We start from the raw sequence: 141083 nt of genomic DNA, 5'->3' as shown, positions 1-141083 counted from the left end.
TTTCTTATAGTTGAACCTCGTCATACCTAACCTGGAAAAATATTCGATGTAGCCAGAAGTTTGATGTGCTGGATGCACATGTACTGCATACCTGTCTGCAAGAAACAAAATTATTAGTCGTCTGTGCGGCTGTACAAAAAAATTCGTACGAAGTAGCAGAATTAATACAACCGCCACAAAAAATGCGAATTTGGGTAGAGGACGTCTGAGTGGTTAATGCAGCCAGCAAGTTATAACAGGATGCCTGCAGCTTGTGAGTTCGTGTCTATCGCTTGTATGGGCGGTGGACAAGGCCGGACTTGAATCGCAGATAACTGCGCTTGCGTGGCTCGGTAAAAGTAATTTCCAAGCCATTTTGATGCTATACCAACGTTTGATATACAACTAATGTTTCATTTTTTTGAATACGCAAGATCCTTTGCGCCCGATTTTCACAAAATAAAATAAGTTCGATATATTGCGAGTTTTGGTATATCGAAGTTCGGTTTACCGCCGTTTGCTGAGCGTACTGCGACCGCGATGGATCCGTTGTGTATCAGAAGTAAGGTCGTGCAGGAACCTGCCGAACCAGTAAATCAAAGACAAAAAACAACCGCGCCAGTTTGAAACACCTATACATGCGTCAGCAATCTGGTTAGCTTTGTTTAACAGTGGTATTTTGCGTGATCTTTTCCATTCCGGGGTAACTTCTCTAAAATTAGTGACTGCCACGGAGCTACCATTATGCCTTCTAAAATGCTATAGGCTTTGACATGCAAGGAAATCAGTAAAACACGAAAAAAAAAAGGAGAGAAAATTGTGCGTTTTAACAAGACTTCACGACGAGGCAGCCCAGATCCGATTGCATTAAGGGAGAAAATGGAGCTCTAAGCGAATCACGGAGCGCATATTTTGGCCATGACGTGGCCCCCATCACAACATCTTTTCACGTCCAAGCATATTTAGTGACCAATGGCCAGCCTAGCATGCAAACTTGTTGCCTGTTAGAGCTCCCCGCAGGTGGCCGTAGTCCACTACGACTGACGTGTTTATATTTATGGCGACGCTTAAATCATTTCGCCTCCCGCGAACGCCATTCCCGCGTAGCCACTGCGCGGGCACATTCTCGTCTGCTACGCGCGCAGAAGACCAGCCGTTTCACGAATCGTCTGCTCGCTCTTCGAAGCCCGTCACTCAACGCCGGCTATGCTCGAACGTTTCAAGAAATCTTGGGCACGGGTAACGTTTCCTTTCTACCGGCGCGCGTTCTTTTCTTCCTTTTATTTCTGACACGCTGGAGCGAGCTGAGACGCGAAGCTCGCTTTCAGGGGGCGGATGCTGTTGCGAAAACTTCAGCGCGCGCCGATGCGGAAAGAAACATGGCGGAGGGTTGGAGAGGAGGACAGTGGGGCACCGGAAGGCCGCGCGGATGAAACTGTGTCAACTGGCCGGCGTTAGTTGTTTTTATCGTTGTAGGAAACGAGCGTGGAACGCGCGGTAACGGCACTTAACTGGGCTGGACGGCGATGCGTGACAGCCCGTAACGTAATGCGGTGGGCGGTGCACGGGACGTAGTTTCTGTACACCACAATATCGGCGCGGTTATGTCATGCTCGTCCTGCGGCCCCGAGCTAGACGGGATTACGCGAGAACTAAATGCACAGGGCGGGGCTCTGCCTTCTTGTCAATCTGCGAAAGATCTTCTTTGTGAAGGGTGCTGTGTCTATGTGTTGAGGGGGAGGGGGGGGGGAGCATGTAGAATAGCATAGCCTGAGCTAATAGGTACCATCAGCTATGCATACGTATGCATACCGTAATCAAACAGAGAGTGGGCAGTTTATAAACTATGTCGTTATTGTTCAGCACTTTTGACACCCTTAAGAATATGAGTTCAAATTGGAACTTTGAAGCGATTTGAACCAGGCGTTACCCCTTTAAAAGAAAAAACCACACCGCCAACACTTGGTCGGGTCTCGTTTTACTGATATACATCATCGACTGTTTTAAATCTTAAATTCACTTCCGTGCAACGTGACCCACGCGAAAATATAGCCAGTTTTAGCAGGTGGGCCTAATTATACTTCAGCAGGTCTAGTCCGAGCGCAGAAATTAGTTTCACGCCGAATAAATACGTTCCTTTTCACCAGTAATTTTAGTCACCCGTTCGTGTGTGCCAACTCCGTCGCTGCACTGCGCAGTTCGTAATAAGTGGACTTTTATTGCCTTATTAAAAAGAGCGGCAATCGCTGTACCTCTTCGTTCGGATAGCGTGAAAGTTCGTTATAAACGAAGCTGTTATAGACTGGCATGCGAGAGAATTGTACGGCGAACAGCCTGCGCTTCGGCTGCTGCGAGGCGCACATGTTTTTGACGTCTGCGGAATTGCGCATACCCAGTCTTTCGACTATCGTTTTCTTTATTATTGTACAATCTCTCGTCGTACAGTTCGACGACCTGTCGCAGCTGTCCGGTGTACGTGCAGCATGCGACGCCGAACCATGCGGGCGGCAGACATTCGCAGGCAATATATTCATGACACTGCGACGCGTTTACGCCTCTCGTATGTGCCGGATGTGCTGAACGGAAACGAGACTGCGCGTGAGAGCACAGTAGAGCGTAACGAATATGGCGCGCGTTCTTTTGTTCGCTATAACCGGATTTCGTAATAAGGGCACATTCCTCGCTTTCCCTCTCATCAGTGCACGTACACTGACGGTCGTGCGGCCTTATTGCGCAAAACGGCGACAGTTTGTTATGAGAGCTGCCGCTACAGCGGCATAATCTGAGGAAAGTTCAGGCGCGAACGTGCCTCACCCCGCCGCCCAACCGCGGCACGCGAGGCGCCAGACGTGGTAGACTGAAACGTGGCTGAAACATAGGCGCGTTTGACAGCGCGCTAGCACGACTGCATTCCGGGGCTGCTCATCACGGGCGACATGTTTTGCGTAGTATAAGTTTCGAAACGTGCACCCCGCGAAAGCTGCCGCGAAGAAACGATTGCCACGCTAATGCGCTTGCCACGTTAATGCGTAACCTTTTTTTTCCGAATGATCGGCGACCCCCCGTTAGATTCCGTCACCAAAAAATGGGTGACGCCATTTTGCCTGTTCGAGGTGTTCGCAGACAAGGGCATGAATTGTAGCGATGTTTACGTGAGGTGACGGACACAAACTTTCTTTGTACAGTTTGTGTCTTCAAACTTTCTTTGTATAGCTTGATTGATTGATTGATTGTGGGGTTTAACGCGTCAACACAAGGCAGGCGATGAGGCGCGCCGTAGTGGAGGGCTCCGGATTAATTTTGACCACCTGGGGATCTTTATCGTGCGCCGAAATCTCGTACACACGGGCGTTTTTGCTTTTCGCCTCCATCAGAAAAGCGGCCGCCGCGGCCGGGAATCGAACCCGCGACCTCGTGCTCAGCAGCGCAACGCCTTAGCCACTGAGCCACCGCGGCGGGTTTCCAAAGCAATTACCGCTTTTAAAAAGTGGAAATATGACCTTTGTATTTTTATGTGTCAATACCGCCTAAAATGTGAAAATGTGCCTTTTGTGCTTCTATGTGTCAATCATGTGTGTTTTCTAACCATGTTTTATGAACTTCCTTGCTGATCTTGCCACCCCCCCCCCCCATTTATGTAATTCCCCGAAAAGTGCCTTTAAGGGAAAAATAAATGATGATGATGACACCGCGGCCTGAATCGGTGATTCAGTACAAAAACCGATTTTAGACCTATGCAAGACTTCGTCGCTATAATGAAATGCTCGAGACTATGTTTTCTTTTCCATTTTTCTGATCTTAATTGCCTAATTGAAAACCACTTATTTTTATTTCGCGAATCAGCTAGGGAAGCAATTTTTCACTTTACTTTTGGTTTAACGAAGTCCCTCCGGATCGCGTGTACGTGCCACAAGTATTTTAACTATCAGAAGCACGGTAGTCTTGCCTGTGTGTTCGCATCCACATATAACCCATACCCAAATGTTGCGCGCACATAAAAAAAAATCGTACCAACGTAATTGCTGCGTGATGCACCAAGTTTTCAGGCTTCATATATAGGTGGTGCAATTACATTGTGTTTATTCTGATGACGAACGTATCAGCGCGATCCACTGTTCAAGGACCACGAGAGCAACGAGAGCGTATTTCTAGAACTTCCGTTAAAGAGGCCATGAAGACAAAATATAGGTTTTGTTCATTAAAAAGACTGATTTGTCTCGGTAACAATGAGACAAATTTTATTGCAAACTTCTAACAAACAATGGAGATATTAAAGAAAACATGCGCAGCAGTGGCGACCCCTATTCACTCTCCGGCAACTTTTCTATGACGTCACAGAAAATTTTCATTTTTTTTTCGTCACAGCAGTTTGGATTTGGAAAGGGGGTGCATAGACGTGCAAAATTAGACCGAAAAATCGTACATCCCCTCCGTCTAAGAACGGCGACGGTTTAACGCGAAGCTTTTTTCGCGCGAAATCAAATAGCGAAGGGTGGAAGTCATCAAAGCGGCTGTGATCAAAAGTTCAACAAGTCAAAGTCCAAACCGTCTGCGAGCCAAAGTCAGACGACAACCGAATCCCTCACGTGAGAGCTTCGCGCTCAACCATTGTCGTCGTTAGACGAAGGGGTGCATATATTTTTTTAAACGATTGGTTGTTTGGTTGAATAAACGTCCATTGAGAAAAGGGGAGGATAGAAGCCAATGCGCCAATAGGGAATCCCAATGAGTCAATGAAAAAAGGCGTTCAGAAAATGAGACAAAATGAGAAAGAAAATGGTTGCAGTGAATTTGACAGAGAACCGAAAACCTTTTCGCTGTGCGGCGAGACACGTCCGTCGTGCTGAGTACCCTTAGATAAGTGCTGGGCTGTAAGAGGTTCCTTTCTCACATTGTGTCACCGGCGTCCCCAGTTATCGGACCCTCTTCAGAACTCTTGTGAACGGTGCTATGTAGCCTTGAACGTGAAACGCGCTCACGATAAAGACATGAGGACACCATGACCCAGTCTGAACAGCGAAACTCCGCTTTCTGCGTATGAAGCCGGATAGAATAGAGCAGGAGAAGGAACGAGTAACTGCAGTGAAGCGGCACTTTGGGTCGAAATTCGCGTATCACTCGCGTTTTAACTTTGCTCCAATCAGTTACTAGTGCGGGTTATACGAGGGAAGGTGGGGTAAATAAGACGTGAGACCAGTCAGACCATTTCTTGCGCGCGTCGTTTCGTGCAAGAAATGTTTCCGCAAACGGCGCTTCTATGAGCAGGAGAGAGGGAAGTATCACTTTAGTACCTTGAAATTTGACTAGTCCGCCGCACGAGGGGCCCTCCTTTTTGAAATGTATAGGTCGAGTAGCACACCTCGACTGCAGCGCCCTGTAATTTTACGGAATTTTTTTAGACATTTTTTTAAGAACTAAATTTTTCTTTCCGTAGCTTTTTCCTACCTAATTATGGGTTCTTTTTTATATGGGTAAGTTATTCTGATCGTCTGCCGGGCCTCGGTCGAAACGTTCGTTCACGTTCACTATTACATTCACAAGTGCGTCTGACCTCGAGGACTTGAACCACGTGCTATGTGAGTGTACGCGGTATAGAGCCGCCAGAACGTCCCTTTTAGTGTCCTTGGGTCTTCCGCTGTCTAGAGGCGCAACTCTCAGTGACGTGCTAGGCCCTTGGACGTACTCTAAACGAGCATCTCGAGCGACAACAGCTCTACTGTCTTTCCTGCGAAGCACATGACCTGATCAGACTCTTTAAACAGGACTCTCTTAATGAGCGCGTCATCTTCATCACAGTCATTATCATCATCTCTTCATCGATTTCTTTTTTTTTATTTTTATACATCTGGTGTAGCAAGCTAGGCGCCTTGGCCAGGCTACCCTCACCAGTATCATTAAAGACTATTCTCTCTCTCTCTCTCTCTCATATATATATATATATATATATATATATAGGGAGCAATAAAACTTTGAAGATGGTAGAGAACACAAGAGACAAGAGAAGAAAACTTCGAACAAGGTAGAAACCACGATTATTGCCAACGTTTCAGCAAACGTTGCTTTGCTGAAACGTTGGCAACAATATTGGTTTCTACCCCTTGTTCGAAGTTTTCTTCTCTTATATATATATATATATATATATATATATATATATATATATATATATATATATATATATATATATATATAAGTAAAGACAAATACACGCGAGAAAAACACACAAAAAGTTTACTGACGCTTCAGGAAGAGGACTTCCTTTCTTAAGTCCTCTTTCTGAAACTTCAGTAAACTTTTATTTTTTGAATGTTTTTCTCGTGTGTCTTTGTGTTTACTTACCATATTTTCTCGCGCTCTTTGCGAGTTTTTTTCTTGTTATTGTTTCCAGACTATATATATATATATATATATATATATATATATATATATATATATATATATATATATATATATATATATATATATATATATATATATATATAGTAAGGAAATGAGGGGCTCGTTGAGGAAATACAGAAAGATAGGTCGGCAGTCTACAATGCCAGAGGAGGCATAGGGGCGTGGTTAGGCTCTTTTCTTATTCACTACGGTTAATTAAGTAAACATTATTTTTTTTTAAATATACAGAAGAAAGAAAGAAAAACACGCGCCCAGAGTGGGGACCGAACCCACGCCTTTCGATTACATGTCGAATGCCTTACCAATTCGGCTATCTGGGCGACTGTGTTCTCCTTCACTTTCTGGGCTATTTATATTTACTAGAAGTGTATCTGACGCTTGAGGGTGGTAGCCAGCGCCACTCTGACTACACGGGGAGAAGGGGACCTTCTTTTCAACCCCCGGGGCGTGACTCGAACGTCTACAGCCGTTCGAGTCACGCCCCGGGGGTTGAAAAGAAGGTCCCCTTCTCCCCGTGTAGTCAGAGTGGCGCTGGCTACCACCCTACAGCCGTTCGAGTCACGCCCCGGGGATTGAAAAGAAGGTCCCCTTCTCCCCGTGTAGTCAGAGTGGCGCTGGCTACCACCCTCAAGCGTCAGATACACTTCTAGTAAATATAAATAGCCCAGAAAGTGAAGGAGAACACAGTCGCCCAGATAGCCGAATTGGTAAGGCATTCGACATGTAATCGAAAGGCGTGGGTTCGGTCCCCACTCTGGGCGCGTGTTTTTCTTTCTTTCTTCTGTATATTAAAAAAAAAAATAATGTTTACTTAATTAACCGTAGTGAATAAGAAAAGAGCCTAACCACACCCCTATGCCTCCTCTGGCATTGTAGACTGCCGACCTATCTTTCTGTATATATATATATATATGTGAAACGTGAACGGGGCACGCTCGCGGCAGGCCCTATAATTAGCTCACAACTTATCGCTCGGATGATGAGTGACACGACGGAATCCCACTTTAATACCCCTGTCACACGGCAAATCTAATGTCATTTAAACTGAATGACATTAGCTGTTGATGACATTCGGCTCGGCTGTGCGGGTCTACACGGCAGAACAAATGTCATTTGATTGTGATAGCGGTGACGATTAGCGAGCTCGCAAAACCGCAAAATTACATTTCAAGCGCATCTAGAATGTTTTCACACCTAATATTTTTTAAGAACGTAACAACTGATGATTTTCTAAAATAGAAACAAGAAAACCACCGATTTAGGTGACATCAATAGACATCACAAGCTGAGACAAGTCTGCAAAAAATCCGGATTAGGGTAGCGCGCGCACTGGGGACGAGATTTTCTTTTTTGTTAGTACTTGTTTGTCTTTCTTTATTTGAACAACAACACAAAGAAGAAAATATCAGTTTGCTGACAGTTTTTAGAAACAGTATTCTTTGGTTTATTAGTGAATTTTCCGGTATAGCACGCGCTACTGCTGTCGAGGCTGCTCATTCGGCCAAAAAAACAAAAACGTAACAAAGGAATAATTCCTTTGTTACGTTTTTTGTTTTTAAATATTACGTGTGAAAACATTCTAGATGCGCTTGAAATGTAATTTTGCGGTTTTGCGAGCTCGCTAATCGTCACCGCTATCACAATCAAATGGCATTTGTTCCGCCGTGTAGACCCGCACGGCTGAGCCGAGTGTAATTTACAGCTAATGTCATTCAGTTTGAATGACATTAGATTTGCCGTGTGACAGGGGTATAACTGAGGTCCGGGACCTCAGTTAGCCGCTAAATGTCATTCGCCTCAAATGTCATTCGGTATTCTCGTGTAGCGCCGAACTAATGACATTTAGAGCGAATGACATTTGCTCTGAATGTCATTAGATCTGCCGTGTGACAGGGGTATAAAATACGTTCAGGTGGTTTCAGTCGCGCGAGCCATTTTACAGCGAACAGGACAGTCGCTGCTTCCTGAACCGAAAAATGCAGCTGCGACGCTTAGCCGATGCATCTACTACGACGAGTCAAATTATCCGCTCACCTGCTTTGTCTAGTGTGTGTGTGTACACGAATGTCGGCGGCTCTTTCTTGAAGTTCGCGATTGTTTCGAGCTTTTCAAATGGGGTGAACTATATATAGTCCCCGTTCACGCACGCGGCAAAGTCGTTATTCACGCGTCGCTTCGGCAGTTTCACGTTTCACTCGAGTTATTGTTTTGAAAGCGTCGAGAGTGTGAGAATGGATATAACACGATCCCACGTTCCTTTTGCTGTTGGTTGTTTCGTTGTTTCGTTTGTTGTGTGGAGCAATAATAGTGAGGTCGGGTTAGCACGCTGTCCGTTTTTGTGACGAATGACTAACGCCGGCACGTCGGTGCTACTATTCTCAGTTGTAGTCTTTATTCATTTTTATTTATTTCATAGTACCCCTAGAGGTCCTCAATGGATTGTGTACCATTGGGGGGTGAGGGGGGGGGGGGGGGGGGCGTACAGAGTCTGTGAACGTGCGCATGTTGACAACAGTACTAGAGAAGGAAAAAAGTAATACAATAAAAAAAAACACTTCCATACGATAAAATACGTCAGGAATGCAAAGTGTTGTTAGGAAAAACCAGTTTTGACTTGTAAACGGATTGCGCGTGCGCAAGGAAAGCACTTACAAATGCAAAGAATTTACACTGCGGTAAGAGAACAAACAAAGAAAGGCCTGCAGTTAAAGCGCAAAAAAAAAAAAAATGAAAGCGCGGGATGCACAGCAGTACGTTTCACCGAACAATGCAATTCAACGCATCGCAATTGGTGAAGCAAACATCCCTTGAAATATAGTGATGTGCTGATGGAGCTGATGGAGGCTGAAAGAAATTTGTGTGAAGTGTTGTGTTCAAGTATAGATTTTGTGGAATAGTGACAGGCGAACATGTGCGCGGCGAAGACAAAACTTATCCACAGTTGAGCACGCTGTTTCAATGCTGTGACACTTGAAAATGTTGAATAATTGGGAAAAAAATGAAGCGGACAGCACGGTTCTGCAGTCACTCGAAATTATTTGAGATATATGCTTGAGGAGGATCCCAGATTCGGCTGCTTTAGCCATTTCCACCAACCCGGCTGCTTTGCAGCGTTAAGGAGAAGAGAGGATATAAAAAGTTGGCCACGTATCTGCTTGTTTCGCCGCAAATGTCGTCAGAAGACCCTGCTACGTAAAAGCCTCTCCTCTCCCCAACTAGAGCCCCTCATGATCTCACCCTCCACTGTCGCTCCTCCCATAATGACTACAATGGAGGTTCGCTGAACTCAACTTTCCCGAGTACGCACTACTCGCGTGCCATCTATCGGTACATTTTAAATGCAGAGCATTTCAGTAACTCACGATGTCACCCGCGTTGACGTCCGTAGTCGTAGTCCGCACCCCTCCCCCTACACTATATAAAAAAAAATACTATCCGGCGCCTGGTTTCGATCCCTCGACCCTGCGGGCGCAACGCAATGTACATGGTGCTCTACCCACTGCGCCACAAAGCCGACACAGAATGGGAGGCTACGAACGCGCCTTATATCCTTGACTCATTCAAACTACGTCAGGAAGCTGCTGATACAACGCATTCACTACCATCAACTCCCCAAACACTAAACGTTAACGCAATACACCCACCCCCTATGCGACGCATTTACTCGAGTCCCCCTCGCGGGGAGATGGGCCCAATTTTTGTTTCTGCTGGGCTTACAACTGTTCTAGTCGACATTTTTGTTTTAGTGTTCGCTTTTATTTCGCCTCTCTCCGAAACCGTTTTTACCTAGTTTTTTTTCCTTTTTTTTTGTAAAAACCCACCCCTTTTACTCTCGGTTGCATATTTGTATTTTCCCTCACGTGTGCTTGCGCTTTCCGCATACTGCGAAGAGACTGCGCATGGTCCATAGCATGAAACAGTAAATTACGATTTATTCCCCCGGCCGATCAATCGTAATATTTTTGTGAAATCGTGAAAGCAATTAGTTGGAGCGGGCGACCAATTCGGTTGTTCGGTGATGGTAATTAAAACATGTTACCTGTACGAGATGTCAGTCTTATTTGCTTTTAGTTCTGGGTAATAGGTATACTACGCTGACAGCTGCTGTTGTCCGACAGACAATGTATTTAAAAACCGAAAAAAAAAACCTGTGTCAGGGAAAGCTTAGGCACTGCAAGTGGGTATTAGAAATGCGATTAATCGAAATTTCGAACACTTCGTAAGTAGTGTTTGGAATTCGATTCAGTGCAAACGCATTTACTGCTCCGTACATTCGAGATTCTACATTATTCACAACTTACAAGCAATAAAAGAAATGATTGTTTTCACCTTCGGAGGCTCATAATGTTCTGGCTTCACCGTATGGCTGGTGTGCGTGTGTTGGTTTTGCCACATGACGCGGAAGCTGTGCAAGAAAGCTAACGTGCGTGAGGGAGCTGAGAGTCTTTCTTGGGCCACTTGAACGCAGAAATTTTGGTCTGTCTATCACTCGATTCAGCCGCCCGGCCAAAGTGAACCAGATGCTGCGCAATAGGTTTATATACCCACTACCATTCGTAAGCATCTAGATCTGGAGGCAGTGTTCAGACTTGTCAATATTGTTGAACAACAACAAAATATTATGCAAATAGGTAGAAAATGAATACACAAGTGATATTTGCAGTGTTCCTTTATTATAAATTCGGGATGCTTGATTTTTGCGATAGCAAATTCAATGCTACATCCACTGCACAAAAATAATAATTCACTCCGTCGCCTGCTGTCGCCCGCGCCACTATATGTAGCTCCTGGCGGCATTCCAAGTTGTTCAGCAGTAATGAGAGGTTCCGGTAGATGGCGGCTGAGTTGCGCGTGCAGAAGAGCCTCGGAGGGGAGCAGTGGAACGCGGTAAACTTGGATTGGTTTACTTGGCGGGGGCGCAGTCGACTGTCGTCTTGAAACTACATTTGCAACGCAGTGAGCAGAGATGCGCGGGCAATTTTTTTTTTCACATATTCGAAGTTTAAAATAAAATACTACTAATTTTATTAGGATTAAAGAATAGCTAGAAATGCAACTTGAAGATTTTTTATAATGTTTAAAAATTACTCCCACCTCCTCTCGCGGGAACCCCTGTGTAGATGCGACGCATATATAGGGGGTTCCGTTGTTGTTTCCGTTAGGTTGATTCTCCCATCGCTTGAAACGTGCCGTGAACCCCCTGCCGCGGCTATGACGCAACGTGGCGCGGCTATGACGCAACACAATCCAACACAATCCCCTTTAATCCAATTCAATCCAAGCCAACCCAATCGAATCCAATCCAATGCCCCTCGCGAGAGAGTGTTCGCTATCGGAGAGGAGAGGGGGTGAGCGGCGGAGAGCGCAGCTCGCGCGGCGAGGAGAATGGGGGAGGGGTGTGGACGGACAACGACAACGCCGTATGGAGGGACAGGGCGAGTGAAAGAGATGCCGTCGCATCTAAAAGAACGAGCAATAAAAGAAAGAATGGATTTCACATTGCATGCGCGTTATCTTCTAGCTTTACTGCGCAAAATGTGTTCGTGTGTTGGTTTTGTCTCATAACGCTGGAGCGGTGCAGAAAAGCCGAACGTGCGGGAGAAAACTGAGGACGTTTTTTTTAAAGCGAAAGCTTTCTTAGTGGGACCCACGGTGTCCTGTCAAAAAACTAATGCATTTTCCCATAGACCGGTTGGCCGACCGGAAAGCTCGGATAAGATCTCTAGACACACGGCGTGTCCGCGAAACCGGACTTCCGTTGTGTCAAAACGGTTGATGTGATTGATTGATTGATTGTAGGGTTTAACGCGCCGACGCAACGCAGGCGATGAGGCGTGCCGAAGTGAAGTTCTCCGCATTTATCTCGGCCACCTGGGGATCTTTAACGTGTTCCGAAATCTCGAACACACGGGCGTTTTCGCTTTTACTTTCTGTCAGAAAAGAGGCCACCGTGAGTGTCCAAACGGTTGTTCGAAAATCGCGAAAAAGGAACGGTTTTAAATAAGACAATGCACGCATCGGTCATGAAGGAGGAGTACAATGGTGTATACCTCCACCTCGTAAACCGCGTATCGGTATACATTTAGATCGTCCGTATATGGACGCGTTTAATTAGCGCGCGTGAAAAAAATCGTCGCTTAGGTCCATTTTTCGTTCGCAGTTTCGGTATTTGAAGGTTTGACGATCGATTGTACGTACTTTCAGCGAAAGTTGGACGCACTTTAACGCAGCGTTGGTGTGAGAAAGCTTACGTGCTTCTCTCGACTCTCTTTACGAAGGAATGGTACGTTTTCTCGCATATTCGAAGTAAGTCTAAATAAAATCCCTCTAATTTCGTTAGGCTTAAAAATGGTTCGAACTGTGTCTCAGAGATTCGACAGTTTTTAAGAATTGTAAACAATAAGAAGAAGAGTTGGCGGGGCCGCGCGGATGCGCACGATTTTCTGGCTTCACCGCTTGGCACGCGCTTTTGCTTTGTCTTCTCTGCATGACGTTGAAGCTGCGCTAGAATGCTCGGCGTGCGTAAGGAAACTTTTTTTTTTTTCTCGCAGATTCGAAGGAAGTCTAAATAAAATCTCGCTAATTTCACTAGAATAAAAAGAAAAACGGTTTTGAAATGTAACCTTTTCGCACCTAAACAGACCGTGAGAAACTGAGTTCTCTTCCCAGTGTATTTTATATATTTTTCGATGCGTCGGTAGTTGTACATGTTAGGTGGATTCTGCATTTACTGGTTAACCTATAGACAGCGTTCGTATTTACTGTAATGCCCTGCTTTTCTTGAAGACCGCGCGGAAAACACCCGCTCGGGACGAAGCGACCCGACCCCCACCGTGCCCGTCCGTAATCGTAATGCTCTTGCCATGCAAAATTAAATCACCTTTGGCTGATAAACGTTATGCTGGAAATTATTTTAATCGCAGTTCAAAAAGAAACGCTAAAGAAAAAAAAACATCCAATTCGGTTAAATGGGAAATGTTTAGTTACAAAAAATATAGCAAAGCTCTCATTTTTATTCTAACTTGCCTAATGTAAATAGGTTTGGCCGCTAGCAGAATTCATGCAAGCTTTTATTAAGCTGGGTATCCCGGTTTGAAAACCAAGTCCGCTTCTGTCGCCCGCCACTCAGAAGCGGTGAATGCGTTTCGCCGCACTTCACACATTGCATGTCGACGGGATTTGCCTAGATTTTTTTTACTTTCCTTTGTATATATCGAGAAAGCTCCTCTTTGGCAAAATTGCTCTAACGCTAGAATTAATGACTACTTAACGGCCCCAACGGGGGGTTTTAACTTTCCTGCGTGTTTCCGTCGCAAACCTAATGTTTGTTGGCACTCCGGATATAACTTCCTCGAACAACTTCCGCTGACCCGCCACAGCAACGACCATGCATTTTACTTTGCGCCTCAAGCTCTTCCCAGTTAGTGGCCCTGCTCCCGTGGGGCTGTTGGCGTCTCCTGTCGTCGTCGTAGTCGTAATCGTCGTCTCATGTAGTCACGGTACTAAAATACCGGGAAACTCGTTTACGCCTCGCACTAGGGCGTAACGCGTGCTAAAAAACACTTGTTTACGCCTCGCGCTGGATACTTTCGTGCTTCAAAGACAAGAGACTGTTTCACAGCAAAGCTGCATACCTCTACCCCCCGACGGTTTCATCTCCGTTGGCAAAAACGCCAAGGCGCCAAGAATACAGTTGTACACTGCATGCTTCGCCCCTCCCCAGGTTTCACGTTAGTGGAGATGGCCCGGTATTTTTTTTTCTCCACAAACAGTCTACATCAGAGTTATTTTTACTCTGCATACGATTCTACTGCTAAGAAACCCGAGTGTTTCTCAGCTGTTTGTCGCCTCCATCACTGACCGCGTAGTTCTCTTTTTTTTTTTTTTTAACGCGACAGCGTTTAAAGCTCTACGGATTCTCCAGCTTCTACGAAAGCCGCTAGCCCATTAAGTAGTGACGATGGAAAAAAAATGGAAGTGGCTCATAAAGAGAGCTTCCTGGCGGCACAGCATTTCCGTCTCTGCTTGTCCTGACCCTTCCCCGACACAGTACATATCCTGTGCGACATCGGCGGCACCCTTCCTAGAGAGAGACTCTTTATTACAGAGAAAGCAGACAGGTTTGCCAGCATGAATTCGCCGACATGCTACTCTGCGGGGAAGAGGGGAGAATGAAACAAAGGAAGTAGATGGAAGAAGAAGAGTAGGAGACAAAAAGAAAAGAATAAAAACTAAAAAGAAAAGAATAAAAATTAAAAATGAATAGAGTCCTGTTTAAGGGCGCTGAGTAAAAACTTGACTGTACACGCTAGGGAGATGGCTACAATGTTGTAGCGACGCCAATGTCCTCGAGGTACTCAAATAATGCAGACAGGGCTTTGCGCTGGGAGAATGCTGAGTGGAATGGTCCAAGCATCAAGCTTAGTGTTATTGGTCCAGGTTGGAGACATGACTAAGGCAGTAGTTTTGGCTGAGAGAAACCGCTTATGGTCCCTTCCGGAGTTTCATCAGGCCTTTCTATATTGCATAGACCCGTACATGAGAATGAGGCTGCCGGAACGACTACCTCGCCGGTTGGAGACACTGTACCATCGACTTCGCCTTAATGCAGCGCTTACAAATTCGTTCCTTTATCGTATAGGCCAGACTTCCAACCCATACTGTGACAACTGTGGCTCACCCGAAACCGTCGAACATATATTACTAGAGTGTTCTGCTTATGCTGAATCAAGGGGCCGTTTACAGCACCCTTCCTATATTACTATGAATGTTAGCGCAATCAGAACTGCCTCGGCGCTGGCAAAGGAAGCGGCCAGCTATTTTTGTCATTCACGCGGGAGTGCGCAGAACTTGTAAGAACGTGACTGCTTCTTGAGAACGGGATTTACCGGAATGGTTGTATTCGGTACGGACGCCCGCTGATCGGTATTGAAATTAACGAGCAACAACAATAACAAAAAAAATCCCTTTTCCGGCCTTGAAGGGGGGAAAAAAAGCAATGGTAACGCATCGCGTGCAGTGCATGGGTGCGCATCTATTCTTAAGGCTAATATGGCGTCGATGGTTTCTGATCACCCTTCTGAAGTAAAAGTTGGTTACATGTGTTAAAATGAAACCAAGGGAACTTTGACTGTTTCAAACCTACAATAGAAAAATCGTACGCAGCTCCCCTCAGGCGTTTTATTCAATATCGTCATGACCGCGACGTGGAAACACTTGCAATATGTAAGCTTCACGACGGCCGCATCTAGCCGTCCGCAAAGTATCGCTCCTAGCCTTTGAGGTGGGCATTTCCAAACTGAGCCCCTCTTGGTTAACGTTTCTACAGTAAGTACCTTTAGAGCCCGCATGGTTAGCTGATTAACAGTGACTACATCATTTCGGACAGAAGGCACGTGAATTTTAATCATTCAGGCTGCAAGCCCCGCCATAGCTCGCAAGCCCACCGCTATTCACCATTTTTGCGATCAGAGACGGGGAGCTCTACAGGAATACGTGGTCCTCCTTATTAAAATAATTTCTGCAACGTGTATATTTTGGGCGTATCTTTCATGGCTGCGTACTTCACAACAGCTATCAGGTTATTAAAACGAAAGCCTTAACGCCTCATGAGTCGAAAAAGCCAGCGTTGTTGAGCGTCTGCAGGGGATGGCATACCCAAAAGATTTGCGGAAGGCAGTGCGTGGAGAGAACGGGTGCGCCCCAGCCACGAAAGACGCTAATTCCGAAAAAGTAGCGGCGCGAAGTCAAGGTGACTGCGCTTATGTAGCATAACATAAAATATTAAAAGAATCATCAGCGATCGCACTTAAGTCTGTTTACGTATCGCCAGAGGAAGCCACAATGCGTTCGCGTTCAAAGCACGTAAGCAGACTTCTGTGCCCTAAGAAGTTATTTAAGTAAATAAGTATGGACACACGGAAAAAGACAGGACGAGTGCTAAAAACCAACGGTCGTTCTTTGTGCTCCACTGCTGATTTTTCGCTAAAAGAACAGTCGCTGTAGTTCGGTATTAGTTATTAGTTGAACAGTTTCTTGCGCTCTGGATGTTGCATAACGTGGTAACCTCATATCAAGCGCAGTACTGGAATTCCTGTACTCATCATCAGCAGGTGACAAAATTCTGCAATAAAGTATGGAGACCACTGAGCGCGCTTAAGTTATCGAACCGCTCGTGCAAATTTGCAACAAAATCGCAGCAGAGCAACAACAATGACGTATTTGAGGCAGAACGTCTTACTGAGGGAGCAGAACAATTGTTTAGGCGGTGATAAGTATGTGTCGACGTGAGCTCCGGCAAACACCCAGCGAGCGAGCGCCGTTAAAGTTGGCTTCGCCGCAGTTATAGTGTGACTGCGGCAGAAGCGCCCTTCAGGGAAGGGAACTAGTGCAGTGAAGCCACCTTACCGTCAAACCTTGACCTGGTTCCGACGTCATCGTTAAACGCCGCATGACGTACCGCCGCACCTAGGCTCTTTCACTCTCCCGCGTCCCCGCCCTTGGCGGGCTTAAATCCTGTACGGGATGTACGATTTCCGTCCGATTCGAAAAGAAAATCGTTGTCGAGACGGGTGCTTTCAGTGAGTTTTTGGTGCTTTTTGTGTTTCTGTAAAGCGCCAGAGGATGTATTCAGTCGCATCTGAGCCTAATCTTCGCTGAATTCGTACAATCGTGAGCATTTTCGCTTGGTTGGGTTTGTAGTAGGAACAGTTGGAAGGCTTAAATTTATGGGGAAAGTTGGCGCTCTTCGGTAAACAGCGAAAAGGCTTGCGATGGGCGTCCGAATGAACGTCTAAAAGTTTCTGCGCACGTAGCAAGGCTGTCTGGGAATTTTATTTTGAAGTCGTGGCGAGAGTGGAGGAACGGCGTTTCTAGGGAAAGCGCGGCCGACCGCTGTGTCGAGGAGGAGGGCGTGGCTGGGCAGCGTTGCACGCCAACGAGATGACTTGACTCGCGTGTCGCAAACACCGGCCGGCCTTTAGATCACTACGTCCCTCGTAGTGTGCTGTATTTTCCGGCGTACATACTAAGGCGAAGCGGCAGTACTTGCTTCGGAACATCACCTTGCTTGTCTGGGCTAGAAAAAGGGTGATCAGTCTTTGAAGAGTAATTTTTTAACAAATTATGGAACACCAAACCAAGTTGTCTGAGATGCTTCATTTTGCTAAGTTGTCTCTTCAATAGACTGAAATTTTGGCGTGACAGGTGGACGTGCTTTTTTTGAAAAATTGTCCCGTTTAAGTTCGCTTAGAAACGCTATACCGTTTTAAAGGAAGGGGGGGGGGGGGGTGTTATTGATACAGCGTTTGTCACGTTCGCGATTGCAGTTCGAGCCCTGTCACTCTGCCTGATAGCAGTTTTGGTAAACCTACGAATTTCCTTTTCGCCAGGATCTCATCCTCCGATCCCACTCTTCTGATAAAGCGTCTGAGAAGTTTCACCTTAGCGTAAGGCTAGTTTTTAAGAAAACATCTATAACGAGCGATAAAGTCAATCGTCCATCCGACTGTGATGGTGCCGTTCGGAGGCCTCATTCACTAGAAGGTGTGGTTCCGTTACGCAGAACTCCCCTCCCTCACCGCGTTTTCCTCCTCTGCCTATTCCGCAACCGCTTCGGACACTCGACCATCCGCACGATGCTATCGCATTGAGAAATACGCAGGCATAATTTTTCTTGTTTTTGTATCATCTTGTTACCCGGGGCGTTCGCGTGGGCGCGATCTCGACGCTTTTCCTGCGGTTGGTGACGCAGACCGCTGAACGTTTTTACGCTCGGCGGTGACGACCCGCTTCTTGAACGACAAAACCCTCCTTCTATGTGGCTGTAGAGCCGTTGACTCGCTCACGATTGACAACCAGTGGCTCCCGCGAAGTCATTCTACGCTTCAACTTGTTAATCGCCGTCTGCTGTTGATTTCAGCGCGCAGTTTCGCTATTTCGCGGGCTTGACGTCGACGCAGCGGGCAGGGCCTGTTGTTACCTAGACGCCGTTGGTCGTCCGTTGCGTAACGGGCGAGGAGGAGCGGCGGCGTCGTCGTCGTGCAAGGACGCTTGCGACGGCGCACGACCGGTTGCCCCGTCAAGGTTGTCCTCTTTTATGCCGAGCGAACTTTTTTTGTTTCTTCTCCTTTGCTCCGGATGGGCTTGTCGGTCACGTCCGTTCCGCCGCCGCGGCGGTGACTAGGTTGTATCCGCTATGGGTGGGGAAGACGGCCCCTGCGCTGCTCACCGGAAGGTATCGAGCATTATTAGGCGGCTACTTCCATGTTTCTCACGTGCGTTTCCTTCCGGAAAGTGGGTTAGACGAGGCTTTGACCCTGTCGTTCCTTTTCCGTATACCTCTCCGCAATTGCGGTCACCGCGCGAAATCGCCGGCTCCGCTGCGGGGGTTTGTGGGCGTGGCAGCGCACGTGGCTTTTCAAAAGCCGCCTCTTCAGGCTCTACACGCGGTGTGCGCAGTCGGAAGCTTCACGCTTACGGGCGCCGCTCTATTTCAAGGTGCTGCACTGGCGAAGAAATCGTCTTATGATTGATTGTAGGGTTTAACGCGCCGACGCAACGCAGGCGATGAGGCGCGCCGTAGTGGAGGGCTCCGGATTAATTTTGACAACCCATGGGGATCTTTAACGTGCGCCGAAATCTCGTGCACACGGGCGTTTTTTCTTTTCGCCTCCATCAGAAAAGCGGCCGCCGCGGCCGGGAATCGAACCCGCGACCTCGTGCTCAGCAGCGCAACGCCTTAGCCACTGAGCCACCGCGGCGGGTAAATCGTCTTATGAGTCTCATTACGTTGTTAGGAGTGATGGATGCGACGTCTACGGCCGTGACGATTCACAAGAAAACAAAAACAAAACTGCGGTGCTTCTTGGAAGTCTCAGCGTAGCTTCAAATGCACCTCCAAGTGAAGATTAATCTGTATCTCCAAGTTTATCTTCGAATGAAGCTCTAACTGTAGCTTCAAGTAGGTAGGTTCAAGTGTATCTCCAAGTGCAGCTTCATATGTATTGCTCCAAATGTTAGAATGAAGCCGACAGGAAAGGAGGCAGTGTGGGGGCGCGGATAGATCTTTTTCTTTTTTACCCGCCGCGGTGGCTCAGTGGCTAAGGCGTTGCGCTGCTGAGCACAAGGTCGCGGGTTCGATTCCCGGCCGCGGCGGCCGCTTTTCTGATGGAGGCGAAAAGCAAAAACGCCCGTGTGTACGAGATTTCGGCGGACGTTAAAGATTCCCAGGTGGTCAAAATTAATCCGGAGCCCTCCACTACGGCGCGCCTCATCGCCTGCGTTGCGTCGGCGCGTTAAACCCCCACAATCAATAAATCAATCAGATCTTTTTCTTTTAGTAGATGCATACTAACGAAATTGTATGCAGCTTTATAGTGAGTACCACGCAAAAAGAGAGACAGAGGGGAGAGAGTAAAAAAGCGACCACCCCGTGGTCTATTCTTTGGCGCAATGCGGTCACTTGAGTAAAGCTTAGGGCCACATTAGTGAGCTTTGTTGTGGTAGTGACCCGGAATGAATAGCCGTAGGTTGTACAATGACGCGAAAATTTGATGACACTTCATTGGTCGTTACTTTAGGCTGAAAGAGGTTGCAAGCTACGCTTTATTCTCTGTATAACTGGCATGGCGACGGATAAGACGGACAGACAGAAGAGCTATATACAGACGACACAAGAGCATGTGCTTTCTGACTCGTGTGTGCGTCTTCTGCCTGTCCAACGTGTTATATATAGGGTTCTTAGTTTTGTGGTAAGACCAATTGTCCCTGAAAAAAAAAGTCGTCCGTTTAAAAAATACTTAGCGTATGTCACAATGTCACATCCGTGAATTCTTTCCCCTTTCCCCTTTCCCCTCTCTCTCTCTCTCTCTCTCTCTCTGTTCTGGTTCATCCATGTTTTCTTTTCCAAGCACGTATAGTTGTGTCATGCAGCCGTCTTCGGGTCGTCCGCGAACATGTGATATCCGACGGCAGCAAAAACCAAATGCGAAGAAACCGCCAAAGTAGTCTAGCATTCGGTTTGTCTCAAACGTCTGAATGCGTCAGTACGCGGGGAAAATAGTGGTTAGGGAAGAGGTAAGTGTATCCGAAGCCACATTATGATTTGCATACTAACCCTCCCCTACCCCTTCGACATCTCATTTTAGCCTTTGATAGGAACAAAAAAAAACTCCCAAGCATTTCCCCGAGGGTGAACATGGTTAAGTGCGAATGCACGGGGTGATGCTATGAAAGGGAGTAAAGTTAAAATCCGTTGGCATTCGCCCGTGAGCGCGCGCGAGCCGACCCACGGAGGTCTGGCAGTTTATCGCTGCATATATAGGGGGGTACGCCGCGCCGAGCGCGCCGAGCCAGGTGGCTGAGAGAGGAGGCGAGCGCAAGGGGAGAGGGACAGCGGCGCACGGCAGCTGCAGCCGAGCGAGGGGGAGAGGAGAGAGTGTGATGTCACGGTGGAGAGAGAGGCGCGCGGCAGCTGCTGGGGAGAGGAGGCGCGCTGTGACGTCATACCATGACGTCACGGCGCGAGGAGCGGTGCGGGGAGCGGCGCGCACCCGCGCAGCCGCGGCGAGGAGGCGGAGCGAGCGCGGTCACGTGGTGAAGTGACGTCACCGCGCCGTTGCTACCGACGCTCCTCTCCGCTCCATGCCGTTGCTATGGAGAGGAGGACTGCGGACGCCGCCGCCGCCGCCGCCGGCGGTGGAAGGTTTGGGGTCGCTTATAAAGTGCATTCGCACTTAAAAAAAAAACCTGTAGATGTCATGTAGGTGTCCAAAGTACTGTTCGGTTGGTCTGAGGACAAACAAAGGTACCAAAGGCATCATAGTGAAATCATTTTGGTGGAAACATTTACTTGGTATGACACCAAATGCGTTGTTTTACGAGCTTTTATTAGCAAACTCTGCGGATTGCTTTCCGTCGGTGTTTTCGCGCACTGCGCAAAATTGACAATTTTTTGGCCAACAACTCCCTCAAAAAAAAAAAAGTTCTTGCGTTTTTGCAGCCGCCCCTTTCCATAGGGACGATATCCCGTGCAAGCCGGGTGAGCTTCCCAAGCGTTGTAGTCCCACACAAGGGCCGAACGCCAGGCCGGGAAGTCGCTTGTACCTATTTTGCCGGTAGGTGCCCGGCGCCACCAAGGCACACGAATGCACATGGTGCCTTCCACAGCCACGGTGGAAGCTCAACTCGCAACCGCCTGTGGCAGGACATGCCGCCAGACTCCTTCACCCCCGGCAATGTCCCAACGAGTCATGACGGCCGGGGGCCCCGCCAGGTGGACAAGGGTCAGGGGCCCCTCGCCGACTCGCTGTTCCTGCCGTTACGCTTCTCCATACGAATCTAGCTTCGCTGGGGTGTAAGCTTAGTTTGGGTTCTAGAACAGTCCCTGTAAGCTTGAGTGTGCGTGCCAAGCAGTTCATGTTAAGGATTGTCCCCATGTCTGCGCGCTGGGTTTAAACCAAACGAATCACTCTGGTGCAGTCTGTCCGATGATTCGCTTTAAAAGAATTCCTTGCTACTCTGGGCGAACGCATCTTAGCGAATAAGCATGCTAAAATTCATTGTCTTCATCAGTAGCAGCATCCAGTTGCTGTGTACTGCAAGACAGAGGTCTCTCCAATAGACTTCCAAATGCGCTCGTATCCTGCGTCTTCCGCATCCATTATTTGCTCCCTAATTAGCGCACGCGTACTGCTCTCCGCCAATTTTTCTGTCTACCTACTTCTCACTGCGTCCCCCAGGCTGCGTTTTCTCGAGTGGCCAACATGTAGTCAGTCCATCCGTATTGACACGCCCGGCCCAACTCCGCTTCCATATTTGAGCCCTATCTTCTGCATGGATGTTTCCCTAACTTACGTTCTCGTCTCCTATCCCTAAGCGTCACTTATACCATCCTCGTTTATACAGCTCTGAGCCGATCTAACTTCTCTTTCAAAGAAATTTAAATGTGCGCGCTTGAAATTAGCGTAGCTCACATGATTGTGCCTTCAGCGGCGTGTGCAGTGCATATCGCCAGTAGCGAATCTAAACTGACCTCTCGAGGTCAGTTGTCATGAAGGGCGGCAGGCTTTGGAGCATGGCCAAATGGGAGGATGACACGCTCCGTTAGCTCGGCAGTGTTAGTTTCGAAGGGAAGGGGGAAGGGGGGCGGCTGCCCCTCCTCCCTCTGCTTTTCCGTCATTAGATATCTGTCAGCGCAAATGGCACTGCAGATGCACTGCCTTGAACTCGCATGGCAGCGAGCCAACGCGCACAATTGGCCTTTCGTTTCCCAGTTTTTTTGGGGCCGTTTCTACAAATGTATTGTTTCCCATAGCGGCTCCATGGCGTGCGGGAGAGGTCGTCGCTTCCCGTAACCGGGGTAACGGAGAGCCTTGAATCCGGTGGTCGATCGCGGCGCTGTGTCACGGGGTCGCCTTAGTCATCCGACAGCGCGCGAGTTGTGGGATGTACACACACACAACAAAGGTTCAACGGCCTTCCTCCCTTTCGAATACGCTTGCTCCACGTGGAGAAGAAGTATCGATTTTTTTATGCGTAGGAGAGAAGGAGGGGAAGACGAGGAGCCGTTGCCCGCATTTCTTCATGATCGACCACGTGCTCGAGCGTAGACGTATACAGGGGGTGTGTGACCGCGGCTCAGAGTAGTAGTGCACCAGCCACTTTGTATTAGGGGCGAAGCCCCTTAGGGGCTAGGGCTGTTGGCGTCTCCTGTCGTCGTCGTACTCGTCGTCTGAGGTAGTCACGGTACTAGAACATCGGGAAACTCGTTTACACCTCGCGCTGCAGTGCAACGCGTGCTGAAGAAACACCGGGACACTTGTTTACGCCTCTCGCTAGAGAGCTTCGTGCTTCAAAGACACGCGGCTTTTACAGCACCTTTACTCCCCAACGGTTGCATCTCCGTTGGCAAAAACGCCAAGGCGCCAAGAATCCACTTATGCCACTGCATGCATCCCCCTCCCCAGGGTTCGCGTTAGTGGAGATGGCCCGGGATTGTTTTTTTTTTCCTTAGGCTTCGGGCTTTGGAGGATGCATTAAAGTCGAATTGGAATGCACTTATAGCCTAACGGGGACAGTATACAGAGGCTGTCGTAAAATCAGTAATTTTGTGAATCTGGGAGTGAAGGACACATTTACTTTCCAGCCAAAAAAAAAAGTTGTTTATTTTGCCCTGCGTGCGCTCTCCGTCAGCAAAAAAAAAAGTGTTTGGTCTTTTTTGTAAATTTGATAGCTATGACAGCATGCTCGTGCACTTCTTTCCATGTAACGGTTGTCGTGTCGCTTGGCCGGAAGTTTGCATTTTGTTCGAGACAATTTTTTACAAGTTTGCTTTATCAGGTAACAATGCTAAAGGCAATTAAATGCCTGACCGTACGAAGCTTTGCGACGGCCCGTAACGCATAATAGCACATCAAACAAATGTAACTGGCAGAACAAAACTTAATTCTCAGATAACAGAGCTATTTTTGGGAAGAGAACTTTTAAACTTATGAAACAATAGTCGTATGAGTTAGGAAATTGTATACAAGAAAAAACGTTTTCAAGAACATTTAGATAACGACTTGCAAAATAAAAGGCACAATATTTTCCTGCGATTGCATGAGAAATAATGCAACATATTGCGTTTACAAGAGAAGTAAGCTAAATAATCGCCCAATGTAATGTATTCAGAGAGAGAGAGAGAGAGAGAAAATAAACTGTTCAGTTTGCCAACTGTGTTGCTTAATCGGAATAATTTTTTCTTGTTTTGGTTTTAGACCTATGCAGCGAAGTAGCATTTTGATGCAGACCAAACAATGTAGGCCATTGATTCAAGAGTCCCGGTATTTTATTAATATAATGGTTGATCACCGTAAGTTGTTCTAACCCGAGTTTTCACTATCAGTTCGTTTCTTAATTCATTGAGATTTTTTTGTGTGTGTGATATTATTCATTCTTAATAAATCGATGTCTGTTTTGTATTGGAGACAAATTTCTAATTCCAACTTATAATCCCGCAATTTGCTCATTTTTAACGTTCTATAGTACTTCGTAAAGTAAGGCATACAACTTTATCGATGCACAACGTTTTCAACCGCCCACAGAGATCTTTTTTATACATCCAAAGCATGATTTAAATTTGCGTCGTCGTCGACCACACCAAAGAGTAGAAACTTAACCTGGAATGCAAAATAAATTTGTCGTTTTATTACCGTCGGAACACGCAAGCCCCTACTGCCCGAGTTACGTTCTTTAGCAGCGAGTCAAAGCGCGAATTGATTCTGTTGTTTCTTCGTTAAGTGTTTGATTTTTCCTTTTTTTTTTTTTTTGCGGGCTTTACTTCTACATGCCGACACAGAGCGTCGCGGAACAGGTTGTTTTCTTTTTTTTTTTCTTTCCCGATCGTTCCCCTCGACAACACTTCTTCGTAGAATGTAAACACATTCTGTTTTTGGTGAGATCGAGCCCGCAAAGACAATATAACAGAGTACAACGGAATAAATCGGTTGTGCATGTCTTTCATTTCATTCGTTTCGTTTCATATCATTCGATTTCATTTAATTTTTTAAAAAATTCTTTTACTATTTCGGGTCGTTTACTTTTCTTTACTATTAGTTTGTGCTATTCATTCCTTCTATTTAATTCATTCAAGTCGTTCATAAATTCATTCAGTTCATTCATTCGCTGCTCAATTCATGTATTCTTTGAATTCATTCGTCATTCTTTCATTCAGCAGTGCAGTCATTCAATTCATGTTAGTGTTGCCGTTCCTGTTACCTTTTTTGTTCTTGCCGGCGGGTGTCGCACGCATCACAATAGCAGTTTTTTTATTAGTGGTTTTTATATTTTTATATAATTATACATTTAGTTATATGTATTTTTAGATGTTTAGATATGTTTATACTATTATTGGCAGCCTTTAGACGGCAATCGGAGCGCTGAAGAGCGCGAACATGGCCTTCTTTGCGCTCCTTTATACTTCTCTCGCAGCAGTACGGCGCTGTATGCATGTTGCTATCGTTTCTTGTTGAAAGAAGGCGTTGTAAACATTACCACATCTTAGTTACATAACATCACAGAAAGCTATTTCGTTTAATGCTCTTTCGTCCAAATGCATGGTTCTCCGTTTCTGAGACATTGTCAGTTTCGTGTTCCTCCGTGCGGCATTGTTTTGTGATTTTAAGGGCGCGAGACTGTATTGGATGTATTAACCACATTCTACAGACAAAAATAAGACCGTAGCGATACCGCGGAGCCTGAAGACGGCTCGCGAAGACATTCCCTTCGCCCTTGCTTGAAGGCGACCGTGAGTGTTGTGGTCGCCTTGGGCGCGCCCGTGGTCTCTCTTTCTCGCGCAACGGGGGGGCAGCTGGTCTCCCGCGGATATCGGTCAAGTGCTGGATAACGCGCCGGGCCACGTGACTCAAGGCAGGGATGAGGAGAAGAGAGAGGCTGGATCAAGGAGGAGGAGGAGGAGGGATTCGGAGAGGGTGATTCCGAGAAAACGCCGCGGCGTGGGATGGTGGGGGGGGGGACGAAAACATCCATGTGGCGTCGCCAGCATCGCCGGCGGCGTCCTGCTGCGTGCGGTCTGCGGCGCGACCGGTGGTGGTGGCTGCGGCGTCGCAATTCGACTGGCGTCGTCGAACCGTCGAACGTCGAGCGACAGACGACGCGGGAAGCACACCACTTGTTGAGTGCTCGCCTGTAGCGCTGGTTTGCGCGCGCGCGCACGGATCGACGCCGCCGCATGCGCGCATATGTTGCGTGAGTCGGCCCTGACACACTGTCGACCGCCGCCGCCGCCGCTCTAAGGAAACCCACCTGGCCGCTCGCGAAACAACCCCGGCTTCGCCGCGCGCATTCTTTCGTGACACTGGATCTTTTGGCCGGCACTGCGCGCGCGAACTCGGGAACAACGCTGTGAGCGTGTTGTGTGTGTAGGAACGGCCCGTGTTCTCCAGCCCCGCGGACTCGAGCGCACCGCCGGCTGCTTCTCGCGTGCTGTCCCCCGTCGTCTATTTTTAAAAGCCACGCCCGGCAGAGACTAAGCGCCGGCTCCGCTTCGCGCGTTCGCTGCGGCTTCCTGGTTCGTCTCCAAGGTCGGGCCTCTCGCGGCAGTCGCTTCGATTCGCCGCCGAGTTTCTTCGACCCGGCCCGTGCTGGACACCTGAGTGTTGTTGTGTGTTACCGTGTATACCGGGCGCAGGTGCGTCGCACGTGTGCGTCCCCGCCTCGACGTCGCTTCTATTCAGGCGCGCGCGGTGACCAACGTCGGCGACGGCCTCCTTCGCCGGCCGCTTGTGCGAACCGCTTTGAACGCCTCGTCGCGTGTATCGTGAGTGGTGGGTGGTGCGGGCGAAGTGTCGTCGAAACGCTGGCGTCCACCTGCGCCGGTGTCGTGCTCGACGGTCCAGACCCCACGTGAGACGATTGACACGCCGGCTGGGTTTTGTGAAAGCAAGCCGCCGCCCGTTCGGATTTCGCCGGTTCGTCGCCAGCAGCGCGTCGTCGTCGTCGTCACGCCAACCAAGGTCCGGCCGTCGTCATGGGCCTCGGAGTCAACGCGGAGACACGGCGCCTGTCGTGGAACACGTGGAGCTCTAAATCGCCGATCTATAAAGTGAGCTTTACTCGGTAGCTTGTTTCGAAACTGCGTAGGCGAATATTCGACAAAGATTTCGATACGCCTCCTTTCTGTGGGTGGTGTACCTAAGTAGCGGAGTAAACAATACAAGCCGCATACACACACACACAAAAAAAAACAGAAAAAGAAACATCACATTCTGTCTCAAGCACCATTCGTTACTCATTCATACCACGTGGCGTGAAATCTGCTTTGTTACGCAGCTGCAGAGGCAAATTTTGGGCAAAGCATCCTGTTTGCATTTTGCAAAAAACCTAGAATACTGTCTAATGGATGTTAAGCCCCTGACCGGCTGGGGTTGCGTTCTCAATGCCGAACGTCGTGGTTTCGGATGGCGGCAACAGCTTCTCTGGAAAATCGGAAGTCGCATACTGTCTCGGGTGATGTCGCAAGAGTCGTAGTTCCGTTCTCAGGTCCGTCGCACTCCCACGTCAACGGTCTCATGACACCCGAAACCCCGTCTACTTATCCTTCCATACCCACCCTGTCCGCTATAGCACCTTCTTATCTAAGCAAAAACGGCCGCGTGTGTTCGACATTTCGGCGCACGTTAAAGATCCCCAGGTGGTTAAACTTAGTCCGGAGCCCTTCACTACGTCGCTCCTCATCGCCCGTGTAGCGTCGGCGCACTAAACCTCATAATCAATCAAACATTTTTATCTACACACGTCTGCTCAAAAACTCACATCCCCACGCACTGACTCTCACTCGTGCACTAGTGTTTCAATTTCAGTGTATTCACTCACAGCGTACATGGGCAGATGCGTGAAGAAGAAAAACCGCTCAGACCAGCTTGAAATACCCACGGCCCCGATATATAGTAGACATGTCAGCTTGGGAATTGTTATGGTCGTGGTGATGAAATACTCCAGGACCCGATATACAGGGTGTTCCAACTGGCATGCACCAACGTTAAAAAAAGAAAACCTATGCATAACATTTCCAGTACAGTAGAGTAGCGGTTAGTAATTTTTCGTTAATTATATTTGAGTAATTAATTGCAATGATTTATTTAACTCGAGAAATACCGTCCCATTCATTACAGTGTCAATGAGGCACTCTAGGCACCCACGAGGAGCATCTAACTGCGGTATTTTCAGCGACGTACTAATTGCGTACTCATTTATTCCGACTGACGAATAAACCCCGCGAAATATGAAAATTACCTCGTGACGGCGCTCCCACCAGCATCATAAAGCAGCGCCCTCGAATAAGCTGATCGAAAGCAATTGCTTTGCGTACGTGTCAGACGCCCGGAGAGACAGCGCATCACTTTGATAATGGCATGGAAGGGGCATCAACAGCAAGTTTCGCGGAGCGCGTGTTGCAGATAAGGCAGAAACTCGGTCGCGATTTCTTCGTTTTCTTTTCTCTATTTCATTCTGGCTAACTCGGAGGGAGCCTGTTCGAGGGAGCTGGTTTATAGTGCAGGCAGAAGCGCCGTCACGTGGTATTCTTCATATTTCGCGCGGTTTCTTCATCAGTCAGAATAAATGAGTACGCAATTGGTACGTCGCTGAAAATACCGCAGCTGAGCACGAGGTCGCGGGTACGATTCCCGGCCGCGGCGGCCGCTTTTCTGATGGAGGCGAAAAGCAAAAACGCCCGTGTGTACGGGATTTCGGCGCACGTTAAAGATCCCCAGGTGATAAAAATTAATCGGGAGCCGTCCACAACGGCGCGCCTCATCGCCTGCGTTGTGTCGGCTCGTTAAACCCTACAATCAAACAATCTGAAAATACCGCAGTTAGATGGCCTTCGTGCGTGCCTACAAGTGCTTTATTGACACTTTAATGATTAAGACAGTACTTCCCGAGTGAGATAAGTAAGTTGCTGCGTCTAGTCTCACGGCAGTTCTTATAAAAGCTGGCTGGCCTAAAATTCGATGAATAATATTACCTCCCAACGTAACCTAACCTGCTCTACCCAAAGTATTCTACTCTACCAAACGTATCGTAACCTACCCAAATCCAGCCTAACTGCAATGAACCTACCCTACCAGACCAACGACACAGAACACAACCTATATTAAACCTAATCCAACCCATTCTGTAATCGTCGATCGCTTGATACAGTAATAACCAGAACAAAAGAAAGCATCAACAAGATCACGATGAGAGAAAACTTCAAAAATCAAGAAAGCGAAAAAAAAAAGAAACACTTCCCACCCCTGCCGGACTCGAACCTGCGCTTTCTCGTTTAAAACGCCCTTTCAGACTGACTAGTATTTGGCCGAGAGAATCTCCGGGTGGCGTTCTTAGCCAATCAGAGGCGATATTGCCGTGAGAAATTGCTGACGGTAATTCTCACGGTTGCCGTGATAATATACACTGCCTAATTAATTAAAATTACGTACTTAAATCTCATTAACCAAAAATTACTGGCCGCTGCTCCACTGAACCTGAAACAGTACCCACTAGGTTCTCTCCGGCTGACGCCATTGCTCATTTTTAAAATCTTTGTGCATGATAGTTGGGACACCCTGTACACTACGCATGTCAGCTTTGGCAAATGTCATAGTCAGGGCGAGCACGTGCGCAAAAGGACATACTAGGATTTGTGTAAGCGACTGTTACCAACTCCACAGTCTATATATAAACAAACAAAAGAATACAATGGAAGTATATTCAGAATATGGCTATATCTTTAAACAAATACTAGCGAAGTTCGGCCGTAAAAAATAAAATTGGCACAAAGGTACTGTTATAAAATTTCATTGTAAAAAAAAAGGAATTGTGCACTCCCCGCTCACACAAGTTTACACGCTGGCGTTCATTCACTGCGATACTCACTGTAATACGCCCACCTCAGTTATGCGTACTCATGCTCCCTCTGGCCGAAGGCTGGACTGTCTTTCACCCTCATGAGGGCACTCGTGAGTACACTTTAAGTGAGCTTATGCAGCTAAATAGATGGCGTGTATAAGGCGGCGCATTTTTTCTTGCTCTTTGGGTGCAATTTGTTTTTCCTCGAGTTCACTTGAAATAGTTTACTACAGCTTCTCTCTGAAATAGCGGCACGCAGCGCTAGTTGTGCTTGCACGTTTTATCGCTGATACCTGCGTCCGTTTTTCCACAACTGAAACGGCTGAGGCGTGTCTTTGTCCCCAAGCACCGTCACTGCTGTCATGAGCCTGCTTTCGCATGGTGACTCACGAGCCGGATGTGAGTACAGGCCCATTTGCGGAGCTTGCTCGCTTGGAAAAAAAGCTCGCTAATGGCTTATATAAAAAAGAACCATATAGGGTTAGCAGGTGTATTTTTGCTAAAATTACTCCCTATAGTCAGGTACTGAAACCCTCTACATGTTAAAAAAAAGTACGAGCCCACCCCCCCCCCCTCTCCCCCCCCCCCCCCCCCAATCCCTCCCCTCACTTGCCATTTCATCTCAGCACATACCGTGCCAGTTATTTCTGGTATTATTGAGATATTAATATTTACCGAGAAATCAATATCCCCTAGCCTTCAGATCCTGCGCTCGAAGCTATTGGCTCATGCAGACACCTGGAGAATGTGGGGAGGGAGGGAGTTAGCTGCCCATAAAGACAGTCGATCATGGTTTTAAGCGCGGCACGGCCGTCCGCTCCCACCACCAAGATCAGCCATTTGGGAGTCGCTGAAAAATAAAATCAAAGAGAAATCAGCCGTACAATCACGGAGAGCGCGTGCCCACCACGTGTTAAGGGCTTTGTTTTGACGTTGCTTTGTTTTTGCCTTTGTTTTCTAAGTTTATTTTCCGGCTGTTTATCAAGTTTTATTTATGTTTGCGGGCTTTCTTTCTTTCTGAAGTCGTCGAGCGCTAATTAGTTTTCGATGTTTTAAGTTGGGGATGAGTTCGGGGTTTTTTGACAGGATACGCTCATCGAGAAGGTACGACGGTACCAGCGGCCAGGCGACCTTATAGGAGGGCTGTGCTCAGCGTGGCTGACAAACTTTCTAGAGTTTGTGTTAGCAAACTCACATTCCTACTCGCTTTACCCCCCCCCCCCCCCCCTTTCCGCCAAGGCAGTGCGGCAGAGCGGATCTAGTTTGATATCGACTATTGGTAATCACTAGTGATAATCAGTGAGGTAAAACTAACGGTCGTTTATATGAGGCGACCTCATACTCAAGCGTAGTGTGGTTTGGCTTGAAGATACACGTTGAAAAACGTGCGGCACAGTCCTTTTCTGTGACCACACTTTTCGCATAGGAGCGTGGATGGGTTGTAGAGCAAGTGATAATTCCGAATGTTTTGTGAAATGTCTGTGTGAACCAGTGTTGTACACGTTCCTCCAAAATAGGAACGAAAGCTCGTTCCTCGTTCCTTGCCAATTTTGAAACGAGTTCCTGTTACAAGTTCCTTTATTGGGAAAGGAACGCGTTCCAGTTCCACTTCGAAAAATGGAACGTGTCGTTACATTAACGTTACAATTAGGTTTTTAAATTAAAATATAGTGCCGGATAATCCTGGGTTGAAATTCAGTGAGACATTTAAAACTCACATCGAACCACGTGTATTTTAATAATATTAACATCACCGGCAGCAGATTATCTGGAGATAAAGATAGTCAAAAGAAACGCTCCTAGGCGAATTTTTTCAGGGAGCACCGGACAAACCCCAGACGGCTCGGGGATATTTCAGTGCAGGATATTTCGGTGCGGAAATTTCGGTGTCCAAATTTCGGCGACCAAATTATCCGGCGCTTGCCTGTTTGCGACAGCCGTTATATTTTTATTTCCGCTCAACGTGGGTTATGGAGAACAATCTGGAGCAGTGAATTTATTTTTCTGATTGATGCCATTTTCGATCTTTGCCAGGTATTTTTAGAAATTCTACATTTATATATTTTTGTTTAATACCTCTTCCTGGGGCACCTGTTATTCAGCCGATTGAATTCTTTAGCACACGTTTTTTTTTTTTCATTTATGAAAGGTTGTTAATTTATAATCGCTCTTTTTTAGCTAAGACAATTACCCGTGTTTACGATGGTCTACCGCCTCTTGTATTTTTTTTAAATTACACACCCTCAAATTACATAAATTACATGCACGCTCTCAATATCCAAAAAGTAGCAAACATTAGCTAGCCCATCAGAATGAAGAAAACCTTATGAAGAGTATTACGTAGGCTGGGCTGTCTTGCTAAAATGAATTCGCGAACACTGGTCTAGGATATTGTCGGGGAGGAAGAACGGACCTTTTGGAAAACAGCCGCAGGTTCTAATGTCCTAAATGCTGATTAAGCGCGTACCGGTTGTGCATACAAAATCCAGCCATTGTGTTCGGGACAACCAACCTTCGTTTAATGTTTACGAGCCTACATTTACCACATTTTAATTCTTTGCTCGAGCGCCCCCCCCCCCCCCCCCCTCCCACCTTCCGCCCGTACTCTCGAATCTCGACCAGATTTCTTTTTCAGCCATATTATTTTCGGTTTCCCCTGAAAATCCTACTGGCGTGGTGGAGTTCACGGTCTCCGAAGCGTCACCGCAGTGATTTTTTATTTTTTATTTAGAACATACTGCTAGCCTCTTAGTGGAGGCTTTTGCAGGAATTGGGTGATACATTCATAACAATTACGTAGCACACTTCGCGTTTGATTGATTGATTGATAGGCTTTAATGAGAAAGAGGCAAGAAGCCCTGGCGGGGAAAAGGGAATAAGGGGTGGGGGTGGGGTTAGGGCTTACATATTATCGAAAGGTGATAGTATTCAGTTCTTGTGTAGCGCTCTTGAGTATAAAAAAAACACATTGAAGGGCAGTGCTGTGAATCTGCAGAAACTGGGTAACAAGTTGCTGATCTTCCAGACGGTGCACCGAAGAAGGGACCGGCGTTCACGTAGACTATTGAGTTTGTAAGAGAAAAAAAAAAAAACACACTGAAGGGCACTACTGTGAATGTGCACAAACTGGACAAAAGTTCTTCCAAAGGGCACATAGAAGAAGGGATCGTCGTTCACGTATCAGACAACCTTATAGAGACCACTGTGTAGTGAAAACCGCACAATTCCTTCAAGTAGGGTGGTGTCACTCCGAACTCTTAGTAAGTGTTCTTGCACATCCTTTGGGAGGGCATGGGAGGCGAGGAGTTGTTCTCGACCCCGAACAAAGTGAGGGCATATCCATATTAAGTGAAAAAGGTTAGAGTCAGTGTGTGATTCACAAAATGGACATTTTGAGGGAGAGTCCCTATGTGGGTGAGTCCATTTACGGATGATATCCGGAGTATACGCAGAGTTCGCGTAGACCTTATTAGCAAAGATTTCTCCTTGCCTATTCGGGCAATTGAGAGTAGAAATGAATCCTGGTGGCGATGCATCAAACAGCCGTTTCCTACTCATCACTTTGTACTGTCGGTATTGCTGGGGCCAAATAGGAAGGGATGCATCCGGTTGTGGAGGAGCAGGCTCGTTATGTGGTGGGACCGAAGAGGTAGCCATGGGAGGGTTGAAGATACACTCCCGGGCAGCATTGTGTGCCATATGGTTACCTGTGATCCCTAAGGTGTGAGCCGGGGTCCAGACCATGCGGATTTGAACATTTTCGCAGCGTAACTCTTGAATAGTTCGAAGTATTGTAGTGGCCGTTGAATTTAATGAAAAGGGATGGTTTAGTTCCCGAAGTGCAACATGTGAGTCGGTGATAATGCGATATTTTCGAGACGGCAGATTAGAAACATGATTTTGTAGGTGTTGTAAAGCTCCGAGGATGCCGAAGAGTTCAGCTTCTTCAACAAGACCGTAGACATTGGTAATTTGTCGTGATCCGCTAAGCAGAGGCACATCGGCGCATCTCCAGGCGATTGCCGCTGCGCTTTCATAGACGGCTGCGTCAGTGTAGATGTCTAATTCGTCTTCTGCCTTGTCTTGGCATATCTTTTTAACCAGAAGTTCCCTGCCGTTACGATTTACACGTAGACGGGGGCGTTGTCTCATTACTCCTAGAGGAGGACGTTCCCATGGAGGAATAGCTCCGGAGAAGGGCTCTGGATCGAAGACGCTATTTAGCCCGTCCCATTTCGCAACTGCTCTCCCTTGCGGAGAGCATTCTAGATGTTTCTGAAAACGTGAGACCGTTTCGTCATATAATGTTTGAAGCGGAGGCAGAGGTATGGCCTGTTCAAGAAGGTCAATCCGAGTGTGGCGTGGGAGACCTGCAATAGTGCGGATCAAGGATCTGTTGAGGATTTCTAGGTCCTGCAGATGTCGAGGACTGAGGTTGTAAATAGGGAACCCATAAGTAATGCGGCCATGGGCCACTGCTCTTGCTAGCACTTGGCATGAGGCTTGTTGAGCACCGCCGTATTTGTTGGATATTCGACTGACGAGGTGCATCGTGGCAGGCCAAGTTGTGCGGAGATGCCGAATCCAACTGCGGGGGCTGTTACAGCTTCCAAGTCTCAAGCCAAGGAGACGTATAGTGCCATTTTTAGACGTGATATCAGTATCTTTGATGCAGAGAGTGATGGTCTGAGACAGATTCGTGTCTCGTCTGCCATCGATGCTGATAAGTTCGGTTTTCTGAGGAGAAATGTCCAAATTAAAACTAGATAACGTATCAATCAAGCTAAAAACTGCAGCTTGTAATTCAATTTGCATTTCTTCTTTGGTTTGATAGTCCTGCGCTTCTGTCCAGACAACAATGTCGTCAGCGTACATGGCAAACCGAGCAGATGAGTCGATTTCTAGCTGCCGGGCAACTCTGTTCATGGCAAGGTTGAAGAGAATAGGCCCGAGGATGGACCCCTGAGGGACCCCCCGATCAAGGTAATATGTAGTTGGATCATGCCCTGGGCAACTAAGTCGTATGGGTCTATGTTGTAGAAAATTTCGTATCCAAGCTTGAGCCTTGCGACTTGGGAATGCTAGGGCAAGCTCCTTCAGGATTCCTTCTTGGTTCACGCTATCAAAAGCTTTATGCATGTCTAGAGCAAGTACAAAATCTGGTAAGTGCCTTCGGGAAGTGCGATTAATGACTCTTCTCAGTAACCATAGATAATCATGGGTCCCGAGATTAGGTCGAAAACCCGTTTGTGATGGGTGAAACCAGCCATTTCTTTCAAGATGGTGTTGCATTCGATTATGTAGCAATCTTTCAATTAATTTGCATATGGTCGGTGTTAGGGCAATAGGACGGAGATTTTCGGGCCTACGAGCATCTTTTCCGGGCTTTGGAATGGGGTGAATGATACTTGTCTTGAGGTGTTCCGAAACTTGGCCTGTATCCCATGAATTGTTCACGATGTCAAGAAGAATTTGTTGTCCAGTATGCGGCAGATTTCGAAGATCTTGCCACGTGACCAAGTCGTGACCGGGGGCTGATTTTGGTTTGCCTTGACTCAGTGCAATCTGAAGTTCTCCAATGGTAAAAGGAAGGTCCAGATCTTCAAGGGGTTCTTGAATGTCGATTATAGGGAGGGGTTGAAGTGAGGTCCGATCCGTAGTCGCGTGAGGAAAAAGGGTAGTGATAATGACCTCCTCAACGTCGGGGTAGTCATACTGAAGGCACAACTCTTCAACAATGGGAAGCTTTGCTTTTGCCTTACCGCTTAGGCTTCGAAAAATGGCCCAAAGATGTGACAGGCCTCTTTCTTGACCTAGGCGGTTGCAGAGATGATGCCATTTCTCAGTCTGTAAAATCTTTTGATATTCTTGAATGACCTTATAGTGTTTCTTCAGTTTCATAAGGTCGCTGTGCCGCTTGCCTTGAGTACGATACCGGTGAGTAAGTCGCTCCGCAGTACGCAGTAGCTGATACATGTGGTGGTCCGGGTGCGCTACATCGACAGTGCTGTCCACCGATTCAGTGGCTTCCCGCCTCGCTGTAGTGATAGAAGAGACAAGGTCGGGAATGGTGGAAATGGAGTCCATATTGAATGAATTCCGAAAGGCGGTCCAGTTCACTACTGAATATTTGAGCTTGGGCCGAAGTTTCTTAGTATTGAGATGCAGAAAAATAGGATAGTGGTCACTTCCCCAGGTACAGGTGGCAGTTTGCCATGTTTTAACTATACCCGGAGTAGTGAAGGTAAGATCGGGCGTGGTGTCCTTTTGTGAAGAATGTAGGCCGACGCGTGTAGGTGTGAAAGGTTCATTACGCAGCTGCAAGTGGCTGAACTCAATGGCCTGTTCCAAGTTTTTACCGCGTACATCCGAAGTTAAGTAACCTCAAAGGGTACTCTTAGCGTTGAAGTCCCCGCCTATGATTATTGGTCCGGAGAAGTTAAGGGACAGGATATGTGGCAACCAATCGTAAGTGCCACGGTTACGAGAACTGCATTGGGGACGATAGTAGACAGAAATAATTAAGAGAGGTTTTCCTCCAGGAGGAGTGATGCGAACGACAACTACCTCACGGTTATTGTTGCTCGCACCATCCCAGTGGTGTTGAACTGCTCGGCAAGACTTGTGTACAAGGACTGCTGCTTGTCCATAGGCAGTAGGACCTTTAGAAGGGTCTTTGGAAAAGTGAGTAATTTTGGGATCAGTGAAAGAGGCATAATTGGGTATTTTACAAGGACCTCTAGTTTCCTGTAGAAGTAGAGCAAGGGGCTGTAGATTTAAAATTTGGTGCTTAAGGAGGGGTCCAGTTTGAGCGAAACTGCGGCAGTTCCATTGCACAATGAGCCGTTTTGGAATACCGAGGGATGCTGTTGGCATTTAACGGGGGGTTTTCTTCTTTCGTTTGGCTTCTTCGGGAGTGTCCTGCGGAGAAGACTGTTGAATCAGCTGAAAAACTCGTTGAATTTCTTCCTTTAGCAAGTTGAACTGGTCTTGTAAACCAGAGATGCCACTGAAGGCCTTCTGCCATTCTTTAGCGCTCTCAAATTTCAATTTCGCTTCCCGCTGCACCAGCGTCTGCTCAGTGATGTACGTCGACGAGGTGACTGGCGTGGATTGGGTGGCACTTAACTTTTGGCGGGAAACTCGCGATCGACTGCGCCGTTCCGAAGTCTTCAGTGGTTGCGGAGACGCCGACTGCCTACGAGGCATATTTTTGCGAAGGGATTCCATCTCGTTTCTTAGAATCTGCAATTCATTTCGGAGATCCTGAAGGTCTTTCTTAAGTTTGGCATTTTCGACCATGACCGGATGAGTAGATGGGAGAGCGGCAGTGGTAGAGTGCTCGTTATCCTTATTTCGACCAACTACCTTTGAGGCCCAAGATACTCCATTGGAAGCTGGACGCAACGAGCTGGTTGAAGGGAAATCAGTTGCAGCATCTGATTTGTGATCTTTTTGCCCTGATCTCTCTTCCACTTTCGGGAGGCGGCTTGGACAGACTTTGCTGACCGAGAGATGGCCGACCTCCTTACATGCGACACAAAATACTGTTTCTTCACACTCATCTGTGTCAGTGTGAGACCGCCCACATTCCTTGCAAACACTAGGTGATGGGCAAAATTTTGCCATGTGACCTAAATTGTGACAATTGAAACAGACAATCCGTTTAGGGTGGTAGTCCACCACCCGTACAAGCTCCATGTAGTACTTCACAACCCGAGGCAGAGTGGTAGAGTCAAAAGTAAGTATAGCTCTGTTGGATTTGCCAATCTTTTGGACGCGAATGATGTCGGCTTGCTCGCAACGCACCAAGTTCTAGATAGTTTCATTGCTATCTGCAGGATCCACTTGAATAACACCTCGAATGGTATTCTTGTGAGACTGCATGGGTTCAATGACCACTTCGATTGTCTCAACTTTCCCGTTCTGACGGAACGTGAGGTGATCGATTTGAAGTAGTTTGGCTGCATGATTTTCGTCATACAGGGCTATGTGAGCACTGTTAGCGGCATCATCGAGAGTCACTGCAGCCATTTCGGCGAGTTCAGCGGAGGGAGCGGTATAGCCTATAGCATTGGCTATTGCGCGTCGTGGAATTTCTCTAATGCGGATCTTAGCAAGTGGTCTCAGTTGAAGGTTGACACGTGAACGACTTACCCGTTCATTTCGCGTTGGTCGCTTCTTCTTGGAAAGTACGACTCGTTGCCATCCATCGTCGCTGTCGTCTTGCGTAGGGTCGTCGTACTCTTGCATAGCAATCTCGTCATCTTCATCCTCGGTACCTTGAGGGAGCGGCTGGGCGAAGCCCTGGTTGCCCTGTCCACCTTGCTTCGGCGTCTCGTTGTCCATTTTCGGGGAAGACCTTGAGGTACCAGCCTGGAGCATCAACGGTACCTGTTGCGAACGCGCCGTCTCTTCGGCAGACGCAGCTGCCGTCACGCGGGCAGCCGCCGCCACGCGGGCAGCCGCCGCCACGCCAGCTGTGGTAGACGCAACTCGCTGTTTGGAACGCCGCCGGGTCACTAGGCCTAACCTGCGAACCGGGCTGTCCGAGGCCCTTTTATGATGACTGGATGGTCCGAGTGGGCGAATCTTGACCTCTGGTGATTCAGCACTTGATCATAATTATGAGGATATACTTTGATTGGGTGAACAATAGAGAGAACCGTGCTTACAAGCTGGATATGCAGTAGCCCATACGAAGAACGACTGCACTCCGCGGCCCCCTGGTGGGCAATCTCCACTTCGCGTTTAAAACAGAGAAAAAGCTTTACATTCATCATGGGTGCACGAAACCTCTATAATGTGACACAAGAAGCCACCCAAAAAGCCGCTGAGAACACAATGACCACTATCGTTTGCTGGCTACGCCCTTCCGCGCGTCGCGGTCATATCGACGGCGCCCCCACTCCAGGAATCGCTCTTTCCTCGCGTTCAGTCGCCCCCTTGTGAATTAACTCATCAAGTCGCGCACATCATGGACACCCCAGGTATACATCGCTTCCTCCCATTATAAGGAGCAAAAAAAATGAATAGGCTAGTGTGACGAGAGCGGCAACAGTCGCCTTCAACAGTCGCCTTCAACAGTCGCCTTCAACAGTCGCCTTCAAGCACAAGTGACACTCCTCTCTCTCTACCTAGGGGGATGATTGCCGGCGGGGCTCAGCTTTCCCCTCCCCTAAGTAACGCCACCGTAAGTGCGATGGTTGGTTTGTTAGTTTTAAGTAGAACTGACACCGAATGCAACGAAGGCGATATTGATTGAGAGATTAATTAAAACGAAATGCACACGCGCCTAATCGAACTCGTTTTTCTGTTGTTTTTTTTGCGGAAGTTTTTCTGCGGGGGGAGAGGAGGAATAGACTAAAAGCAGCAGCGTCTCGCACCGTTGGGTGAAGTGAAAGGAAAGTGCTTTGGTAACACTTAAAGTATTAGGGTTGTTCACATGAATGTTAAAATAACAGAAAATAGGTTGAACGGATCCAAATTAACAACGTTAATTTTTACCATCTGCTACAAAAATTGGGTTTCACGTGGCAATGCTCCGCCAGGGTTTAGCGTTCGTTTCCACGAACGGCGGCGCAAGCACAAGTCTCGAACGTAAAATCATATCAAGTCACGAAATTACAATATTAAAGCTAAAATGTTCAAAGAATGCCTGGGGCATCCCCTCACTCAAAATGTCTGGGCCAAGACGTCGTGCACCAAAATGTCCGTGCACAGAAATGTCCACACCGAAACGTGCTGGACCGAAATGTCCGACACCGAAATGTCGAGATCCCGTTTAGCAGTCCGTCCGTTTCGTTGGCTACGTTGTTACCGGGTTTACCGGGACCGGTCTGCTGCTGAGCGCGCGGAAGGGCGAGTACGAAGGGTGCGGAGGCACGGACATGGCGAAGGCAGGCCCGCGGAACTAATCCCCCTACCGCGACGAATGCCCATGTGCCCAGCCGGGTCCGGGTCAACCCAGTAACAACGCATACAAACAGAACGGACGGACTGCTCAAACTCTCTATTCTTTCCCCGCCAGGGAACAATTCTATCGGCCAGACGCGCATTCTGGCCTCCCCAGACAAACCATTCTCGCGGCTACGCTATTCACCCGTCGAACGCCGCGCAAGCAACCAGCATGAAAGCAAACACAAGCTGCGGCCTGCTGCGTGGTTATTCTTCTGCCTTTGACCTTCGAGGAAGCACGTACGGCTGAAGGGCGGGCAAATTGACCATCTTATAGGAGGAGAGACCCAGTAGCGCTTTGTGGCTTTTTGTACTCGAGCCTTGGCATCAAAAACAGCCAAATCCTAGCGATGTAACGGCAGGAACGCCGTTCCTGCCGTTCCTTAAAAAACGTAACGAGTTACCGTTACAGTTCCACCGACCCTTAATGGAACGGTGGCGTTCCTCCGTTCCTCCAAAAAGGAACTAGTTCCAGGAACGCCGTTCCTTGTAACGCCGTTCCGTACAACACTGGTGTGAACTAACGCTTAAACTAACGCTTGAAAAAGGTTATACAGCCGTCGTGGCGAAAAAAAACGCGGTATGATTTGTTTATAGATAAATGCCTCCACTATCGCTGCATGGATTACTTTTAACCACGGAGTCTTATTCATGCTCCGTGCTTTTAACCAATTCTGCAGTAAGCATACGCGCGCACACAGATGGATTCCGCCGCTCCGCAAGCATCATCTTTATGATAGATAGCGTGGCCCAGTCCGAGAAGTTTTATCTTATCTGAGCAACTGTTATTTGGTGTAAGTTTCGCTCCTCGTGTGTAACCGCTCCCGCCCCCGCTTTTGTACATGGTGACTCACTGGCCTCGCCGGCTGGGTTCTGTTTGCCGTGTATGAAGCTTTCTACGCTTTATGCGCGGCAGCTTTAATTTTTTTTTTCCCCTCTCCGTGAACAACCTTTCGGCTCCCGTGTGTCGTTTGCCGCGTGGTTTGTTGAAGTGTGTAATGGCTTATGAGTCAAGAGTGACAAGACGTTGTTTGTCCGCGTATTTCTGTAGAACAAAACGCGCCATCACGTGTGTTGTTTGAGTATACCTCTGGCTCCATGGGGCGGAATTTCGAAGTTGTGTCCGTTTCAAAACTGACCGTTTCAAGACGTGACGTAGTTGCACTTTCGATGCCCTTAACCTGCACCGGTGCACGGAAACGAACGCCCACGCATTCCTAGTTTTGCGTCAAGTGCGTGTACTTCGTCTGCTCTCAGCCAATCACAGCTCGCTCGAAGTGGACACGTTGAAATGGACATTAAGCGGGCGAAACATAGCATTCCGCCCCAGGTGCGTGTACGCGGTATTGCACCCTTAAAAAAAAAAAAGGTCGTGGCACTTACTAACAGAACACTAGCCCGTTACTTGTCCCAGTATAAACTAGGTACTTAGTGGATTTTACAAACTGGCTATGCATAACCTAGTAAAAATCTATGCGTGACAGTGTGGATCGGCTGAGCGTGCACCGCGACATAGACACATTCAACAAGCTTTTATCACACGCAGACAACCAACAAATAAATTGAGCAAGAAAACCAACGGAATGAACGAGGAGAGTGATACAACTTAGTTACCTTAGAAATACATCTGCTCTTCTCGCTTTTATAGCCAGCAGCGGAAAGTCATTTAATAGAGTTGTCGCAAAAATCAAATATTTTAGCGATAATTTTAGAATTATGCATTTTAATGCGTGCATATACAAGTCAGCATGCGAATTTGAAAAAAAACTTTTTAATCGCGATTTGGAGTGGGAAAAGTGCTGTAGTTATTACGTTCAATAATTCATAGAAGTTTGTTACTGTCAGTGAATGTTAGTATCAAACAAGCAGCAGTTACTAAGAGCACGGCGTACCCTAGTAATATATGGTTTCACACTTAGTGGCAGGACCTACGTACCGTTCTGGGGGGGTAGTAAGCTAGTAAGGAGTTTGTAAACACAGCCGTTACTACCCTTTGACGAGCTTTTTTTGTTAAGTGTATTTCCCGCAAATCGGCACCCCTTTATCTTCCTCTTGTTTACTATAGGCGCAGTCATATAGTCACGGTACAGTTATAATTGACTGGTGATTTTGGCAGCCTGAGCTCTTGTGTTGCACAGTGCAGAGCACGCTCGTGTTATCCTATTCAAGCTCGGAAAAATCACGAATTATTAACGTCAGGTGCAGCCAGTGGTGCACCAGTGGCAAGTGGTGGGCGTTGTTTCGAAAAGAGCATATAGCTATGCTAACAAACTCCTGTTAAATAAAGGCGGTTGAGTAAAGAAATGCTGTCACATCGGGAACGTTGTCACATCGCGCTATTTGTTTGCGTGTGCCAGTTCCTCTGCCATGTCTTCCATTGCTGCCGCTTTCCGTTATTAAGCGTACTGACTACTGGGGGATTGAGGAGAAGAAAAAAGATTGCCTAGAGAGCCAACGCGTGTTTTCTGCAGCCTATTGTGTGCGGTTTCGGCCATACCGCAATCGATAAAGAGGTCGTTCTCCGATCATATCTGGTCGGACGACCGCCTAAAGCTATATCGTGCGCGACATATTGCATTCTTGAATCGATGAAAGCGACTGCGTTGAATACGGGTGGAAGCATACCAGTTTACCGGCGGATTTTATTGAACTATTGTTAATTGCTACCATCTTAAAACGAGGGCAGGGGCTTGGGCTAGGAACAAAATCACGCCGGAGTTGATCTTACGGTTGAAATATGCGCTGCGAGAACAAAGTAAATGACTATTGCTCGAAAGAAAACGTGTATAACGGAAACTTCGGCGTTTGGAGGTCTTCGACAATGGGAGGTAATATATCTTTGACTTTACAGACAGAGTTGCCGGAATGGGAGGGGGGGGGGGGTGTACTGACTTCAGTTCAGCACAAAGCTGTCATGAAATACGGAATAGCAGAGGTAACGGTGATCCGACGCCATGAATTGAAATGGTCGCACTAACGTCACCGTGCGTCGACATGCCACCATGTAAAAACTCCTGCGTTAGCAGTTGTTCGTTTCATCTACTTAGCCACTACTTCCAGCGGTCAAGGAAGGGCAACGTTACTCTTTACATAACGGTTAAACAACGTTTGCATAGTCATTTCTTGATTGATTGATTGTGGGGTTTAACTCGCCGACGCTACACAGGCGATGAGGCGCGCCGTAGTGGAGGGCTCCGGATTAATTTTGGCCACGTGGGGATTTTTAACGTGCGTCGATATCTTGAACACTCGGGCGTTTTCGCTTTTAGCCTCCATCAGAAAAGCGGCCGCCACGGCCGGGAATCGAACCCGTGTCCTTGACGAAGTCATTTCTCAAAGGGTGGGTTGTGCCTCATGTTTTGTTTCGTAGTTGTCGTATTTCGCGGTCTTGTTGATTGGTTTTCAAGTATGGCGAATAAAATACCCAATTCGTGGATTTTGGAGGCGTTATTATAATCTGCAACTGAACCTTAGCAATAAAACCAGTGGTTATAAAGGTGACCAGTTACCAGTTACAAACAACTGAACCGTTTCTAGTCATAAAAAAACGACTAGTTGTAACTACGCATGTGGGAAATGAAATGGAATGGGTCGTACTCTCGCTAGAGCTCCCTTTTTTTTTGGGGGGGGTGGGGGGGGGGGGTAAACAGGGCTGAGAAATTGAACATCAGAAAGGAAAATTTCTACGGTAATTCCCAGGGCAGTGCTTTGATTTTTGAGGCTAGAGCAGGTTGCCTGCGAACTAAAAGTTTTGTTGGGAAGTATTCACAAAATGATGGGGTATGCGTGGTCTGCGGAAAAGAAACAGAAACTATGCGGCACATAGTGTTAGAATGTGAGGGTATCCATCCAAATCTACACGAAGGGAATATTGGGCTTCCAGAAGCCCTAGGATTTAAGGGTATCACAGAGGAAGTTAACTTCGAGGCTGTCGAGGGGACGAAAAGAAGATTAGAATGCTGGTGGACGAAAAGCAGAGAGGGGAATATTGCCTAGGACAGTTACCACCTGTAACGGGGAAAAGAACGTGTTTCGGGCCTAATAATTGCTTTTTGTGCCTGCCCTAAGCAGCGCTAGTATTAAACCAAGAGTGTAAAACATGGGTATATTAGTCCTTTTTGGTAACATGACATGTCATCACCCCGCTTCAAAGTGGAAACCAATAGCAATCATCATCATCATCATCATTGGCCTGAGTTTGCTTGGGAACCCTGTATAAGAACACATCGCAGTGCGTTGTTTCACCGGTTGAATCGTCGTGGCTGAAACCTCTATTGTATTACTTATCTGTTCCTCTTTTGCAACGTGTGCCGAACAAAGGGCGAGGCAATGTGCAAAAACTGCGTACTCGCGCAGATAGACTCCCAGCGTCGAACAGTCGGCAGCGGTAGTTCGCGCGCATTAAACGTGAACCGGGAACCTTGGACCAGTTCCAGTTTTGTTTAGCGCAGTCGGTCTTGCCATGACGAACCGTAATATCCGAAGAAGGCGGGGATGAGCCTAATCACCGACGGCACAACCGAGATTTTCTTTCCTTTTTGACGTTTTTTTTTTTTATTTCTCTTCTTTTTTCCTTCACGCCTGACTTGGCCTGGGGCCAGCAGTCACGCCCTTCGTGCAAGCGTCAGGCAAGGCCGCCATGCTGAATACGTCGACAAGAGCTCCACTAATGTGTCCGTAGTTTTGCGATATAGGGCACATAGGTTAACAGCAAATGGTTGTAATTTGGAGCACACCCTCTCCTTTTCTTTTTTTAAAGGCGAAAGCCATAGATCTCAATGGTTGAAGCACGCGCATTGGGAGGTACATAGATTCGCGACGTACAAAAAATACGATCGCTAGCCGGGGTTCGCACGTCGGGAAAGGGAAACAGTGGTGCCGGGAGATGGACGGAGAAGGGCTCTGAGAAAGGGCGACGCAGCGCAGCGCCGGAAAAGGGTATACACCGCTGCCGCACGTGCAGTACCAGCCTTCTGGAGAGGTCAAGGTACCGACGCGGCGAACAGGAGGCGATGGCTTGCGATTGGAACGAGCATCGAAGGATGCTGCCAAAAAGATTGGTCAAGTGGTTACGGGCGCAGCCCAAAGTTGAACAGAAAATTCAAGAGCAGATCAACAAAATGTCAAACTATAGGCTTTCGGCCTCACAGTCTTGGAAGTTCTCGGCTAGAACCACATCTACTGGCTCTATTCGCGGCATCCCCCGTGATTTTTTTTCGTAATGTCAGGACAGCTTCCCACCCTGGTATTGCCGATTGTTTTTTATTCAATGTTGAATTGATGTTTGGCTTTAATGTATCTTATGTAAAAGAATCCCGCGCCGTCTCCACAAACGTGAAGCCTGTGGAGGGGTGAAGCATGCAGTGTATCTAAGTGCATTCGTGGCGCCTTGACGTTTTTTTCCAACGGAGATGAAACCGAGGGGGGGGGGGGGGGGGGGGGAGGAGGGGCGTAGAGGTGTACAGCTTTGCTATAAACGTCTCTTGATTGATTGATTGTAGGGTTTAACGCGCCGACGCAACGCAGGCGATGAGGGGTGCCGTAGTGGAGGGCACCGGATTAATTTTGACCACCTGGGGATCTTTAACGTGCGCCGAAATCTCGTACACGCGGGCGTTTTTGCTTTTCGCCTTCACCAGAAAAGCGGCCGCCGCGGCCTCTAAACGCCTCTTGTCTTTGAAGCACGAAGCGCTAGCGCGAGGCGTAAATGAGTGTCTCGGTGTTTTTTTAGTACGCGTTAGGTTCTAGCGCGTAGCGTAAGCGAGTGTCCCGCGCTGTTTTAGTGCTGTGACTACATGAGACGATGGTTACGACGACGACATTAGACGCCGACAGCCCGAGCCCCTAAGTGCTTCCCCCATAAAAGTTCGAACGTCCCTTCGTCTAACGACAAAGTTGGTTGAAACGCAAAGCTTTCTTCTGCCGCAAGCCGAATCTATTCAAAGTCCAATTTCGTGAGGAATTCGTTTGTTGTCGATTTGTAGTTTGAGCTTTGGTCGTTGCCGATTTGGACTTTGATATTGCGGTTCAATCATCTTTCAGTTCACTCACGATCATCATCATCAACGCCCCTTTGCCTAACGAAAAAGTTGGTTCAACCATCCTTTACTTCACCGACGATCACAATCATCGTTGGAGAAAGTTGGCTTTCCTGCAGGGCGATTTGTTGGGGACGGTCGCGAGATCAGTGAGGCAAAGGAAGCTTCGCTTTAATGTGGCCCGTTTCCACTTTCGTACATATCGTATAACAATGGTCTCCTTATTTTTTTTTTATTTTTTTTTTTGTCCTCTACCGGATCTTCGTCCGTTCACACAAAACGTCTGCCTTGGTTTTGCGATGCGCGGGAGCCGTTTATGGCAGACCGTAATAGGTGAATTAAATTGGGGGTCCTTAGTTTTTGCTCAAACACCGATATCTACCGATATATTTTCACGCGCAGCAAGTTTGGAAATTAGCGTGATTTTTGTCCCGGATATTTAATCGATATATCCGGGACAAAAATCACGCTAATCTCCAAACTTATATCGATATATAAAAATGCCGATGGTGGCAAAATGGCTCTCTATCCATGCACTGTAGCCAACAACAAAACTCGCAAATAAACAAGTCAGGTGAATGCATAAAGAAAGCTAAGTGGAGCGATGCTAATCCGTAAGTTTCTTCTCTACGGTTGCATTTTTAAACAAGCAACTTAAGTTCTTTAAGCAACTTAAGATCTTCGTTGCTTATTGTAGGTGATTTAGCAATGATACTGGAAGAAATAGGGGTACATTCTCATATTTGGCTTTCGTTCCGAAGTAAAGTGGAAACAAAATCTAAGGGCAGCTCTAAATTGGCGCATCTTTCAGTGTACAGTGGTGTTGCTAACATGTTCTATACGCTTAATTACCTTCGGCTACAAATTAGAGTTCTAGCGTCTACACCACTGAGAGAGAGAGAGAGAGAGAGAGAGAGAGAGAGAGAGAGAGAGAGAGAGAGAGAGAGAGAGAGAGAGAGAGAGAGAGAGAGAGAGAGAGAGAGAGAGAGAGTAGTCGGTTTCCTCCTTTCAGGACCCCACTGAATCGCCCAGCCATCTGTGCCCGGTGGATTAGCCGAAGCTGACCTTCGACACTAGAGCTGGTCACTTCTATACCTCCCACTGACAGAGACTATAAATCGGGGTAAATGTGGGGTTAGGTAGGCATTCCCACACGACGTGATGCACAGTGCACGGCGCGTTGCAGAATCAACACTGCGAGTCGTATTTCATCGGCCAGAATAAGTGGATAATGTCCGCGCAATGCGGGCGACATGCCCGGGGTGTGGTCGCGTAGGAGATAACCAATAAAGCGTTGAAATTACGATTGGACAAAATAATTTAAAATTACTGCGTCGGCGGAGTTCATGTCAAGGGTCATGGCACGTAAGACGGACCGTTATGAAGGTTCGGTGTTGAATGCTGAGCGCTTGTAAGCCTATTTTCTTGTTTGCTCGTTGTAAGGAGCCACGTTAAGAGCATCCTTGGGCTTGAGAGAGAGAGAGGAGGGGGTAACATTTATTCAAAAAGCTCCCCCTTCTGATATGGCAAGTTGGCCGCCTGTTGCGACGGCTTCCTGTCGGCGGAATCGCCGCCAAGCTGGATGCCTAGTGCGTGGGCCTTCGTTAGAAGCTGAGTCGCTACCACTTACGAGCGAGGAACACACCGCCGTCGTCGCGAGGCTGCTTCTAATTGTTTTAATTGGTCATTTATACAGCCAGCTTCGGGTAGCGCCACCGTGCGTAGCCTTGTCAGAATAGAAACACTTCCGCGCTGTAGGGAACTTGAGACACTCTGCGACGTGCACCCCAATTTATCGTTACATCCTGGCCACCGGCTTAGAAGGTGCGTACGCGGTTGACCCGGAGCGGAAATGCGCTCAACTGAGCTTCTTGATATCGGGCGCATTTAATTTATGCGCATTCGCGGGAAATAGCACTCCGTTCTTCGTAGTAAGCCGAAAAAAGAACCTATTGGGGGGCACCAAAATGGTAGCGGTGGAGGAAAGTAGAAAGGGGAAAGCGCGCGACGATTAAACAGGGCGTGTCTGCTCTCGTCGCAACCTCCGCGCTCCAAATGTGTGCACGCGGTATCAATACGCACGTGTAGTAGATAGCGATAGAGGCAGCTTCAAAGACAAAGTTAACTTAGCATTCAAGTTAGGCTGGGTTCAGACTGTTGCCGCTACTGTCGTAATATATATCTTTAAAGAATGACGTCATTTCAGGTCTCAGCCAACCGAACTGCGTGACACGCCGTTTTTGGAGCGTTCGACCCCTAGTGGGAACCGCATACGTTCCTCCGCAGCCCGTGGTATAGTCAATCGACGGAAGCTCTCTGCGTGCTTTCATCCTGCAACCCTAACCTGCTCGCATGCCGAGGGGCTTCGTTCGGCATTGACTCCCCGTGATTTGATTCAGCGCGGTCAGTCGCCCCATTACGGACGTGCGAAAGAATGGCGATAACAGGGGACAATTGAGCCGCATGAGTGGGATTTCTACCACGCATGCGCAATTCTTTGTTCTCTCAATGCACGCTCAACAGCAGCGCGTGCCAAGGTCGGTCCTTGACGCCTGTGCGTGCATTTTGTCGTTATCACCACTTTCTCGATAAAAATAGAACAAAGAATGGCTGATGCTTACCTCAGCTAACCTTGGATATGCAAAGCAAAAGCTTGGCCTAGTCTGGTTGAGTCTTGGTTTCGCTTGGTTAACCGTTGATGTTTTTTTTTCGACCATTTGTTAAACTCGAAAGTGTTTTTGTACCGGGATACACCGAGATTTCACTGACGCCATATCCGTCGCGGAAATGACACCAGTACACATTTGCCGAAGCGACCCGCGAGCAGGACGTCGCACGCCAAGCACACCGACAGCCGGCAGCACAAGACAGCCGCCGACCCGGAAATCATGCTCAGCTGCAGATTTCGCTCCACATTTCACTTTCGTGTTTTACCGATTCCTATGACAGCTGAATCAACCACCGTTTTGTCACCTTTAAATTGAACTTTAATTTTAGGTGCGGAGTACCTTAGGACTACCCGCCGCGGTGGCTCAGTGGCTAAGGCGTTGCGCTGCTGAGCACGAGGTCGCGGGTTCGTTTCCCGGCCGCGGCGGCCGCTTTTCTGATGGAGGCGAAAAGCAAAAACGCCCGTGTGTACGAGATTTCGGCGCACGTTAAAGATCCCCAGGTGGTCAAAATTAATCCGGAGCCCTCCACTACGGCGCGCCTCATCGCCTGCGTTGCGTCGGCGCGTTAAACCCTACAATCAATCAATCAATCAGTACCTTAGGACTGCACAGTGTCCGTCCACGTCCGTGCGCATAGCATTTCCAATCGCGAAAAATCACACAGGCGCCAGCAGGATTCGTGCCTATGTCTGGTAGGCCAGACAGAGTTGGTGTTAGTCGTCTTACCCATTGGGCTACGACCGTGAGTTAGTACCGGAGACTCAAACGGCTTACACCCTCGCTTCTAACGGTGCGGAGTACCTTAGGACCTCCCAATGTCCGTCCGCGTCCATCCGTGCGCACACCACCATCAAGCGATAATCAAGTGAAATTCGATCGGAGCCGTGAGTTCAGTTTCATTTAGGATATAATCAAGGTGCAACTCACGGCTCAAATCGAATGACGGTCGGGGCGCAGATCGGATATCGCTCGGAGCGCAACTTGGATGTCATTTCGAGTCCCCGTACTCTGCACCCTGCCACGGTGGAGATGCCATTTTTTATGGCTTGCGTTAATTTTCGGTGTTTTAACTGATTGTTTTCTGTTCGTTAGGTCATTTTATGTTAGTTTATATTAGGTTACGTTGCTTTACATAGGGTAGAGCGATGCAGTTCCAGACGCGGCATTTTGTTTACAAAACGTCGGTGGACGTCGATATAGTGGAGTGCTTACAGTACCGTCCGACGGTAGTCTCGACACAGCCTAGCAGCCTAGTTAAAATCGTGTGATCGCCGACCAGAAGTGTACATTTTTTTAACAAACCTTTGATCGGCAACCACACTATTTTAACTATGAATCTTGTACCCGACCAGATGAGATTTCGCCGAACCTTAGATTTCAGTGAAAGCGATCTGTTTGAGCGCATTTATCCGCCGTGGCGCGCGCCTCTCAAGGCATTTGGCTGCTCGCGATGAAAAGGGGATGCGGATAGGCCTCTTGCGCTGGAGTTTTGGCGACATGCAGCGCCCCTAGCGGCCGACGCCTCTGGGTAGTACAAAAGCAGACGACCCTCGCCGCCCTCCATGTGTTTTCAATTACAAGCCAAAGTGAAAGTTGGTTGTGGCGCTTTGCGGCGTGTTCAAATGACTGCATACTGTATGAAATAGCCCTTAAAGGGGCCCTGAAAGGCATTTTGAGCACACTAAATGAACTAGCGCAATCGCTAGATTGGGTCGCCAACGTCACCTGTGCCAAGTATTACTCTTTTACGCGCAGCGGAAAGCTCACACTTTTGTTGCAAAGTTTGTCGCTTTTTTCTCACCCTTTCCTTCGTGTTTTTGGACGCCGCCATCTTCACATGTCTACATCATCGATTCCCAGATGTTCGTCATGAGCTAGACATCCTGCTATTGGGCGGCTTTTTCACGCACTTCCGGCAAAGAGATGAGTCGTCTGCTCAGCGTCGGCTCGCCGGCTGATCTGCCAGCGGAGTGCCGGAGTGCTTTGACATTTTACGACAAACGAAACAAGTGTAAACAAACGCTTAACCGTTTGTATTGAATGCAACACGGCCATAACACGACGTGGATTTTATCTTACGTGAGTACGTACCATAAAGAAAGTCCCGTGGCACTTCTTTGGTGCAATCGCAGAGAACGCCCTGAGCCGAATGCCCGGGTTTGACGCGTACATTTTATTCAACTTCAAAACAATCCAGAGATGCGTTTCGAACGAACGCAACGTCACAACATGCGTTGCAAGTCTGAACCGCGATTGACAGACAATGAGTTGCCTCCTCCTGCCCGTCGTAAATTCGGCACTCACCTCACACCCGGTTTGCGGGGACGAGCAGCAAGTCACAACTCTGGCGCGCAAGCGAGAAGGCTTTTAGCCAGGCACACTGCACATACCCCATGCGAGGTTGAGTGGTACGTCGTTCGAGAAAGATAATCCAGACCATGGGAAGCACTATCCACCCGCAGAAGTACAATGTCGCATTTCATCGCGAAACGAACGCGTCCACAACACACAGGAGGCGATGCACACACACACACACAGCTTCGGTCGCTGCATTGGCTTAGCTGCAAGCTTCGTTCGGACAATCAGCGATGCTACGACGATACAGAGCTGCGTGAGGACGACGTGCTAACCACTTCACGTATTTAAAATCACAGGGGCAAAGAACTAGGTTCATCGGAAGCAAAAAATCTTTCCTCCATTATAGTGCCTGAAATATACTGGCTAGTGTGCCGAGGGCGGGCTCCAGGCGGGCGCCGGGAGCGATGTACGCGGCCGTCTGCCGCTTGGGGCGCTGCCGTGCGGGAGTGTGCGCGTTCATCCGGCCCGAGCAGATCGCGCGGTTACCTCCGAGCTGCGTAGCAGACGGCAGCGGCAGAACTTTCCATTCCCGCTTGCGACGAAAGCGAGCGAAAGCGACGGGAATTCTGTCGCGCAACCAAAATTTGTCCCGACCATTCGACAAAAACGATCGTCGCGCGACAAAGCGACGGAATTCCTGCCGCTCTCACTCGCTTTCGTCGCAAGTGCGAACGGGCCTTTATGCGCAATCTCCGCCCCACATAAAACAAGCTCTTGCTTGTCGCCTGAGCATACGGTTGATATCTGACTACGTTACACTGTGCTTGCCAGTGTATTTAAACGATGTCACTAGGTTTGAAACGTACGCGCTCGGCGTGCAGCTTTGTAAACGCAAGCGGTTTCACATACGCACGCTATTTTGCTGCTAATATAGTTTTAGTACAGCGTTTGTGGCCTTTGCATACGCTAAACGCTAAATTTTTGCGTCCCGCTACGTGACACCGCGATGGGAGTTTTAGTAGAGCGTCTCATCAGTTTTGCGTAGCGACACACTAATGCCGCTAATGCATGCGGCGCCATCTGTCAAATGTTTTCCGAAATGTCTCGCCGGCTGATCTGCTAGCGGAGTGCCGGAGTGTTTGGACATTTTACGACTATCCAAACAAGTGCAAACAAACGCTTTCCCGTCAGTGTTGAATGCAACACGTGGGTGCAGCTTGTCAGAACACGGGTTCTCGCTGATCGAGTGCAGCGTTGGTTTGCTCTTCGCCTTCACGTTCATCGCCGCTGATAAAGCGATCCGATCCGGCGCGTTTTGTGCACGGGTTCTGTGTCGGTTGAAAATGTCTTTTTTCACATGCCGCCGGTAGTAGAAATTACAACCACCGCAAAATAACACCCGGCACCAGCGGGGCCACATCTGAGACCGCGCTTTTTGGATAAACAGTGCGCGGTGCACCAAAGGGAACGAGCGCACGATTCTCCCCACGCGGCTGCGAGTTCGCCGCCGATACCAACTGCAGCTACGTACACCGCGAAAGGGCAAGGCCAGGCCGCACATATGCGGCCAGGTCATTCGCTCGCTTTTCCAGCCTGTGTCCATGGTGTCTACAGAGATGAAAAAGCCGAAAGAGCTGGCCCGTAGCAGACGGCAGTCTGTGGGAGCGCAATAGCGGAAGTACGTCACCGCTGAGGAGCGGAGCATCATGGGAGGGGAGGCCAACAGCGAAGAAACAGTTGAAAGGAGGAGGAAATACGGCGCGACGATAATTCGCGGTTTTTGATTTACGATTTCTCAGCTAATACTCATCGCTTTAACAAAATTCTTGCAGGAGGAGATTGCTAATACATTGCTTTATTTGGTTACATGTACATCCATGCATCGGCGGAAGGCATTTCAGGACCCCTTTAAAGTAGTTGCAGAGGCTAAACAAAATAATATCCGCTAAAAGAAGCCGATTTGTCGGCTTTATTTTGAGCGTGCTGTCACGGTGGTCGCGGCGTAGGACAGTATCGCCAGGTCGGGTGGTTTAACTGTTTGACGACAGTCATAGTTTTTTCTTCTTGCGTGCGGTCGACAAAGGAAAGTTCACGAGTAGCATAAACACGGAGCGCTGCTCATCCTATATCCTGAGGTAACAGCAAAAGGTTGTTTCAGCGGGAGCATGCAAGCGAACGCAAGAATTGCGCAGCCGACTCAGCTGACACTGCTGGCCTGCCACCGCCTTTGAAACGAGTGGAAATTTTGTTTCGTATTTTCACAAACTAAATGATTATTGCGTAACGTTTTACGTCGCACGATTTACGAACGGCAGGGTACATGTTAAGCGCTACTAAAGGACGCAAAACATGCATCAAATCACACGCCCGCTGCCTGCAGAGATGTGTACTTCTATAACATCACATAACACAGCCGCATACACGGCGCGGAGCCCCGAATATTTACATACGATCATCACTGACTATGTTGGTTTTCTAGTGCAGGGGTCGTCGAATCTGAACGCCGACACGCCAGTTTTGACTTCAAATGGAGTTAGACAGCGAGACAAGAACAGATAATTCGCGTCCTCCAGTTGAATTGCCCCCATCTTCACACTTCGCCAGATTATTGTCAAATATTATTAGAAATTCGCTGAATTTTTTCTCTTTGCATTCAAAGCCCCCTCCTCCTCCCACCCGATTTGCCGTCCAGCCCTCTGCCGTGTCGGCTGCATGGAACTCGGCCGTTGCTGACCCTCATTCTAGGCTATTAAGTGCGAACTGGGAATGTATGATGCAAGAGCGTAATTAAGTAAACTGAGAGCAAACAAGGAAAGCGAGCGGCCTCTTAGATCGCCCGACCACTTTGTTTTACGGCCACTAATTTCGGAATCGCAAAACAGATTTCACGCTTCTGACGGTCGCGGCATTTTGCCACTGAGACACGCAACAAAACGGCAAGCTAACGCTGCACCATGCATATTCGTAACGGCGACGCAAACGAGCACTGTTTAGTGAAAGTGCACGCATAGGGTCTATTCGATTCAGCCTGCACCTCTTGAACCAGTTCACAGCGGTGCAAAGCGGGTTCCGCCATCGGCGGAACCAGACCTGCACATTTTTCGTCTGCTTCTGCACCTCCTCGGCAGGGAGTGCAGGCAAAGCCAGGAATCCGTCCTGCACCCGTCGGCACCACCGGTGAATCGAACGGCGCGGTTCAGGTGCCGCGAGCTGCACCGCTGAAACGAACGGCGAAGTGCGGCACCGCCTGAACTGGTTCACGCGGTGCAGGTGAAACGAATAGACCCATAGTGTGCAGGTACGCAAAAGAGCGGCGCACCAAAGCAGGCGATCGCCTGCGGTCCGCCAGACTCGCTGGCTTTTTAAAGCGCGATCATCGCCGATTGCCTCACTCTTCTTTTTTGATCGGCTGTTTTTGAGAAGTCTTTGTCACCTAGAGTATTAGTTTAAACTAGAACTTTCACTTAAAATTTCACTTCGTACGACCATCGATCGGTGAACCTGCGAGTAGCAGACGCCGTCACGGTCCCGGCACTTTCGTCGGCGCTGTAAACGTGTTTAGCGCTGCAAAGCTTTTTCCCCTAATGCCAAGTTGATCGCTGAAATAGATCGGCCGCGTCGGGGATGAGCTGGTGACCACGTCGCAAAATAAACGGGAGCGTCGAGCTCATTTTGCTTCTGTCAACACGGGATCCTATGGGACCCGCGCAGCTTTGTACTACCCGGAAATACTGCCCGGAAGCCGCTTGCGCAGCGCCCCCTGGGCAGCGCAGGAGGCCTATGGGGACGGCTTCACAGGCATTGCTTCCGAGGGACCGAGCTCATTCCCGACTAGGCCGCTTTGTCCAGGGGTTCACTTTAGGATGACGGGATGACGCGCTCTCGGGATAGCGTGTGTAATTCATAAGCGGCCAGCCCGAGGAAATTGTACGGGCTCCGCGTCTTCGGTGACTTGAAAGGCTGGTTCGGAATTACAGAACATTGACCGTTTTTTTGCGGTGGGTCATGTATACATGGTGGAGTCAGAGACGGAGCCTGTCAGCTGTCTTGCGTTAGCGGAGAGCCAATGCAGCACCCATTTGTTCAAACATGGCGCGGAGACAGGCAATATGCTATTCTCAGAGCGGACATGCATGAAAGCTACCGCTGAATGCCTTATACCGCCTCACCTTTTACCACCCCGCATTTCATGCACGAGAGCTGGACCGTTCCTCAACTCGATCTTCGCCCGGTCATCTGGTCTCGCCTTGCGTCGAAGCCAACTTGGACATGGGTCACTTCAAATAAATTTTCTCCCTCTCGCTGTCTCAAGGTTGGTTGATGGATAGTTGCGGTGAAAATGACTCGTACCGTTAGCAGGGGATTGGCCCAAAAGCTTATTCTTCTTCGTCTTCATCTAATCTCCTTTCATCCCCATCGCCATCGAGCCGCACTGTTGCACGGCACGAAGAAGAAGGCGTAGAAGCAGCTGCTGAGGGGACACGTCGTCGCGTTTCTGAAACGCCGCTGACCGTCTGTCAAATTCGAAGCGGCCGTACAGGAGGGTACGACGACCATGCTGCGCTTTTTCGCCGTCTCCTCCGTCGTGCTGCTCTACATCGCCGCGACCCAGTGCATCGCGGCCCAAAAGGAGGAAGCCTTTTGCGAGGAGAAGTCGTGCGACGCCGACTGCCGAAGGAAGTACGCCATGTCTAAGGTGGACGTGTACGGGAAATGCGATGACAAGCACGAGTGCCACTGCTACAAGCGCAACGCCTGCAACGGCACGATCTGCGAGGAACTTTGTCACCAACGGCTCGGCCACGAAAAGAACCTGCACTCGAACTGCACTGAGAGCCAGTGCTACTGCTCCTACGACAAGAGGTGCGTGCAGTCCGAGTGCTCCAAGGCGTGCGAGAAGCGCTACCCGGATGCGGACGTGCTGGAAGCGGTCTGCAACGACAACGCCCTGTGCATCTGCAAGTGGGAGGAGAATTCTGCCAGGCAACGCTCCGGCGATGAGGAGACCGAGGCACCGTACAGCGATTCACGGCACAGCCAGACGAGTGATCCCAACGACCCGGGTCCCAACGTCTTCATTCCTGACTTCTACTAGGAGCGCCGCGGTGACAAGAAGCATCGCAATCTGGGGGACAGCGCGTCATGAGTGACTGCTATGATTAGCCTTGTTGCAGTCTTTGAAGGAAAAAAATAAAAACATTCCCCGCAACACTTGTCTGCTCACGTGTTTAGAGGCGTGACATGTACACGTCAACGCGTCGACATATATACACGTCATGTCGATGTGTATATATACGTCACATATACACACGTCAACATTTTTATGCACGTCAACCCGTTGACATATCAGCTAGTGTCTCACTATTGTACCGCCTCAGTGCTATATCGACGTCCGCGCGCACCCATATAGGCCATAGAGTTTCATACTAATAGTATGAAACTCTATGATATAGGCTATGTTCAGACTGGCGACGCAGAAGCCATAGCGTGATCTATCGACGTAAAAAAACGGCGTGTCACGCAGTTCGGTTGGCTGAGACGTGAAATGACGTCATTCTTTAAAGTTGTTACGACAGCTGCGGCAACAGTCTAAACCCTGCCTTAATCTATATTGACCCATCTCGATCCACGCAAATCCACCATAAATTCCACTAATTCGTTTTAATCCACCTTTGTCACTCTTTATCCCAACTTTATCCACTTAACTAATCATTACTATCAATCAGTCATAACCGCGAATGGCGTCGTCATTGCTTAGGCGCCGGAAGTGACGTCCGGACGTGGTCCATCACGCTTATGATGATGCCTCGCCCATGACGTCACGCAAATGTGAATAGAGCGAAGGCGATAGCGTCGATAGCTATTCTGGCTCGCGCATGTCGTCCCTGACGACGCTTCTCGTATGTCGCATCCGAGGTCTTTGCCTGTTGCGTTGAAGACGACCTGAGCGTCGGCAGCACCTAAGTGCAAGGGCCACTATGAGCGCTGCAATTTTTCGGTCTTCTACGCCTGTCATTTCTCTCAAGGTCCCTCTTATACCACTGCTTAGGAAAAATCGTAATGGGACGGACTCCTCCTCCTCAAAACTCGGATTTCGGCGTCGTCTTCGTCGTCATCGTGACTACCATGAACAAGAACCTTTTGCTGCACGATCCATGGCTATAGTTAGGGAAAGGCCTCTTTCGCAGTAGCTCCCAGTAGCTCCCTGCGGCAACGCCGTGCGTTGCCGCAGGGAGTAACACCAGAAATCAACCTGAAAGGGACAAAACCTCGCCTGTTTGAGAAAATAATAACCGTAGTGATGAATCTGCGGAACTAAACCTTCAACTTACGTTCAACACCCCTCTGAAAATGGCTAATTTCCTCTTTGCTGCGTTCGAGGAGTATGGGTAGAAAAGATGCATCGAGATTATGCGTAGAGCTACTGCGAAAACCCCCTTTCATAATTGGCAAGCGCATATCTTTACCAGGGGATTGGCCAAGCAGCTACGTATTGATGTACCCGTCTCAGTCCACCTCTTAGTCTTCATCCATTGCCCATCCATCTCCATTGTCATCGAGCCGCGCGCGCGCATTTCTCTTGGGTGGAAGAAAGTGTACAAGCAGCTCCCGAAGCCACACGTCGTCGTGTTTCTGGAACGGTACCCGCTGCCTCGCCTCCGTTACACGTCAAGTGACCGCAAAGGAGTATCCCGCCGTACAATGACCATGCTCCGTGTTTTCGCCATCGTCCTGCTCTACAACGCAGTGACGCAGTGCGTAGCGGCCGAGAAAAAACGCTACGTTTGCGAGAAGGACGCTTGCCACGCCTACTGCCGACAAGAGTTCGCCAACTCTACGACGATGCTCGTGTACGGACAATGCGACGACACCGACTTGTGCCACTGCTACGTACGCCACCCCTGCAACGCTCCCCTGTGCGAGAATCTCTGTCGCGAACGGCTGGGCGAGGAACGCAACCTGCACTCGAACTGCACCGAAAGCCAGTGTTACTGCTCCTACGACAAGATGTGCGTGCAGTCCGAGTGCGCCAAGACGTGCGAGCAGCGCTACCCGGGAGCGGACAAGCTGGAATCGTTCTGCACCGACAACCTGTGCACCTGCAAGTGGCAGGAGAGATCGTCCGAGCGACGCTCCCGCGATGAGGAGACCAAGGCGCCGTACAGTGAGGCGAAGGAAGCGGCGGAGCAGCTACGCGGATACCACGTATTCACCCTGCAGACGAGGAGGTGGCGCCCCGCGGTGCGAAGAAGCAGCGCAAGCTGGCGGACAGCGGGTCATGAGTGGTGGGCCGTGGTGAGCCTTGGGGGAAGGTCTGAAAGCAAAAAAATAAATAAAAATAGAAAAAATTGTCCGTTCATTTTGGCAGGCTTAGCCCTGTCGCCGCATTTTATTTAATTTTTCTTCCTGAATCTACTTTGATATTATCCATATCAAAAATTGTTCTGTATTTGCTTTTCTAAATTTGGGATCTAAAATAAATTAGGTCACATCCTGCTTAGGTACAAAGCTTCTTGGCCAATCCCCTGCGTGGGTATATGAGGCAACCAACCAACCAACGCTGCCTGCTGCCTCCATTAGATTCCGAGCGACGGTCCAGAAGGCCCGCCGTGCGCTGCAACCATGCTCCGTATCTTCGCCTTCTCCTCTGCCGTGCTGCTCTACCTCGCAGCGACCCAGTGCGTCGCGGTCGAAAAGCAGGTCTCATTTTGCGACGAGAAATTATGTGACGCCGACTGCCGAAAGTCGTTCGCGCTGCCTGGGATGCACGCCTTCGGGAAATGCGAGGGCGGCAACGTCTTCTGCAAGTGCTACAGGAACCTCCTCTGCAACGAGTCGACGTGCGAGAAGCTCTGTCGCGAGCGGCTCAGTCAAGAATCCGGTATCCAATCAAACTGCACCGTTGATCAGTGCCACTGCTCCTGGGACAAGAAATGCGTGGAGTCCGAATGCTCTGAGATGTGCAGGCAGAGCTACCCCGATGTGCGCGAGTCGCGCTGCAGCGGCACGAAGTGCATTTGCGCATCGCTCGCGGGATCGGCCAGGCGACGCACCAACGGCCAGGAGAGCGAGGACAGCGTTGCGGAGCAGGGGGCCGTGCTGCAGCAACGCGGATTCCACGTCTTCGCCCTGGGCGACGAGGAGGTGGAGCCCCGCGGGGAAACGCAACGGCGCAAGCTGGTGCACAGCGCATCGGGAGGGACTGGCATGCTGTGATGAACACCTCGGCGCAGGGTTAGAACGCTCAGCTTGGAGAAAAAAAAATAAATGGATTACTCAGGGCACCGAAGTCTGCGTTACGTGTTTTGAAGGCGAGAGCACTACACCGTCGATGAACGTGTTCCGGCTCAAGCTGGCGAGTACTTTTTATGTACACGTCCACCTGTCCTCGCAGCAGCTACGCTGTTTCACCGTCTCACTATTTTACCATGTCATTGCTATAGCGACGTCCACTCACACCCACCTTAACTCGCATTAGTCTAACCTCGGTGAAGTGTTAGTGTTGTCTTAAAAAGTATAGCGTGGGCCGGATAGCGGGAACAGTAAAATTGGGGCAGTCTTTTCCTTTGAGGGAGAGTGTGATGGAAAGCAGGATTTGAAGCTTGAAGCCAGCAGACCGCGTGGATGTTTACCATATATGATCCATTGTGTCAGACCAGACAGCGTTGGCTCGCCTCGCTCCGCGTGGGTCTTGTGTGACAGTTTTATATGCTCTGTGTATATATATATATATATACTCTATATGCTATATGCAGTTTTATATACTCTATATGCTCTGTGTTGTACGTAGTTACCGTGTTGACCGGGATCCGTCTGGGCACTTGAGCATTCGTTGCGGTAGGGTGGATTTGTTTCGCGGGCCGGCCCCCGCCATGTCCGCGCATTCGTCACGGTTTGGTCCGCCTCCTCGCCCTTCCCGCGCGCGAAGGCGCAGTCGGGTTCCGGTCAACACGGTACCAACGTATACGACGGAACAGACGGACGGCTAAAAAGTGGCAGCAGTGTGTGGAACAGCCGCTATTTCCTGCACCGACCCGCCGCGGTGGCTCAGTGACTAAGGCGTTGCGCTGCTGAGCACGAGGTCGCGGGTTCGATTCCCGGCCGCGGCGGCCGCTTTTCTGATGGAGGCGAAAAGCAAAAACGCCCGTGTGTACGAGATTTCGGCGCACGTTAAAGATGCCCAGGTGGTCAAAATTAATCCGGAGCCCTCCACTACGGCGCGCCTCATCGCCTGCGTTGCGTCGGCGCGTTAAACCCTACAATCAATCAATCCATCAATCAATCAATATTTCCTGCACCACATTAGTGAGGAGTGGGATTAGCCTGTTCAGCGGCCTCTTATGAGCTGGACTGCGAGCGTAAGGAAAGTTACAGGAGCTGTTCTGGGGCTGGGCTTGAGGACAGTCTGTCCTGGTATCGTGTCACGCTGCCTCCGGAACGGGTTTCTCCACCTCGATAGATCCGGTTCGCAGTACAAAAAAAAAATCATTAAAAAATAATAAAAGTTTTAGGCCCTTCATATCTTGATATAGGACGGCTGATGTCGCCCCTGGGAAAATGTATTCACAGTGGGTTTACTGGGTTTACTTTTTTTCTTTGTAGCCGGGCAGGTATAACCTAAAATACCCCTCAAGAAGCCGCTTACTGTTGGCATAAGAGAGACTCACGGCAAAAACTTCTCAGCAGTTTTCGATGTTTTCTGGCCTCAGCTGATACGCCAGCACGAAGGGTGCAATAGATGGAATGATGTCCGTGTTTACGGCGTACAGTCTTAGTCAAAAGCGAAGGGGAACTCTCCAATGCAATCGGAATTGGTTTCAATGTATGCAGTTACAACAGGCAATGCTTTTGGCAACTCTGTGGTATAAAATATTTCGCTTTGTTTAGATATTTAGCTTTTGCTTTGGGTTAGTTCTGGCGTAAACACTTCAGGCATGAACTGGGACTTATGAGATACTACGTATGTACGGCCGTATCCGAGTAAAGCCGTCACCTTCCATCATTAGATGTGTTCCTAGTTGGGATGGGACGGTATAGCAACTATAGACGATCGGTGATCTGATGATGGCTTGTTGATCGACAGCACCTTGAATACGATGGTCAACTACAATATTTAAAATTAATTTACACATATATTTACAACTGGAAAGCTTATGTAGCGCATCAGAGTTCCACTAGAGCCCGCATCAAGTGAGGCACGCCCTCCTCCCGCACACAGCTAACACTTTGGTTTTATTACGAAAACGCCGCCTTACAAGATGCGTAACAGAGAGCGAGGAGGCCCTGTCATTTAACCAACGTTTGGTGCTCACTGGCCACAAAAACACAACCACTCCTAAGTGTGGGCACAAATGTTCACGTGACGCAACTCTGTCACGCGGAAGCCCAAAGATGCTCTTAACGCGACTCCTTAAAACGAGCAAACAAGAAAATAGGCTGACAAGCGCTCAGCGTTCGACAATAAACCTTGAGAACGGTCCGTCTGACGTGCCACGATCCGCAACATGAACTCCGCCGGCGCTGTAATTTAACTTATTTTGTCCAATCGTAATTGGAATGCTTTATTAGTTATCTCCTACGCGACCACCCCGGGCATGTCGCCCGCATTGCGCGGACATTACCCACTTATTCTGGCCGATGAAATACGACTCGCAGTGTTGATTCTGCAACGCGCCGTGCACTGTGCATCACGTGGTGTGGGAATGGTGGGAATGCCTGCCTAACCCCACATTTACCCCGATTTATAATCTCTCTCAGTGGGAGGTATAGAACTGACCAGCTCTAGTGTCGAAGTTCAGCTTCGGCTAATCCACCGGGCTCTGGTGGCTGGGCGATTCAGTGGGGTCCTGAAAGGAGGAAATCTCTCTCTCTCTCTCTCTCTCTCTCTCTCTCTCTCTCTCTCTCTCTCTCTCTCTCTCTCTCTCTCTCTCTCTCTCTCTCTCTCTCTCTCTCTCTCTCTCTCTCTCTCTCTCTCTCTCTCATTCATGGGTGTAAAACGCCCGAAAGCCGCCGCCGCCGAGAATGCATTGCCGCCGCTCGAATTCCATCTCGCCGCGGGACCTTGCCGGCTGACAGTAACTTGCCCCGTTTTAACCCCGGGGTGAGTACGTAATTCTTCTTAAGCTTTAAAGCCATTCCGAGCGACATTCTTGTGTCGGCGGCCCTCGTTGACGAGCTGGTCATAGTTCTTCTGGCGGAAGAATACTAATAGATCTTAGTATGGACTCACATAAAGTCTTTCTCTCTCCCTACACTCTAAAATATTTCACGCATAGTAAGCGTGAAACCCGTCCCTTTGCATCACCAAGGCGCACGCTCGATACATGTTATGTTGTGCTTGGAATCAGACACTTGAAACAGTTCGCGGGCTGTTAGAGGAGGTGGTGAGGCGGCAATAAGCGGGTGTAAATTCCACATCAAGGCGCAGCCTGCGAGAAGTCTAGCGCAGTTAATGCTGCATGCTAGAAGGGGGCGAACCCGACGTTTCGGGTCAGGCATCTGCAAGTGGCTTGAGGGCGGTCCAGAGTTAAAACGCAGTGCCTAGTGTGCCGTCCGATGGCACTCTAGCTCGGCGCTGCAGGCATGGCTTATTGAGTGCCGTCCGACGACGTTCGAATATTTAGGACTAGGCTAGCACCGCCCAAGCGTCTGCCTGTGTGATCTAAGGGTTCCGTCTTAGCTTCTTGATGCCAAGAACGGTGGTTCGAAACGGCCTGCTGCCTCTTGTTTTTTTTTTGTTTTGTTTTTTTTTGTTTTTTTAGGGGGGGCGTTCATCTTTAAATTGAACTATAATTCTTATGGCTTGCGTTAATTTTTGGTGTTTTAAATGATTGCTTTCCGTTCGTTAGGTCATTTTATGTTAGTTTAGATTAGGTTACCTTGCTTTACGATAGGTAGAGCGATGCAGTGCCAAACGCGGCATTTTGTTCACAAAACGCCGGTGGACGTCGATATAGTGGGGTGCTTATAGTACCGTCGTCCGGCAGCCTAGTAAAATCGTGTGATCGCCGACCATAAGTGTACCTTTTTTCAATAATCCTTTGATCGGCGACCACAGTGTTTTAACTAAGAATCTTCTACCCAACCAAACGAGATTTCGCGGAACCTTAGATTTCATCGAAGGCGATCATCTTCGTCTTCATCTAATCTCCTTTCATCCACATCGCCATCGAGCCGCGCTGTTACAAGGCACGAAGAAGAAGGCGTAGAAGCAGCTGCTGAGGTTACACGTCGCGTTTCTGAAACGCCGCCGACCGTCTCTGTCAAATTCGAAGCGGCCGTACAGGAGGGTACCACTGCACGACGACCATGCTGCGCTTTTTCGCCGTCTCTTCCGTCGTGCTGCTCTACATGGCCGCGACCCAGTGCATCGCGGCCAAAAAGGAGGAAGCATTCTTTTGCGAGGAGAAGTCGTGTGACGCCGACTGCCGAAGGAAGTACGCCATGTCTAAGGTGGACGTGTACGGGAAATGCGATGAAAACAACGAGTGCCACTGCTACAAGCGCCACTCCTGCAACGACACGATCTGCGAGGACCTTTGTCACCAACGGCTCGCTCAGGAAAAGAACCTGCACTCGAACTGCACTGAGAGCCAGTGCTACTGCTCCTACGACAAGATGTGCGTGCAGTCCGAGTGCTCCAAGGCGTGCGAGAAGCACTACCCGGATGCGGACGTGCTGGAAGCAGTCTGCAATGGCACCCTGTGCATCTGCAAGTGGCAGGAGAATTCGTCCAAGCGACGCGCCGCCGATGAGGAGACCGAGGCAGCGAACAGCGAGTCACGGTACAGCCAGTGGAAGGATCCTTACGACCCGGGCCCCAATGTCTTCATTCCTGACTACTATTAGGAGCGCCGCGGTGAAAAGAAGCATCGCAATCTGGGAAACAGCGTGTCATGAGTGACTGATATGCCGTGATGAGCCTTGTTGCAGTCTTTGAAGGAAAAGAAGAATAAAACATTCCCCGGAGCACATGTCTGTTCATTTGTTTTGGAGGCGTGATATATACGCGTCATATGGATGTGAATATATACGTCATTTTTATATACTTCAACTTTTTGTACATGTCAACCCATTGACATCAGCTAGTGTCTCACTATTTTACCGCCTCAGTGCTATGTCGACGTCCGCGCGCACCCATATTGGCTATGTTCAGACTGGCGACGCAGAAGCCATATCGTGATATATCGACGTAAAAAAAACGGCGTGTCACGCAGTTCGGTTGGCTGAGACGTGAAATGACGTTTTATTTGCGGCAACAGTCTAAACCCTGCCTTAATCTATATTGACACGTCTCAATCCACGCAAATCCACCATTAATCCAACTAATTCGTTTTAATCCACCTTTGTCAATCTTTATCCCAACTTTATCCACTTAACTAATCATTACTATCAATCAGTCATAACCGCGAATGGCGTCGTCATTGCTTAGGCGCCGGAAGTGACGTCCGGACGTGGACCTTCAAGCTTATGATGATGCCTCACCCATGACGTCACCCGAATGGGAATATTATAGAGCGAAGGCGATAGCGTCGATCGCTTTGCTGGCTCGCGCACGTCGTCCCTCACGACGCTCCTCGTACGTCGCATCTGGGGTCTTTTCATTCTGCGGTGAAGACGACCTGAGCGTCGTCAGCACCGAAGTGTGAGGGCCGCTTTGAGCGCTGCAATTTTTTCTCTCTTCTACGCCTGTCATTTCCCTCAAGGTCCCTGTTATACCACTGCTGCAGAAAAATCGTAATATAACGGAGGACTCCTCCTCAAAACTCTGATTTCGTCATCATCACGAACAACAACAGTAACCTTTGGCTGCAGAGTCTATTACTATAGTTCGGGAAAGGTCTCTTTCGCAGTAGCTCCCTGAAGGGACCGCCGTGAGTTGCCGCAAGGAGTAACACCAGAAATCAACCAGTTTCAGAAAATAACAGCCCAAACACATCTACAGTGGCAAAACATCGCTAGCGTGAAAAGCAAAATGAGCAAGAGTACCCAAAACCGATCTGAAAAGGACAAAACCGTCTCAACTTTCCGGCGCCCGGCGCTTGAAGGCGACCTAGTACAAGCGCAAAAATCAATGGCAGTTGCTTGGTTTTAAACCCCGCCCACCGGTGGGCAATCGCTACCTCCCGCGATATCGAAAATTTCTCGGTAGAAAAATCTCCACAGCCGGCCGTAAAAACTCGTATTCTTCTCTGCATAAACAACTCCCTAGGCACTTCTTTCTCCGTGCCCTAAGCAGGTCGTCGTGATGAATGCGCAGGACTAAACCTCCAACATAAGTTGGACACCCTCCTGAACATCGCTAATTCCTTCTTTGCTGCGTTCGAAGATTATAGGTAAAAAAGATGCATCGAGATTATGCACAGAGCTACTGCAAAAAAACCCTTTCAAGGTTGCTTCAGGAAACAAGCGCATATCTTTAGCAGGGGATTGGCCAAGCAGCTACGTATTGATGTACCCGTCTCAGTCTACCTCTTAGTCTTCATCCATTGCCTATCCATCTCCATTGTCATCGAGCCCCGCGTGCGCATTTCTCTTGGGTGGAAGAGAGTGAAGAAGCAGCTCCCGAAGCCACACGTCGTCGTGTTTCTGGAACGGTACCCGCTGCCTCGCCTCCGTTACACGTCAAGCGACCGCAAAGGAGTATCCCGCCGTACAATGACCATGCTCCGTGTTTTCGCCATCGTCCTGCTCTACCTCGCAGTGACGCAGTGCATCGCGGTCGAGAAAAAACGCTACGTTTGCGAGAAGGACGCTTGCCACTCCTACTGCCGACAAGAGTTCGCCAACTCGACGACGATGCTCGTGTACGGACAATGCGACGACATCGACTTGTGCCACTGCTACATACGCCACCCCTGCAACGGTCCCCTGTGCGAGAATCTCTGTCGCGAACGGCTGGGCGAGGAACGCAACCTGCACTCGAACTGCACCGAAAGCCAGTGTTACTGCTCCTACGACAAGATGTGCGTGCAGTCCGAGTGCGCCAAGACGTGCGAGCAGCGCTACCCGGGAGCGGACAAGCTGGAATCGTTCTGCACCGACAACCTGAGCACCTGCAAGTGGCAGGAGAGATCGTCCGAGCGACGCTCCCGCGAGGAGGAGACCAAGGCACCGTACAGTGAGGCGAAGGAAGCGGCGGAGCAGCTGCGGGGATACCACGTGTTCACCCTGGACGAGGAGGTGGCGCCCCGCGGTGCGAAGAAGGAGCGGAAGCTGGCGGACAGCGGGCCGTGAGTGGTGGGCCGTGGTGACCCTCGGGAGAGGGTCGGAACGCAAAAAAATAAAAAATAAAAATAATAATAATAAAAAAAATGTCGGGACATTTTGGTCGGCTTACGGGCTGTGAAGGCGAAAGCCTGGGGTATTATTTACCTTCACCGTCGACGTATAGGGCCTGTAGTCGGCGGGGTGGGTCCAGCCCTGGCAGCGCTATTTGTGGCGGGTACTCCGTATGTACACGTCTACCCGTCGGCACAGCAGGAACGCTATTGTATCGTCTTACTATTCTGTGCTATATCGACGTCCACACACCCGAGCCACTGTTTCGACCGTCCACGTTAATGTGCGCTTAGGCCACTCCATTTTCTCTAATCACCAGCATTAGCTCCCATTCATAATTCCCCACCATTACTGATGGTGCGCAGTGAGGATGATGGCTATGCGAAGATTTACAGCGAGGCTGTTTAATGTCTCGCTTTCCACACATGCTGTCCGTCATCAAAATCGCGGAGAACGAACATTTTTCGTCTACAGAGCTAGGGATTTATCATCAAGGGTTCCTTGAGTAATGTTTTGGCTGTTCTTTTCCGTCTGGCAAGCCCGCGTCACCGGTCATGCATTTCTGCGTGCACTACGCGGTGATGGAGGGTAGGGTGCGATCTCCCTTGTGCTGGTCGATTTCAACGTGGACTTCTCACGGTGCGATGCAACCTTACTGCTGTCCTCCGTGGTCTGGCTGTTCGTGTTGATGTGTAGCGCAGAGAGGAATATGTCCACTCTGCGTGAGAGAAACGTGCAGCCCGTGTTTGTATGCTAGAATAAAACTAATTTTTTCAAGCTTCATCCACATAAATAACTAGCAGAGCTTGTGTTTTATCGTAGATCAGAAAGAAACGTCTTGTTTACGGGTTCGAAATGCTTTCCAACCGCTTTAAGTTATCTTTGTTTAATACCCCGCAATCAGATATGAACTTTCCTTTTTTAATTGGCCAATCCCCCGATTGGGTATGTGCGATACTCCAAGGAACGACGACGACGACAGCGACACGTCGTCGCGTTTCTGGAACGCTGCCTGCTGCCTCTATTAGATTCCAAGCGACGGTCCAGAAGGACCGCCGTGCGCTGTGACCATGCTCCGTATCTTCGCCCTCTCTGCCGTGCTGCTCTACCTCGCAGCGACCCAGTGCGTCGCGGTCGAACAGGAGGCCTCCGTTTGCAACGAGAAATCATGTGACGCCGACTGCCAGAAGAGGTTCGCGCTGTCCGAGAAGCACGCCTTCGGGAAATGCGAGGGCAACGTCGTCTGCAAGTGCTACAGGAACCTCCCCTGCAGCGAGTCGACGTGCGAGAAGCTCTGTCGCGAGCGGCTCGGTCAAGAATCCGGTATCCACTCCAGCTGCACCGATGACCAGTGCCACTGCTCCTGGGACAAAGAATTCATGGAGTCCGAACGCGAGTCGCGCTGCAGCGGCACGAAGGGCGCCTGCAAGAAGAAAGGGGGATCGGCCAAGCGACACACCGACGGCCAGGAGACCAAGGCCAGCGTTGCGAAGCAGGCGGCCGTGCTGCAGCAACGCGTATTCCACGTCTTCGCCCTGGGCGACGAGGAGGTGGAGCCCCGCAGCGAAAAGCAGCGGCACGAGCCGGCTGACAGCGCATGAGGGACTGGTATGCCGCGATGAACACCTCGGCGCAGACTTAGACCGCTCAGCTTGAAGAAAAAAAAAAAATAAACGCATTTCTCGGGGCACCAAGTCTACTTTACGTGTTTTGAAGGCGAGAGCACGTCCTCCGTCCATGGAGGTGTTCCGGTTCAGGCTGTCGAGTACCTTTTATAGACACGTCCACCTATCCTCAGAGCAGCTACGCTGTTTCACCGTGTCACTATTTTACCATGTCATTGCTATAGCGACGTCCACTCACACCCACCTTAACTCGCATTAATCTAACGTCGGTGAAGTGTTAGAGTGCTGCGTTAAATAATATAGCGTGGGCGAATGGCGGGAACAGTAAAAGTGTTGCAGTCTTTTCCTTTAACGTAGAGTGTGATGGAAAGCAGGATTTGAAGCATGAAACCAGGAGTCCGCGTGAATGTTTACCACTCTCTGATCCATTGTGTCAGACAGCGTTGCATGGCTAGCCTCGCTCCGCGTGGGTCTTGTGAGACAATGGAGAATTTTAGCAGTCCGTCTGTTCCGTCGTGTACGTAGTTACCGTGTTGATCGGGACCCGCCTACGGCTGCGAGCGCGGAAGGGCGAGGTGACTAATGCGCGGACACGGCGAAGGCCGGCCCGCGGAACTAATCCCCCTATCGCGACGAATGCACAAGTGCCCAGGCGGGTCCCTTTCAGCACGGTAACTCGGTAACTACATACACGACATGGTAACTACGTATACGACGGAACAGACGGACTGCTCAAGCTCTCTGTTCCGTCGTGTACGTAGTTACCGTGTTGGCCTGGACCCGTCTGGGCACTTGTGCATTCGTCGCGGTAGGGACATTAGTTCCGCGGGCCGACCTTCGCCGTGTCCGCGCATTCGTCACGGTGGGGTGCGCCTCCTCGCCCTTCCTCCTCGCCCTTCCCGCGCGCGCAGGCGCAGTCGGGTTCCGGTCAACACGGTGCCAACGTAAACGACGGAAGTGGGAGCAGTGTGTGGAACAGCCGCTATTTCCTGCACCACATTAGTAAGGAGTGGGATTAGCCTGCTCAGCGGCCTCTTATGAGCTGGACTGCGAGCGTATATAAGTTACAAAGTTACAGCGTAGCTGTCCTGGGGTTGGGCTTGAGGACAGTCTGTGCTCGTATCGTGTCACGCTCCCTCCGGAATGGGTTTCTCCACCTCGAAAGATCCGGTTCCCAGTACAGAAAAAAAAAAAATTAAAAATAATAAAAAAAACTAGGGCCTTCATATCTTCATATAGCACGGCTGATGTCGTCCCTGGGAAAATGTCTTACCAGGAATGCGTCTCTGTTTAGAGGTGTGGCTGAGTTCAGAGAGGTCGGTGTACGCTTGGTCTTTCTAAGCTGGCGTTCCCACATTGACTGTTGCGCAGTGAAGCGTAACCATCTACGAAGGGAGTATCAACAGAAAGGGGCTCTAACTGTTGTCTTACCAGAATTATCCGCGAACAAATTGTATGACAATGTGTGGTTTAGATAAACAATTATATAATTGTCTATATAATGACTGCGGAATGACAGTTAGCCTATAAGACAGCTATAACATTATGCGCAAGAATAAAGCCGAAGCTAAACGTTGTCGTGAATGCAACCCACATTTCCGCTGTTTCAGAAGATTTCACACTGGGTTTACTGGGTTTACTTCTTTTCTTCGTAGCCGGGCAGGTATAACCTAAAATACCCCTCCAGAAGCCGCATACTACTGGCATAAGAGAGACTCACGGCAAAAACTTCTCAGCAGTTTTCGGTGCTTTCTGGCCTCAGCTGATACGCCAGCACGAAGGGTGCAGTAGATGGAATGACGTCCGTGTTTACGGCGTACAGTTTTAGTCAAAAGCGCCCACGCCACAGGTAAAGGGAACTCTCCAATGCAATCAGAATGGGTTTCAATGTATACAGTTACAACAAGTAATGCTTTTGGCAACTCTATGGTATAAAATATTTCGCTTTGTTTAGATATTTAGCTTTTGCTTTAGGTTAGTTGTGGAGTAAACACTTCTGGCATGAACTAGGACTTATGACAGACTACGTATGTACGGCCGTATCCGAGTAAAGCCGTCACCTTCCATCATTAGATGTGTTCCTAGTTGGGATGGGGCGGTATAGCAACTATAGACGATCGATGATCGGATGATGACTTGTTGATCGACAGCACCTTGCAGGCGATGGTCAACTCCAATATTTAATATTTATTTACACATATATTTACAACTGGAAAGCTTATGTAGCGCATCAGAGTTATACTAGAGCCCACATCAAGTGAGATTCGCCCTCCTCCAGCAAACAGCTAACGCTTTGGTTTTGTAGCGTGAGCTACACTGGCCGAGGTTAAGCAGTTTCGCGTGGCTCCTGGAGAGCCGTGCTGCGCATGCGCGAGGAGCAGTGACGTCACACGGCGCACAGAACGTTGCTCGCTGCCCGGCATTCCTCACACACCCCACTCGCCCTGCGTCTTCGCCGACCTTCGTTCCGCACGTGGCGGCCCGGTCCACTTGATGATCATGCGAGGGGTGGCCGGGTGTGGAACCGATGGCTCGTGTGTCGCAGCAACACCGGCGTGTGCCTGTGGGACCAGCTCAGCTCTAGGGCGATTGGTGACGCTGCGCCGGAGCCGCTTGATAAATATACATGTGTCACATAATGCGTATATACCGTGTGTGTGTGCCATTGAAGCAGCCGTAAGCATGATAATCAAGCTAATCCTATACAACCAGGAAGCTAAGAATAACGAGCTGAACCTTAGCTCACGCTACGTATATCCTGGAATAGCGATCTAAGCCGCTACTAATTTTATTACAAAAACCCCGCCTTCCAAGACGTGTAACAGAGAGCGGGGAGGCCCCGTCATTTAACCCACGTTTGGTGCTCACTGGCCACAAAAACACAACCAATCCCAAGTCTGCGGCCAGGTATTCACGTGACGCAACTCGGTTTACGTCACGCGGAAGCCTGAAAATGCTCTTAACGTGACTCCTTAAAACGAGCAAACAAGAAAATAGGCTGACAAGCGCTCAGCGTTCGACAATAAACCTTCAGAACGGTCCGTCTTACGTGTCACGATCCGCGACATGAACTTTGCGGACGCATGCATTTTAAATTAACTTCTCGAATCGTAATTTCAACGCTTTATTGGTTATCTCTCATGCGACCGCACCCCGGGCATGTCGCCCGCATTGCGCGGACATGGTCCACTTATTCTGGCCAATGCAATACGACTCGCAGTGTTGAGACTCTGCAACGCGCCCGGCACTCTGCATCACGTGGTGTGGGAATGCCAGCCTAACCCCACACTTTTCTCCCGATTTCTAGTCTCTCGCTCGAACAGTGGGCGGCAGAAGTGACCAGCTCCAGTGTCGAAGGTCAGCTTCGGCTGAACCACCGGGCTCGGAGGGCTGGGCGATCCAACGGGGCCTGAAATGAGGAAACCGACCATTATCTCTCTCTCTCTCTCTCTCTCTCTCTCTCTCTCTCTCTCTCTCTCTCTCTCTCTCTCTCTCTCTCTCTCTCTCTCTCTCTCTCTTCTGCGGCTGCTACGGCTTAGCTCAGCTAACCTTGGTTATGCAAAACGAAAGCTTGGCTGGTTGAGTCTTGGTTTCGCTTTGTAGCTGTATTGCCGACCCCGGCTCAAGGTCGTTCGGTCCTGTGCAACGCTCACAGGAGGAGGAGGACCGGCCTCGCTTTCATTTCCAGCGAAGGCGGAGCAAGATGAGTCACGTAGCCCGAGACGACCCAGCGGCGCATGCGTGGGCAGCTACGGGCTTGGTCGGCTGCCGATCAGATAAGCGTCAGCTCTCGTTGCGGTCGTTGCCGCTAGCTAAGCAGAACGACTGAAAACGGGGACTTGTGCGCAGCGCCGACAGCGGACCCGGCGAATCACGCGATGCGCTTCAAGGGGTGTGCCGCAGGGGGTGTGCCTGCGGTCAAAAGGTGAACTTGCCTATCCGCACCGAAACCGCTGGACGAAAGTAGTTAAGCTTCGCTTAAAAAAAGGCGTGCCCGTCGTCTGCTGACACGGTATGCGCTAGCCTGATGTTTCATTGACTGCGCCGAGCTTCGCACTCACGCCGCTGCCTCATCCCGCGGCGTAGCAGTCACTGGAGATGCAGGGAAGTACAACGGCGTCTCATCCCGCGGCGCAGCAGTCACTGGAGTTGCAGGGACGCACAACGGCGTCCTCAATGCCGCCAAACGTAACCGTTGGGTGATTGCACACAAATGCTTTCGCATTCATTACATCATACGAAGTGTAGTGGGGATATGCCTCGTAAGCTTCTTGTTTTGTGTGCGGTGCATGGTAGCCCCCTGTCAACAACACAGTAGCTGCCGCGTAGGAAACATGGGGAGAACCCATTCGAGCACACTAACTTCACTGCAGTGGAAAACAAGCCGGGTTGCGCGGCTTTTTCCGAGTGTGAATCCCCCGCTTTTTGTGTGTTCGCGTGTTGTGCTGCACTCATTACACTGGCTACCGTATTTGTGTGCTGTCTCCTCATCACTCAGCCAGCACGCTCCCTCCCCTAAGCAGCTGCGCCCCTAACGCGTGAGAAATGACCTGGCTCGTTGAGTGAGCCCCGCGCGGGAGTGTGCCGACGACCCCTTTGGTGGCCCTGGGCCAATTTTAGGGACGGGACGGGCCCCCACGTAAGAAAACAAAGTCAATAATGAAAGCGCGAAAAGCAAGGAACGGAAGGTGCGAAGGCGAGCTGACAGGGCAAAGAGTTGGCCAACAACTCTTGCCGGCGGCGTCAAAGGGAAATATTTATGCGGCCAACGCGGTGAGTCAGCCCCGGCGGAATCGCGCGGCGTTTCGCGCGCGCGAGACACGGCGAAAAGAGAGTCGCGCGCGGATGTTCGCATCTGCCGCCAGCATGTGTAGGCAGTTAGCGTAACGTTGCGTCTGGGTGCGCCCTCTTCAAAATGCGTATCGGCTTTCGTGGCCTCTGCCACGAAGCGTGGGTCGCACGAAAGTCGGGTAGACGGGTTCGATGTCTCCGGCGTATAAAATGCGTCTTTGAGGGGGTGGGTCGCGTTTGGCGCTGACTCGCTGTTGCGTCACAAGCGTAGGTATTCTTTTCGGTTCATCCGTTCCATTCGTAACTTAAAAGGGCCATGAAGCCAAATGCAACTTTGTTTAATTTGAAAGAACTGGGCATCAGTACCTCATTCAGCTCCATTCCAGCCACTGAGGACGTTTTTTTAACCGGAAAAGAAAAAATGAAAGGAGTAAATCTTTCAAATTTCAAATTTCAATCTTTCAAAACCTTTCAAATTTCGCGCTACAGTGACGCGGTATGGGCAGGAGTGACGTCATATGGTCCAGCACTAAAGACAGTCATCAGTGTGTTAACTGCATCTTAGCATTTAAGTGAATGGATCAAACGGAACTAGAGGCCTTCTACAATCGTCCAGTCACGTGTCTTTGCGGTGGTTCGGCGTCCGCCAATCGCTCAAGCAGGATTCTGTGACGTCATAGGAAAGTTGCCAGAAAGTGGCGGGGGAGTCGCCACTGCTTCGCATATTTTCTTTGATATCTCCATTATTTTTTCGAATTTCGCGATAAAATTGATATCGTTGTTATCGGGATGAAGCAGTCTTTCTACTGAACCAAACTTGCATTTTGTCTTCGTGGCCCCTTTAAGTTATGGTAATTACATTTATACTCACGATGTTGTGGATTCGATTCCCGGCCGCGGCGGCCGCTTTTCTGCTAGAGGCGAAAAGCAAAAACGCCCGTGTGTACGAGATTTCGGCGCACGTTAAAGATCCCCAGGTGGTCAAAATGAATCCGGAGCCCTCCACTACGGCGCGTCTCATCGCCTGCGTTGCGTCGGCGTGTTAAACCCCACAATCAATCAATCAATCAATCAATCAATCAATCAAATTACATTTATACTGTTGGCAAGCCTTTCTGAAACGTGTAAATGATGTTTGAGTGGTTAACACCGGACCTGGAAGCGTCTCTCATCACGGCCCAGCTTCGCGAAGACGCATGCACACGTAACACATCTAAGAACAGTTTCTAACCGAGCACGGGCGCCGCGGCCTATCGCGGCTCCGATAAGGCGCCGGCTTATCGCAAATTGCTGCTTTTACGGCATTTCGCGTGCGAAAAGCTTCTTGAATCTGGGGCCCAGGTTCAGGTCTATTCTTCCACTCTCTAATTCTACCTTCTACCGATATAAAACTTTCAGAGCAGCGTAGAAGTTAAGATAATAAGGGGAAAATATAGTGGGAATCGGTAGCAGGGTTTGCATTTAGTTTTGTATTCCAGCCGCTGAACTTTACTCTCGTAATTCCGTACGCGGTTTCGATTCCCGGTCGCGGCTGCCGCTTTTCTGATCGAGCCGGAAAGCGAGAACGCCCGTGTGTTGTGGAGATTTCGGCGCACGTTAAAGATCCCCTGCAGTTGGTCAAAATTAATCCGGAGCCCTCCACTACGGCACGCCTCATCGCCTGCATAGCGTCAACGCGTTAAACCTCGTAATAGATCAATTACTCTCGTAATTTTAGCTTAGTGATAAGGCTATTTGAATGCTGAATGTTGAAAATTAAGAAAAGAAAAACGCGAACTCGCATCGAACAATAAAGAAATAAACAAAGAAACCCGCCTTTGCAGCTTCTTCAAAGGCTCCTCTAAGCCAGGCCTTTGGTTATTATTTTGTTCATTCAACCTTTCGTTCATTCAACCCATTTAAACTGATATTTAACGATTATTCCGTGTGCCTGGGTTGTACTGACGGACGGATCCGTACATGTATACGTCTGTCTAGCAGTGATATTTCATGCCGCGCCGTAAACTTTCCTTTTCTGGACACGATAACTAGTTTTTTCTCCCCGGCAGGATATATGAAAAATTCGTCGCACCATTCTCGGTATTTGTTTATGGCTATTTTTCGATGCCTTTCTGGGCGGCCTACCTAGCAGTAGCAGATTTAGAACAGCGTGTTCGAAAAATAACAACTTGACACGCGATAAACTATAAAAAAAAATTACTCACTAAAATGCACGTTTCGAATCGGCAAAATATGGGGAGTACACTTAACAACAGTGACGAGGAAAATTTTACGAGCTGAAGACGCCAAAAACGTTTGATCTTTTAGTCGTATTCGTCTGCTTAAAAACTACAGATTCGAAGTTTTGACAGATTCGAGCTAACAAGCTAGCTGGTACAGTTACTCGAAACAAGAGACAAGCGGCAAATATTTGAAACAGTTCAAGCATGCACATTGTTGAAGTGGCAGTGCAAGTCCAGCATAAAGCAAGAATCGATTGATTGATTGATTGATTGATTGATTGATTGATTGATTGATTGATTGATTGATTGATTGATTGATTGATTGATACATTGCGAGGTTTAACGCTCCGAAGCTACTCCTGCACTAGGAGCACGTCGTAGTGAAGGTTCCCAGATTAATTTCGACCACCTGGGAATCTAACATGCGGCGAAATCTCGACACACCGGCGCTTTCGCTTTTCGCCTTCATCAGAAAATCAGCCAATGCAAAGAGGCCAAAGGGTATCGACGCTAGACGCGTCCTCAAGTCAAGCTGCAGGTACACGAAAATACCTGCTTGTATATGCAGCTTGAAATTAGATGCCTGTTCTAAGGAATAAAAAATGACGTTATCTCTTGGGACGCCAATAACCAAGAAACAAAGCAGCCCAACCGGATAAATCTCGGAGGAAACAAAGGAGGAAACACGCGACTCTGTCCTGCGAGAATGACACGAGCGCTCGGCACGAAAATTTCCTGCGAGCAAGGATTTTCCGTCGGCCTAAATCGACAACGAAAATTTCCCGAGAAGTGGGAAACGATTTGCGTGAAGCCTTACTTCTCTGCGCTTTCGCAAGAAGGAATGTGCGGTTTTAATCGCCGGCGTGTACGAACTCAGAACCCAGTATATCAGTTCCTGAGCGTGTGAACGATGCTCAGGCGAGCACAAAGTAAAGGCCATGGTAAAGGCTCTACAATGTTCTCTCTCTCTCTCTCTCTCTCTCTCTCTCTCTCTCTCTCTCTCTCTCTCTCTCTCTCTCTCTCTCTCTCTCTCTCTCTCTCTCTCTCTCTATCTATCTCTCTCTCTCTCAACTGCGCGAAAATGCTGTGGCCTTGGTGTATCGCGTGATGGTTGTTGTGGCCGTGCTTCTCCTTGTGCTACGCAAAGGCCGTTAAAAGAACGCGTAAAAACACTCCACGCGACCTTGCGCAATTGCGCAACGCCCTGGCAGTCGTGTGGTGCCACTTAGTATTTGTGGAGGCTCTGTTGCACCCTGGTGTTGAAAGCAACTTTTTTTGGCAGCTGTAAATCTCGCCCTGTCGCCACTTTTACCCGCTGGACCCATTCGCTTCCTCGGGGAAGTACCTTTTTGTTTTATGTTGAGCTTTCAGTCTGTTGAGTGCGGCCCTGCCGGACTTTCAGAGCGTAATCCTAAAAGAAAATCAGTGCGTAAATTGGCGGGAAAAACAAAAGCACCTGTTAAACATTCGCAGCATTAATGGTAATTATGCCTAGACAAATACTCAGTGTCCATTGAAAGTATAGCCCAGGTTTTTCAAACATTAAAATATATCATCCACTAACGACGAACCCATGTAGCCCCCCGAGAGTGCACTTTTACTCGGATTAATTACATATTTGTTTGATTTTATCTGGCGTTAAGAAACGGGCTTCGTTTCCGTACGTGGAACTCCGATTCGCTTCACATACAGTGCTCTATCATAGTTCAATTGGTGCGGGTATCGACCGATGCAAGCAAACAAACTTCGATCATGTAACTCGATCGCTTTAATCTCGCAGCCGCTAGCGCAGCTGGTTTAGCGCACGCTTTAAGAGCTGTTGTAAGCGCGAGTTGACATGCACGGGCAGATGTTTGGGTGCGAAGCGAAGCAGGACGTAGAGGTGCTACGCGGTCCACCGCATCCACCTGTTGTATAAACCAACAGGGCATATTTCGGAACGATCCGCTGTGTCAACAGTACCCCATGAAAAATTATGTATGAGGGCCGCGGGAAATTATACAGGAGAGTGAATTCTGTATGTTTTTTTAATCAGACCTATATAAAGCCATACTGGTCCGGTATACAGGAGGTTACCGGACCCATTCAACTCTAATAAGAAGTTATATAGGACCGTCACAACTTCTGTATAGCGGTAAAGGAACTGCCGAGTGTGGTGCTGGTCAGGTTTATACAGGTCGTGTGTGGTATACGCCTCGAGCGCGGCCTGTAGGGGCTAAGGTCCCTGAAAGAACTAAGGTAGCGCCAACTGCTCCCTCCTTCTCCGCTGCCCTCCTCTTTTTTCTCTCCCCTCACCCGCGGCGCCGCCGTCCCTTTAACTCCGCGGCGGGGCCGCCATATTTGTTGGCCACTTGAGAGCAGACGCCCTCGCTACGCTTCAGGGCGCTCGCTGCAGTTTGCTCTTGTTTTTGCGCCGAAATAGCTCTTTGGTAGCATTTATAGGATTTCTAGAGACCCGTTTTACCAACACGCACTGAGTGATAGTGTTTTGTTTTATATTTCTGTCTACAAGGAGATATTTGCGGGGCGGATGCCGCTGGCGCATACGCACAGCGCGGTTTTTGTTTACGTGTGCGGCATTCTGTAACACCTCAGGATAGCTCGTGAATGCGAAAGGATCGAGCGTGGACATTTCAAACTGCTCTGTTACGGTAGTTCCGTTCTTGCATTCGCGTGACTGTGGTCGTGCAATCACTGCACAGATGTCTTGCGCACGGTTCGCGGCAGTATACAGTGCGCTTCATTCGCAAATGCCGTAGTTCGAGCGCTGCGCTGGCGTCCTTGCACTCGCCTTTCTTGCGATAATTGTGTATCCTCAGCGGCGTTCACTCTGCGCCCGCTTTTACTAACGACCTACAGCCTACCTTAATTACGCGCAGTTTAGAGTGCTTTGCCGTTTTTGTAGAAATGTTTCCTTCACCTTCATGTCGTTATAGGCTGCTGTGAGTAGACTAAAAACATACACATGCTGTTGTGCGTGTGTGCACGTACAGCGACGTGAAAAGCCCCTGCTTCCCCGACTTCGCAGCCGGATACACTAAACTACACTCGCGGCCGTACGTTCATGTGCGAACCTAGTGAAAAACGCAGACTTGTAATTCTGGGAATACGCGCCAGAGAAGACTGCGATCAATCGATCGGGTAAACTGAAATTACAGATTTGTGGCCTCTTATTTCTCATACGAACCAGAGATCGAGTCCCTCTAGGTACAAATTATGTAACTATTTACTGCAGTTAATTAATCATGCAATACGTTTTTTCACCGGGCGCGGTCGTTTACAGCCGTTATTAATGGAGGCGCCTGGACAGAATTGTTTTGTGCTGGGATATATTCTGGCAGATTTGTACATTGCACTAACACAGGGATACACCCGAAAGAAATTCGAAAGAGGACCAATTATCAAGAGAAAACAATAAATCACAAAAATGAATTGGTGCCAGCAAATAGATATTTTATTGGAACAAACGTCCGTAATGACGTCGTGCAGGTGGCTTGTGCTGCTGACGTGGCTTCCCGTGAGAAAAAATGTTGGGAGTGGCATTTGGGTTTAGTTTTTTTAACGCCAAGCTTCTCCAATATCCGTTGCTCAAATTGATCCGTGAAATAATCCTATTGAGAAGGGAAAAAAAAATGTCGCCACCGAGTTTGAGATGCGCCACAAACACTCCGCAAATATAGGCAATAATGCATTGCAGAAGGGAGTTAGTGACTGTTCTACCGTAGCATGGTCAAATTCGTGTTCGCGCATCTGCTCAGTGCCGCGTCCGCTCAACTCGCTACACTAAACCCGTTTAGCAAGCGCTTTGCTGGACAAAAATGCGTCTGCTGAAAATGATATAGTCGCCCAGTGTGTTTTGGTTCAAATCGCAATGACTGGATACGCTGCGCCATTGACTACTAAGATGAAGTAAGCGCGCACACTGCAAATGTACGGCATCACGTGTAATGCAAACGTAAGTCGTAATTAACGTTCCTCTGTGCATACACGGAAGAAAGGGCGTACAGCCGTTACGGTGCGAATATGCATTTGAAGTGCTCATTCAAACGTGCGCGAATTTAATAAAGCGATAACAGAAATTGCGCATCAAACGTACGTCAACGGCGCGGTCAGTATATTAGCTGACCTTAAATTGTTTTACCTAGCCGCAATTTTTTTTTTCTCGCAACAGCCTCAATTTGCGCCGCACCGACCAAGCCCATATTACGCAGCAAATCACTCCGATGTCATAACAACGGGATTATAATACCACCCGGGTAGCTAACACAAAAAACATGACTTCACGCCAAAAAGAGCGTACACGCACTCGGAACGCACACGATACATGGTCAGACGCAAGCTGCCGTCGGCCAAAACAAGCATGAATTCAGGTGAACAATTCTCGCGTCACGAAAACCTTACGACAACTGACTGAACATGCTACGCCGCTAATATTGATGCTGCAAGTTAAGCGCGCACATGACAAATACACGGCCTCTTATCCAAACCAAAGCTTACGACGGGACGAACTCGGCGCTGCGCGCAATGCCTACTCAGAACAAAGCGTGGACGACGGTCGCGAAGGGAATACGCATTTCTTCGTAAGTGACCGCTCAAGCTCGCGCAGAATTTAACAGAGCAAGAACAAGCATTCAGAAACTTACCTCGCAAAAGAGTGATGGTAGCGTCGGCCTCAAGTATGCCCGTTCAAATCTATGCAACCAAACTTTTCTCCTTTCTGCGTCGCGTTTCCCGAACGGAATAACGAAGTCTTGTGCCCTGCCTGACGATATTCGCGCTGCCTAAGGCACAACACATCGACACCGAGAAGCAACCTAAAACGACACCGGTGCGACATTTTTTCGAAACGAGCAGCTAATTCTTACTTTGCTATTAGCTGGCGCCTACGATAAAGCCGGTACTGAAGCACGGTGGCGACGGTGGCTCGGAAGCCAGCAATGGCGTCGCAGCGGCGGTGTTGCGCAATGTCCCAGCCGGCGAGGCATCGGCGAGGCGACCCGGCGGCGGAGCAAAAAAAACAAAACCACGTGACTTTTCCCTTGGCCAATGGCGCGCGGCGTTCGCCGGCGAAAAAGAAAATGGCAAAAAACGAAGTAAGAGAGGAGCGCGGGCGAGGGCGAAAGGCGGCGAGATCTAAAGATGGCGCTACCTTAGTAATTTTAGGGACCTTAGTAGGGGCGCCACTGAAATCCCCCTAGCGGCCCGTTTCGAAAGCAGGCGCGGGAGTCCCCGGCCCGCTCCCCACTGTCGCCGTTGCTTTTGGGGCTCGTTCAAGACAGCGATTTACCGTTTGTCCGCGTTCGAAATAGCGAATAACGTGGAGCAGGCACTCTGTTTGCAAGCCTGGTGTGTTCACGAGAGTATAAACGTTTATGACGCGATCTTAGAAAGATCTATATGAGCGCCGGGCGTGTGTCACAGGCCGGCGCCCCGAAGCCAGCATTTGCATGCAGCTGATTGCAATTCCGCTGCCCTGAAATTTAGTTGTCTCCGTAAGCAGTGTTTCCTCCGATGGTCATGTTGCGGCCATACACACTATGATGTATATCGACTTTGTGCACTACAAAATCCAGCGGAGCACTTATACCTGACAGCAGGCAAGTTACGCCTGTCAATATCACATATCAGATATTGGTCAGTACCCTGAACAAGCCAATGCGGCATAAATTTCGCAAACATTGTACCAAAGAATTACGATGGATAATGCAAAATTACACTCCGGAGTCAGCACACGACGACAAATTTCATGCTGGGTCGTATTGTCCCGAGGTGAGCGCTCGCTGAGATTCATCTGTTACATTTACCCTCCACGAGAAGCGCGAAGATGGGCTTATAGAGTAATCCGCGTCCGCGAACAAACTCTTCTTCGAAACATCGTCGTATGACACAGGGAGACTGCAGAATCTAGCATAAACCGAAATCAGAGACCCTTATCAGATACGACACTCTTCCAACGAGCCCGTGTGTTCGAGATTTCGGCGCACGTTAAGGATCTCCAGGTGGTCAAAATTAATCCGGAGCCCTCCACTGCGGCGTGCCTCATCGTCTCCTTTGCGTCGGCGCGTTAAACCCTGCAATCAATCAATCAACTCTTTCAACGACACCTCGTAGTTATTGTGAACTGCTTACCCTGTATTCTTCAAAAAATGCGTCCGCCGAATGATCAGCCGTTCGTTGAAGGCGAAAAACAAACGAAAAGTGAACACGCAGCTTGTGTGTGTGATTAATAAAACGTTTATTTGTTGATTTCGCTCCGCATTTGTAAACAACGACAGTTGAGCGTCCTCCTCCTCACCCCCCCCCCCCCCCTCCCCATGTCTAGCGAAATATCAGTGCCTTTCGCATCTAGTTGGTCTGGTGAATACTACCTTGCTCAAACAAACGTCTTTAGCATTTCAGAAGCTGCACTCGGTTTTTTTTTTTTATTCCCGTACGACTATTCTATTTATTCCTGACTTGCAGACCATTCATTTTTCCCGTTGTTTCATTAACATATACCTTGGTTCTTACCATAAGGCATGAGTGGGCACATATCTGACAATGCACAGCCTTTGAGTGTACTTAACATTTTCGCGTGGCTTATATTCCCATAAAAGGTACAAGTTTTTGTACGCTATTGGGTTATCACATCCCCGAAACATATTTTTCTACGACGTACATATTCGAAGCAAAGCCGCATTTGTTGTCTGCGCTGCAAAACGAACCAACCTCTTACATGCCAATATCAGGTCTAAACGAGGTGACAATAAATAGAATTCACTTGTGCTGATGTGTTCGAAGGTGACAGCGGTGATATGCTGCTGCCGTCGCCGACGCCCGCAAGAGCGGCCAAGAAGCGCAGAACCGCCTCCAGCTCTTGTTGGCGTTCGAGCGCTCTACCAAGACGCCGCTGTTTTTTTTACGCGCCCTAATCGTGCAGTTAGCTTACAGACGTCACCTTAACAAGTTGTTTAGTGCGCGGAAAGGCAAAGAGAAGCGAAAGAGAACCAAAACACTGCATGACCACCTATCAGCCACGCAGCGCTAATCCCGCAAACGCCGCGGAGAAGCGGCGGCAGGCGGCGCAGCGATCGCGAATCTCGAGGCGTATACAAGCCTCCGTTGGGTTATGGCACATACCGAAGGCACATCGACAACGGTCAAGTCCTTGTCTCTTCGGCTTCCCGACGGTGCTTCGGTAAAGTGCTGTCTGGATGAGTTTTCTTGCGTCGCTCAAAGCAATTGCCGAAAACTATACTAACTCACCTAAAGAATCAGGATCACAAGTGTCCCGTTCCTACTTTTTTCCCGTCGCAAAGACTTCGCACAACCGCTCGTCACTTCAGCCTGGCACCAGATACGACATTAGCACGACAATAGCTGAGCAACTTTGAGTGACGTTTGTCGTCGGGGCGCAGCGCCGGAGCCCCGACTTGACTGAGCGAACTCCTCGTCTTGTCAAGTGCTGTCGCGGCGCGCCCACTGACGAGGCAGGTAGAGGCGTCGTCGGGCGAAGAGCAGCCGCTCGTGCGTGCGTGCGTGTGTGTGTAAACTCGAGTGACCTCGCCCGTGCATAAGTAAGCTTGGCTTCGTTACAACTGCGGCGTCTGCGGAGCCCGCGATTATTTATTCACGCGGTCTCGTGGCGTGGCGCGGTTGATATGGGTGTGTATATACTCTCCTCCGCTAATGATGTGCGCAGCCTCGGCGATTGTCTTGCGGTGAAGCCTCGAGCGCAGGGGCAGCGACCGAGAGCCATCTACTGCTGCCGAGTGCGGTTGTAATTCGACTTTTCCTTTTGCTCTTTTAGGCGCGTGTACAAACTGCTTAGAGACGATAAACGCGAACATTTTAATCTGGAGCCCCCCACTACGACGCGCCTCATCGCCGGTTTAGCGTCGGCGCGTTAAACCCCACGCACAATCAGATAAACACGAAAATTTTGCTGCTTGTCTGTCACTCGATTCAGCCCCTCGGCTAAAGTGTAAGAAGGCTTGAACAGGACTGTTACAACGTACTAAATTTCCTGGTGACATTGCTTGTACATGTCCACATTATTCAGTCCCAAAGGAAACCTCAGACATATTTGAGGCAATATTTCGGTACAGAACCGAGAGTACGGGCGTTCTTTCAATTAAGAATACATGTTGCATTAGCTTTTACGGCTGCAAACGAAATACGAAACGCGTTAAAAGGTGCCGAAGAGAAGCTGGATAGAATCAGACTTACGCAGAAGATTTCAGCTCGTGCTATTTCAAGCAGAAAAAAAAAAAAAAAAAAAAAAGACGCGCGCTGACCTACATACGAAGGCGGGAAAATTGAATTGAACAAACCTCTACATAAAGGGAACAGTGAGAGGAGAGGGGGAAGGAGAGGGAGTAACGCGGCAGGGGTGACAGAAGGCTATGGACATTTGCTGTAAAGCAAGCAAGTGCGGGACCAGTTTTAGATGCGAAGCATCTCATGCTCGGGGCTGTGTCCCTCCCTCCCTCGTTGTCGTTGTTGCTGTCCGCCGTCCGCACTCCACTGCGCATGCGCGTCTCTTCAGCCCCGTCAGCGCAGTTCACTATAAAAAGTAATAGGCGGCGCCCGGTTTCGATCCGACGACTCTCTGGCCGCAGCGGGAGGTACGTGGCGCTCTTCCCACTGCGCTAAGAACCTTGACGGGAGCATGTGCTACGAACGCGCCTTATGTCCTTGACTCATTCAAACTACGTCAAGAAGCTACTGATACAACGAAGGCACGCGAAGCTGAACGTCAACGGAAACGACGCACTGAAAACTAATGGGAACTTCAGTCGACCCCATGGCTGCTTCGCATACTACTCAGGGTTCCCCTACGGGAAGATGGTGTAATTTTTTTTTTGTCTCGTTCATGCGCTCTGTTCTGTATACCAATTGGAGCAAATGGGCTTGGTTTTTCCTCTTCGTCTCTCCATTAATGGAACCTGATATGTGGCACTCAACCGATGGAGTACAGCGAATGCGTACTCCCGGTGATCACTTTGTGGGCAAGAACCTGTTTTCTATACTAGGCACAGCGAAAAAAAAAAAAAAAATCTACTTAGCTCAGCGCAACGATCCACATGAAATAAAGAATGGTGGGAGTAACGCTTAGTGACAGTAATAGAGCGTGTTTGATTGGGGAGCAAACTCCGATGGAAGATGTCGTAGCTCGAATTAAGAGAAAATTGAGTTTTGTTAGATCGAGCGTGTAATGCGAAGAACTGATTACACGTCTACCATTCGATTAACATGATGAATGCTGCGAGGGGGACTACAAGTAGGAAGAGACCGGATAACTGGATGGAGGAAGGTGATAAGAAAATTCGGTGGCAGAGTGTGGTTTCTGATTACGCAGCTTGGGACAGGAGGGGTTGGGACTGTCTTGTTGATAAACATGATGGTGATTATGGTTGTGGTCATGACAATGTGTGGTTGCAATTAACGCCTTCCTTTTGGCAAGACGAAGTGCATCGTACCGGGGGAAGAGGTAATGTCAGGCCCTGCTGGTTAGGCGTATTTGGAAAAAAAAAAAAAAAAAAACACCGACATGATCAATAGCTGAAATTTAATAGGTCGCGTTGTCTAGTCCATGTTGACCTCAGTTCCGGTACTAAATTGTAAACCTAAATTTGAAAATGCTCTGTTTTGACGAAAAGTTAGCTTCCAGGCAATATTGTCATGTGTGAATAAACGGCAGTATTTTGCTTGTGCCGCGCGACGATTTGCAGCGATGGCGTCCTGGCTTGCTTCGGGCTGCCTTTCAGCCGCCAAAAAAAGCATCCCAGCGCGTACGGCCAATATTTTTTAGGCGCATGTTTTCTAACGGACAGCAGCGCCTAGGTTCGCGCGTTGTTCGTTTACGTAACCGGTTTCCCTCAGCACCGCGTTTTCTTTGTTGCGTGAGGAAGTGGAGCATGGATGCATGTATAGTAAACATCGCCGTATGATGTTTTATTCAAAGTCGCTTTATTTAAGTCGCTTTATTCAAAATCTGATTTATTCGAAGTGTTCGATGTTCATTGAGAACAATACCCGATTGTAACAAAGTATCTCTTACAACGAAACCACCCTGTCCTAAGGGCTTCGTCGTTATATTCATGTCACAAACACCGCGAACACTTTCCATGGAAATTTGTTCTGATTGTGTTGCGTCGATGTGATTTCACTAAGCAAAAACAAATACCATGCTACCAATAACTAACACTTAAGAGTTCCTGAGCCGTGGCCGTGACACTAAAATGAGTCGTGAAAGTTCATTCGCCCTTCTAAATAAATTGGAGCTCTTAGGCAGCCGAGATGAAAGTCCCTGTCATAACCCCACCCGTAATCGAGTGGGTAATTGCGGTAAACGTCCCCATTAGTAGTATACGATCACGGGAATGACTCGGTTAAAAGGCAGGCTCCATTATAAATAACACACGCACACACACAGCTCGTCGGAGTGGGTACTTGTGCAAGGTCACCATCGTCTTTCTCTCGTTAAGTGAATTCCCGCCGTGCTCATCGGAGCAAAGCCCTTGTTTTGGCTCCCTCCGCGGGGTCAGAGAGAAGGAAAGGGCGTGTTTGTGTTCGGATGGAGGGAGAGGAGGAGGAAGAGGGGAAGTTTCGGAACAGGGTTCGGGTCGCGGCTCTCTCGCGAAGAGAGCCAGAGCCATAGCTGCACTCTTCCGCGCGCCGAACTTATTGCCCTGCGCGCGATAAAAATAGAGAGGAGGGGGGCTTTGAGGCGATAGTCGGCCGCTTTCGCATCCTGCCGGAGGAGAGAAGGCGGCAGACCTCCCGTCGGCGACGGCGTTGCCTAGGCGAAACGCCGGCGCAGTTTATGTGCGCTAGCGCGGAGCTCTAGCGCGCGCTGCGAGCGTGGTGGGAGCAGTTTCCGCCGTCGGTGCAACAGATCGGTGGAGTGCGTGTGTGCGTGCGCGGAAGGGTCAGGGCTCCGAGCTGACCGACCATGGGTCTACTGCGTGTGCGTGCCTATATATGAGGGGCGTTGCCGGGTCCCGGACTCCACAGTTCGCCACCATCTGCCGCGGAGTCCACCCATCGGCCGGTTCCCTTGGATGCGGGCGCTTGTCGTTCACCGATCAACCGGTCCACTTTTGAACTTCGTGTTGTAGTTCCGAGGACTGGGGTGAGAGGAGGGTGGATCCTTCTTTGAGAAGCTTCTGCTCGAGTTCGCATACTTTGGATATCGACGCGAAAGTTGTTTGATCCCTGTTTCGAAACTTGCGCGCTTGGGCGTCAACCTGTTGCTTCCGCACGTGTAGAGGCAGTTCAAACGATGGACCCTTTCGAATAATTTACCAACGCATCACGTTTTAATAAGCCGGTAGGTTGATTGCACGAGTTTCGCTTTTCTGATATTGTTGATACTACTAGGCTTGGGTGCGGGTCGGTTTTTGCGGGCGTCAGCTCCGGCTAACGCCCCGGGGTCGGAACCCTTCAACGACCGCGGACTTCGACGACGGGCGTTGTCAAGTGCAGGCATCTGTCCATCGCAGATGGTCTCGTTGTCGGCGCCCTGCTAGTTTTGTTGTAGCTGTTTGTCGTAGTAGTTTGTTCACGCGACTGTGAGCATCCGTTTCGAAGCAGTCGGGTTTCCGCAACCATCAAAGTAGATCAGACACGGTTTAGGGGGTAGTTAGGAGTGTAAGCAGGAAATTGATGTGGGCTCAGTACTTGGGAGTTTCAACGACTGCGTCACATCTCTTTTGCATGTCGTAGGGCACCTGTTGCATCTGTGGAATTTTTCTGACCGGCGTCCGATATTTCAGTTGGTTGAAATAGCGGTCGACAGCCGATAACATTTGCTCTGGGCGTTCGTTTGAATAGGCGATTGTCATCTTTGAGCTTGGGGTTGTTCAGCAGTTCGCTTTCGCTTAGTAGACGCATAATCTGTGGTTTCGGCGATAACCGTTACACTAGAGCGCCAAGTTTTGCGTCGATTGCGTGCACACTTCGTATTCGATATTCGTTTTTCGTATAATGGCTCGTGATTGATTGACATTTGTGTGCAAAATCGAAGACCCACATTCGGTGCATCTGCAGCCCCGGAGGGTTTTTTCCTATACCTTCACGACTTGTGTTGTCGCGATAGCAACACCCGTTGTTTGGATTTCCTCTTTGGAGCTCCAGGATGACTTTAACAGACTTGTGGCGCAAGTGTACGACGAAAAAGGTAAGCCTTGCAACCGCGTGCGCTCTTTCTATTGCACCGGTCATTTCCGCTGGCTTTTTCCCGCCGTCGCTGCGTTGTGTGCATTGCTTAGACAGGGTGAAAATGCGTGACTAAGAAGTATACTTATCTTTTGTTCCAAGTTGCCGTTAGGTGTGTACAGAACACTGCACGCCTAATTCGAAGGCACCGGAGTGCATATTCTATTCATTATTTTGGCCTGAACGTTTCGAATTTATGCTTATTTTCGAAAAGAAAAGAAATGAGGACAACTACCTGTCCTTGCCTTGCTTGGCGCATCTTGATTTCCGGCCTCCGTTTCGCCTCTCTGTATAAAGTAAATTTTAGTTAAAACGAAATAATCGCTTTATTCGAAGTGGTTAGTGGTCTTCACTGCAGTGCACAAAGAGCGGGTAATCTTTGTATTAGCGAATCATTGCTTACAAAGAAGTCAGTTCGTATCCCGAGGACTTCGTTAAATTAATGAGGGTTTACTGTGCGGAAAGTCCCGAACAAATGAAAAGCGAACACGCAAATATGAATCGGAACACGCGAAACCGAAGAGTACGGTTCGCGGAGATCCCATAGACGTGGTGGGGGTGTGTTTGGACCGCCACATTTCCATTACTTTATCACTTATGGAGCCATGCGACAATTTCACTCGCGTACGAAGAAATTGCGCTGTTTGTGCGTTGTGGTTCATATTTCGCTTTCGCATATCATTTGCCAATGACTGCACTTGCGTGTTTGTGCGTGCGTGCGTGTGTGTGTATATATGTGTCGTGAAAGATGAAGCAGATGGGGCGTACGCTCCCCTCCAATTTTCCCCCTTTCCAGTGTACTTTCTTTATTGCGTCAGCGCCGAGATGTTCGTTTCTTCTCACTCGCTATGCCCTTTGCGTCGTCACTCCCCCATCGGTATTGAGCCCGTCCAAACAAATGGACACGGCGGCACAGAACTGATGGAAGCGAGTTCGCTCCAAGGCATGTGACTCGGCAGAACCCCGTCTGTCCCGCGTCTCGTTAGCAGTCCCGTTTGTCTTCTTTCCCTGTCCGCGTATTTGGCGACTGCCTTCTGCGGCTCGCCACGTTTGTTTACATCGGGGCCGCATTACTCAAGTGCGGCCGCTGCTCCCCCGGGTAGCTAATTATCGATCGTCTGCTGAGTTAGGTCGGGCATGCGTTCGCCCTTTCCTTTTTTGCCCCTCCATTCTTTATGTAGGCATATCATCGGCGGACACGACCACATTTTGCTTGAAATTACGCTAGGTACTCTCGTAATCCTGAAAGCTTCAAAACTGTGGCCAGACTTGCGACAAGTATATGAGCCCGGTCGTGCTAAAGGTCTACGCACGTTTTCGGATCCCACATTGATTTTGGTTACTGCACCGTGAAGTGGCGTTAGTTTTTGTCTTCGCCTACGCGACGACCTTAAGGGGACTGTGTATTGAACACTTTCGATAAGCTCTTCCTCTCTTTCCTCCGCGTCTGAAAGCGTTGTGAAAGCCATTGTTATCGCCAGCACGGAGCGGCACTGCGTGATTTGCTCGTCGCAGCAGATCCGCCTTGTGTTTCTGCTTTGCTTTTGTCGCGATTTTTTTTTTTCAAGTGGCTACCGAATGCGCTTATTGCTGCAACTGCAAGGAAGCCGATCAACAGTTGCTACACCGCTCTAATGACGTCATTCGAGCGCTGGAAGAAGGCCAATACCGAGAAAGAGAGAAAAATCGTTTGAGCAAGTTTCTAAGTTATATGATGGACACAGAGCAGCAATTTTTCGCTGCGGTAGTTCGTGACACCTATTTTAAGTACAGAATGTGCTTATTGACTACGTTCTTAAAGCACTTAACATTTAGAGAAAAAAAGTTCAAAAAAGTGTTTCAGGGTCTATTTAAAGCAAAAAATAAAACGAAATAAATGAGTGGAAAAATATGTATACGTTAGTTTTTCTTTAACCTCGGCTTGCTGGCTCCAGTAAAAGAAAAAAAAACTTTCACGGCACTGCACACTAAGATAGAAATTTGTAATTAAGGTTCAAATAAATGGTCAGGGCGGCGTAGCTTTACCTGGGTTATCCGTCAGAAGGGGAGCAAGAATTAGCCCTATGCGCCCCGCGTGACAGGTGAACGTGACAGAACGTGAGTATAGCAGGAGCGCGTGGAGGAGAGCTGTGACTGGGGAAACTGTGGCGTGACGTACGTGCAGTATGCATGTCGAATTGGCGATAAAATAGGAACGGAAGCGAAGAAACAGAAGCGAACACGATGTACAGTAAAGAAATCTGTTAATCGCCAGGATTTCGCCTTCAAAGCATGCGTGAGGCGGAATTTTTTCGCTTTTTGGCAGCCGCTCCCCTCCTCTTAACTTCGGCACACCCTCTACCTATATGGTCACCTGTTCGTCCCCGTCGCTTCGTATTCTGACATCAGACGAGGTATATTGCCACTGGAAGAATGTCTTCCGAGCAATACGTTTGTGTTTAGAAGTGAAGCCGGCCGTAAGGAGATCGGTGTATAGCTTGGTCTTTGGAAGCTTGCTTTCTCACAGTGCGTGTTGCACAGTGAAGCCTACTCGCATTCCCGCAGAACGCTTCCCTGGTGGCATGGCGCCATTTGGGCGGGAGTTTGTGGCCAACCAATAACCCACAAACAGCTCCTCCGATCATTCATTTTCGCAGGGTGGAATGACACCAAATTTCTTTTTTGTTTTGCAGCGCCGTAGTTACGAGGGGTTATTGTGTTCGCGGACGTACCGCTGTGTGAGCGTGCCGGGGGAAAATCGTACCGGTACTCAAGGGACACAATGGCTCGCCCAGATATCGATAAGTTTTAAATCGGTCGCCATGGGTTGGTGGGACAGGTGTCGCCGTGCTTGAACTACTGCGGCCTGTTCATGTGATATTGTACGTATTTTTTTCTCGCTTCCTTCAGAACAGCAGCGGCGACCAAGAATCGAACTCGAGATCTCGTATCAGTACTCACCGGACTATCACGGTAGGGAAAGACTGGACCCTGCTTCGCGCGCTTTTTATAGGTCGATCGATTTCTTGCTGTTGTCGTTATTCGTTTTTTATTGAGAATAAATTTGTTCGTTCAGGCTTGATGCCTCGATACCATAGGTATAATAGCGCTAGTTGTTTCTTTGTGTGTTCGGGAGAGGCGATGGCGTATCAGTCTTTCTCACGGCAAGACGGCAGTAACTTCCAGTTGAGCTACCATATTGTGCGTCCACCCCTCCCTGAAACACGTGCGCAGATTATACTCGCAAGACCTCGTAGTCGTTGGCAGTATTCCAAGGGGATGTTGTCGCGTTTATTGAAATCTTACCCCGCGATAAACTCGCGACGCTCGACGCCGAACGCGTATTTATGTTCTACCCGGCGTTTTTAGCGACGCTGCTCCTACGCTTCGGTAGGTGTGCTGTGCGTAGAAAATTAGAGCAATAAAAAAATGGAAGCGATCTAACGTACATTAAGTGGGGAGAAGGTGTTGCATGTGTGGGTGTAATGCTCAAATAACATCATCCTCTAAGCGGAACTTTTTGTAACAAGGCTTGCACGGAAGACGATATGTCGCAAGTGCCACAAGCGGCGTCAACTGCGGCTGCGCTGTTCCCGCCAAAAGTACTACCGATGCGCTGGTCCCGCTCAGCCGTCGCATGATCTGAGCGCCCCACAGCGCTTTTCTTTTCATGTTTACAACTCCGCTGTGAAATAGCCACTGACCAAAAAGCCGTGAATCTCGACCCCATGCATGCTTTGAAAGTAGGTTTGCAAAATCCGCTTCCAGGAAACAGGAATGGAAGAGTAGTCGCTAATATTTGGTTCTCATCATAAGTTCTGTGTACTTACGAGCGAATCGAGCCATGGCCTATCTGTCACCCGACTGCCCTTAAAGTTAACGCTGCCAACTTATTCTGGCTGGCTCGTGAGCTGAGTTGGTGGGGAGGGCACAGCACACTGACGTACAGTGGGTAGCAGACACTTCTTTGATTGCGAACGTACGACCTCGGAACGCAAGCGTGTTGTTTATTTTCTTGCTGTTTCATGTAAAATCTGGGACGCAATGCTACGGAAAAGCCGCTGGGCGGGAAATATTTTTATTTGAAAAATATTTGCGTGGTGAAAGTAGGTTTGTGCATCTTATTCGTGTGTTTTTCCGGGCGGGGGGGGGGGCAATGGACGGGCATGTTAAATTAATTTAAAAAATGTTTTTTTTTTTTGGTTTGAGGGGAGGGGGGGTAGCTATACGCAAATAAGCAAAAAACAGTTGTATTGCCGCAGTAAACCAACAAAAAATCTAAGCCAACTTGTACAACGGTGCACGCCTGCACGCTCACGTGCGCACGGTATTTATGTGTTATTTTTTTATGTTCATTAACAGCGCAACCAAGAGCTTAAACAGCTCTGCTTTTAAAAGATGCAAAAAAAAGAAGAAGAAAACGGGTGGCATTTTTTTAGATTTAGAATATCGGTGGATTCGTTTGCATTGTCATCGTTCCCAAGATCTGATTAATTATAGTGTCGTTTTATTACATGACCGAAAACATGATCTAGCTCATTCTGAAAGGGGTGGGCAACATGTTTTTGGAGTTTGTGTTGTGGCTGATTGCGTTGTTTTTACCGTGTGCCACCTCGCACAGAGCAAAAATTAGACGCATCGTTCAAAGCTCGGGTGCCCTCTTAAGCACGCCGATTGCGCGTTTGGAAAGCCAGATGCAGCTACGACCGCTGGGCCGCTGTAGCGTTGCATTACGTACGTACCGGATTTTTCGCAGCAACCGCTGTGTTACGAATATGCCTGCGCCTCATTGTCTTCCAGCTGATGCCATAACTGCCTGCAAAGCGTGCTTCACTGCAGGAATTCGCGTCATGATACGAAGCCAACATCACGAAGAACGGTGAACACAAAAAGAAATAGGTTTTGTAAAAGCATTATAGCGCAAACCCTACATGGCCACACACTACAGCACAAACACTACACGTAACTTGTGCCGTGTTTAGTTTAAGTGGGATGTTGTCTCTAAGTATATTTAGCACGGAACCCACAAGCTCACCTTTATTAAACATTTCGACCTCTCTCCCACTCCTCGATGATGACAATTCTGCTTTTTGAATGCTTCAATTAAAGTTCGCTGAATGTATAGCTGTATTGCCTTTCCGATGTTGCGGCACTGCGATCCTTTTCGAAAAAGAACGCACGCTGTGTGGCCGATTCAAGCGGTGGACACACATGCGTCTGAGCAATCCTCTTTCCGACGTGGCGCGGAAAAATATCGAGCAGGTCGGAAGGGTCGCACGCGGTACGCGCTTGGAGCGACCAATCCGGGGGTCTTCTGGCACCCAAACCGGTACCAGAAGCGGCAGACGCGTCCCATTTCGCACGTGTGTTTCGCCCTGGGCCCTGCTGACCGCTGGTTGCCTCCTCCCCCTCTCCGCGTGCAGTTGGGCGAGCGTGGAGCTGGCCTGAAGAACCGCAGCGGGCGCATCCAGGACTTCGAGCAGCTGCGCAAGGAGTGCCTGGCCGATGGGAACCTGTTCGAGGACCCCGAGTTCCCCTGCAAGGGAAGCTCCGTCTGGGGCACCAAGGACGCCAAGTTCCCCGTCACCTGGCTGCGGCCGCCGGTCGGTGTCTCTCTCTTCTTAATAGAAAGGCATGCCAGAGCAAGAGACTGGCCCCGGTACGGCACCCGGCAGGTGACCGGCTCGACTGCGCATGCGCGGTGCGCCGGGTGCCGTACCGGGACCATTTCTCGGCTCTGCTATGACTGTCTACTGTCTGGAGCATTGTCGAAGGGTTTGGTGCTTGCACGTGCGTCTGCACCTTCGTGTTTATACCTCCGCCTTGTTCGAGAGAGATGCACACATTCCACCCGCCGCGGTGGCTCAGTGGCTAAGGCGTTGCGCTGCTGAGCACGAGGTCGCGGGTTCGATTCCCGGCCGCGGCGGCCGCTTTTCTGATGGAGGCGAAAAGCAAAAACGCCCGTGTGTGCGAGATTTCGGCGCACGTTAAAGATACCCAGGTGGTCAAAATTAATCCGGAGCCCTCCACTACGGCGCGCCTCATCGCCTGCGTTGCGTCGGCGCGTTAAACCCCTACAATCAATCAATCAATCAATCAATCGATGCACACATTCTGTTTGCCGTGGGGGAGCGTGTTACAGTGTCAATAACTACTAAATGGACTAATAGACAAAACCCTTCCTGGGTGCATTTAGGATGCATATTGCTCAGCATTGTTGATTGCAAAGGCCCCTGGCTATTTTTTTTTTGTATTTTTCTCCTCTCTCCTCACTCTGTTTCCGCAGTGGACGATCCGATTCTGGCTATCGCTAAAGGAATAAGAATCAGTGGAATATACATTCGATTAGGAGAGAAACACGTAGCCGTAAGTCGTGGAAGCTGAAATGGCCAACAGGTGACCCGAAGCTGAGAGAATGGGCAGAAATATCACAATTAATGGGCAGTCATTGGTATATGAATATAGGTAATGATTAATTGATGCCATTGTTTTAAGTATGTTTAAATTATTAAGTATGTGCATTATAACGAGTAACTGCAGTGAGACAAAGTAGGTGTGTGAGTGTGTTAACTACCACAGCTACACTGACGAGCTACTTTTTACCTACGCTTACTGTGCGGCCCGCTTCCTATAGATAACTAGAAAGAATCGTGAACTCTGTGAGAATCTGTGGTCGGTAATTCCCTTACTTGCTTGCTGCATATTTCACCAAAAGGTCGTGTTTATCAAAGCTCAGTGACTATATTTCGGTCATTGCGTTGCGGTTTTATATTTTGGTCTCCATGAAAGTCCAGGCAGCAGCAAATGAAAAGCACGCTGATGAGCCGAAAATGGGACCTTGCTTGTTAACAGCAGAGCAGAGGAGTGGTTGTTGTAGTGACGTGTATTCTACCACTTTGTCTACTGTGGTCGTCAAACTTTATAATTCGCTAGTTTTTTTAGAGTGAAGCTGTCTATGACTAGGATCCAGGAGGTCGAGCGCCTTGAGCAACAGACCGAGCGAGGACAAACGTACGGAAAAAAATTCATGAAAAGGTCCTAAGGCTTCCATATTTTGATATAAGATGGCTTTTATTGACCCTGGGAGGATCTCTCTGCAGCAATGCATTTGAGTGTAGAGGTGGAGCCTGCTTTAAGGGGCCCTGCGTAAGCTTGGCTTTTGTAAGCCGGCTTTCCCACATTGCACGTTGCGCAGTGAAGCATGGACATGTGCGAAGGGAGTATGGTTACAGCCCCACTTTATACTGCTCTCCACCGCCGATGCCTCTTTCCCTATACTCGGTTACCAACTCAAGAACGGCACCACCTCATGTAGTGTATTACTCCGCCAAAGCGCCGGACCCGTGACGTCAGTGCGCGCGCGTTTTGAAAGGGGTTTGCTATGAATGCGTGATATCGTCTCCCTTGTCTCGCGCAGTTTGTTTGTCGTCACTGGAGTCGATTATAAGCATATTAAGCCCAAAAAATCACGGGAACGGCTCACGCCATGTTCAAAATATTCCCTGTAACGCCCTACTTGCGCCTCGCGGAGAAACATCCGGCTACGGTAATAAGGCACAGCGGCAACTTCCGGTGCCGTTCTTAAGTTGTCACCGAGTATAGTTGTGTACACTCCTCGCCGCGTGCGGAGCCCCTTAACATTGCGCAATGCCGCGCGCTCATGGGCGGCCACCTGCGCGGCGCACTTTATCTACCCACCAATCGTGTGTGTCCTTAGTCTGCGACACAGAGATTGCACCACTGTCCTTACAATTCAACATAGTAAGTCCCCAACCTAGCGAAACCCTAACATAGCAAATTCCACAGGAGCTTCGCTGGACTTCCCTATTCACAGGGTGGGGTTCTGATTTTTTTCATTGAGTCAAAGTTATATAAAACTGTGAATGCAGTAAATCCTACATTCAATTTTTTTTCTTTGCCTTTGATTTTTTGAATAAAATCTACATTTTAGTGTTTTCTGGTGTTATGTTAGCTATGGTAGCCGACCGTTTTTTCGGACTCCAAAAATTCGGACTTGCTGGATATTTCGGACTTTCCCGGGTAACCGCCAGTTGTCCCATAGGAGTAATGAATCGCGGATTTTTCCGTCTGTTCTTTTATTGTGATTATTTTTCGTTCCCCTCCACGTCTAAAAAATCAGTTGGCTGCTGTATTAGCATTTTTCGTCTCTGAATTTTCTTGTATGTAGTTTCTTTTTAATTTTGCCTTAGTAGTTTGTTTTTTGAGGCATAATTAGAATTGGTTTCTGTGTGTGCCAATGCAGTAACCACTAAATTCCTGTGCCAGGGTTGCATTTTACAGCTAGCTATGTCCTGAAGCATGTTAAGCAGTGCTTGCATATTTTCTTTGCAATAATAACTTGCCTATAGCAAAAAAGTCAGGCATCCAGAGGATTCTGTGTTTTTAAGCTGGTAGCTGGTCATATGTCTTGAGAAACAATGAAGTCTCCAGGCAAATGTGTGATGCCATGGGTGATACATTGGGACCAACATTTGCAGCTAGAACTAGCAAGTCTTTCACAAAGGTGGGAAAGTCGAGTAAATGGGATCGTACAGGCCTAAATGAAGCACCAATTTCATACGCCGACCATAAAAAATTATTGCGACTTGCGATAGAAAGCGATTTCTTTTTCTAAAAATAAACATAGACGCATTTTCCAGAAGTGAGAGTAGTTAAAAGATTATAAAAATATTTGATGGACAACCCGAGATCTTTATTTTGCAAGAATACATGCCTAGTAGCGTAAGACAATTGACTGCAGCATACCGTGTGATTGTCTTCGTAAGATTAAAATGCTGGGAAACATTCTATGTAGATTATCGTAGAATGCATTTAGGAGCATCATTATTTACATGTAGAAGGTTCTTTCGTGAATTTAAGACAAGGGTGTATTTGTGACATGTCAAATTGGGAGCGTGAACATCACTCTGTCATCTTTCTTCGTGATCTTGATGCAACAGTAGCTTGCTTGCAGTGCTTACATTGTAAAAGTTGCAGTGTTTGGCACTCCTTGTTATGAGGAGTGAAGGCACAAGTTTCAATGCTCTTCTTTCTTCTTCTTTCCCATGCTTTGTGCAGGATATTTGCCACAACCCGAAGCTGTTCGTCGAAGGAGCATCGCGGTTCGATGTTGTTCAGGGGAGTGTCGGTGCGTGCTATCTTCTTTAGTTTTTGTTAAATTTGTGCATGGCTCAGTACAGTAAAAGCTCGTTAATTCGAACTCGGTTAATTCAAACTTCCGGTTAATTCAAACTTGCGCCCTGGTCCCGGCGCAGCCCCGTACATTTCAGTGGGAGAAAACTCCTGATAGTTCGAACGCATCGGTATCCAGAACGGTTAATTTGAACTGGGATCCCCTGGTTTCCATCACTCCTTGCAGAAGAAGTCGGCCCAGAGGGATTACAATGTGTTTCAAATCTAAACCAAACCAAATTTACCAGACATTCAAAGCAACGAAACAGAAAAACAACAGCGTGGCACACGCTAGGCAACAACAGCTTATCTCGGCTCTACAGAGGGCGCCGCGCCACCGGCGCCAGTGCTCCAGCACATGCCATTATTATTTACAAAACATTATTTACGAAATCACCTGCCACAAGCGGGTAGCAGCGCCTAATTCTTGATAGCAAGTCCAGAGATGGCTTCTTTGTGTTCTGCCTGTGCAGTGTGGCGTGATTTCCGCTCATTCTATACGCCCACCCGCTAATTCGAACTCCGCTTAATTTGGACAATTTTATGGTCCCCTTCGAGGTCGAATTAACGAGCTTTTACTGTAGTAGCTTTGCGTGTTTCCAAAGGTATAGCCGAAGCACAAAGGCCAACTGAAGGCCCTTACAGGTACAGTAAAGTGTGGTAGCAAATTGGCACCTCTTGGTAGACCTAGTATCCGTATGGATACACCACCTGTGGCAGCAGCAGTCGCTTGTCGAAAAGGGATAAGCAAAGAAAACATGCACGAGAGAGCATCAGAGGGATTTAAAGGCAAGTATTTAAGGGGGGACGTGGCTTTCAAAATCAACTTTTTTATTTCTTTGTGGATTTTGATGAAAATTGGCACAGCAACTGGAAATGCTTCCGTGATAACACCATAAAAATTTCAAACTAATATTTTGAAAACTTTTTTATGTATTAAATTTTCTTTCTGTTCCGCTTGTACCGAGCTTGAGCGGCTTATAAAACACGATAGAAAACTTGTTCGAAGTGCTTTGCATTCCCAAATGAATGGACGAGGTCGTGACAGTTTTAGAATTTTTTTTTTACAACACAATGTTTTTTGGTTTTCATTTTTTTAGAGGTTAATGTGCAATAGGCATGTTGACTGTGAACGATTATTCGAATAAAAAAATCACAAAAAACAAATCTGGAAAACCAAGAGTGTCACGACCTGAACTGTTTATCAAGGAATGTAATGCAAGAAACGATATCAAAATAGACCCAGCGGTCACAAAAAAATCCCTGGTACAAGCGACGGAGGTGGCAAAAAAAACTGTTTTGAGAAAACGGCTTCCGAAGTTGCAACATAGGTTTCACTTATCAAAAGTCGTCATGGTTGTAGCCTTTCATGTCCTTTTGAACATGGGGCTTCTGGAATGCCTTGCCTTGAAATTGGAGTGCCTTTTACAGCCTTTTTCTTTCCAGAAAACATCATTTTCAGCTCCTCCGTGAAGAGTACATACCCCACTTTGCAGACCAAACGAAGGGGGAGATGGGTTTCAATGGGCTTTCAATGCAAAGTAGGTTAGCTGGTTGGCTGTATCGCACTGAACAGCCTCCTTTTGCAGTGTTGTCACCATGGCAACAAGTTGAGCATTTTTTTTACTTAAATTTGAACATTTTTGGCTTTTTTTATGTTTTATCATCTTGCCTGGCACAGCAACTTAGTACTCATACGTGCAGAGGTGTTCATTGCCAAAAGTTTGCATACCACAAGGATGAAAATGAGCTACTTTGAAGCTTGGTAGAGTATTCTGCATAACTCCCAACTTCAATGCAAGAGCATATTTTTTTAATACTTTTGACATTCAAGGCATCCAATATTTCTAGCAGCAAAGCCAGTATGCCCTAAGCAATGGTATCAATAATTTCTCTAAAAAATCACTGTTAAATGCTGCGACAGTAACGTACATTTTTAATGCAGAGAACATATTTTTATTCCTATATTACTAACTCAAACCTGTTTGCATGAAAATTACAAGTGGACGGGAAACGTTGCGCAATACGGGCGATATGGCTCGCGCGCATCGCAGCGCACGCTTACCGCGACATATCGAACTTTAATTATACCTGATATGGCTGGTCAGGTCGCTTTTAAGATTAAATCTAACGTCGAAGGCATTAATTACAACTACTGGCGTTCAATCGTAACCGGTTGCCCAGTCATGTGCTGCTCCAATGCGCGTCGGCTATGCCGTGCGCGCCAGCGCGTTTGACGCGTCGACCGTTTCTTTTTCAAGGCTAGCGAGTCCACAGTCAAAACACAGCAATAACTAAGCGTGTAAACATCGCAAACCCGACTAAAAGTTCACTTCACGAACCGCTATCGCAAGCGCGCACACCGCGTCACCCTCCGGGGTCTGGCGACGGTAGAGTCACGCGCACCACGAAGCGTTCGATGACCTCCTCCTTTCGAGCCACACAACTTCCCGTAATCTGGCTCGTTATCTCTGGCATTCCCATCGCGATAACGTGCGTGTTGAATACCACAGATTGAACAGAAACTCGGCCGAGCGAAGCGGCGAAAATGAACTCAATGCGCTCGCTACGCAGCTCAGGCGGCCGCCATCTTGCGTTGCGCCCGTGACATCCAATCAGAAGGGTCGTTGTTCTGAGCCCCGACCGGAGGACCAACAGCGCTTCAGCATCTATTTCTAGCTTCGTTTGTGCGTCGTTTCTTTTCTGCCGTTTGTGCGTTTGTGAATGAACGAAGATAAAAGAGACGAGCGGAACCGGAAAGACGATCGCTCGGCCGATCTAACCATATCAAAATGGCCGCGCCCGGTGGCACCGTTGCGGAGATAGAGCGCTCCGAAATTTGCCGTTTTTTCGGCCTTTTGCGCTGATAGTTTGTCACCGCGCCTGACAAAAGTATTTTTTTATGCCACTTTGCGACGCTTTTCAGCGTAAAAACTTTGCAGACGCATAGAATAGGAAACATAGAAGCCGAATATGCGGGTTTCAAAAAAACGATGTTTTGGTCATTTTTCCGAAGTTGAAAGCCGCGTCCCCCCTTAAACTCTGCCCCACTTGCTTTATCCCTAGAGAAGGCAAGCAGGGCAGAGGGCGGTAGAAAGTTAGATGGGCAGATGAGATCAAGAAGTTTGCGGGGATAAATTGGTCGCAGATAGCATAGGACCGGGGTAATAGGAGATTAATGGGAGAGGCCCTTGCCCTATAGTGGGAGTAGATAGGCTGGTGATGATGATGATTTAAACTTTAAGCGCAGGTCTCAAGGCATATCATTACGAACTTGCCGTCGAGAATGTTGATGCTTGCTAAATGTGACTATGTGAGTATAGAAGGGCCCTTACAATACAGTCTCTTCTTGCTTTCTGATTCATGGTCATTAATTATCAGCTATTGGATATCTTCCGGGTAACAAGGGCCTCTCCTTCAATAACTTCTACCCCTCTCTATAGTGTGTTCTAGTGTGCTTCCACCCTCTGACCCAAAATTTTCTCCCATCTCATTGCTCTATCGAATAATCTGCCCAGCTCCGTCATCTTCCACATCCATCACTGATTTGCGCCTGCCGCAGTGGCTCAGTGGCTAAGGCATTGTGCTGCTGAGCACGAGGACGTGGGTTTGATTCCCGGCCACGGCGGCCGCTTTTCTGATGGAGGCGAAAAGCGAAAACGCTCGCGTGTTCGAGATTTCGGCGCATGTTAAAGATCTCCAGGTGGTCCAAATTAATCCGGAGTGCTCCACTACGGCACGTCTCATATCCTTGGTGTAGCTTCAGCTCATTAAACCCCCAAATTTTTAAATCAAATCACCGGTTATCCACCATGTCACCTGTGTCGTCCATCCTCCATTCTTTGCTCCGTATATGATGATTATGATGATGATGATGATGATCGCTATTGGTTTCCCTTTTGTAGCGGGGTGATGACATGTTATCTTACCAAAAAGAACTAATATACCCATGTTTTTTTACTCTTGATTTAATACTAGCGCTGCTTAGGGCTGGCACAAAAAGCTTATTAGGCACAAAATACTTTTTTTTTTTTTCGGTTACAGGTGGTAGTTGTCCTAGGCAATATTCCCCTCTCTGCTTTTCATCCACCAGCATTCTAATCTTTTTTTTGTCCCCTCGACAGCCTCGAAGTTAACTTCCTCTGTGCTACCCTTAAATCCTAGGGCTTCTGGAAGCCGAATATTTCCCTCATGTAGATTTGGATGGATACCCTCACATTCTAACACTGTGCTGCATAGTTTCTGTTTCTTTTCCGCAGACGACGCATGCCCATCACTCCTGCTTGACTCCACTTCTCTTTTTTCAAACTTTGACCAGGACGTTGTCCTTCGTAGGTTTTTCCGTAATCCACCCACCTTTTTAGCAGTGAACGCTGTTGATGCTCTCTCCGCCCATTTTCTGCTTGCAGGCAATTGCTGGATGGTGGCCGCGGCGGCCAACCTGACGCTGAGCGACGAGCTCTTCTATCGGGTGGTTCCGGAGGACCAGTCCTTCGAGCAGGACTATGCGGGCATCTTCCACTTCCGCATCTGGAAGGCCAACCGCTGGATCGACGTGGTCGTGGACGACCGCCTGCCCACGCTCGACGGCAGCCTCATCTTCATGAAGTCGCGCTCGGGCAACGAGTTCTGGAGCGCTCTGCTCGAGAAGGCCTACGCCAAGTAAGGCGGGCACCTGTCACCTGTCCTTTGTCCGGGGTGGTGTGCTTTCCGTGAGGCGCAATTTCTTAAACCGGTATAATTGGTTCACATAAGCAGTGGTGGTGACTCCCAAAGTGGTCTCAGCAGGTTTCAGGGAATCTGTGTAGGTACTTTGGGGGCAGGGTGGCGGGAGAGGTGTCCACAATCAGCCAGTTAAGTACACTGTAAATTCCCTCATTAGTTGCCCATCTCTTCCTATACCAACTCCAAGAAATTGGCCTTTTTGAAAGGCACGCAGGCGTTTGGCACTTATTCCACATCAGTGGCAATTAAACTGCACCAATTGAGCCTTTTTGGTACAATTCCACTTGCGTGCGCATCGATGCTCCCAACCAAATTCCACTTTTGCTATCTGCATCTATGTCTCAGAAAATTCTTAGGGTGTCTTTGTTTATAGGTAGTGCGGCATTTATGGCTACTGTGGCATTAACCGAGAGAGCACTTCTACAACATGCTATAATTTTGTACGGCTCCGAAGGTGATGTAAGATTGCGATTTTGCTGCTGCAAAAGTGGTGCAAAAAGAAAAACTGCCTATTTTGGGCTCCGAAACTACTACACAAGTTTTTACCAACACTGACCATCATGCTTGAGGTTGGCTTTTGTACAGGACATCGAAGCACTGAGATGAAACCGAACACCTTCAGAAATGGTCTTGGTGTGAGGGGGACAAAATTTGAGGTGCAAGTGATTGGACTAAGGCAAGGGGAAGCTGGCCTTAAGTAAGGGATGTTGACTTTGGCACAAAGCATGCAGTCTTCTGACATTTCTTTTCTTTTCTTTTTGCACATCAGGGGTGATCTAATTATGCCTAAATAGTTCAGTAAGACTTTTAGGCAGCATGCTTGCATGGATAGTACACCCTTTTCGTTGTTGTTGTCGCAGTCCCCTTTGAAACGTACTAACAGTGTTCCACTGTGAGTGTCTTGCTTTCCCTTGTTTAGTTTGGATACTTTGAGCAATCAAACTTGCAGCTTGACAATACTGGTTACTGCTACTGCCAGCCATGAACTATTACTGACGCTTGTTAAGTGCACAATTGGGTAGACATGAGTACAGTATTGTTCTTAGCAAAATTATTTTGTCGCCGTAACAGAACTTCTTTTGCTGCCAGTATTTGTAAAGCGAGTTTTCTTGTCTAAGAGTGAGGAGATTAGCTGCACATTATACGGTAAAACCATGCTACAGGAGTCACTCAAGGGACCCAGGAATCATGTCTTGTAGCAGTCCATACATAGGAGGCAAAAGTAACTACACTCTTTATTGCAGAATCTAAGATGCAAGGGGGTACAAATTCAATGTTGTTTTTTCTTTATGGTAATCACTTCTGGTCACAACCTTCCTTCTGTCATTTAAATTAGATTTTTGTCTCTTCCAAGTCGATGGATGGACGAAATCATTAAATTCGAAGGCAAAGGATAGAGACTGGAGCCTTGCAAGACAGGACCAACAGGATAAACTTGAGAGGGGCCTTTGTCCTGAGTTGGAAGAGAAAAAGGATGACGATGATCATGATGATTATGATGGTGATTACGGTGCCATGATGATGATGATGACCTGTTTTGTGGCATTCCAATACAGGCTCCACGGCAGCTATGAGGCGCTCAGCGGTGGTTCGGCCTGCGAGGCCATGGAGGACTTCACGGGCGGCGTCACCGAGTCCATCGACCTCAAGAACCCGCCCAAGCAGCTCTTCCTGCTCATGATGAAGGCTTACGAGCGCTCTTCCCTCATGAGCTGCTCCATACCGGTACGCCGTGTCTAGTCTGTCGTCACGGTGCTTGCGGGCCGGGGTTTGCTTGCCCGACTTAACCAAACCTCAGAAGCTCTGAAGCAGTGCTACGTTGTAGCAGTGAATTTATTATCTCTGCTTTTCTGCGTCAGCTTCAGCTGACATTGGTTTTCACAGTTTGTTCTAGATTTTGTCAATGCATGCATGCTCGCATGCAGACAGGAGGGAATGCTTGTGTAATTTGTATCAGGCTCAACTTGGATTGATTTAGGGTACTGCACAGGTTAGCTTTCAGTATGTGCGTGATGAGACTCAGTTGAAATTAGTGGTTTATTGCTAAAATTGGGATAATTGAGCAGAAACTAGGCCAGGTTCTTACACACTGACCTCAGTGCTCTGTTACGCCATCAAGTGTGTGCGAACACCCTCACACTTGACTTTGCAGTAACAGAAACACTGCGAGCGTTTGTACCCCAGTCTCGGATGTTCGATGTATGTGTCTTCTAGCCTGTTTCTGTCCTTATTGAACGCCTTGTTGTTGTACTTGTTGTCGCTCTCCTTGTCACTGTGCTCAGTCGGCGATCTTTTTCACTGCGCTTGTCGTCAAACACCGCATTGCACTCCTGGCTATATTGCTAGTCACTCCACTGAGCTTTTCCACGTCCACCCATCCACGTCCACACAGTCACTCTTCTCATTGCACTTGTCGGCACTCCCCTTGTTGCAGTGCTTTCCAGGCACAACGTTGCACTTTTGGTTGCACTGCTCGTTTCTTCGCTCGTTCCTCCGCTCGTTCCTCCGCTCGTTTTTGCACTCATTCCTTTTTTGCATCACTGTCCATTTGCGGTCCTGTAGCACATCTCGTAAAATGCCACATTCAACCCTTGGCTGTGCTCCTTGTCATACTGCGTCATTAATGAATCGATTGACCTCCTTGTAGAGCTTGTCATGAATTGCGACATTATGCTTGTCGCTACACTGGTTCCCTCTTCACTCCACTTTTTCCGTGTCATTGTCTGTTAAATCACTCACCTTGCTGCACTCTGCGCTCCTCTTGTCATCTTTAATTGTTCTTTTCTGATGTTTCATCTTGGCGGGGTTGAAAAGTTTTTAACTTTTCTGTGGTTGAAAATACTGTTTCTGCCAAGTGTTTTGTAAGTGTCATACCTACAAATGAGATGTAGTGTTAATTGAACTGGTTGTTTCACTATGCCTTTTACAAGCTTTCTGCATACTAAAAAAAAAATGAATGATGATAGCCTTGTGCTGTAAATGCACAGTTAAGCAAGCTTTGACTTGTACAGAGCACTCTTTTCCTTCTATGTTGCAGTTATGTTCTAGCATGACATTTCATAAGGTTTTGTTTCTTGCATCCATTCGGAAGTGTTTGATCTTACGGACAATTTCTATTTTGCGAAAGAGTTGGCCTTTGCTTATAGCCACCAGCCTCAAAGCATGTGACAGGGCGATATTTTTCATCTTGTTTCGCTGCCCGCTTTCTCGGTCTTTTATTTTATCACCTTGTTTTTGAAGTTTGTTTTCTTTTTCACTTTTTCTTCTAATTTTGTGCAATGTGCACTTCTGTTGCGAAAAAAAAAAAAGTGCTGCCCATTGTTGCATTTCTGCCTTAGCTTTGCTATTTTTTGTTCGACGGCTGGATGATGCACACAAGACTGCTGCTGCAAAAAAAGCCTGGGTGCTGAGGGTCGTTTGAAAGTCAATGAAATAAGGCTTCAATGAAATAATGTCGATGTTGTCCACACAGGTAAAGCGCAGCTTGTTGGAGATCATAAGTGCTTTGCTAGCCCACTTTAAAGCATGTCACCTGTGCAACAACCGGGTGAGTAGGGAACTTGCTTTTATACGCGCGTAAATGGTATTTACATTGGGCAGAATGCAAACGGATGTGCAGCATTTTTTTTTTTTTCTCGCTTATTGAGAGAGTTGCGAGAAAACAGTGAGCCATTACAAAAACTTGGCCTTACTGATGACCGACTTAAATGGTTCCTTGAAGTACAACTTGAAGAGGCCATGAAGGATAAAATACAACTTCGCCTAATTTGAAAACTCTAGCCTCCTTTGGTAGCCCACTCATCTGAATTCCAGGCCCAAAGAGGCTTTTTAAGGGGGGACATGGCTCTTGAAACAATTTCTTTTAATTGTTAAGTAAACTCTGTGAAACTTGCCTGTCTTGCTGCTTTTTCCCTACTGATTTCAAATATGCTACCATTTTTTGAATCAGTCAATTAGTTCCCAAGATAATTAGAGATAGTCATTTTTTGAGGAGCAATAGACAAAACCGTGTTTGTCATGAAACTGTTTTCTTTATATTTTGAGTACTGCGAACCCTGGTAATTTTACAGCTCATTAAACTTTGGCGTTTGGTATGGGCATTCAAAATGGTTCCTTGCCACTGGTGCCACCAAGGTTTAATGAGCTGTAAAATTGGTTCCAAGCGGTGCATCAAAAACCGATTCTCTTATTGCATTCACCAGGGTTCATAGTATTGGAAAATATAAAGATTACAGTTTTATAACTAACACTGTTTTCACTATTGTTCCTCCAACTAATTATCTTTAATTATCTCGGGAACTAATTGAATAACTAAAAAAATAATGGCATATTTGAAATCAGTGGGGAAAAAGCAGCAATACTGGCAAGTTTCACAGAGTTTACTTAAAAATTAAAAGAAAGTGCTTTAAGAGTCATGTCCCCCCTTAATGTAAACAAATTTTTCGATCCGAAGTGAAAAATCATTACCAAATGGGGTTTAATTTTATCGAGGTGCTGGAGTGCGGCTTCTCTGCAAAATTGGAGCACCAACAACCTAGTGTTTGGACGAAAGGAATTTGTTTGGACAGTTCCAATCTCTTTATGCTACGCTGCGAAAACCGTGGAACTTCTTTGTTGACTCGTGCTTGCCCAATCAACAACATCACTTTGCAAGTGTAGTTTCCTCAAATCCCCGAGCCCACTGTATTTCAGCTGTTTTGACATTGTTTACATTGTACAGCAGTAGCTCTTGTCCTCTCCACTACAGCAGGCGTCTGCGAGGTTACATTTTGTAGTAAGCATTGACTCGGACTCGTTCATTCATTTTAATGTGTCGTTTGAAGAAACAGTCGCTAAGATGTTGGTATTGATTGGGTAGTGTCAATTACCTTTGCACAAGTGAGGTGGACGTGGCTCTAAAAAGCGTTGCAAAGACACTTGATTTTTTGGTAGTACATAATTATGGGGCAAGAAAATGAGGATGAAAGAAGAGGAAACATGTACAACAACAGAGTGGCGAACTTCAACTAGTTTTTATTGAAAAAATGACACTGCTTGTATAAAATAACTAAGACCCATTATGTTAAATTTCTGGAAAGGCTAATTTTCTATCCAACAGTAGTATGAACGGAACTCTGATGCAGCTGTCCCCCGCCTGCCTGATAAAGTAGGCTTTAACAATCTCATGCTTAAGCTTACCAGGTGCAGTTGAAGCTTCTGCAGTGCTGTGTTTTCACATCATTTTCCTTTTTCGATCACCTTCCTTAGAGCATCCATTTTTTTTTTAGTGCCTGCAGGTGCAAAAGTAGAAACTTAGTCATCACACTACCATTGCATTTGAATGCGAGAAATGACACCTTTCTACATAATCACACAATGTGAACCTTTCTAATTTTGTTAGGATGCATCCCATTTTAGTATAAAAAAATGTTGCCATGTTTACTATGTAGTTTGATCCTGACTATAAATGACATGTTTTAATGAAATGCGTCTTTATAATGCCTCTGCTTTTACCATAGTCCTTCAAGATTTTTAGATGGCGTATATAAAAGGTCATAATGTCAGGCTAGTTTTGATTATTCCTGGCCAGCTCCTGGCTAATGAACTACAAGTTTGTCATTTTAAGGAATGGCAAAATGTAATGACGCATGTTTTGTTCTAGCTGTCATAGCTTCTTCAGCTAAAGGTATTGCGGCTTTCTGAAGATATGTATGACTAAAAATATGTCCATTTTTAGTGGTGACAGTGTTTTATTGAGGCTGTTAGATGTTGCTGCCTAGTGTTAGTAAAGACTCAAGTTAAATTTTCAGTGTGCGAGGGCTTCTATGACATCGTGCACGTCCTCGCAGAGTAAGAGCTTCTGGCTGTCTCCGCAACCGTTTGTACAATGTTACCATAATTCGTTATGGCTGCTTGGTGCTTTAGTTTTTGTGCATCTTCATGTGGGTGGCTTGCGTCAATTTAATGGATGCTGAATCGAGGTGACGCTTTTGTTTCCGACAGGTGGGCTCCATCCCCGAGGAGAAGTTAGCCAGCGGTCTCGTTGCTGGCCACGCCTACAGCATCACAGCCGTGCGGCTGGTAAGACTGCCTCCTTATTGACCTACTAGCCGCATCGCAATCCGTAGGCAGGTGAAAAGCCATCCGTTTGAACGTCCAAGGAGACGGCTAAGCTACTGAATTTCAACGGGGCCACGTTGGGTGAAAATAGCTGAGTATGGCATCGACACATGCAAGCCCTAGTCTTGCGAAAGTCAGCTTGACGCTTGACTTGAAGTGTAAAGTTGACTAGTGGTTTTAAAAAAATCTGTTTCAAATCAGCTGAGTTGGTAGGAGGTAGGGTGTAGGGGATAGGATGAAAAGTGGTTTCCAACGAACTGCAAGACGTCCTATTTGTTTGATAAATTAAATAGTGTTGTCTAGCTCAGCAAACCGTATATGTGAGTAAGCTACTAGTATGGATTTGCTGGACATTGAGTAGTTCCGAGAGGAAGGCAGTGGCTATGTCCATGCGAAATGCTTTGCACATTACCCTTGATGGAGGCGAAAAGCAAAAGCGCCCGTGTGCACGAGATTTTGGCGCACGTTAAAGATCCCCAGGTGGTTAAAAGTAATCCAGAGTTCTCCACTACGGCGCGCCTCATCGCTTGTATTGCGTCGGTGCGTTGAACCCTACAATCAATCAAATTGCACATCAGCCTACTTTTTGTGCTGCATACCTTGATTTGTCCAAGAAATTTAGAATGGGGGCTTTTCTTAACTTTGACAACCATCCGGAAGCTTCTCTGAAATTGGTCACTGACAAAAGTACGTTTGTAATCGGCTGTGTGATTGGCCAGTTGCGGGTGACCAGTTTAAATGATGTCAAGTTCAAGGGCGTCCGCAGAACTTTTTGCAAGGGGGGGCATCCATTAGCAGTGGGGTACGGTTGGATAGCACCAAAAAGGCGCTATTTGTGGTTACAAAAATTACAAACAGTGAATAAGAACGAGACTTAGAGAATATACATTGGTTTTTATTACCGAACAAAGAAATAAAGTTAATAAAGAAAATGCAAAAAGTTACTGTCACATTGAAAAGAAGAGTGGGCAGTCTCGCTGAGTGAGGGTACTTGACTCGCGCCAGTTGATTACCAGCACACAGCACAATACGTTCACATACATACAAATTCACTCCATCAATCTTCCTTGAATAGCAGCTGCAGACGCCTCGGGTTTTTCTGGGAAAATTGCAAGATGACATGTGTGATGAAGTCTGCTGAAATGGCTCACGCAATAAAGATACTATACTGGCCTCCCTGACACTCAATGCAGTACAGGCGTACAAGCATTTTGAGGGGCTGATTTATAGGTTTTCTTTCGGGGCTTGGGTGGTGCCGACATTTTGCAATTTAGAAGGAAAGGGCGTACAATGTGATGGGACGGCACGGGAGGATGTTACACTCTCACTACTAAGTGTAGCTGTGAAGATTTTTTGCTAGATATAGCTGCAAATTTGTCCGGAAACTGTAGTTCTTGCGGCAAGACTGCATAAATCTGGAGTTTAGAAAAAAACAAAAACAAAACGTCAAACCTTTCCCAATTGTTCACTATCTTCAATAGCCAGCACAGGCAGTCTGTTTCACGGTTGTCACATCACTGGCAATGTCACTTCAGTCAGTGTCTAAAGTGCCATGTTGACCGCAGCCCTGAAGGACGTTCCATACGGATACGCAGGACCTGAGTGTGCTAATCATTTGAGTAGCATAGATTGTTGGGCTAGTTGGTTCGCGTACATAATTGAAAAAAACTTTGCGCTAAAGGGCGGGACAAAAGAGAGAACGTCGGTGTCGTTCTCTCCTTTCTTCCGTCCTTCAGGGCAAAGTTATTTTAATTATGGGCCAACCAGGTTGGTGTCGAAGTCAGAGGTAGCTCCCCCAACCCAGGACGGCAGCTGTCTTCTTAGCTTTCTAACCTAGAAATTAAAGCAGCCCTTCTGTTACTTGTACAGTGAGTTATTTTTTGTAAAATGTCTGTTCCAGTCTCTTGCAATTTTCTCACGCTGCAAAGTTTGACATCAGAATAGGGTAGATTATATACCTATTCTTAAAACATTGCAAGAAGCATGGCTGTGCTTTTTGTTTAGCTTACAGTAATGCGTCATCTGTAGTACGTTGGGATACTTTCTAGTATGTTAAAAAGAACTGAACATAGCGTGAACATTAAGGGTGGCAAAATTTCTGTCTTTAATAATTTCATCACTTTAATACATTTAAATAAGGTTAAGTGCATAAAACTCAAAGAATGGTTGATCCAAACTGCACTTTTAAAAGCTTGTGTATGTCATTCATGGCAGTAGAAGTTGGTGCGGTGCAAACTGAACGGTGAACTAGAACTGAATGGTCAGAGAAAATGCGCTTTTTGTTGAAGTACTTAGTTTTCACCAAAAAACTGCTGCAAAAAAAATGGGCCATTGAAGAAAATATCTTAAAAGGGCCATGCAGACAAAATACACGTTTGTTTTATTTGAAAGATTTCGTGTTTTGTAGTGCCCCCAGCGCTTTTCTGGAGGCAGACAATGCTTTATTCACTGAGAAATTTCTAAATTTAAGTTAAAATTTTGATTCTCCCGCCAAATCGTGTTTTTGAGGAGACTGCGATAACATCACAAGAGCAGGTCTTCAAGCTAAGCCTAGTGTGTTGCAGAGCCTTGTTTAGTGTTGGTCAACCTAGATGGTGCCACCATACCGTGGCAGGCTGTTTTCTGCCTTTGCTTTGTTTTTGACCGTACTTGTACCTGGCTTGTTTTTGTTAATTTAGAAAGTTATCGTTTCGGGAAACATGGTTTTCGCTCGACAAATACGGTCACATAAGACACCATCCCTTAAGCCAATCGGCCAATGTCGTGTGAGACAATTCCAAAGCGCCGCAGAGTTGTGCAGCTAAGACAAGCATGACGCGCGCAGTATTGACAGCAGTAGACATCGGTACTTCTATGTTTACATGTACTTTTGTAACTTCCACTGTTCACCCCACCAATCTTTCTGCTATAAGAAGAATGGGCCCTAAATATAAGCGCAAATAGCTCTTTCGGCAAGCTTGCAAACCGTGCCTAAATTTGCGTTTGCTTTTTCCAATCACAGAGCTGCCACAGCCAATCGCAGAGCTGCCACATATGACGTCATAGGTTCTGTTGCGGGAAATAAGCTAGTGGGTCGCATTGCGATTCCCTTTTTTTCTAACTATGTAGCTTTTGTGAGTGAAGGGTGCGTTAAAAGTGGTGTCAGTGTGATTCTGACAAGGCAGTCTTTCGAATAACAATCTGACCTGTGCGATGTTACGCAGGTGTACATTGAGCGGCTGAAGGGCCGCATGCCGCTGATTCGGCTACGGAATCCCTGGGGCGACGATACCGAATGGCGTGGAGCCTGGAGTGACCAGTGAGCACGGCCTCTTCTCTTTCTGCTATTATTTCTCTACCGTGGTTTGAAATGCAGTAAACTCGCGATGACCCAAACTTGAAGGGACCCCAGGATTTTGTTTGAATTATCAGAAGTTCTCATAACTATGACTCGGGGGTGACATACCAGCTTGTGTTATAATGAAGCATTCACATGTGCTTAATAATACAGCGTTCACACTTCGAAAAAAAAAAAAAATCACAAATGAATCACGTGCCTGCCCCACCGGCCATGTTCTCTTTTTTTTTTTCCTCGTTCTTCTTCAGTACACACGCTGTTGTTGGCTTTATTTATGAGGGTGCAAATGTGCAGCTAGATATAAGGGTGCTAGACATGGACATAAGTATGATATAAGGGTGCAAATGTGCAGCTAGGAGACGCAAATGCAGCACATAGTTCGTGGCAAGGACAAGCAAAAAAGCATGAGTTAGGGAATTTATGCAATGGAGCTGTTTGAATGAAGTGGCTTTAGAATACATTGAAAACATAGCAGGCCAGGCGAAATTTTGAAAATTTTGCAAAACTAACTGAAAGTTTCGGTTATCCGGGTCTACTGTACTGTGGTGTTATTGCATCCCTAAGCCCCACTATCTAAGCTGTAGTGTCTAACAAATTTTTTGTTTGTTTGTTTGTTTGTTTGTTTAATTGGGATAGCCTTGTATAAGAAATCACATAGGGTTGCGAGACCGACAGCTTTTCAGCATCCTTTTCTCGAAATAAGCCAAGGTTTGTGGGGCCACTTGTTGAGACGGCATTCAACTAAATTGTTATGACAGGCTGGAGTTTTGAGCAGGAACTTTTCAGAGGTAGTGAGTAGATGTTGGAGGGAAGTGCAGGCTTTTCAGACTGGCAGGATGCTTTTTACATGTGACACATGCTGGAAATTTAAAGTAAAGAGTAGCTACATGCTCTGTTGTCGTATGATAAAGTTGCATATGCTTTCAATTGCAACTGTGTGATGGTGTTTTTTTTTTGTGCGTTGTGTCCAGGTCGCGTGAATGGTCGCTCGTGTCCGCTGAAGAAAGGCAAAACATCGGCCTCACTTTCGATAATGACGGCGAATTCTGGCAAGTATCGCACCATTCTTTCTCCTCAAAAATGTCTTGGCTTTGTGCCAACACGTTGCACATAGGTTTGGTCGAGATTGTTCAAATAGATGTGCTCCGCATACCCTGCCATGCTATGTACCATGATAATATGCAGATATACTATGTTGCAGTGAGTTGACCACAAGTAGAGTCTTATGTAGAATGAGTGGTTTGAAGTATACACAAACATTTTCGTAAAAGATGTCAAGTTTTTAGAAGAAAAACTGCTGCCCGGGTTTTCATTATTTTTATGCAGCTGTAATCTAGAGGGAGCTAGGAGTGCAAAAGTATTGTTTTACACTTTCAGCTCTATTACTGCAGAAGTTATGGGAGCTAAAAGTCTATTATTGAAAATCTATAATTAGAATTTACGTCTTTTTCTTCAACTGTGAAATTTGGAGTCACGTAATTTGAATTTGGAGACCTCGAAGGGTGAAACAGCATTTACAGTAAAACCTCGTTACAAGAGACACTCAAGGGACCCAAGAAACGTGTCTCTTGCGACCAAGGTCTCTTGTACGCAATGTTGCTAACATGGCAAACATAGGAAAATCAACCAAAACATCTTCATTAACATGTCTCTTATAACCAAGTGTCTCTTGTAACAGTGGCTCTTGTAACGAGGTTTTACTGTAGTGCTCTCTTTGATTCTACCATGTAATGGTTGTGTGAAAGTTGCAAGCATTCAGTACGCTGTATTTTTTAAATTTGACCGAAACGTTTGAGAAAAGTTCAGATATATTCGCAGCTATTTATTTTATGTAAAATTGTATTTCATATATGCGATCAGCCCACTGCAACACAAGTATTATATCAGTTTTCACGACAGCAGCTCAGAGATTAAAAAATTCTTCTACAAACACCCTTTAGGTACTTGCTAGCTCAGCTAGCAGGTTTATTTTCACGTTTTATGCACTCAGTGGCTCTTCCAAGGAAAGATACGCTGACATTTTTCTTTCTCTGCTTATCTTGCAATGATTTTCCCCACCTGTTTTTCATTGTCGACAACTTTTAGAGGAGGAAGTGCACAGAGGTCGACTTGTTCCGTGATAGGCAACGCACCGAGAAATGCACAGCACGTGCAAAAGCAACCACTGCTTGCCCTCGTAGATAAGATAACAACCAGTGATGTTAAAAAAAGTATGCGCAGAGCCACTGAGGCCGGTATAGCTCAACCTTTTTTGACTCTCTGACTGAAGGCTGAAATAAGGTGGACTGTGAACGGGAGGATAAAATGCGATTTGTAAATTTGTTGCATGCAATTAATTTATCTCTCTTTTTCTTTCAATGGGCTTGCTTTGTGTGACTCTGTGGGGTATGGTCTTGTATAGTTTAACACAAGGTCTCTTACTACGCTATCACCTTCTGCAGTAAAATTTTTATTGCTCTTGGAATGATATATGATGCCCAAATTATGGTACATTTTTATGTGGTCCAACGGGAAGCGTGTAATTGAAAGTGTGTGGTCCTTATAGTAAAATGACTGGAAAACCTGCAGTATTTTTCTATAATGCATGCTATCGTTATCGCTATCAGCCTATTTGTGCCCTCCACTACAGGACGAAGGATTTTTTTGTGTTCCTCCCTCCATTCCTCTCTTGTGATGCCATACTTCATTCTTTGTCTTAGAAATTTAGTTTCATCCATCCTACATTACAGGTTCACGTAACCGCACACATGTCAATTTCATCAAGTATATGAATGCAATTGGCAGCTAATCAGGTTTTGAAAAATTCTCCACATTTTTTTCGGGCTTGCCGTGCCTGACGGTTGATGATCTAACAGGGAATTTGTTGACCAGTAAAAAAGTTCCATTTGCGAGAAAATGGGACCCACAAAAAGTAATGCGCTTTAGAAAAGAATGATCTTCAATTCCATGCATTCTTTTCTGTTTGGTGCCCTTTATTCTTTGTGTGCTAGATTATCTTCCATCTGCCAGTGTCACAAACTCCTCCCCCGGATACTTGCGTCCACTTGCAAACACCAAAGGAGGGGCACGAGACAACAGTTATTTGTATTTTAGCAGAATGGTCGGCCCGTGAGTTTTCACGTGTGCCGAGATTGCTGGGGTGAATGAAATCACAACGGAGATGTTCGGCTACGTTTTGAACTATATAGGTTTACTGTACAAACAAAAAGACTACAGGGCAACGCCCGACACAAGAAAAAGAAACCTTCACACTGCCATCGGCCTGTGCGCGCAGGCACTAATCCGCCGTGGCCTACGACTGAACCTTCTACCTCAAAAACATAACTCAGACAGCTGTACGCGACACGCGAAACACTCTAGAGGCAAACACTTGTTTAAACCTCGACAACGCAACTACCAAAAAAAAAATACTAACAATTACGCAACACGCAAAACCCTCTAGAGGGCAAACACCGTTAGTTACGAGTGACGCTAGAAAAAAAAACTGAAGGAGGATATCTGAATCCGATACAACAAACAATTACGAAGGAGGGAGCGCGGGAAGAGAAAGTCTCTACGAGGTGGAGACAGCCTTGCCGGGCAGCAGCTCACGTGTTTCGGGGGTCCGGGGTGCAGAAGCTGGTCGGCCATGGGACTCGCGGCGACGGGCGAACTCGAGCGCTGAGCCGAGGCGTGGGCCGATCCGTCGCGAGCCTACCGATGCACTTCCGCTAAGGCGCGTCACCCCCGGACTCTTCCCCGCGTAGCATGTTCTCGAATCTCCAGCCGACTGCCACAAGCGACCGCATGCGCTCCCTTAAATAACCTTCGCCGGCCGCTGAAGTCCTGCTCTGATGTCTTTCCATTGTCCCTCTTTTCCCCCTCTCGGGGCCCCCGGCAACTCGGCTCGATCGTCTGCGCGCGTCCGAACAAGCGATTGTGACGTCACGCTGGAATGCGGCAGCTCGCATTGTCCTTGTCGCAGGCAGGGCGAAACAAAGGAGGTGAGCACAAAGCCGAAGGGGGGACCCCGAATTCCTCTGCCAGGCGCAAAATGGCCGACTCCGTCCGGGAGGCCGTCATGTCGGTCGTCCGAAAATAAAAAAATGGAGGGTCTGGCCTGCAGTTTGTGACAGCCAGGACTAGGGGTATGCGAATGCTCGAATATTTAAATACGGCTTGAATAGTGCCTCCGCAAAGAATTCGATTCGCGAATCAAATATCTACAATTCAATTTTTTCAAATAGTCGAGTGGAGTTTCCCAAGGTTCCCTGGCTTCGCGAAAGCGAGAGACGTCGGCACACGCTAGCGCATTGCTGCTACACCATCTTCTCCGCAAATTTCATCCAAATCGCACTTTTGACGAGCGCGCCTTGCAGACACCGTAAATTTTATCCCGCCGCACGGAGTAATTTGTGATTGTGCCGATAAGATCTTTTTTTCGAGCCGTCGCCGTCAACTCTGGTTGCCATTTTTAATTCTGCAACCAGATGTTTGCATGTTAGGGCAGCTTCCAGTAAAGACCGCCACCATTTTGACAGCGCTTCCGTTAATTTAAAATTGAAAGCGGTTCTAGCTGTTTTTAATGCTGTTGGTATATGGCTACTATGTGTCTACTTGTTTTTTAGACCACAGTGGATAGCACAGGCTTGTTGATGGCGACTGTAGTGCAAGCTCTCCTTCCGCTACATGTTATTCCAAAGTGCCTCATCGTGGTTTATGATTGTGGTCGTGCGCTGTTTTCGCGTCCTATTGTTCATGCCTACAAAGTGCTTGCTTCTGAGTGACGAGGCGTTGCCTATGATTGCAGTACAGCAACTCCAATGCAAGTTTTTTTTCTTTCTCCCCCCCCCCCCCCCCTTTCTCCCCACCCCTTTATGAATGCGTATCATGGCCACTCCGGATTTCTGGAGTAGCACCGATGCGAGTTGAAAAGTGCGTTCTCCCGGTTGAAAAACAACGTCATGTCTCCCGAACATGTGAAGTAGCTTCTGCTTTTGCACACAAACCTATGAAAAATCGAGGCCTGCAAAAATGATATTGAATATTTAATTCGATATTCGGCGCTTTTTTTTTTTTTTTTTTTTGAATTCGATTCGATATTTGATTCGAAAGTTACTATTTGGCATTTGCACACCCCTACTTTCCAGTGCTTGAGTCACATGATTGCTTTAGCTTTGGGAACTCTGCCACGGCGCTGAGTTTTCTATCGCTGGCCAGAGCACGGGTACTTCGGCCATTTCGGGCATCGGTTGCCTTGGCACCGAGGCTCAACCTGCTGTCGAATTCCATACGGTTCGGTGATCCCTGTTAAGCCTGGGGCCCCACCTTTGGACATATGACCGAAACACAGGCATCCCCACCTCTTTCATTGTGAAACAGGCAATGCATTTGGCGTCATTGAAAAAATACACGAAGGAAGGAAGGAAGGAACAGTACAGGATAGGCAGGGAGGTTAACCAGGGTACTCTCCTGTTGACTACCCTACTAATGGAAGTCGGGATACAGAGAATAAAAGGGAAAGAGGCGATGGACATGGTCAGTCAGTCAGTTGTAAAAATGTGTTGACCCTGAAATTCAGTCAACCAGGAGTAAAGGAAGCCATTTGGGTCGACTGCTGCTCTCCAGATGTCTGAAACGTGCTTTTCGCAGTCCGTTCAAAGGGCTCAAGATTTTTTTTCCTCCTTCTCCAGGATGTCCGAGCGGGACTTCCTGCGGGAGTTCCACTTCCTGGAGATCTGTAACCTGGGCCCCGACTCTCTGGACCAGGAGGTGCTGACGGACACGTCAAAGAAGAAGTGGGAGGTGTCCATCTTCGAGGGGTCCTGGGTGCGCGGCGCCACCGCGGGTGGCTGCCGCAACTACCTCGGTGCGTGTTCAGTGCAAGTAACTGCAAGGGCAAGATTGCCTCACAGGCCCTGCCTGCTTGATGAACTCGATTACTTCAGCCGCTGCCTAAACCTGGCAAAAGCAAGCTGTGTGTCTAGGCGTAACAGTGCCAAGACAGCAGCAATGTCTTTCCTACTTAATTATTATTATTAGCTTATTAATAATAAATTAATGACAGTTTATTATTAATAAATACATAATGGTGCTTTAATATTCTTTAGGCAGTTTCAGGGCTCTTGTCACCGTCTGTTTATATAGCGTTCCAACTTGCTTCTACAGTGAAAGTATAGAGGTCTTCGTTCCTGGTTTGTATCATTTGTTTGGTATTCTGGGTTGGGGAGGGGCCTTGAAAATCAGGTTGCAAGCCAGGGAGAGATCAGGTTCTTGCTAATGTTTTTCTGAGAAGTTTGGGTTTTATTTTCATAAATGAGAATGTACACAGTAATCAGCCACGTTTGGATATCGTTTGAGATGATAGGAAGCTTTAGCAGAGTTAATGATCACCCAAAGAGCATGAAAATTAGTTTGCAAACTCAAGTAGTCTCTGGAATCATTTCGGGAAATAACCTTTGTCATGCTGCAACTTGAGCCACTTCAGTTTGCAATTAATGACGATGTTAATGGATAGCTTGCTGTGAGCTGGTGTGAAGGCGTCTATAAATTTGCTCTGAGGTTTGTAGTAGTCATGCTTTTGGCCTTCTCTTTGAGTTAGGTACAAGCAGGAATAACTTCCAACCAGGTTTTTGCAGGTCATTATGGAAAAAAGAATGCCGTAACGGTCAAACAAATCTAATGGAGAGGATTTTGTCCCAGATTGCCCCAGTATTTATCATAGTTGCGGTGCTGTTTCTTTTAGAAACCTTGTTTGTGACCACAGCCCTGTTTTAAGACTGAAATCTTCTGTTGATGGAAAATAAATTTTTGAGGCCAAATTGGGCCAGAAACTGCGGTTTGGGACTGGCCAAGCAATCTCGCGAATAGCATGAGAATCTCCAGATGATGATGGTGACGAGTGGTTGATTTAAGCTCTAGCTTTCTTTGCCGCTCCACCAAGCTTGTGAGTGTCAATACACCAGCCAATCCATGAGAGGGATCGGCTAGGAAGCTTGCAGCCGCTCCAGCCCCTCCGGATGTCTCGTTTACATGCTCGGGAGGATTGGCAAAGGAATGTCATAAGTTGTGCGACGAATTCCAGACGATGACAACACTCCGCCGAGCTTGTAAGTGCCACTAAACGAGTACTGGCCAATCGACATGAGGGGATTGGCCAGAACGCTTGAGGTGAATCCCGCCAAGCTTGTAAGTGCCAGTACATGAGTACCGGCCAAACAACATGAGGGGGGATTGACCAGAAAGCTTGAGATTAATCCAGCTGCTCCGGTTGGCTGATACACATGCTCAGGAGGAGGATTGGCAAAGACATAGAGTTTCTTAGTAAGTATACTAGAGAGGAAACTGTGCCTTGTAAGCCATGTCGTCATGGGGGTTCATGGGAAGACCCCCCTTTTTGGCTTGGGCTTGGCCTGACAATTGGATTCTTAAGCGGTTTTTGGGATTTGCTTTCTTCACTATGCATTAACACGTTTACGAGCTACAGGGAAGCCTAAATTCTCCCTGTTCTGTAATAGCCGTGTTTGACGAAACAGCAGGCAGTGCGTGATCGCACCTGACGTTGCTCATGCCGCAGTCGAAGGACGCATGACTGAGTGGGTAATATGCCACCACGAAATTTGTAGCGAACGAAAAGAAGAAATAAAACGTACTTCGATGAAGACAAGATATGACAGATACGGGCGCTTGTATGCGTCCTATCTTGTCATCGTGCACGGCTGTTTACCGCCACGTTTTCTTTTTTCTTGTTAAACTTGTTGGCGGTCGGTGCACCGGTTCACCACGAAGGCAACGTTTTCATAGGCACGCTCAAAAAACTTTCCAAACTCCTCAAACAACTTTTTATTTCAAATAATGGTAAAATTAATAAAATCAGAGTCTCTACTGAGTTCCCCTCCAAATATTAACATTGTTCGTAACTACAACCTTGGCCTGCGGAATAACAGGCACAACTGTTCTGGCAAAAATACGCTTTACTTCCTTTTTACTTAGTTTTAAAACAGCCTGTTTTTATTTTCCACTCACATAATTGCACGCGTTTTTGTGGCACTTTGTTTAAATTTGCGGTCACTAAAACGTTTCAATCCAAACCAATGATGAAACTAAGGCGAGTGCGATGTATAATGGCGGTCCATGACGACACAGACGGCCTTGATGTGAGCCGCATAGACGCTAGTGCCAGATTCCTCTCTAGTGTATACAGTCGAACCCCGCTACAACGAACGCCGCTTCAACGAAATTTCCGCTTCAACGAAATATTTCCAATTCCCCGTCAGCTAGCCATAGAAGTCAATGCAACAAAGTCCTCGCCCCAACGAACCATTTGTCAGGCTTGCTTTCGCTTCAACGAAATTTTCGATGATTTGGGCTGGGTTTGAACAATTATTTTACAATAAAATAAGCATAGCGCCAGCTATCTGTAACTTTTTATACATTCAGGACGCTTAGTTTCACCGAAAATGCGCGTTGCGACCACACCGCCACCCAAAACAAAACAAAAAATAACTCATAGGCGCACGCCATTGCTTGATGGTGATAGCGATGTGGCTGGCCGTCTTTACACGAGGCGCAGGCCCGCTTCGCCAAGGCGGAGCCCCAGAGCTACAGCCAATCCGTATCCAGTTGAAATTGCATGAATGTGCTCCGCTGCTGGCGCGGTGCCGTCATGTATGCGTTGTGAGCAGCTGTCCTTGCCATTTTCCTTCTACCATTCTTCATAGCCAAGAGCGAAAATCATGTTTGCGCGTTTGGTCTTGAAGCCTAGTCATCCTATCTTAGTCGCGAGCGCGCGGTCCTGTTAAATGCAAGCGCGCGCGTCTTGCCTGCCAAGGTCAGTAGCTGCCATGGTCAGTAGCTGCCGTGCCCTGTCAGAGGATAAGATAACGGCACTGCTCCTGCCACACGCGAGAGCGGGGCTTCCCACGGCCTAGCAGCTATCTGCAAGTAATCAGCTCGGTGGACACGCCTTGTTGTACAGCGATACGTTTTGCATATCTTCACCCCCCTCCGTAACGCGTTCTTTGGGTGGTGAAAAATCAGATAACCATTGGTATGTTTGTTATCCGAATAAACATGAGTTATTGCGCGTCACTCCTTTTTCTAAACATTGTATTATGCTGCCAATGTTGCGGAAACGCACGGGGCTATTTTTCTGGCCTTTCCGTGGTGTGTTGGGGCAGATTTCGCCTCAACGAATTTTCGCTTCAACGAAATTTTTCGCACGTCCCGTCAATTTCGTTGTAGCGGGATTCGACTGTATTGTAAGTAACTCTATGGGCAAAGATAGCCAAAGCTTAAGTCAGCTGCTTAAGTCGGATCTTTCAGCTCAAATCTTGGTCGCTGCTGCCGTCGATTGCAGCGCAGCTTGAGTTGCATCGGGCTAAAATGTCTCGACCGCTTTCAAACTTTGCAGATACCTTCTGGGTGAACCCGCAGTACTTCATCACGCTGGAGGACCCTGATGATGATGACGATGAGAACAACTGCACCCTCATTGTGGCGCTGATGCAAAAGAACAGGCGAGCAGCAAGGACACTCGGGGCAGGCCTGTTCCTTACCATCGGATTTGCCCTGTACAAGGTGCACATTGTATTCACTGCTAAATGTGTAAATTCGACTGCACTTAGTGGTCAAACACTATTAAGCGGGGACCCGCCTTAGCTGCGGCTCAGCGGTTAAGGCATTGGGCTGGTGAGCCTAAGGACAAGGGTTCGATTCCCGGCCACGGCCGCTGCTTTTCTGATGGAGGCGAATAGCGAAAACGCCCGTGTGTTGGAGATTTGGGCCACGTTAAAGATTCCCAGGTGGTCAAAATTCATCCGGAGCCCTCCGCTACGGCACGCCTCATCGTCTGTGTAGCGTTGGCATGTGAAACCCCATAATCAAATCAAATATCATTCACTATTATGTAGGAAAAATTTCAGGTGAAGGACGTGAGAGACTAGGATTTCAGACGTTGTTCATCTGAAATTCTTTGCACCTAATGGCTATAGATCATAGAGTGCCAGCTAGTTTGAACCCATGCACTAAGTTGCATTCGAGGCTAGATCCTCCCCGTTCCTAGCTGGATTTGTCACTTTGAAGGTGCTAAATTAATGAGGAGTAAATTAAGTGATCAAGCATCCTGTAGGGCACAATCAGCCCTGTCCAGGGATGTATTCTTATTTAAAACTTGGGGATTACTGTTGAGTGTGAAGGGTTATTCTTAAAGCATCACTGTAGCATAAAAAAAATATTGGCCCATATTGGGAGGTCAAAATACAAATAGTGTACCATTAGGGGTGAGAATGATGTAATAATGCAGGAGATGTCAAACAGTAAAACGGGTTTTCTGCCAATGTAGATTTTTTTTTTTTTCGCTATGGTTTGGGATGCCACAAATGAAGGGAATTGGATCTTGTATGTACGTTTTACTGAAGGCAACAGTAAGGGTAGTAATGTAAACTTCATGTAACTGGCATTGTTTTTAAACTTTTTCCAGTTGGGCATAGTTTAGTTTCAGTCTGACATGCTCTGTGCGGGATATTCCATTCCCATGTTGGTACAAGCCCAACACTCCCAGCACTGCACAACCATCTACTAGTTTACTTTTAACACTCCTGTTTTCATGAGCTTCTGTTAAAGGAGCCTCTTGTTTAGCCTCTGTGCCTAGGGGTAGAAATATGGGTTCTGATGCTAATGGCTTAGGCCGTGCCCCTTCAATTCTAATTTTTTGCAAAGTCTCGGAATTTTTTTTTTTTTTGTAAAATGAGCTTTTTGATCAGTCATAAGGCTGTTTTGTTATCAGATATAGGCTGGTTTCAGTGCTGGGCAGAGCTTATCGCTACGTTTTTAGGTAACACTCTGCATCGCAGCGGCAGTGACAGGATTGTTCCTATCTCAGAATGAAGTGTCAGTGCGAAACAAAGGCAGCCCAGTTTTGCATCCCTGACAAAAGCATTCTGTACTAGCAAGAGTCAGAAAAGCAAAGTTTTTGGTGCGCACAGGGCATTGCACAGTGCAGCCCAAGTTGGGCCGTGCGTTTGCAGACTCTCGGCAGAGCCCTGCATTTGATCACTAACGCTTTATGTCGGAGGCCATTCACGAAGAAGCGGTTGAATTGTGCGTGAAGGCGTATTGTCCGTTGAATAAAAAAAAGTTTGGGGGGTGTACTCTTCCGGCAAGTGTTCTCAGTTAGCTTTTACCACCTTACAGCCACAAGGCGTCCACTTAAACGCATGCCCGACCAGTATTCCAATGATGTCACTCCAATAATTATCACTGCTTCGATGAGCAAACCCTTTTTCGAACGCTGACCTCGAACGACGTCTGCAGATCGACGACCCCGACAACTGCCCGACGCCCCTGGACATGGGCTTTTTCAAGTTCACGCCTTCGGCGGCGCGGTCGCACACCTTCATCAACTCCCGGGAGGTGACCACCCGGTTCAACCTGCCACCGGGCACCTACTGCGTGGTGCCGTCCACCTTCGAGCCCAACCAGACGGGAGAGTTCCTCTTGCGGATATTCACTGAAAAGAAGAACATCTCCCAGTACGTACAACAGCGTTGCCTACGACGACACATCGTAGGTGGATGTGGGTTCGGTTCCGGCCGCAGTGGGTGCTTTTCAGGGGGAGGCAAAAAGCAAAAATTAAAGCTGTTCCACTCAACGTGAAAGCTGTCGGAAGTTCAGAACAGTGATTTGCCATAATGGGCTGTAGCACCGTTATCCGTTCACTCCTACCACCCGATGCAATTCAAATTTCCTGCCTTTTCAGAGTTTGCGTACCCCCTGCCTGAAACGGTGCCAAATAACTCCGTCGATTTGAACGCATGATTCAAAACCCGCATGAACGAATAGGAAAGGTTGCATGTTATTGTTGTTTTAGGCGGTGGCAAAGTTTTGAATCCCTCTTTTAATCTCGCGTGCAGCTAAAAGTGTGTTGCCGCATGGCTCAGCATCATGGTTGCCAGGCTGGCGAATCTAAAAATTCCGATTTCAGAAGCTCGAAGGCGCTATCAACAAGACCGTTTCGGGGTAATGTGCTATAAGTGATGTACTTTTATTGGGGATAAAGAAAATATACTCTACAAAAACCAGTTGTCTGTCCCTTTAAAAGTCCCCGAATGGTTAACTAATTTGGGGGAACTCTCCACGATGGCGAGCCTTGTTGCTGCTCATGTGTAGCTTCAATCAAATCCATCAACTAATCAACCAAATGTCGTATTTGTAAGCAAAGGAGGTGACAATGGAGACGGTGACAATGACGGTGACATCTAAGCTGCCCAGCCTTGACTGATGTGATGCCAAAAAGCATTGTCCAGCGAGCATCTGGTCACCATACAATCATTCTAAGTGACTTCTTGTTAAAAAAAAAAAAAACAGGCTTCATCAGCACCTGTCTTTTTGTTTTGTTGTGCCAGATTAGGGCTGGTCGCAGTGAATTGAGTTCAGATGCGTTTTGTTGGGTTCGGTTGTGTATTTTGAACACTGAGGCAACACCTTTTATAGCTGCCAGAGGGTTGGCGCCGAGAACTTTGGTGGTTGCCCTTGTTCACAATGCATTTGTTTACCCATTTATAATCTTTGTCTTCCTTGCATTCAAGGACGCCGTCTAGTGGTTCCTAGCCAGTGTTTCAAGCGGGCAGTTCATTAGGTTTTTTGTGTACACACAAATAAAAGTGGTTATTGGGGGTGAATCAGCCACGCTAAGTTGGGGAAATTTCAGAGCAGCTGTTTTGACTTCAGCGACGTGCAGAAGTATCACTTTGCTGCTGTGGTAATTATTTTTTCACCGTTTCTGTTTTGTTCTTTTTCAGCGAACATGACGTGCCTCCTGCCATTGTTCCCCCTGCCGATAACGTAAGTCCACGGTGGAGCCCTTTGAAAAGAAATACTGATTGGGGCATTTGCAGCGTAACGAATACAGGAGTGTGATGAGAAATGACGTGTTCGGTTTCTGCTGTGTTGAAAGTTTGTCTTTTCGTTGCAGTGTAAATTTGAATTCTCGCACGTCCAAGAAGTAAGGATTTATTGCCTTTTTTTTTTTTCTGTGGAACCCCTTAATACATTTCTCGTTAACATCTGTTGCTGCCAGATACCCCCATAATTACGATTTTAATTGGGTTTTTCAAAGCTGACTTTGTTGTTCGAGGTGCCATACTTGGGAGAAAATAACGTCTCCACAAGTATAGCGCAAGGGTACAATTTTTTGTGTACTCAAAAAGATAACAAAAAAATTATTGTCATTATAATTTGAATTTAGGCAGTGGGGAGCATCAAGACAATTGAGAAATAAAGGAGAGAGATTAGGATGCAGATAATTAGATAATGGGGAATGTTTATTTTTTTGTTGTATTTTGTCGTTACTGCTGAGCTCTTTCGTGCTGTTCGCACGATTGAGGGCATTTGATAGGCAGCATTTATTTAAAGTGTGGGTTAGAAGCCTGCAAGGCAGTGCCCCCCATGCATCAATGGTTGCCTTCACAACTTATGGGATTGCTGACTTGTCCACTTGAGTTGCTGCATTGTTCAGCCAAAAGAACAGCTTTCATAATTTTTTTTTTGTGCTGTTCAGAATGTACTGTGACCTCTTCTCCATTTCCAATGATGTTTTTTGAGGTCTGTGCTTTTGTGTGCCTAAATCTTTCTTAGAAGGAGGCGTCGTCTCAGTTTCGGTTACAGACACATTCTTCTGGCTATTCTAGGTGCTTGCTGTGGTGACAATGCCTGCATTGCAAACACTATGCCACACCCGTTGTTGTGTTTTTCATGATCAGATTAGTCGGATTTCAAAAACAGTTAACTATTTTTTTTAACATTCCGCGCTTAGATTCGCAGTACTTTCAAACATTGAAGCAATAAAAGAAAATTCACATTGTAGAATGTGGGGCATTGTTTTAAGCATAGTGCAAGGCATACGTTCAAGCACGAAATTTTGAAAAAAAGAAAGAGAAATGGCTTTTTTTATATTCATGTTAACGTGGCAGGTTAGGGTAGTAGCTCTTCTCGGTTTCCGTTCGTAGTTGCATCAGGAACATGTTAGAGAAATTAACCTGCTTTAAATGACTTTACCTATCATTACAATGGTGTCTTGATTATTCTCACAGCAACACAGCGTAAGGATTGACTGCCTCTCTGTTGTCTAAATAGTACAACCGAGCTTCGGCATGTGTCGCTCATCAAGAGCATTGAGGATGTGTCTCTACATTTTCTCATTACTTTTTGGAGCAAGACAAATTTCCGGCCTTTCTCAGTCCGATTTTGGCAGCATTTTAGTGCCTTCAAAATGTGTTTTCTGCTTATTTTAGGCTTACCGACATTGATGCCTGCATTGTTGAACTGTTAGCGGCAAGAAGGTTGTGAAGAGTCATGCTTGGTCACACATCATGCACCCAAGATCTCTCACAGATCTCCAAATACTATACCTCACGTAGGCTCGTACAGTCAGGCTGAGTTGTTATAACCAATAATAAGGAGAATGACCATTGTTACAAGTGTTTATTTTACCATAGAACATATACAAAGTTGACGGTGCCACAACTGTTTATTGTTATATCTAATATATTGCTATAACCGTTATTGTTATAAGTGGGTTGAACTGTATCAATGGACAACACTGATCAGCAGCACAACATTGACTTTTAGGCTGAGCGGCATTTGGTTTGAAGGCGTTGGAAGCTTGTGTCGTAAAGTGACGATGGTGGGTGACGGGGTTGTTGCCGCAGGTCCGTGCGAAAGAAGAGGACCCCAGTTCTGATCGTGCTCAGCAATTACGGGCCCTGTTTGCCAAGATCGCTGGTGATGACATGGAAGTCAACAGCTACGAACTCCAGAAGATCCTCAACATGGTCTTCCGCAAAGGTTCCCTCTCTCTGTCTTCCCTTTCTCTTGTCGCAGCTGCACACTTTTCTACCGTTTTGTTTCCGTCAATTTTCATGTTACAAGTGCATCTGCATTCATGCTTCTTACCACATGAATGCAACATTTTGTTTGCCATACTTTCACCATCTTGTTCGTAGTTTTGTTAAATGGTTAGCGGCGGATAGAGGCTGTAATGCAGTGAGGTAGATATAGCTGTACAGCGGTAGAAGTTCGGACAGGCCTGTTCTTATTACTATTTTGGCACACTTGCTTGATCATTCGTGGGTCTATTATTAAGATTGCAATTTTATTGGATTTCCCCTTTTTTTAAATGGCGTGAAACTTTAGACAGCATGACATACCAAGCATTTGCTGCCTTCTAGCATAGTTGATTTTAATTTAACAATATTTGCTACCGTTTACATCAAATAGATTTCATTTTTTTTCTGATTTGTGTGAGTCCATCCCATTTCCGGTTATTTTTATTTTTATTTTCAAACTGCCAAGCTAAAAACGATCTCTAATATTTTTTTATCTCAAAATTATTGTTTTTATGACTACCAATTTTTTATTTCGGAATAAAATGTGCCTTACAACCTTACTGGTATATTTTTGTATAGGCCAAAGAAACAGTAGTTTTAATAACTGTTTAAACGTAGCATACCATGAAGACAATGTAGACATTTGTTTTAGTCAAAAGGTCGTCTTTGTGGAATGACAAGTAGTATTTCAAGTTTAATGATTGTGAATGTTGATAGTAGGGCAAGTTTTTATTCTGTACTATTGACCGTAACTGTGAAAAGATGAAGATAAAGCTAAGGAAAAGTTGAGCGTTGGTGCTCATATGTCTCAACCCTTGTCTTCTGTACTGTTAATCAAATATTTGTCCTAAACTGCACCTACTTAAACTTGACGATTAGGGAACAAGAGGTAACAGTGATGATGCCGCAAGGCACTTTTCTGCACTCATCCTTTTTTAAACAGCGTTACAGCTTTTGTGCTCTGTCAGATAAGTCTCCTTAATGTTTCTTGTTTATGTGTCTATTTGCAAGCACCTGTGCCATTTTGGTTGTAGTAAACAGAATGCTGATGAAACCAGAGTTGCATAGCTGGAACACTTGTTCATTCGGTTCTAACGAAATCGCTAAATCTGCTTCAGATGAATGTCGTGCCAAATGCTGTGTAACTGTGGGCACTTTGTTTTTCTGGATAAAGTGAATTGGACATTTTTTCTCGCTGTCATCTTAGCTCTACATTAACACTCTTCAAAGACAGTGACTGGTGTGTCATCTATATTTTGTACAGTTATGTCACTCTGGTTTCAATGCCAAAACTGTTAAAGCCTATTCCACCTTGACTGTGACAGTGTTGCTTGAACATTTTGATCATGGTACATGCGTTTTTAACCGTAATCGAAGCCTGCGTTTTCAATTGTTTCACAATTTAACAGCTGAGTGAAGACTACCAGGGTGCGGCAAAAGGTCTCTGCCGCAAAATGTTGACGCTCATCTAAGGCATGCTTTGCATCATTTTGCATTAACCCCGAGTTTTCCCTCCTTCGGCACTCACATGCAAAGCTCGTGAATGCTCATTACCAGCCATGCGCAACTTGAAGGTAGAATTTTTTTTTTCATGAAGTGGTGATGATAGCACTACCCAGGAACATGCCTTCCGGCATTGGCGATGGGAAGATTGCTTCTGTTAAAAAGTGTTGTCTCACCAACACAGCACATTTGAAGGAGCCTTTAAATCATTTTAAACCTGTTTTAGCAAAACAGGTCTTTGAGATGTTTTTAATTATAACGCAAACATCTATCACACCTGTACATCAGCATAACAAGCTTTGATTGCTGAAATTCATAACATAACAAATTCTATTCCCTTCCGAGTTGCACTTTTCACTGAAATTCATTTCCCAATCTGTCTTTTTGGTTCCTAGAGACTTCAAATTTTTCACCTGCAAATGCAAATTTGTCATATATAGGATGAATTGTGTTTATAAATGAAATCGCAAAAAATTCGTGGGCAGCCGTGCATATCAGGATGCACATAAATTGTTTTGGGCGACCATCTTAAACGAACAGTAAGCACAGCCATCTCTATCAACAAACATGAGTTTACCGGGAATTGCGTCTTGTCGTTTCTTCAGATGAGGCTCCTGAAGACAAACACCGCAAACCGGGCAAGTGTGATCGATTGTGTGTGCACCGGCACGCACACACATTTAGTGCGGTTGTTTACCAATTACTCGAACCAGAGACAAGCGCAGGACGAATTTGTCTTGAAGTAGCGCATCACGTAGACTTTGTACCAAGAGTGGTGCATTACCCATAACGTCACCTTCGCACAATGCCTGTTTTGTCTGTTTTTTCGACTTGTCAGTTGTTGCACTGCACTTTGACGTGATCGAGAGTTACACTAGTTTAGTTCTTGCCTTAACCCTTGCTTGCCAAGGATTGCACACTCAGTTCGGCACCGAATGTCACTGTGGCACCGAAATGCACTCGTAGCAACTCACCCTCCCCAGTAACCTGCCTGCTTTTCCTGACAACTTCCTACTTGAAAAGTAAATTTTCCCTTTCATCATAGACCGCCGTTACGGGGAACGTCAAATACAGACCCTTTGATCATGGGAGTGATTGGCAAAAAAGTCTTTGGGCACCTTTTCTGAATTGTAATTCAGTCTGATTTTATGTGCCTCACTTACTACAAGTTTTGAATTTAAAAATTGCTGCTTATGTATGACAAGAAACAATATGATATTGATCTATCAAAATTGCCTGCTATGAGATTTTTAGCTTACAGAAAGGCTGGCTAGTTTGTCTACCAAACTGTGGCTTCTTTTAGTGGCTTTCTACAGGGAGTTAAGAAACACATTGCATAATAAAAATTTCCAGTACTTCAAAGCACTGATTAAAGACAAAAAGACAAGAAAGATGTTCTGAGGTGTAATGGTAAGAACTTGCGAGCTATTTTAGGGTATTCATTCCACACCTCGGGGGGAAAGCATATGTAGGGCTCATTCCTTCATCACGCATGCTCCCCGATGGCATGCTCTTAGCATGAGCACGGTCTCCCAACCGAGTCTGGGTGTACCCCAAGGAGCTGTACTCTTCCCTCTTCTGTTCGTTACACGATTCAAGTACGCGCGCACTACAGCATAGTGCACGCATTTCCTTGTGTGTGCCCGACCCTTGCATTTTCGTTGTGGCAGAGTTGGAGCGCACAAAGTTGAAGGCAGCACCTCCGCCAGAGCAGGACGGTGATTGGCGCCGCTTGCTTAAGTGTCTTGACTGCTTTAGTGTGCCACCATGTAAGTCCCTGAAACGGTTTTCCTCTCTGCACACGCACATTCACCCCTCGCACACACGCACGTCTGAGATGAGGCTCGCACACCCGGGGTCCGTGGCTTGGTTGTTGTCTGCCCAGCTCAGATGGGAGCTTTGCCCGAGAGCACTGGTATTGTTGTCGCTTCGGTGCGGTACATCCACTCGCTCCTATGCTTCGCAGCACAACCCTGTTCTTCGAACTCTCTCTTTTCTGGCTTTGCGTAACAGCTCTAGGCTTGGCTTATTTTATACGAGACCAGTTCGGATGGAATTTGTTTGATCTGCATACAGATGGTTAAAGGAACTGCCAAGTGTAAGTGTTTGCTATGTTGTTACCGTGTGGTTATTTATGATGATGCATTGTATGTAAGGGCTGATTTTATGCCTAGGCATGGTCACTGATGTTGGATAAATTTAACAGATACTTGCCATTATTGCCAGTCTCATTAGTTGTATCCCAAGGCCACTTTGATTGTCTTGCAAGTTAGCTAAGACAGTGGTTTTCAGCCATGAGTTGAAAAAGCAGGGACCCAGAGTCACTGATAAAGCAGTTTTATGGCATCCTTTGCACATCTAGACCTTTCTCATAGCTCCACTATAAGGTTAAAAAGCCAATTTAAATTGAAGTTGTGGGCAGGGATGCCAGAAGGAATGTGCAAGTTTCTTCAAAGGTAATCAGAAAGCATGGTTAGCTTTCAGAATGGTTAGCAGCAGAACCGACTCTTTGCACAGCCACCAGGGTTTGTCAGAAGTAAGAAAGGGAATGGGGCCAGGCTTCTCTACCCAGCTTTTATGTTTTTGCCCTTCGACATCTTTATTTGATATCCACTGAGCTTGAGAAATCAAACAATGCAAAAGATGACGTAATAAAGTACAACACTAGGGCGTCTTGGCTATTAAAGTACAATGCAAGAGTGTACGTTATTGGCAATGTTGGTTGTTGCATTGCTGAAATGTCTCAGTGTGGTGTCCTGATGCTTCCTGCCTCAAGTTGGGAGATGTAGGAATGCACCCACCACAGAGTGACCACGGACACCAAGTATTTGTGTGGTTAGGTTAATCTTTTTTTTTTTTTTTTCGGCAATCAGCAAACAACAAGGTTCACAAAGAGCATGCATTTGTCAGTTCCTTTAACCTGAAGTCTCACAAAAGCCCTGCTTAGCACTCCATTTGTTTTACATTATGAAAATGACTACATCGTTTCAAACTCTGTTCTCCTCACTTCCTTAAATCGTTGGCTTCGTTCAGTTTATTTGTTGCATCACACACACACACAGAGGTGGGGTGCCGTATTTGCGAGACGCTAAGTGAAATGCGCTCTTGTTGTTGTTTTTCTGTTCCCGAAAATCCTCTCTCCTTCATCGTCCCTTCACGCTCCTCCCTTTGGGCGCTCGCAACGCCCACTCAGCTCCCCAGGAAGACGATGAAGAAGACGGTAAGCGAGTCTACGGTGTGTCGCTGTTGTCGTGTGCATGACTACGTCCGCTCCATCTCAACCTCGCACTGTCTCCCGACCCACTCGAGCTTCCCGTTTCTGTCGCTTTTTTTTGTTTGCCGAGGGCCGCCTCCAAGAGCTGCGGTAGGCTTGTTTTGTACCCCTATTAACACGGCATTGTGGAGGCAGTTTACATGTAGATGACTTTTCAACTGTCTTTGTCTTAGACGTTGCCTCTTCAGCCTCCTTGAATAGCGCAGAAGGCAGTTGCATTCCAGAGTTTGCTTTAGTTTTTTCACTCTGACTTTTTGTTTTTGTGTGGCTGAAAGGCTTGCTAATGAGTTTTTAAGTGGGTGGAGAGATTCGGTGTGCAAGCTAATTTGGAGGGGGGGGGGGGGTGATAGGCCTAGCATGACGACTCTGCTATAAATGTCACGATGGGTTGCGTTGATTTTTTGGGCTTTATCAAAACTGTTGAAATGAGTGTCAGCCAGTTGTTTGGTGTATCCTATCAGGTTTCCACCCACTAGAAACTGAATTTATTTTACTTTTCTAGTATACTGCTTACCTTGTTCCAAATGTGTAATATCTCTATACGAATTTTATTTGCTTATTTACCCGAGAAGGTCTTGCGGTTTTGAAACCACACTAAAAAATTTGAGGGGTTGGTTATTAGTAATCTTTCTGCTACTGCTATAATGTTTCAAGTTCCATTAGTGTCCTTTAGTTTGGGGTGGGGTGGGGGTAAATGTAAATGCTGAAGTAGTTAGTAGTGGTTATTGCTGACATATTCTTTTTCACCGCACAAGCTAGGTGGTTCACCTTTTACTACTAGCACAGTGGTATTTCACTGGGCCAAGGCATGAAGTATCAACAGTTTAATGTTAAAGAACGCAGGTGGTTGTTATTGACCTGAAACACTCGAGGCTACATTGTAAGGGTGCTGGGGTGTTTTGTCGGCATAAAATTACAGCAACTACTTGGATATTATTAATTTACTTATTTAGACTATTGGTTCAGCGTAATTTTGTTTTCTTGTAGTAGTCATTTTATGGTTTAGCACTGAAGGTTAGTCCTGTTACTTTAAAAGCTTCGTCTGCTCTTCAGCAGCTACTTATTGGATATTATTAATTTACTTATTTAGCCAATGTGTTCAGCATGATTTTGTTTTCTTGTAGTTAAACCTCGATGTATCGAACTTCAATGTAACGAAACCCTCGATGTAACGAACCACGGAATTTTTTGTAACTTCAAGTGTATGCACACCATGTATTTTCACCCTCTGTGTAACGAAGTGCCGTTTGCCGGAATTTCAATGTAACGAAGTTTCATGGAGAACTAGGCACGAAATTTAAGTTGTAGAAGTAGATTTGGGGAGACGCAAGCGCCGAAATGGGGTCCCAATAAAACGCGAACGGCGACACGGGTCGCCCAATGCCGCGGATGCAGCCAGCCACGGAGTCTGAGTAAGCCCCTTGCCTACAAACTGCGTGGCGTGCATACACGGCTGGCGCACTGTTTCTGTCGAAGCTTAATCGGCATCAGCGTGAACCGCACGCAGCGTTTTCTCCCTGAAAAAACGCAAAACGCGCCCCGCAAGCCACAGGCGCGCTGACGCAGCCGCGGAGACCACCCGCGCGATGCGGGTAGCTCCAGCGACCGCTTCTAACCGCTCGCTGAAACGCAACTCGAGGGGCAAATGAGAGGGGCAGGCGAGAAAAAAAGCGGATAACGTGGGCGAACTTTTCATTGTAAAACGTGACACGCGCCGCTTGCGAAAGCGCCCATCAAATATCCTCCGCAGTGGTAAGCCTAATCGCCTCTGGCGTTGCCGCCGCCGCCGCCGCATACCGCCGCTTTGCACTTCGTTCGAGTCAACGTTTTTAGATTAGGTCGTTGGTTCGAGTTCGCTCATGCTTGTTGGGTTTCATCGTCCCAGCAAGCATTTGTGAATCTTTATAAGCCTTGCACGCGCGTTTTTTTTTTTTTTTTTTTTTTTTTTTTCACACTGGCGTCCGCGATTGCGTGCCGGCGGCGGGAAGTGACTCGCGCTGCGCGCGGCAGTGGGAGGAGCCTGACCAGTTTCGCCATGGTTTCGCCAATGGGGAGGCGCGCACCCTATGGCGGGAGCTTCGAAGCGCCCGGGGATGCCGGCTGGCTAGACGACAAGGCTTAGCGCCGCGGAGGATATTTGATGGGTGCTCTCGTAAGCGGCGCGTATGACGTTTTACAGTGAAAATATCGCCCACGTTATCCGCTTTTTTTCTCGCATGCCCCCTCTCGTTTGCCCCTCGAGTTGCGTTTCAGCGAGCGGTTAGAATCGGTCGCTGGAGCTACCCGCATCGCGCGGGTGGTCTCCGCGGCTGCGTCAGCGCGCCTGTGGCTTGCGGGGCGCGTTTTTGCGGGAAGAAAACGCTCCATGCGGATCACGCTGATGCCCACGTAGACGATTAAGCACCGATAGAAACAGAAACGGTGCGCCGGCCGTGTATGCGCGCCACGTTTTCTTTTTCAGGAAACGCTTCACGGGATGAATTCTTCATTATAACCGCGAATTTCGATGTAGCGAAATTTCAATGTAACGAAGTAAATTACGAATTTTACCGACTTCGTTACATCGAGGTTTAACTGTAGTAGTTTTTATGGTTTAGCACTGAAGGTTGCTCTGTTACTCTTGTAACTTAATCTGCTCTTGGGTGCCAAACATGTCACATTTTGCTTCATCTTGATTGTACATACATGCATCTCGGTTTGGGTGGGGGATTATGTATAACTACAGGGCCACTGCAATTTCTTTGTTTGACAGCCAACTAGGAGTGCCGTGTGGACTGTGTCCACTTACTCTATGGGTGACTTCTGTAGATGCCACATTGATGTTTTCGTTAACGTAACCCATTAAGTCATACGTTTACCCTAGTTTTAACCCTAACGGAATTGTTTGTCCTGCATATACGCCTGAGTGTGCAATATCTTGGTAATGATCTGCGTGGGTATGTTGGACATACCATAAACAGTTTGTTTCCTGCATGCCATAATGAAAAGTTTGATAAGTGCTGGACTTTTTATACATGGCTGTTGTCGAAACATTTCTGTGTTATTCTGAAGTCTTGACACTTTCTTGGCTATGCTGTGGATTGTTTGTTTTGTTCTCATTTTTTTCCCGTACCGTTTGCGCTTCCAGAAATCCGATCCCAGGAGTTTTCTCTGGATGTTTGCCGGAGTATGGTTGCTCTCATGGATGTATCCTTTGCCGACAGTGCTTTGCGACTATACTGGAGAGTGGTTGACAGCTCTTTGATTTCGTTATTTTTTCCCCAACATCAGATCATTGCAGGTTGCCTGTGTTATTCAGGCAGCACAAAAAATTCCTCTTTCACCGTAGCAGCAGTAGGAGTGCATGTGAAAAATCGCAATTGCGTTCAAGGGACCGGCTGCGGTGGTTCAGTGGCTAAGGCATTGCGCTGCTGAGCACGAGGACGCAGGTTTGATTCCCAGCCTCTGCGGCCGCTATTCTGATGGAGGCGAAAAGCAAAGACGTCCGTGTGTACGAGATTTCGGTGCACATTAAAGATCCCCAGATAGTCAAAATTAATCCGGACCCCTCCACTATGGCGTGCCTTATCGCCTACGTTGCATCGGCACGTTAAACCCTACAATCAATCAATTACGTTCAGGGGAAAGTCATGGGTACTCAGGGGACTTGAGCATAATCTAGGAAGACTGCAGTGTTTCCAGTTGTATGGCTGATACTAGTTCCCTTATTTCAGCCCACACTGGGGTGCTGTAGTAGCTGCCTAATGAAATGTGCACGACATTTTGTGATTTCTACGCAGTTTTTAATTGTAGGGAGTTGCAAAAGGGATGGGAGAATTGTTTCTACGAACACCTGTAGGCCTTGTGGCTCCTGTTTTTCCTGAACTTCTCCCCCCACTACCTAGGATGACCATTCAGGAAAACTGGGCTTGGATGAGTTCAGAGCTCTCTGGATCCTGATCAGGACCTGGAAGGTGTGTAGATGCCATCCGTGCCTCTCTTGTATCTGGCACCCTTTTCCTTCCCCCTCTCTGGCAGCTTGCGTTTTTTCCCTCTTCCTAAACTTATTTCTTCTCATTCAACCGATGCTCACATGTTTTTGTTTGTGTGAAAAATTTGTGTCCGAGCCCACTGTAGTACTCGTAGAACTAGTAAACAAATTCTAGTACTAGTAGAAGAGATATGCCGTCATATTCAGCAAGGGTGTAGTCGCAAACTCTTCTGACATAATGGCACACTCTGAATTTACTTTTTTTAGCTCTTAGTCATAGCTCATAGCTGTTAGCATAACTTTAGGTCTAAAAAAAATTAAGCTATTCTGTGCTTACATTTGAGTCATTTTTCGCAGCATTTACAAATAGAAGTTGAGGATATTAGATTGCTTACGGCAAGTTTGGCAGGCTCCTCTGAAGGTGCTAATTCTGAGGTCCTGTCAGAATGCTTGTTACAGCTTTAAACCCTGGAAGGCTCTTTAGTATATTTTCTGGAGTTTAAAAAAGAAGTCCTTTGTCCTAGGCGTCAGACTCACTCGAGTTTAAATTGCAATTTTCTGTTCGTTGTCTATTCCATTCAACAAGCTAGCTAAGGAAAAACAGTTATGAGGATACTATTTTGCGTTAATATTCTCTGAAACCGTTTGGGGGAGGGGGGGGGGAAGAAAGATTCACGAAAGCAACTACCTAGTAGTTCAGGATGGCACAGAAACAATTAGATGTTTAAGCCAACCTCTTTGATAAGGAGCATGAACTTGGTGCTGAATGCACAATTTTTATTTCCTTGTAGTGTGTGACAACGTAATTATATATCGGTGCCATAGATGCGCTTAGAGTGATTGCAGTTGTTGATTCTTTCTCAACTATCCAGTTATGCTGTTCCATGCGCGAGAGTCATGTTTATGCGTTCTCGTCTCCTTTCAGAATGTCTTCGCCGCATTTGACAAAGACGGGTCTGGCTATTTGAACACGTTCGAGCTGCGGGCTGCCTTGGGTTCCGCCGGTCAGTCCTGACTTCTCATCACTCCCCTCCACAGTCTCCCGGTCTCGGTCTTACTGCCACCGTCCTTTGTTGCTGTGAATGTCACGGAAATGGAAGCACCTGATCCTCAGTTATGCCTAGATGACTGGAAAAAATTAGGACTGTGCGAATAGTGATATTCGAAGCAAATTTGAAACAAATACTAATGCTTTTGTTCAAATGGTTTAGAATCAATGCAGACACTTTGCAATTTTCGATATGGTAGCAGAACTTTGCAAATAGTGAATTTTGCGTTCGAAGCAAATTTGAAAGAAATAATCCTTTTGTTCCAATGGTTTTGAATCGAAGCAGATACTTTGCGATTTTTTTCGATACGATATCAGATCTTTGCCGTTTCTCACTTGTAACTGCCTTGTAAGAAAAAGAATCCTGGCTAATAAGTTCTGGTGAAACATTTCTACGGATAAAAACAAACACGAAAAATCTGTTTGGCTGCTTGTAGCTTTATTGATCATATTAAATTTTGTGTGGAGACAACTTTAATCTCATGTGGCGACCCCATCAAACACAAGTGTTTTGGTATCGGGGAATCACAGCATAACCATTCTAAAAAAGGATTAGCACAGTTTATAAGAAATTGCCTGTATTTACATGTGCACACACATTCACATACATGCACACACTCATACACATGCACACACTCATTCACCTACACACACAGACCCACGCACGACACTACTTAATGTAATGAATGAGTGCAGAAATAATTTTTGTTCTTCGTTGACTTTGCTTTCACCTGCAACAGTTCAGAAATGCAATTAGGAGGCCAATCGTACCGTTTTAATGGGATGTGTATACATCTGGCAAGAAGAACTCAGTGTGTAAGTGTCTCTGGCGTGATGCAGTTCTCGACAACTTTGCTTTTTGTCCGATCTCTCGTTCCCCAGGATACCAGGTGAACCAGCATATTCTCAAAGCTCTGGTCCTTAGGTACGGCAACGACGATGGCAACATTGCCTTCGAAGACTTCATTGGGTGCGCCGTCAAGCTGCGGACAATGATTGGTGAGACGTTTTCATTGCCTATGCCGGCTATTGACTGTGTATCGCCGATAACCCAATTTCCATGAGCATTTTCAGCTGTCTGCTCGGAAGTGCTTGTGGCGTAGCGTTCTTGGTGTTGCTGTAAACGTACTGTACGTGGATAATAGGCGACAACCGAAACGTGGAGTTTGAAGCCGCCTTTTTTGTGCATGACCTGCGTGCTTCCCTATTCACTCCGCCTGTCAGCTCGTTCTAGAACTCTCTAGAACGCTATACGTCTATCTCGATGGTCAGTGCTTAGCTCTCCATGTGATCACCTCCTGCAGTTGACTGCAAAGCAAACGTCGTGGCCTTGTTTATGTATTGTTAATTTACTTGAATATTTATTTATTTATCCATTCATTCATTTGTTCATTTATTTTTTCATTCTTTTATTTATCGATGTAACCTACATGCTCCTAAATGATTGTTTTAAGGGTGTACTATACATGAATAAGCACTAAAATACAGAAAAATGACATAATAATAAAGAAAAAAATTCAATGTTTGGTGTGATTGCAGCCAGAGCGTATTGGAAGCTCAATTCTCAATTTTTCTTGTGGGCAACCATGAACCGTTATGTATCGTTATGAACCGTTATTTTTTTGTTCCGTACCTGAACTGTAATGGAACTTTTATTTACAGAACAAAACAGAAACTGAAAAACATTTCGTTCCGTAACCCTGCTTGCAACTGCTTCACCAATATTTGAGCAGCATGTGAAACCGCTCGAAGCATTCTCCTGGGTGCAGGTTAGGGTTGTTGCTACAGGTTTTGCAGAAAAAAGTTTCCCTTCTGCTTCCTTTTCTTTTTTTATCGCTACAAACATCACAGTCCTTGCCGCTTTGGGCTGGGAGATTGTAGATGAAATAGCTCATCCCATCTAGGCTTTCCTCGCACTCCATACGTGCAGATAGGCCCCGCTTTTTGGCTCAAGCCCTCAGGTCACCCACCAGCTGTTGGATGAGGTTGCAGCGGTATTGCAGATTTCGCTGCTCTTTCTCGCCACAATTCCACAGCTGTGCACGCCTCCAAAAACAACTATTCGCAATGGAAACCTCCAGATTCCAGGAAAAAAAGCTTTCACCACCATTTCATTGTCTTTCGACAAAATGCGTAACTCACAGAGCAATGATCCGTACGGTGCTGTCTCCACCTCCATCGTAGTCTTTGTCACTCACTTCTGTTGAATCACTGCCATCACGAACTGATGGAGGCACGCAATTGTCTTCCTCACTGAAGCCATCAGCGCTTTCACTAAGTGCACCAACGTAGAATGCATGCAATGAGAAAGCGGCCATGCTTTTTAGCGAACAGCGCGCACGTGAAAACACTCTGTAATTCAGAAAGCACGTGCTGAACATTGTGCTGCACCCTATTGCGAAAATGAGAAAACTTAAAAGAACTAAGTTCACTTATCCCTCAAGAGATGGCGGATCATGATTATAAAGAATTCGGGCACATTTTAGTGAAAAAAAAAAAAACGTAAAACTTGACCTCGAACATCCAAGTTGGGCGTACCCTGACAGTGGATAGCTACGGCCGTGTTACGCAAGACTGCTGATCTTTCCCTTGACAAAATGCCTTCAAAGCAATGTGGTGAAGCCGACTTTAGGGGATTGTTGTAAACTGTTTTTGCAAGATGGCTTTCCCACATTGAGTGTTGCACAGTGAAGCACATCCTTCTTCGCAGGAAGTATCGTTGCAGAAAGTGGCTCCAACTCTTGCTTTATTGAAACTACCCCGAAGCAAATTATATGACAATTTGCCGTTCAGATAACTCTAACATTACGCCGAGTTTTGTTTACTTTTCAAAATTACATAATTCACGGTAAAGTTGTAACTATTGTGATATTCCCGTATGCTGTCAGTACGTGGGCTTCTACGGGAGGGAAACGGACAGCCCCATGTTTGCCCACTGGAACAAAACTAGTTCGTCAAAAGTTCATTCTGTTAATTAACCAGGAACTATGCTCAATCGCAAATTACAAAAGAAACGTGTTTTGCTTTGTGCACTGCTTGGACTATGACCGGTTCAAAGCATATTGCAGCTTTGTTGATCATCCTTCACAAATAGCAAGGGCACTGAATTTTTTGCTAGTGATATGAAGAAATGCTGTTTTAGAATTAACTGCGTATTAACTTTGCTTTCCACACGTTACTCCAAGACACAATGTCATCCAGTGCTTTTATCTGATAGATTTTTGCTCGTTTTTTCACTGCGTTATCTTGCTCCAACAACATGGTACGTGTGTGGGGAAATAGGTACAAACTCAGCTGTGTTTAACAAGTTTCCAGTATTAATTAGTGATGTGAGCAGTGTAAATCTTAAATATGTATCTCCAGGCAATGTCCCCTGACTGTCCTGCTTTTCTTTTGTGGTTTTTTTTTTTTTTCAGAAATTTTTCATAGCAGTAAGTTGTCACCCTGACTTTTTCGGGCAATGTTTGTCGTTCGATTTGTATCCCCTTGTTGTGCTGTTTTTACTTACTTGTACCGGTAATGTGTTCAACATATTGTGGCTTTTTTTTTCAACACAAACCTTGCATTTGCAGAGATTTTCAAGGAGAAAGACACAAGGCAAATTGGAAGCGCAGTTTTTACGATTGACGAGGTATGTTTCAGTATTGCTGCTCCTTTTCTCATTTGTTTTGTTGTTTTATTCTCGTCTCGTATGCTTCAGTTGAGTTGGTTTGTGCCAACGTTAAAGGTGTTACAGTTGCAGTTATCACACATAGCTGTGCTGTCAACAAATAATCTCATTTTGCTCATCTATCAAAGGCCGTGTATCGGGTCCAGATACTATCATTGCGGGAACATAGCGGGAACAGCGTTTTTTTGATGCTTGTATGAACTCATCTTTTTTTACTCAAAAAGAATGCTGAACGCTGCTTTGTGGAGGGCAGAGCATTTCATTTTGGCAATGATAGATGGCACCACCATTCTGCGATGTGTGTTTGCTGGTCACTGCAGATGGCTCTACCATTAGTGAAAATTATCACTGGCTTCAGAAATAACCTCGTAAGGGTGGCAGTCACGAACCTTTGTGTACACCAAGTTGCTCCACAAATTTCGCTACACTAGAGCGAGCTGTTTGCAAAGTAAAAAAAAAAAGTTCTGAAATGGCTCGGATAATGTTACATCGGCTTGCCTCTGCTTTTCACGACTGTCTGTCCATTTTTTTCCGCAGTGGCTGGAGAACACGATGTACTGCTAAGAGGCCAAATGCAGCCAACGTGTGGTTATCCTCAGCGCGTCATCTTGAAGTGGGCGAGAGGGGAGCTCCTAATCACCAGACTGCCAATCACCTGCCGTTTCCAAGACTTCTTTTGGGTCTTTCCCTCAATTCAAACGGACTTTCGAATAATGCTACGCTTCGAAAAACTGCATGTCCCCGCGCAGTCTCTATCGCTTTTGTGATGTATAACTTGCATCGCGTGCGCCCGTACAGCAACAGACGTACGGCTGCCTCGCTTTTTTCCGGTAATGTAGGTGTCGCTAAGTGCTGCATTGTGCGACTAGTCACGTTCGCTAGATGGGCTAGGGTGAAATCCACCTTACATGGAGTACTTGTTCTGACGGAATTTGGTGCACATTACGAGGTGTAGTTGTTGTGATGACGGCAATCCATACAGGGCATACGTGCTTCGAATTGTGAGAAATCTATGCCAAATAACAGTGCTTTCAACAGTGTGCAAGATGTTTATGGTGGGCGCGTTCACTCTTTTTCTCTAGGTATCATGGCGGACACGATTGCTTACCTTACCAATGTCTTTTTCGTGGCGGCAGCACTCGGGTGGGAGATTGTTGGACTTCCCGGCGGTACAAATGCGTAATTGCACCACTTTTTTTCGTAAATTTCGTGGGAACCAATTCCCTTGTGCATAGGCTTGTATAGTACACAGGTTTCCATCTGTAGTATTTTCTATGCCTGCATTTTTGCAAATATGTACGTGCTTTTACAGATTCTTACGAATGGACGGCAAAGAACTGATGCTTTTTTATCGTTGTTATATTTTTTGCAAGTAAAGAAGCATTAAAAGAGCATTTGTAAGTGAGGCTAGTTTTTCTGCCTGCTGTTGGGATAGTCAGCTGACTGACTCTAACAACAATCAAGAAGTTGTTTTTGCACAGTAGCCAAGAGCTGGCATGAAATCCTGGAAGATATCCAAAAGTTGGAGTGAAACCAGTGGAAACTGGTGAGAGGAAGAAAAGAGGAGGTAGAAATTGCGGCAAATGCGAGTGCACTAGACTTTTGGAATGCATCTTTTAGGAGATGACACTGCACTGGTACTAATTCATCTGTAATTGTGTTTCACTTTTGGGCGTTGCTTGATTGTCTGAAAAGAAAAGTGCAAGGACTCAATTTCCTGGCAGTGAAGTTTCCGTGTTGCTTTTATGGCGAGTGCACGTCCCCTGTGTTGTGCGCTATGTGTCCTTGCTCCTGCGTCTTTCAATAGGTCCTTCCATTCGTTACGTGTTGTTATACTTTTGTTGTTGGGACTGTAACATGCAGGCTTTTGGAGAGTCCTTGTGTGTCATTGTTACTTACTTTTCTTCTAACGCAAACGTGCGCCGCATAATTTGTTGACCAATAAAAACAAAGAATCAGAGAACACCTTCGTGATGTGTTACGTTTTGTGTGTGTACCTGCTCAGTGAGGAGAGGAGTAGGGAGATTGCATTGTTGGTAGATAGTTGCAGACATTGGCGTCCAGGGTAAATAATGGTGGTGTTAATAATGTCGGTGTTGACTGAAGAGGTAGCGAAGTACTTGGATTATTCAAGTGAAGCCTCTCATTGTCATCTGTAGGTCATCCAGAACGCACTGCAGGAAACAACTTTTTCTGACGATAATGATCATAGTGGATTGAGTGAAGAAAAATTAAATTGCTTCTTTGTGAAGCTTGGCAGCAGCTCTGTTAGGCCCCCTGTTAGGTAGGCGGGAACACAGGCGTGATGTATATAGGCCTAACTACAGCTTTTCCCGCTCATTGCCATCCAATTTAATCCAGGCGCCAGCCAATTTAGTCCAAGTGCCATGTAATTTAATCTAAGGGTCGTCTAATTTAATCCCGGTACCAGCGAATTTAATCAACTCAAGTGCCCATTCCTGAGCGCCTCTTTGATTGGCTGCTGTTGGTCTACGAGCGGCCACTAAATGGCGCCGTGATGTTCTCCTCTTCACCCCCCTGTGTTTTGCCTCTTTTTGAGGCGTAGTTTG

At 47.3% G+C, this 141083-nt stretch overlaps 1 protein-coding gene, 1 long non-coding RNA gene and 2 other non-coding genes across 4 annotated transcripts; 2 read left to right on the top strand and 2 right to left on the bottom strand.

Moving 5' to 3' along the window:
• Positions 1-6623: 6623 nt before the first annotated feature.
• Positions 6624-6695, bottom strand: Trnat-ugu (transfer RNA threonine (anticodon UGU)). Its single transcript has one exon. It is a non-coding gene; the product is annotated as a tRNA-Thr (tRNA).
• A 369-nt stretch (positions 6696-7064) lies between these two features.
• Trnat-ugu (transfer RNA threonine (anticodon UGU)) lies at positions 7065-7136 on the top strand. Its single transcript has one exon. It is a non-coding gene; the product is annotated as a tRNA-Thr (tRNA).
• Positions 7137-25954: 18818 nt separating this feature from the next.
• LOC144149307 (calpain-A-like) lies at positions 25955-140476 on the top strand. The gene is made up of 21 exons (XM_077680876.1): positions 25955-26980; positions 92255-92434; positions 95910-95979; positions 100433-100685; positions 102305-102473; positions 106731-106808; positions 110051-110145; positions 111156-111233; positions 115857-116032; positions 119576-119742; positions 121477-121694; positions 122964-123006; positions 124872-125007; positions 128222-128320; positions 129745-129771; positions 132953-133011; positions 133710-133778; positions 134721-134799; positions 135726-135842; positions 138416-138474; positions 139051-140476. The coding sequence occupies exons 1-21, from the start codon at positions 26906-26908 to the stop codon at positions 139075-139077; spliced, it is 2274 nt and encodes a 757-aa protein (XP_077537002.1). The 5' UTR covers positions 25955-26905; the 3' UTR covers positions 139078-140476.
• Positions 78080-79332, bottom strand: LOC144149419 (uncharacterized). Its single transcript, XR_013318304.1, has 2 exons — positions 79295-79332; positions 78080-78262 (listed from the first exon to the last, which is right to left on the bottom strand). It is a non-coding gene; the product is annotated as an uncharacterized LOC144149419 (long non-coding RNA).
• Positions 140477-141083: the final 607 nt, after the last annotated feature.

Source organism: Haemaphysalis longicornis, unplaced genomic scaffold (genome assembly GCF_048455015.1).
Source record: "Haemaphysalis longicornis isolate Haplotype H1 unplaced genomic scaffold, Haemaphysalis longicornis Haplotype H1 scaffold_8, whole genome shotgun sequence".
Lineage (NCBI taxonomy): Eukaryota > Metazoa > Arthropoda > Arachnida > Ixodida > Ixodidae > Haemaphysalis > Haemaphysalis longicornis.
The sequence above is the reverse complement of the archived record's forward strand: the minus strand, read 5'-3'. Positions and strand labels throughout refer to the sequence as shown.

Excerpts from the sequence above, each read along its gene's own strand:
- LOC144149307 (XM_077680876.1), top strand. The coding sequence starts at position 26,906 with ATGGGCCTCGGAGTCAACGCGGAGACACGGCGCCTGTCGTGGAACACG. Across the intron at positions 26,981-92,254 it reads CTAAATCGCCGATCTATAAA|TTGGGCGAGCGTGGAGCTGG; the intron begins GTGAGCTTTACT and ends CTCCGCGTGCAG. Across the intron at positions 134,800-135,725 it reads GGCTGCCTTGGGTTCCGCCG|GATACCAGGTGAACCAGCAT; the intron begins GTCAGTCCTGAC and ends CTCGTTCCCCAG.